Genomic DNA, 131,384 nt, shown 5'->3' with positions numbered 1-131,384 from the left:
AATCAGCGAACCCCAAGCATGGACAGCATGGAAGGGCCGGCGATCAGGACGACCCAAGGGCTGTCTCCAAAACCTGCCAGGGGACAACCAAGGAGGCACTTGGCCTTGCCCCCAACTGGCGATCTCTCCCAGGGGAAGTCCCTCCTCTCTTTGGGCCTCTGCTCACCCCTCCACTCGCCACGCCCCCCTCTTCCCGCTTGGACAGTCTATGATGATTCTAAGTTCAAACTGGAGAATAAGTGGGGTTCCCAGTGATAAAAATCACCAACAGGCTCTCCTTGTAGGGTCCTGGCCCTTTAAAGTAATCTGACCTAGAACTGCACGCACTGCACCAGGAGAGAAAACAAAGGAGGACAGGAGGGGCTTCGAGAAAAGGTGCTGGTGGCTCTGGAAGGGTCCAGCCCAGCCCCCCGTTTGCCAGCTCAGCAGACCAGAGACGGCATGTGGCCAAAGGAGCAAACCCAGACCATCGGTAGGTGCGTTTGATCTTTGGAGTAGATGTCTTGCGACAACTTAAAAATCAAGATTTGGACTGTCTTCCGGAAACATCAGAAGCTATGGAAACAGTGGATCCCCGTTCTGCCTGGCATGGGTCCCCACCCACCATAGTGCCTACGTTCGGTTACAAGATTTGCCCTGAGGCTGGGAGCCCTGCTCCAGCACACATGTTGTCCATTATGGGCTGTTCTGCTGCTTCTGGCCCCTCCACCCCTCACTCTCCAGGTCGCCACCCCCTTCTGCTACACATGGACATAGCAGTGGCCTCAAGGCCCTGAGACAACCCGGCACGCTTATGGCCGGAACAATTGCTTAGTGAGCTTTTAGTTCAATTTGCTGAGCCCTGGAGAATGGAAGGTTTTACCCACAGGTCAGGGAAGTTCTGCGTGAACTTTTTGTTGCATTTCCTTCTAAATTACAGAAAACGAGCAGCAGGAGATCTAATTCCATTCGTTGCAAAAAGCGTTGATTGACTGCCTGGTTTTAGCTAGCGGCTGGGACTATCGTGCCCTGACCATGTTCCAGGTCTGCCGTTGCTTGGTGTGGCGGAAGGACAGATTTGGTGGCTTCACAGCCGGGCTCAGCCGTTCCTCGTGTGACACTCCTCAGTTCCTTCGTTACTCTCTCAGCTTCTGCTTCGGTAGAACTGTTCCCAGCCAGAGCATTAGATTAATCAGTAAGTGGGTTATCTGAGATCGAGCCCTTTTAGTGAACACTGTCACTTACTGGATGACACAGGCTGTCCCACACACAGAATCCCAGGCTTGTGTTTTGTCCACTGCATGGCCTCTCTTCGACTGCTTGTATGGAGACTGTGTCTACTGTTTGCTAGCTGTGTGGCTTTAGGCAAGTGAGTCAACCTCTCTGAGCCTCAGTTCTTCATCTGTGGAGTGGGGATAAGAGCAGCACCAACTTCGTAGGGTTGTCGTAAGGATTTAGTGAGCTATTAGGTGAAGGGCGTAGCACAGTGCCTGGCACATAGTATGTGTTCAATAAATGTTAGCAATATATACCCCTACACTCAAGCACCCATTTCCAAACATTCATCTAGAATGCAAACCACATTACTGTTACCATACCTATTTTCTGGGCGACGCATTACACAAGGAACAGGCTAACACAAAAACTTCTCCTGGCCACTCTCCCATACCATTTTCACAACGGCCCCATGAAAGGATCGGGCCACAAATGTTTTTCGCTGTCTTGCAGGTGACAGGTGACAGGTGGTCCGACGTGAAGACAGGCAGAGTCGGACTAGAACCTGGGTATCCTGCCTCCTCGACCAGGATTCTGTCCCCCTCTATCCTGCTGACCGCTTAGCAAGATGAGATCAGCTGTGGTGGTGATCCAGAAGGCCCCTCAAATGCGCTAGGCTTCTGGGAACATCGCTATGAATGCCAAGTTCTTGCCGTGCAGACAGTAAATTCAAAAAGTTCTGGCAATGTCATCCATTTGGATGCCTAAGACTTCTCTAAGAGTTCTGAGAGAAGATGATGAAAATCCAAATTTAGAATGTTTGGGCTATAGTCCTATTACACCATTGGAGAGACTAAAATCTGAACAGCCTCTCTGGAACACTCTTTCCCAATTGCCTTAATCGGGAAATATACGTTCAGGGCCCTCCGAATGTGGTTTGGGTACATTTTTCGCTCAGATTCACTTCTGGATATGTCTCCTAAGAAAAACCAGGTAAGTGGAAACAGACTTACCCTATGTCATTGTTTATGATACCAAAATTTTAAAACAATGTAAATTTCCAGTACTAGAGGATTTGGTTAGATAAATGATCATCTAGCCATATAATGGGGTATTATGTGTCATTAAGGATGAAGAGGCGGCTTGACATGTTTCAGATTGGCAAGCTGTCTTTCTTACATCGCCGCAGGGGCGGAGGGGGAGGGAAGCCTATTTCTGATGGCATGCACGACAGCGTCCAGGCGCGTGTGAGTGCGCGTGCACGCACACACACGCATGCACATACATGCACATATCTGCATGTGTCTAGAAGGATAACCAAACGGGTAACAGTGATTACTGCTAAGTAGGAATATGGATTTTTTTTCTCATCTGGTTTCCAGATTTTTTTTTTTCAATAATGAGCATTTAATTTCTTGCATAATTTCTTAAAGAAGAAAAGACTTGAGGTGGAGGCCCTGGGATTTTCTAGGCAGTGGAAGCTGGGTCCCTGGGCACTGTCCCAGCCACAATGCCCCTCTTCTCTCCCCTATGGTCACATCCCCAGCCACACCTCTGCCTTCCTCCAAGCCCTCGGGTACCTGAAGCGAGGCAGGGAGTAGGTGTCCCTCAGAACGGCCCTTGGAGTCACCTGTGTCCCTCTGGTCCAGGGGACTTAGACAAATCCTTTCCCTCCTGGCTTGAAAGAGACAGAGCCCCCCTTGCACCTGGGTTCCCATTCCAGCTCCAAACACCTTCTTGGGTCTGGTCCCTTTACCTCTCAGGACATCAGTGTCCACACGTATAAAGTGGGAGAATAAAACAGAACAAAATCATTTAGTGACAGCACCTCGCAAACTGACAAGCTGCCGACGTCAGACCCAAGTTCAGTATTAACACACGTGGAGGAAAACAGGCTCCTGGTCCAGAGCCCCTGCCCAGTATTTAGTCCCGTGTGGCTCTAGGACCCTCCACCCCCTGCCGTGGCATTCCAGGAACCTTCCCAATTTCCCTAGCCTACAGATTCCCGGAGCTCCTGCAGACGGCATCTCGGGCCCCTCGGCCTCTGCCCCCTGCTCCACCCATCACGTTAACCCAGATGCAGAATTGGACTCCTACACCAACTGCAACGAGGAATCCAATCATGATGTGCATTTGGGATCTCTGGAGATGTGTGGGTCCCAGGGAAGAGCTGTGCTGTCAGCCCCTGCCATTCTACCAAGGGTCCCCTCCCGCCCGCCTCCCCATCAGCTCTGCAGAAGCCCCTAGACATCACCCCTCGCTCTTCAACAGCAGCTCGCAGCCTTTGGCAGTCCTAGTGCTGATGGACCCTGCCTTGTATCAATGACCCCCCAAGTGGCATAGCCAAGGCCTCTTAAGAGGCCCCTCCCTCCTTCTAACTGCTCGGACACAGGTAAAACAACCCCCCAGCTCCTTTTCCCCCAGGATTTGCCCCTGGGCTGGGACCTTGACACCCCTAGAGGGCAGCCCACTTGGAATCCTTGCAGGGCTGAAAGCCCTGACTGTGCCCTCCTTCTACCCTCTCAGCCTCCAACGCGTGCCCTCGTCCCGGGTCTCACCTACGCCCCCGCCCCAGCCCCTTCTTGGTGGGCACCTCCTCCTCTGCTCGGTCAGAGGCCCCCCTGGCCACACTCAGGGTTCCCGGACTTCCCCAGCCCGGAGCAGGGCCCGCTGCTGGAGTCGTTCCTGTCTGCGGCTGCCCCGGACACTCGGGAGCACCTGCGGAGAAGTGGCCTCTGTTAGTAGGAGGTGAGCCAGGCCATGTCGCTGCCCCCGGCGGGCACAGGAACATCCGTCTCCCTGGAACTATGTCCCTCGTCCCGTACCGAGCAGAGCCAGGGACGTCGTTACGGGACGGCCAGGGCCATGGCCACCCTGTGCAGTTCCACACCAGCTAGTCACAGACCTCATAGGGCCCAGCCTCGTCCTGCCTCTCAGCATCTGCTGCTTTCCCTTCTGGCTCCTTCCTCTTTCCCTGGACTTCCCCCATCTACCCAGCCCGTCTTCTTTCTCGGTGGCTTTTCTCCACTCAGCATATGGCTCACTTCAGAACCGCTCCTCAGTGTGTCAGGGGTGGAAAGGCCCAGAGAGGGCACGTGATTTGCCCAAGGTCACACAGTGCCCTCAGCCTCAGCAGGTTCACAGTTTTCTGGGAAGCTGGCACGTGACTTTTTTTTTTTTTTTCCTTTCTGATTTCTTGGCCAGTTTGCTAACCATAACAAAATACCACCAACTGGGTGACTTGAACAGCAGAAATTTCTTGTCTCCCAGTTCTGGAGGCCAGAAGTCTGAGAACAAGGTGTCGGTGGGGTGGGGTGCCTGCTGAGGGCTGCGAGGGAGAGTCGGATCCGGGCCTCTCCCCCAGCCTCTGGCGGTTTGGCAACAATTGTCAGCCTTCCTTGGCTTAGAGATCTTCCTTGGATTTCTATTTCTGCCTTTATGGTCACATGACCTCTCCCTGTGTGCGTGTCTCTGGGTCCAAATTTCCCCTTTTAGGGCGACACCAGTCACGTTGGATTAGAGGCCCACCCTGCTCTGGTCTGCCCTCATATTGCCTAATCACACCTACGATGATGCTATTTCCAAATAAAGACACATTCTGAGGTACTGGGGTTGGGTGCTCAGCACATGAGAGGGAGAGGGGACACAATTCAACCTGTAACACATGCCTGAAGGTCTCCCTAGGCCCATCTGGCCCTTGCTGTCATCTCGTGGCCAGCGGGGTCCTGCACTGGGCGAACACACACTGCTTAGGTGCCTGATTTTTAACCGTCACTCACCGGGCTCCTGCCCGGGCCGTCCGCTCACTCCTGACGGCTCTTTCCCGGTGGCCATCCTTCCAGCATCCTGCTGTCAGATACCCCTAATAAGCTGAGAACCCCCACACCTACCTGTCTAGCCCTCCCCTCTGCCCCCGAGCTCCTGCCTCTCAACAGGGCTCCCTCCAGGGCTCCCACACACCTCAGTCCTAGAGCATCTGCTACGTAGCTCATGACCCGGCTGTTCCAGCACGACGCCTCATTCGCCCGAGGGCTCAGAAACCTGGGCATCACCCTTGACCCCACAGCCAATCCCTCCCCAACATCTGACTCTCATTTCCTTCCTCCTCCTCTGCTACCCCCTGGTCCAGGCCACCACCGTTTCCGGGCTGATGGCAGCGTTCTTGCTCGTGACTTCCTCTTCGTTCCCTGCGAAGAAGACTTCAAAACCATATCCCATCATTCTCTTGCGCAACGCCCTGCCCTGGCCACAGGCCCCGCTGTTGCTGCCATCGCATTCTTTGTGAGGCCCTCCCTTGGTCCTCACTCAGACAATGCGTGGGTTTTCTGACAGGCCAGGGAGCCATGGACCCATTCATGCTGTTCCCAGCGGTGACGACGCTCTTCCAGCATTTGCCTGCCGCTCCTTCCCCTCCCCGGGTCTCAGCACAGTTACCGCTCCCTCTGAGAGGCCCCCCGACCATCCTACCCAAGGACAGCTGACCCCTTTCTTCTCTACCCTGTTGTCCGGCGTAGCTCCTCCTAGCCCTTCCGTGATCTGTAAGGATCTTCCTCACTTCATTCCTGACTCGTTCGTTATCTGCCTCCCCCTCAAACTATAAGCTCCCCGTGGGGACGGACCACATCTGTCTCGTTCACCTCCTGTGGTCCCGGTGTACACAGTAGGTACTCAATAAGTGTTTGCTGATTGAATGACTGCGTAATGAAAAATTGGCCCCTGCCCTCAAGGGAGGGGATAGTCAGGTGAAACTCATGAGACCATGAGGGACGTGAAGGCAGGGAATGCAGACGACTTCAGATGCACACGGAGAGTGCCACTAACTCACCCATGCTTCCTAGGGAGGTGACACCTGGTCCCAGTCTTGAAAGAAGAGTAAAGAAAAGGCAGGGGAACTGCATGAGCCCACGCCTGCGGGGGGGGGGGGGGACCACCCGAGCTCCCCCTGGCTCCCACAGGCCCCCACACTACAGTCAGGGCTGCATGGCAGTGAGGAGTGTGCAGGCCAGCTGGGCCTCGATGTGTCCGTTCAGGTGGATGTGAGCCTTTGGGCACAGAAACCGAAAACCCGGGCGAGGGAGGGAGAGATTCCGAGCCTGGTCCCTGAGGTTGGGATGGAGGGCCTGAGCCCCCCGATGAATGGGTGTTCCTCAGACCTGTCCCCACATGGGTGGTGGGGTTCCAGGACTTCTATTAGCTTCCTCTCAGCAAGTGCTTGGCCAAGGTAGGGTGTGGGGCCCTGATTATCTGCATAATGGCTCCCTGTGAGTGAGCAGGAACCCTACAATGGGAGACATCCCCCGCCAGGGCTGCCCCGGAAGTGGATTTCCAGGTCTCTGTGGATACCATTCAGGGGGGTGCTGAGCCGACAGCCCAGCTGGACGTGAAGGTCACCCACCGCCTTGGACGTGACCCCGGCAGCACGGGCGGGCCGGCCCCGTGCGACCGTGTCTGCAGCTGCAGGAGGGGGGAGACGTCCTTCAGGTAAGAGGGGGAGCCCCCAGGCCAGAGCCCTTTGTCCAGACTAGGGTCTGATGGGAAACTCCCCCAGAGTTGTCCACTCGGTGCTTCCTGCCTCCGCCCACGATTCAATAAGCATTTATTGTGTGCCAGCTGTGTGCCAGGCTCTGAGCTGTCAGCCCCTGCTCTCGGGGGTTCTCAGGTTATCGGTAGAGATGGATAGGTCACACCCAAACGGATGCCCTGGGTGCTACAGCAGCACAGAGACAGGGCAGCTGAGGCAGCTGGGGGCTCCCGAGGGGAGTGACAGAGGCTCGAATGGTAAACAGCAAGGCAAGGCTTTAGGCGGGAGTACCCTTTGTTTATAATTTATGTATTTATTTTTGAGAGAAAGAGTGAGTGTGTCTGTGCACGAGCAGGGGCGCAGCAGAGAGGGAGAGGGAGAGAGAGAGAATCCCAAGCGGGTTCCATGCTGGCAGCGCAGAGCCCGACTTGGGGCTCGATGTTGTGAACAGGGAGCTCATGACCTGAGCCCAAACCGAGAATCAGACGCTTAACCGACGAAACCACCCAGGCGCCTCTGGCCAACAATATCTTCTCTCTTCTTTCCCGAGGAACTCTGGGATGGAAAGAAATACATGTAACCACCCTGTTCTAACGTAGGGCTTGTGCTGGACACAGAAAGGCAAGCAGGCCAGGCTGGCCGCCTTGGCGCTCTCCAGGCCATCAAGTCTGCCTTGGGAGGATAGGGCGAGGGCTTCATGGAGGCAGAAGCCCTGGGAGATGCTAACCGTTCCCAGTCCCGCAAAGTCCGATCTTATTCGACCCACCCCTCTCTGCTCTACGAAGGGAGCCTGAGGCTCAGAGAAGGGGCTCCAGCAAATAGCTAATGGGCTGGGATTTGGCCCCAACAGCAGCTCCAAAGACCATGCTCTCGCCGCCAACAGCACAGCCCCTCTGAACGGATGGGGCTGCTGACGACTGCAGCAGGCGGAGACCGGCCGACGTTCCTGGACTCCTTCTGGCAACAGCCTGAGGAAAGACCAGAAGTAGGAAGGAAAGGCGGGCCAAAGCAGAGTCTTTTCTGACAAGACAATCAGGTCTGGGGGGCGGGGGGCGTGGTAGGGAGAGTTCTGGAGTTCTGGAGTTCTGGAGTTCTGGAGGAGACACTGACAAGGAAATCAGGGAGACATTGTTACGGAAAGGAGGGACCAAGACTGGGAGGGAGGCAAGGGCCCCGGGGAAGTCGGGCCTCTGCCGGTGGGTTCAGGGTGCTGGGTTCAGGGTGCCGCTTCCTGTAGCCCCGCTTCTCTCTGCCCACTGACCAGGGCGGGGTGTGGCCCTCTCACTGGCTGGGCCACCTTGTCCCTCGCTCCCCTTCATCAGGAGGTCTCTACCGGGTCCATGACACCTCCCTGGCAGTGCTCCACTGCGCGTCCGGGGCACAGGGCCTGTCTTCAGGGCCACCAGCCCCTCCTCCTGCACCAGGACCGTGTGAATGTGCACCAGCACCGCATGCAGGCCGAGGCCCTTCCATGGGCCCTGGGACGCGCTGGGCCCTCACCGCTGAGCTCCCAGAGTCATGCAAAGAGCTGTGGACTGGGAGACAGAGCCCGGGGAGGGTCTCGTGAGAAGACAAGGCCCGGGGGACCTTGCAGGGAGGCAGAGAACCCACCATCTCCCTGTATCACCGTGTATCCTGCAAGTACTCCATTTATCGAGAGAAAGTGCCGCCCGCAAGGGGCGCCCGGTCTGGGGGGCAGACGGGCCTTCTGCGGCAACCAGAGATCAGCTCACCAGCACGCCGAGGGCTCTGAAGCAGAGGTTGGAGAAAGGTGGCCTGAGGAAAACCAGCATGGCGCCAGCCAGGGCCAGGGAAGCAGGGAGTCCAGAAGCCCAGCTGCTGCCTCTGGGGGTCAAGGGACGAGAAGAGAAAAATACAAATACCAAAAGGACCATGCTTCCCTTCTGGTAGCCTGCAGCCTCCGTGGGCAGAGCCAACTATGCTGTAATTATAAGGAATAATTATTACTTCTAGAGCGCTTCTAGAGCCAGACACAGCACTCAGTACCTGACATGGGATCAGCAATCAATCTGATAGGTAAGAATTATGCCCATTTTATAGATGAGAGAATCTAAGTCTCAGAGAGGTAAAATGACTTTCCCAGATCTAAGCATTTACCCAGTTAGTAAACGGTGATGCTGGGGATCAGGTAAATCCCTAATTGGGGGAGGAAAGATGTTTTCCTCTGGGGAAATACTGCAGCGTGTTCTAAGAGGTCCTGGGAGGGACCAAGCATCTTCCACGACTTTGGTTATTTGATTTAAATTTGGCGGGGGGGGGGGGGGGCGGCGGGGGGCGATGCCTGGATGGCTCAGTCAGTTGAAAGTCCTACTGTTGATTTTGGCCCTGGTCCTGATCCCAGGGGCCTGGGATTGAGCCCCGCATCCGGCTCTGTGCGGAGCCCACAGCCTGCTTAAGATTTTCTTCTCCCTCTCCCTCTGCCCTTCTCCCCACTTTTACTCCTTCTCTAACGTTAAAAAAAAAAAAATTTAATGTTTCTAAAAAATCATTGTTTTTTAACCGGGACAGGGTTTTGCACACAAGAAAATTCATTCTAAACTGTGTGACAAACATGTGCAACCACCAACACATCAAGATCGAGAGCATCTCTATCGCTCCAAAAAGTTCCCTTGTGCCCCTTCCCAGCCCACCTTCTCTGCCACCCCCAGCCCTGGCAACCAGTGATGTTTTCTGTCCTTACGGTCTTGTCTTTTCCAAACTATCCTATGAATGGAATCACCCAATGTTCAGGCTTTGGAGTCTGACTTCTTTCACGAAGCACAACGCTTTTTGGTTCCAGCCAAAATGGTGCATGCATGTACACACGAGGGGTTTATGCTTTTTTACTGCGCGGTGGCATTCTACCGCACGGATGCGTCACAATTTACTTATCCAGTCCCTGTCGGATACACATTTGGGTTGTTGCCAGTGGGAGTCTATTTCAAATAAAGTCACTGTGGACATTCGTGTCCAGGTCGTTTCGTGGGCAAATGTTCTCATTCCCCTCTTGTGGATACAGAGGGGAGGCATCACTAGGTTGAGGAGAAGCATATGTTTCTTATCAAAATCTGCCCACATCGGGGCGCCTGGGTGGCTCAGTTGGTTAAGCGTCCGACTTCGGCTCAGGTCATGATCTCACGGTTCGTGGGTTCAAGCCCCGCGTCGGGCTCTGTGCTGACAGCTGAGAGTCTGGAGCCTGCTTCGACTGAACCACCCAGGTGCCCCTCACTGGGCTCTTAATTTGCATTGCATTAAAGACTCACGATGTGGGGCACTCTCTTCATGTGTGTACGTGTCATTGTACGTCTCCTCTAGTAAAGTGCACAGATTTGATTGGGTGGTTTGAGAGTCTGTGGGGTCTTTCGGATACGGTTCAATTCCAGATAGATGCTATGAGAAGATTTCCTCTCGTGTTTTCTCTTTCTTGCCACCGTCTTTTGAGGAATACGTCTTCGTTTTAGGATGCCTGGGTGGCTCGGTCGGCTACGAGTCTGGCTCTTGATTTCTGCTCAGGTCATGACCTCACAGTTTGTGAGATTGAGCCCCGTGTCGGGCTCTGCACTGACAGCACGGAGCCTGCTTGGGATTCTCTCTCTCCCTCTCTCTCTCTGCCCCACTCCTGCTCATGCCCTCTCTCTTTTTTTTTTTTTTTTTTTCCAACGTTTATTTATTTTTGGGACAGAGAGAGACAGAGCATGAACGGGGGAGGGGCAGAGAGAGAGGGAGACACAGAATCGGAAACAGGCTCCAGGCTCTGAGCCATCAGCTCAGAGCCCGACGCGGGGCTCGAACTCACGGACCGCGAGTCATGCCCTCTCTCTTAATAAACTTAAAAAAAAATAAAAATAAACAAGTTCCCATTTTTGACCCCGTCTAGTCTGTCCACCCCTTCTTTTGTGGCGAGTGCTTTCTGTGACGTCTTTGACCCAAAGTCACAAAGGTATTTTTTGTTCATATTTTCTTCTAGAAGTGTTATAATTTCAGTTCATACCTTTAAGTTGATGGCTGGGACTGAGTCCATCTTTGTATATGACGTGAGAGCTGGGGGTTTACTTTTGTCCATCCGGAGCCTCCCAATTTCTGGCATCATCTATTGAATCACCTCAGCACTACGGCCATATGGGTCGATTTCTGGATTCTCCGTTGGGCCCCACTGTTACATATGTTGATTCTTACACCAGTCACACTGGCTTGATTACTGCTGGTTCTCACAGTAAGCCTGAAATCAGTGTATATTCTGCCACTCGGTGCCTTTTCAGAATTGTTTTTGGCTGTTCTAAATCCTCTTTATGCCCATAAAGATTTTATAATGACTTCGTCAAATTCTAAAACAAACAAAAAACAGTCTGCTGGATTTTTGATTGGAATGCCATTGCGTTTACAGATCACTGTGGGGAGAATTGACATCTTAACACTGAGTCTTGGGATTCATAAACAGTCTACCATTAGATACTCTTAGGGTTTTCTGCGGAGAGGTAGTTTGTGTCCCCGATGCGCTGTAAATGTGTATATTGCTTTCTTAATTTGCGCTCTGCAACTTGGCTGGAGCCCCGAGGGGTGATCTCACGGGCCTACTGTCCTCCTCTAGATCTTTGTCGCATGCATCCAGCAGAGGCCTGTGGACAAGAGCTGATAAGTAAATACAGCCCCCCACCCCACCCCACCCCGCCTTGGGCCTGGGGCGCGTCATGATTCCAAACTGTCACTCTAACCTTTTAGGTTTTTTCAAACTTGGTATTTTCTCACCTGCTTACATGTGGACCACTTCGTCCCATGATCTGCCTAAGTGAAAATAGCCTATGGACCCTTTCTCCTGACACGGGCTTGTCACTCTTTGCAACTGAGTTTACCTGCTTGCCTGACCACTCACCCCTCTGATAAGCTAAAAAAAACAAAACAAAACAAAACAAAACAGTCCCACTTTGTAGACTACTAGGCTTTTTTCTTACAGTTTTCTGCAGTTTTCTACCTCCTAAGCAGGATGTGGGTAACGTTTAGTCAGGGCTGTGGCTTGGGCTTCCCAAGGCCCTGGTCAGCAGTCCCTGCAGGGTGAAACGGTCACAGGGGGACTGGAGCAGGGGTAGGACTGCTCAGGTGGAGGTCTGGGGGCTTTTTCAGGAACCCAAACTCTGACTCTGGCCCACTCCGGTGGCAGACCCAACAGCTCATCTGGTCCCGCTAGCTGAGCGGGCCCCCTAGGCCCCGGCTCCAGGAATACCCCAGGGGCAATGTCGCCCCCGGGAGGCACCCTCATCGTCGTCTCTTGCATTTTCTGATCATGTTGTTTCCAGAGGTAGGCACGGCAAACGCTTTCACTGCCGTTTTCCAGAGGGGCAGAGGGGGCCGTGCCCCTCAGAATCTCAGGGCCCAAAGGCTCCCCAGAGCGGTGACGCCCCCATGCTAGACTCTGTGGGGCCGTAATGGTGGGTGGAGGGTCCTCGGGGCTGGTTTCTGGGTCCCTCTCCCTCGAGCACTGCAGGCCCGCTTTGAGATACCGCCCTTAGGCCTGGGAGGACTGATCACAGGTTCCCAATGGTGTGACATTTTAAATTACCTCTCCAGCCCCACAGCGCTGCTCCCAGACCCCGCGACGGCGCCTACACGAAGGGCTCCCGCGGTAGCCGGGCTCAGCGCAGCGACAGACTGGCAATGTCCCCCGTGGTGCAAGATAGGGGCACATCAGCACGCATGCCCAGGTGGTATCCCTGCCCCACGAAGTGTGCGCGGTCCTCCGTCAGAGCCAGGGGTGCTGGGGCTCTTAGAGGACCCCACTCTGCCCACCGTACAAAAGGCAAAAGGCACGTACCCCCCCCCCCCCCCGCCCACCCCGGGGCCCCAGGACCCTGCTCTTTGCAAGCCATCTGTACCTTGGCCTGCAGAATTCCCTGCCTGAGGTCACAAGTGCGATTTGAGGGCCCGTGCCAGCATCACCCAGGTTGGCAGGGATGTCACTGTGTGTGCACCCCTGGGCTCCAGGGGTAGTTGTCCAGAATGTCCCCCTTCCCAGGGGGAGGCTGTTGGCGGAGGGATATAAACGGAGTTTGGGCTTGAGGCTAGAGGGTCCACACACAGGCATGTGAGGTCTGGAGCGGACCTCTGTGCCTCGTCCTGAGCCCCACGGCTGGCAGGGAAGGGCCTGGGGTACACTCCTTAAAAGCGTGCGGTGGTGGATTGGTGATGTCTGACACAAGCAAGGTGTGAAGCACGGATGGCTGGTTTTTTAAATGATTTTTTAATGTTTATTTTGAGAGAGAGCGCGCGCGCACGCACACACATGAGCAGGGGAGGGGCAGAGAGAGAGGGAAGGGAAGAATCCCACACGGAGCCCAAATCAGGGCTTGAACTCACGAGCCGCGAGATCATAACCTGAGCCGACATCAAGAGTCGGAGGCCTAACCAACTGAGCCACCCAGGCCCCCCCACGGATGGGTGGTTTTAAGTTATTCCTGCTACGTGCCAGCCCTCCCTGCTCCCCCGGCGTCACGTCCCTTCCCCCGCCTATCCGGCACTCTCATTCCGCCTGGACTTTTCCAGGGAAAGAGTGCTCACCCCCCCCCCCAAGGGAAGCCACCCCTTGCTGTCCCTATGCACACCCCAAAACTACCTCCCAGGCACTTCCACGCGGATGGTGACCTGCCCAAGGCCACAGAGCTACTCGAGGGCGGCCCCCCCCCCCCCCCCCCCCGGCCCACGGTGCTGTTCTGGCCTCTCTTCCCTGAGCTGGTGCTCCGAGGAGCCCAAGAGCAAGTGAGGCCGAGAAAGGGAAGCTGAGGGTCGAGCCTCTGCGGCTTTGCTCCCCCATCCATCCCCTACCCCCAGGCACCTTGCCCAGCAGAGTACATGAGAGGGAGGCTTCACCGTCCTTTTCCTCTAAAACAGAGACAACGAGAAAAACACAACATGCCATTTGGGGGTCCAAAACGAAACACCAAGGACAATGTTAATAAATACATAAACGTGTAAAGATCCGGATCTCAGAGGCATGGGAAGTTACACCCCTAACGCCAGCAGGCTGGGTCTCACATCACAGGAATGATTTCAGTGTGTGCCCCAGCGGCCCAGGGAGGGGGTGGCAGCAGGTGGAGAGGACGGCTGGGGAGCCCCCTCCGGGCCTCTGTTCTCCAGGGGTTGTGGGGGTGGGGACCCACTGCTCCGAGGCCTCTAGCCTGGCTCAGAACAGCCCTCCTGCCCCCAGGAAGGCAGGCAGGCAAGCACCTCTGTCACCTGCTGAGGAGTCTGGGACACCCTCTGTGTGACTGGGAATGAGGACCCTTGGGAGAAATCCTGGCACCCCAAGGGGCCTCCTGGGAGCCAGGGGGTCTAGGGAAGTTACCTGCCTTTGGAGGTAACACGGAGAGTAGCTGACGCCCCCACAATGCTGTGGGTCATGCTCACATGCCTCCCCCCCCCCCCCCCCCCCCCCCCGCCGCCAGGCATGGGGCAAAGGCTCACATCCTGCCCTGGGGCTTGGGCCTGGGTGGACTGTGGTCCTCAGCCTTGGGACCTGACTGCACCCCGTTACCCTAGCACCACAAACTTCTGGCCCAGCCCCGGCCAGGTGGGAGAAGACCCCTGACTCCAGCAGGGGTGGTCTTCGGCAGAGAACGATGATGGATGGGGCACAACCTGAGAACTCACATCCCTGTGTCCCAGAAAGTCACCTTCCGGGCCGGGCTCCTTTCATGCTGCAAAGTGACGACCGAAGTTGACATTCCTGGTGCGGCCAGGGGTCTAGCACCAGTTGTGCATGCCCCGGATGATGAGAACACGCATTCCAGACTGTCCAGGACCCCCTTCTCTGGGCTGGACCGGGTGAGGTTGGGATGCACCGGAAGTAACAGGAGGTGCCATGTGCGTGGGGCAGAGGTGGTCACCAACACTGCCTTCTGGCCAGCAAGGGTGAGGTGGGTTCTGGCCTTGGCCTTGGCCTTGGCTGGAGGAGCTGTGTGGTGCTCTTGCTATGAAGAGCTGGGCCTGAGATGAACTCGCCTCCCACCCACCCCAGCCCTGCAGCCTGAGCGTCATGACCACACTCACCCCTCGCCCCCTTCCTCGTGGACTGCCCTGAGAGTGCTCCCCCCTCACCTTCCCTGGTCCCGCTTTGCCTCTCTGGGCAGAGGGGCCAGATAGACAGGACCTCCATAGTGGACCCCACAAGTTCTGGCAAAGGCAGGCAGCTGGAAGGATCCGGGATGGGGGGGGGGGTGCTAGCTGGCCCTCAGTCCTGCCAAGAGACAGACGGGGAGCCCCTGAGAGGTACGACTGTCCCCCTGGCTGCTTGCTGAGGTATCTCCGGTTAGGGCTTCCCCTGATCTTTTTCTTCCTCACGCGCCCGCTTCACGGGCTCAAGTGTCACAGCCCCCAAACTAGAACAACAAGAAGGCAAATAATTTAGAAGGAAGTCTGTGTTTGCCGCTGCCCCCGCTGCGTGTCCTCTGAGCTGGCGGTCTCTGAGGCAGCACACAGTGTAAACTTGACTGGCGGGATAGGCGAGGCGGGGCTCATGTCCCCAGGGAGGTGGCGGGAAGGCTGGTGCCTGGGTGCTTCGGGTCTTCCCTGAGCCGCCCTTTTTCCTCGGAGACTGGCACAGGTGCCCTGGTCCAGCCCCAAGGCAGTCCCCGGGGGGTGCCAGGGGAAGTGCCCCCAGCTGCTCTGGGGCCCAGTGTCTGGGGAGTAAAGCGGTGCTGGGTCACCGGGGGGCTGGTGCCCAGAGGTCTCGGGAGTTGTGTGGGCTGGCCGTGCTGATGGGCATCTGACCCTGTTGTTCCCACAGTGGGCTCCACAGCATCTGGAGGGGACTTCGGACTCCCGGGAGTAGAGAATGGTGGCGGCGAGGCCAGGCCAGGGTCCGGGCTGGTGTCGGGGCCCAGGGCCGTCTTGGAACAGGACTCACAGCACAGCCGGTGGTAGCCGGGGATGGAGCAGTAGCGATCGAGTGCTTCCGTCTGGCAGAAGATGGACCGGTCCCCCACGCAGGGCTCCGCTGCACGCATATGGCACAAGGACCACTGCCGGGAGGACGCCTCCATCTCCCACTCGGCCCCCCCAACCGCCGGCCTCCAGCTCCCGCCCTTGCTGGACCTGATCTAAAGCTTTGCCCTGGAGGGTGCCACGGGCCTGCCTGAAGGGAGAGACTGGCCCGAGTAAGAGCCCTTATTTTACGGAAGAGGAACTGAAATCCCCTAGAGCAGTGGTTCTCAAAAAGGGTCTCCACACATGAAGCATCGGCATCGTCTGGAAGCTGGTGAGCAATGCCAATTCTCACGCCCCATCCAGACCTACCGAATCAGAAGTTCTGGGCGTGGGGCTTAGTTCTGCGTTTCAACAAAACCTTCGAGTGACTCCAATGCGTGGACCAATCTGAGAACCACGGGCCTACATCAGTAGTCGTCAGATGTGGCTGCTAAGTGGAATCCCCCAGGGGCTTTCCAAATAGGCACTGCGCACCTCCCACGCCCGGGGAGACTGGACGGCCAGTGTGGCCTGGGCGCTGGGTGGTTCTGACCTGCAGCAAAGCTTGGAAACCCTGCTCTCAGTGAAGTAGGAATCTTGGTCCCCTCCCAATCCACCCAAAGGAACTGATCCACTCGGGCCAGGGCCAGGCAAATGCCCAGGTAACCCACACTTGGGACAAGCCGAGGCAACATCCTGCCACCCGTCAACACACATTTGGAACACTAAGCCCTCCACCGATAAATCTGGAATCAAGCAGATCTGGGTTCCAACTGAGGCTCCACCACTGAAAAAGTGTGAGCCCTTGGGCAAGCCACTGAAGCTCTCCAACCCTCAGTCTCCTCTCCTATAAAATGGGGATAATGCTAGACACTTACCAATGAACAATAACATTATGATTATAAATAACATTTATAAAGTTCCTGGCATATAGGGGTGCCCACTATATAACTTTCATTTGCTTTGGTTCAGATATCTAAAAATCGTTTTGTGTTTCTGTGATAATTCCAGGTAGGTCTCTCCAGACAATGTGAAGGCAGGAACTTTGCTTTCTGCTAATTTTTTCTCTGTGTGTGTGTGTGTGTGTGTGTGTGTGTGTTTAGGGACGGGGCAGAGGGTCGGGGGCTGGTTTAGGGCAACAGGAAAATTAGGGGGAAAAAAAAAAAAAAAGGAAAGCCAGTGGCCTCTAGATGGCGCCAGAATTCTAGGACCAGAATCAGAGCCGACGCTTTGCTCCTGGACAGAAAAGGGAAGGAAATCTGGCACTTGTGCAGCCTGGGTCTCAGAACAGGGGCAGAGCAGCAGCCAGGCTGGAGCCAGAAGATCCTCTGTGGGCATCGAGTGAGATGATGAGCTGAGCTCAGAGAGGTTTAGGGATCTGCACATGGTCACATAGCCAGTTGGTCCTCCAGCTAGAATTTACAGTCTGTGATTTTTCTGCTACTTGTCTTGTCAGACCCTGGTCCTTGAGAAGATGAAGTAGGAAAAGAGAGAGAGAAAGAATCTAGGAAGGAAGTATATGGCTGGTATATAGCAGATGCTCAGTTAACGTTAATGGATGGATGGATGGATACATGAATGACGGATGATGGATGATGGATAGATGGATGGATGGATGGATGAATGGATGGGTAGATGGATGGATGGATGCATACATAGGTGACGGATGATGGATGATGGATGGATGGATGGATGGATGGATAGATGGGTGGATGGATGGATGGATGCATGGATACATGGATGACAGGTGACGGATGATGGATGGATGGATGGATGGATGGATGGATGAATGGATGGGTAGATGGATGGATGGATGGATGCATACATAGATGACGGATGATGGATGATGGATGGATGGATAGATGGGTAGATGGATGGATGGATGGATGGATGGATGGATAAATGGATGACAGATGACGGATGATGGATGGATGGATGGATGGATGGGTAGATGGATGGATGGATGCATACATGGATGACGGATGATGGATGGATGGATGGATGGATGGAGAGATGGGAGGATGGACTAACTGGCTCCTGATCATGAGGCAGAGAGAAAGTACTACCACCATTTTTGTTATCTGACAGCTAGGCAGGAGTGCGTGCATTATCTCATTTAATTCAACAACCCTACGAAGACAGCTCAGATCTACAATTGCTTATCCCAAAACCTTGAAACCAGATATGACTGATAATTCAGAACTTCTGAGGTTAGAAAAGTAATATTGATATTATAGAACATCTGTCATAGGGAGTGGGATATCCCCTTATAACTACAGCAATGTTTCTGTAGCAAAAGAATAATTGATCTCTTGTTGGGTCAGGCCAGGCTCTGCTGCGAAATGAGTCTGCACCGAATTTAGGGCACCACTTGCAGCTTTCAACATTTTGGAATTGCAGGTAAGGGACTGTGGACCCGTATGGGTAGCACCCCCAGCCCACAGCTGAGGGATCTGAGGCTCCAGGGGGCTGAGGTCGCATGGACAGCCTGGAAACTCAGGCTGTTCCACTGCATGGCCTGTGCTTGCGACATGGCGACCACTGGAAGGTTTGGGCTGGGGGTTGGGTCCAGATAGATACACACTTACTTGATAATATCTTGTTAATGGGATGTAGGGGCCCAGACTGTGGCGCCCACTGTCCTTCTGGAGTCACAAGTTCCCGAATGTCAGCTCTCGCTGTAGAGTTCTGGAGATTGCCTGTGAGTGGGGACAAGCAGTTCTAGCACTGGGGATTTCTAGGGGGCAAGGACGCAAGCTGGGCTGGGCTTCAGGTCTAGGCCGGAGGAGCTGGGCCTGCCCCCCTCCCCCATCCTACCCAGCTCACCTTCACAGGGGGGAAGGCTGCAGACCTGGACAGTGTCCGGCTTCTCCCCCTCACACTGCCCAAGACTGTTGGCGTTGGTCCGGCACACGACCTGCCGCTGCTGGATGCCCTCCCCGCAGGTGGCGGAGCACTGTCGCGGGAAGGCCGGGGCCGGGTCAAGCCACAGTGGCCGGGGAGGGGTAGGTGGAGAGACAAGAGGAAGGGAGCAGTGAGCTCCAGAGTCTAGCCAATGCCCGGGACGGAAAGGTACAGAGGAGGGCCCCGGGTTTCTACTGACCAGAGGGATATGCAAGGACGGCTCCAAGTAGCCTCAGGAGGACAGAACACCAGCTGTCCGTATTCCTGGGCCAGGCGAATGGCCGAACCTTCCTGTCACCTATACGGTTAACCCTGGTTCAGGAGGGGACCTCCAGAACCCCATTCCAGCACTTTTGCCTGTGTTTACCATGTCTGGCCTGTGCCTGGGTCCTTAAATATTTTGTGGATCATTCTGGCAAACTCCCCTATTGTGATCCACCAGCCTGAGGGACCTGAAGTAGGTCCACTTACTTGATATCTTAATCATGGGATGCAAGGGGGGGCGCCTGGGTGGCGCAGTCGGTTAAGCGTCCGACTTCAGCCAGGTCACGATCTCACGGTCAGTGAGTTCAAGCCCCGCGTGGGCTCTGTGCTGACAGCTCGGAGCCCGGAGCCTGCTTCGGATTCTGTGTCTCCCTCTCTCTCAGCCCCTCCTCCCTCACACTCTGTCTCTCTCTCGCTCTCAAAAATAAATAAACATTAAAAAAAATTTTTTTTTAAACAATGGGATGTAAGGACCCAGATTGTGACACTTGCTAAACTGAGAGACCTGGGTGACAAGGTCGCTGTGAACCCCTTTAGCTCTGACATTCGGTGACTCTGTGCCTCAACATACCAAAACTCAGCTGGCAGAGGCATGTTCACAAGTGTCTTCCGGGGCACCTGGGTGGCTCAGTCGGTTAAGTGTCTGACGCTTGATTTCGGCTCAGGTCACACATGATCTCACGGTTCATGGGTTTGAGCCCCGTGTCGGGCACTCCGCTGACAACATGGAAACTGCTGCTTAGGATTTTCTCTCTCTCTTTCTCTCTGCCCCTCCCCAGCTCATGCACTCTCTCTCTCTCTCAAAATAAATAAGTAAAGTAAACTTCAAAAAAAAGTGTCTCCTGGGGTGCCTGGGTGGCTCAGTCGGTCAAGCATCTGACTTCGGCTCAGGTCATGATCTCAAGGTTCGTGGGTTCAAGCCCCGCGTGGGCTCTGTGCTGACAGCTCAGAGCCTGGAGCCTGCTTCAGATTCTCTCTCTCTCTCTCTCTCTCTCTCTCTCTCTCTGTGTCTCTCTGTGCCCCCCCCCCCATTCACACTCTGTCTCTCAAAAAAAATAAAAATAAAACACACACAAAAAAAGCATCTTCTTCCCCAAAAGGGAAAGGTGTGGGCACAAAGGAGCCGGAGGCAAACAGTTTGCAGGGCCTGCTGCACATGTCACCCCCAGGCCTCACCTCCTCTGAGAGACGGGGGCTGGTGGCGGGGGCTCCCCAAAAGCAAGGCTGCACCGTGTGACCAGGCCACAGGATGGGGGAGAGGCCACAGAAATGTACTTCTCCTGCTGGGCCCGAGGGAGACACGAGCGTTAAGGGCCACACAAACCGTGGGACTGGATGGCTCCTCCCCCAAGGATGAATAATGCCAACAGCTCCTGAACGCTCTGTCGGTCTCACAGGGGCAACAGTCTTCCACCACCTGTCACCTCGCTGCCAGCGTTACCTAAGGGCCCTTTGTGGGCCAGCAGTCTTCTGTTTTATATTCAAACAAATAAAGCTGTGTGTTGAGGAGAAGAAAACAAAATCTGCCTACATTGTGCGGGGATTTGGGGTATTTAAAAATACTCTTCCTTATGCAATATTCTAAGCATCCAGAAAAGTATGAGGAAGCCTGGTCACGAAAGCCTGTTCACATACCGCCAGCAGCTTGAATATATCAGCATTCTGGCAGATTTTCAAATACTGTGTTGTGCCTCTTTAAACTTTATGTGCATGGTATCTCATTGGAAGTGATCTGCCTTCATATTTCAGTGCTTTTTCTTACCTATTTCTCTGAGGTTTATCCACATCGGTAAGTATACTTCAAGCTTTTATTCTATGACCAGACCACGATTTTTTTTGACATTTTTAAAATATTTACTTATTTTTTTTTTTCAACGTTTATTTATTTATTTATTTTTTTTTTTTTTTTTTTTGGGACAGAGAGAGACAGAGCATGAATGGAGGAGGGGCAGAGAGAGAGGGAGACACAGAATCGGAAACAGGCTCCAGGCTCTGAGCCATCAGCCCAGAGCCCGACGCGGGGCTCGAACTCACGGACCGCGAGATCGTGACCTGGCTGAAGTCGGACGCTTAACCGACTGCGCCACCCAGGCGCCCCAATATTTACTTATTTTTGAGAGAGAGAGACAGAGACAGAGACAGAGACAGAGACAGAGAGAGTAGGGGAGGGGCAGAAAGAGAAGGAGACACAGAATCCAAAGCAGCTCCAGGCTCTGAGCTATCAGCACAGAGCCCCATGCGGGGCTCGAACTCATAAACCGTGAGATCATGACCTGAGCCAAACTCAGACACTTAACCAACTGAGCCACCCAGGCACCCAGACAATGATTTTTTTGGTCCAATCTCCTAGAGATGGACATTTAGGGTATTTGTTGATATTCTGCTATTACAATTAAGCATTGTTGTACTTATCTTTGTGACCAGAGGTTTTAAAAATTATGGTAAAATATATATATAACACTATTTTAACCATTTTTAAGTGCATGGTTCAGTGACATTAAGTACATTCACAATGTTGTACAACCATCACCACCTCCACGTCCAGAACTTTCTCCTTCTTCCTAAGCTGAAACCCTGTCCCCATTAAACACGGACTCCCCATGCCCTCTCCTCCAGCCCCAAGCACCCACCACCCTTCTTTCTGTCTCTATAAACCTGACCACTCTTGGTAAGTGGAATCATACAGCATTTATCATTTTGTGTCTGGCTGATTTCACTTATCATAATGCCTTCAAGGGTCACAGCAAATGAATTTTTTATTAAAAAAAATTTTTTTAGGGGCGCCTGGGTGGCTCAGTCGGTTAAGCGTCTGACTTCGGCCCAGGTCATGATCTCATGGTTCGTGGGTTCGAGCCCCGCATCAGGCTCTGTGCTGACAGCGCAGAGCCTGGAGCCTGTCTCAGATTCTGTGTCTCCCTCTCTCTCTGCCCCTCCTCCACTCGCACTCTGTGTCCCTCTGCATCAAAAATAAACATTAAAAAAAAATTTTTTTAATTGTTTTAATGTTTATTTATTTTTGAGAGAGAGAAAGAGAGAGACAGAGTGTGAACAGGGGAGGGGCAGAGAGAGAGAGGGAGACACAGAATCCAAAGCAGGTTCCAGGCTCCGAGCTGTCAGCCCAGAGCCCGACACGAGGCTTGAACCCACAAACCTTGAGATCATGACCTGAGCCAAAGTTGGACGCTTAACCGACTGAGCCACCCAGGCACCCTTCAAATGAATTTTTTAGAGAAAACTCAAGACAAAAATTTCCCTGTGGCCACTTCGAGGGCCCAGGCAGCAGCACTTGGACTGGCTATTCCACAGCCTTCTTATTATCTCCTCTTTCCTACCCTGGCCTCCCAGCAGTGAACTTTCTACAGAGCTGCTAGGTGACCTTTAAACCTGGAATCAGGGCTTGGAGCATCTGCATTAAAACCCTTCAACAGCTTCTCACTGCTCGTAGAATACATTCTTTTTCAAGTTTGTCTTTATTTATTTCGAGAGAGCACAAGCAGAGGAGGGGCAGAGAGAGAGAGACAGAATCCTGAGCAGGCTCCCTGCTGTCAGCACAGAGCGACACAGGGCTCAAACTCACTGTGAGATCATGACCTGAGCCGAAATCAAGACTCAGACGCTTAACTGACTGAGCCACCTAGAAGCCCCACTTGGAAAACATTCTAACTTTTCATAAAGCTCTGCAGGACTGATCCCTGCCTGCCTCTCTGTCATCCTGTCCCTTCCATTCAGCTCCAGTCCCACTCTCCTTTGGTTTCTGGAACACGGCAAGGGTCTTCCTGTGGCTCAGCCTTCAAGTCTCAACACAAACGTCACCTCCTCAGGGAGGTCCTCCCAGATACATTACCCCCATTTACTTCCGCACAGCTCCAACCGCCATCTATAAATGCTTCTGTTACTGGTTTAGGTCTCTCTCATTGGACTGTAAGTTACATGAGGACAAGTCGGTGATGGATTCCAGGCATTCCTAGCACAGCGTGCCTGGCACGTAGTTGGCATTTGGTAAATATTTCTTGAATGCAAGAAAGTGCTTCAGTTTGCTCACCTGTATCACGGGGGTCTTAACCCATGCCTCCTAGTTCCGACCCAGTTCTAGGTCAGAGCACATAGTGAATGAATATAAAGGCCTAGCCCAGGCCCATGGCCCAGCACACATAGGAGTTCTTGGACTCAGTTTTGAGAAAATTCAGATCAGATCAGATCAGATCAGAGGTGGGGAGGGAAATTCAGGCGGAGACTCTCTGCCACCAGGGAGCACCACATCTCTTAGTAGCTCCCTACCCCGTCCCACCTTTTCCCAGACTCCCCAGAGAGGGTGGCCACTGGCTCAGCCCCTCCCACCCTCTGAGAACAACTCACCTGGGACCAGGCTCCCGTGCGCCACTGGGCTGGGCAGGGCACGCGGAGGCAGGGCCGCCGGGCCTCGGGCCGATCCCCAGGGCAGGCCTTGGCCGGCATGGCCCTGTGGGTCCCGTTGGAGAGGGGCAGCAGGCACTGAACCCCCCGGGTCTGCACCCCCAGCTTCCCACAGCTCCGGCTGCAGGCACCCCACTCTTCCATCACCCACCTAGAGACAGACAAAGCAAAAGGTGAAGGAGAGGCGGGACTATGGGGACGCTTCCTCCCAGGGTCTCTCCCACCCCCTGAATCGCTGCGGGCAGGAGCTGGCAAGTGGGTCTGAGCTTCAGAATGCTGGGAGCCAAGACAACCGTCCACGGGCTCTGCAGCTGCCATAAGGGGGGGGGGGGGGTCACTTATGATCTCCTCTGCTTCCTCATCTGAAAAATGCACGGGTATGATGCACCTTTACATCTGGCACCCTGCACGTCCGCAGGCAAGTTATGAACATCAGAATTCTTTTCGGCACTTCGTAAATATCGGAGTGTGGGCAGGTACTGTCCTAGGTGCTGAGATACAGCACGAGATTCATGGCTGGTAGAGTTGAACCCCCGCCCCTGGGGCTCTTGGGACAGTTAAAGGACGTGTATACTTAAAAGCATTTGGCAGAGTGCATGCATGCGGTAGGCATGTAATAAAGACAGGCACTGTTACTATCGCCGTCAGCACCTGCAGAGTTTTGGTGCCGATCAGCTAAGCTGGTGGTCTCCCACCGTCTTTTGGCCACGGAGCAGCTTCCAAGAGCACCGTAAGCAGATACCACTGGATGAATTAGACAAAGACGAAAATGGCTCTGGTGGGGTGGCGGGAGGGGCGGCCACAACCCACTCCCCTCTCAGGTTCCTGAGACATCTTGTAGCGAATGAGGGCTCTTTCGGCCAACCCCTTCCTTTAAAAGACAAAAAAGGCCCCAAACTTCGTCTGGCATTTTACGGATGAGAAGCTGGGGGCGGGGGGGCGGGCGGTGACGTGCCCAGGACCACAGCCGAGTCAGCGCCGCGTGCTCTGTGGCCACAGACGTTGGTGGGGACAGTGGCCGGCATGCCGTGTGAAGGGGGAGCGTGGAGCACTGAGGGGCAGGGGATCCCGCCTGGGCCAGGCACGGAGAGGCCACGGTGGACTCTGCACTGATCCCCAGCTCCTGTCCTGGCCCTGAGGTCCCCCCAGCCTCAGGGAGCAGAGCTGCCGTGAATCAGCCAGGCCGAGTTAGACGGCTCGGACCCCAGAAGATTCCTGGGGAGGCAGGAAAGTGGACTGGGTACTCTGCCTGGGGCCGGGGAGGCGCTGGAGCCATCTCTGTGATGGGCTCAAGGCCACACCTCAACTTCCCAAAAAGTCATAGCTCTTCTCCTCCACAAAGCCCCCTCCAAATAAGCCCAAGAACATGATCTTGTGCCCAAATGAGCCTGTCTCCTCAGGTCAGGGAACCCACTCAGGGGCTAGACTAGGGGTGGGGGCCGCCGGACAGCATCCTGGCTTATGCCCTGGAGTCTAGAAGCACTGAGCTCGACTTCACCTCAACGTCCCCTCGGATCATCGAGGGAAAGCTGTGTCCCCAAAGTGGGCCTCTGTTTCCCCATCTGTAAAAGAATGCTGGAAGGGGCAGAACAAAGGAAGCACCGTCCTTCTTCTGGGAGCGGAAGTTAATCCGCAAACCCCACAGGGGGACAGACGGGGGCGGATGCGGCCAGACCGGCAAGGAGGGCAGCACTAGCCACGGACAGAGTCCGGTGTGTGGGCTGCTCTGCTCAGGGAGTCCCGGGTGCAGGGGCCGTGACCCTGGACACTCAGGGCCAGAGGAAGCAGCCCCTCCTCCCCGGCCCAAGGCTACGAGAGAGTCAGTGACGCCCACGGGAAGGGGTCAGGCTCCTGGCCGTCCCCCGGACACTCACGCAGGCTGGGCACACGGGTGCTGGTTGCAGCGCCGGCGGATGGGCTTGGGCCTCTTCCTGTGGTCACACAGGTGCCGCTGGACCATGTGGTGGTCTCGCCGGCGCCGGCAGCCGTATTTGGTGAACTGGATCCCTGGGGGGAGGACAGGCTGACTTGGGCCAGGTCCCGCCAGGCCCCCGCCACTCCGCTGGGTCTCAGGGACGGCACGCTCTGGAGAGCCCGTGCCTCCCCCGTGCCTTTGCACCCCTCTTGCCCAAGTCTCTTTCTGAAGAAGCCTTCCTTGGCCAGCCCATCTCATGTGTCCCTGATGTCGTGCCAGCGGTGCAGGGGCTGGGGTGGGGGAGGCGCCTGGCTCTGCATGGCTGCCTCCATGCATAGCCCGGGAGCCCTTACAGGGTGCAGGCCTCGCCCCGGTGCTGCTCCCCCACTCCCAGCCCCATCCCCAAGGCTCTGGCCAGGCAGGTGCCACACCCAAGAGATCTTTAAGGGGAAACGGAGGCACGAGCTAGGGACACATCAGGTGGAGACAGTGTTGGCCCCCAGCCACTCCTACTCCTCCCCTGCAAAGCCCTGGGCTGCCCCACGAGGCAGCCAGATGGCTGGGCAGGCCCGTACCTCCTCCGCAGGCCTTGGTGCAGGGGGCCCAGCTCTTGAGCGCCCACTCGTAGGTGTCCGTCTCCTCCAGGAGCACGTTGTTGCTCCCAATAAGGGGCAGCAAGTCCTCATGGATGATGTACTTGTAGGCCAGGCTGCTGCGGGGGCCACCCTCAGCTGGGGGGAGCACCTGAGGGGAGACAGAGCAGGTGGCACAGGACTGGAGAGCAGAGAAGCAGGGCCAGCATGGGGGGGGACAGGGAGGAGGGGGTCAAAGGAAAGGATGTGGGGTCAGCACCGAGCACGGCCTGGGAGACCATTCAGACCAGCAGCCACGCAGCAAACTCAGGCTAAGCAGCAGGAACAGCCTGCATGCTCACCTGGGATCATTTTCCTCCCAGACATAAGTCCTCACGAGGACAGGGACCGTGTCTGCTGGTCTGTCTTGCTTACCAGGGCATCTGCGCTACCTGACTCTGGTATGGCCAGGTCTATAGGACTCTGATCAGATATAAGACGGTCTGTAAGCCTCTGATCAGATATATGGTTGCAAATACCTTCTCCCATTCTGCTCAGCTTGTCTTCTCACTGTCTTCACGATGTCTTTCCAATGTACGAAGGTCCTCAATTTCCATGAAGACCAGTTTACCTATTTTTCTTTTGTTGCTCATGCTTCTGGTATCATAAGATGCAAGGTCAGGAGATTCCCCCCTCTATTTTCTCTAAGAGTTCTATGGTTTTAGCTCTCTTACTTGGATATTTGATCTAGTTTGATTTTGTTGTATACGGAGTGAGGTAGGGGTTCAACTTCATCCTTTTACATGTGGCTATCCAGTTGTCCCAGCACCATTAGGTAAAGAGATTATTCTTTGCCCATTGAATGGGTCTTGGTACCCTCAATCATTGGCATAGGTGTATGGGTGGCCAGTAAGTATAAGGTGAATAGAAAATACATGCAGAGTGAAATAATACACTGACACCAATAGGCTTCAGACCCTGCCCTCTAGGACCTCCCTGACTAGTGACGGTCGCACCAGGAAAGAAGCCTGTCCAAGCTCTCCCTGGCATGAATCAGCCAGTGTCAGGAGCACCACAGACAAAGCCCCTCCTGGTCTGAGCTCCTGCATTAATAATCCCTGCTCCATAAGCCCCAGTCTATGGCCTAGGAAGAGGGGGTGTGGGAAGAGGTGGACCCCAGCAAGGACAGTGACCGTATCCCCCTCTCCGGAGGCTGGCAGCGTGAGCTGGCACCCCCCAGTCACTTGCGGGCAATGCCATAATGCAAGCGGACATTGGATGATGCCAGGGCAACAGTGGGAACCAACGCAGGTGCCTCCTCTCATTCCCAGGCCCTGTTTCTGACGCTGCGTGATGGAGAACAGATTCCCTCTCATAGCAAGACAACCGTTTCTTTCTCCCTCCTCACATGCATCCTGCCAGCCTTTGTGCACACAGGGCATCTAGGCCTTGGCCTTGGCCAGGCTGCTAAAGACACTGCAACATTGCTTCCGACGGGGCTGCGCTGGCTCAACAGTGAAGACTGGGGAGACTGGGCTGGGGCAGCAAGGGGGTGGGCAGGGGCCACCGTACAGGGTGGGGGCTCACCAGGACGGCGATGGCTTCGGGCAGGGGCCCACTGGTCTTGAGGCTTTCCTTGGCGTCCTCCACCACATACTCCCACTCCAGGCCCATTGCAGTAAAGGTCCGGCTCATTGCTTCCTTGCCCTTGGGGTTGAGGATGAAGCTGCCTGTGACCTGGTTCTTCACCGCTGGCCATGGGGAGAGGGTCACACAGATTTCTATTCCCCTCCACAGGAACACTAGCCAGACCTCCTCTGGGGCTTCGAGACCTTCCTAGTGGATCCCCTGGGGCTCCCTATGACCTGTCACCCCTTTCCACCAGAACCTTCCTCAGTCAGATGAGTCACTGCACCGGCTGCACACAGCACCCCTGCCTCTAGACCCTGGCACACCCATTCCTCCCACCGTCTTCCCTTCTTCCTGTCTGACCAATCTTCACTCCTATGGAAGGCTCAGCACAATGTTCCCCTCCTCCAGGAAGGCTTCTTTTCTTTAAAAAAAAAAAGTAAGTTTTCCTTTTATGTATGTATTTTTTTATTTTTAAGAGAGAAAGGGAGAAAGTGGGGTAGGGGCAGAGAGAAAGGGAGACAAAGAATCCCAAGCAGGCTCCATGCTGTCAGCACAGAGCCCGATGCGGGGCTCGAACCCACGAGAGATCACGACCTGAGCCGAAACCAAGAGTCAGACGCTTAATCAACTAAGCCACCCAGGCGCCCCCAGGAAGCCTTCTTTGATTGCCCAGTCCTCGGGGACTTGCCCTCCCTTCTACAGCAGAGCACGAGGCTAAAAACACAGGCCCTGGCACCAGATTGACCTGGGGAAGTTACTTAGCCGCGCTGTGCTGCCTCAGTTTCGCCATCTGTAAAATGGGAATGCTAATCATACGTAGCTCATAGGGCTGCAGCCGCATGAGGATAATCGCAGTACCCCCCTCCCACCTTTCCACTATGGGGTCCTTGGGACAATTAAAGGAGTCCATAGATGTAAAGAACTAGGCAGAGTGCGTGGCATGCAGCTGGCATTCAATAAATGGGAGGCACTATGACTGCCATCAGAACAGGGCCCGAGTGTTAGCACTGGTGCCTGTCTCCCCCACAGCCTGTCAGTGTATCTCCTCCGTCTTGGTGTCCTTGGGGCCTGGCACAGAGCGAGTCTTAGAAACACCTGTAAATGTCCACCCCTTAAAGTCCCGCTGAGTGAGTAACCCGTAACTTGTTATCGAAAGGTGTCGGGTGGCAGCTGGGTGGGAGGTGTGCAGGTGCAGACGGCCTGGCAGAGGCCCCTGCGTCACAGCCTTGGCCGCCCTGGAGCAGGCTGGTGAAGGGCTGCAGCCTCGGACCCGAGCCCCTCAGCCCAGGCGGAGGAGCAAAGGCTCTGGAGCCCTGGGGTGTCCCCACCTGGTGCCGACAAAAACCATCCAGGGTAATGACGAGACCATAAGAGCCAACGATTCAGAGCACTCACCATGCACTGGTCACTCTGGCGCCCGCCTCGGCGGAATCCTCACACACATCCCAAGGTTGGTGCTATTATTGCCCCAGATGGGGACCTAGAGACCCGCGAGGGGCAAAGGTGTCTCCTGGACACACAGGACGCTGGTGGCCCAGCCGTCTGGAGGACCGGCCTCCCTGCTGAGTGAGAGGAGAGATGCCCCTCATCTCTCGATGCCTGATCCCTCTCTGCCCCCAGAATCGCCAGACCTGGAGCCAGAGCCGGGCCCGGCCTCAAGTCTCCCCACGGCTCTGTCTGCTACCCTCTCAGCAGCCGCCGTCCCCAGCCCTGGCTGTCACCCTCCGGTGGGCTGCGTGAACCTCTGAGTCCCGGCCCTACCGCTGACCCCACTCTGGACCCTGAGCATACCCCAGTCTCGTTTCACTGTGCTTCCCTTCATCATGCTTCACAGAGTCTGCATTGTTTACAAATGGAAGATCTGCAGCAGCCCTGCGCCGAGCGAGTCTATTGGTGCCTTTTTTTCTGACAGCATTTGCTCACTTTGGGTCTCTGGGTCACAGTTTGGAAATTCTCGCAGTATTTCCAACTTTTTCACGATTATTAAATTTGTCACAGTGCCCTGTGACCAGTGATCTTTGATGTCACTATTGCAAATGTTCGGGGACACCATGAACCCCACTTATTTAAGACAGCACACTTGGAACGCCTGGGTGGCTCAGTCGGTTAAGCGTCCGACTTCAGCTCAGGTCGTGATCTCACAGTCTGTGAGTTCGAGGCCCGCGTCGGGCTCTGCGCTGACAGCTCGGAGCCTGGAGCCTGCTTCTGTGTCTCCCTCTCTCTCTGCCCCTTCCCCGCTCATGCTCTGTCTCTGTCTATCTCAAAAATAAATAAAAACATTTAAAACAATTAAAAAAAAAAAAAAAAGGACAGTAAACGTAACGGATACATGTGTGTGTTCAGATTGCTCCCCGATCGACCATCTCTGTCCCTCTCCTCGGGCCTCTCTGTTCCCGCAGACACAACACTATTGAAATCAAGTCAGTTAATGACCCTACAATGGCCTTTAAGCGTCCAAGGGAAGGGAAGAGTCACATGTTTCTCACTTTAAATCTAAAGCTAGAAATGATTAAGCTTAGTGCAGAAGGCATGTCAAAAGCCAAGATGGGCGAAAAGCCAGGCCTCTTGTGCCGAACGGTCAGCCAAGTTGGGAAGGCAAAGGAAAAGTTCTTGAAGGAAATTGAAAGTGCTACTCCAGGGGGGCCTGGGGCGGGGTGGGGGCGGCGGCACTCAGTCAGTTAAACAGCCAACTTCGGCTCACGTCATGATCTCGCAGTTTGTGGGTTCGAGCCCCGTGTCAGGCCCTGTGCTGACAGCTCAGAGCCTGCAGCCTGCTTCCGATTGTGTGTCTCCCTCTCTCTCTGCCCCTCCCCCATTCGCGTTCTGTCTCTCTTTCTCTAAAAAATAGATAAACATTGAAAAAAAATTAAAAAAAAAAAAAAAAAGAGATCAAACCAGCCACAACATTCCCTTAAGCCAAAGCCTAACGTGGAGCAAGGCCCTAACTCTCTTCAGTTCTATGGAGGCTGAGAGAGGAAGAGGAAGAGAGCGAGGAAGCTGCAGACAAAGTTCGAAGATAGCAGAGGTTGGAGAAAAGAAGCCATAAAAGCACAAGGTGAAGGAAGCAGCAAGTGCTGATGTCGAACAGCTAAGATCATTCACGAAGGTCACTACAAACAACAGATTTTCAATGTAGATGAGACAGCCTTCTGTTGGAAGGAGATGCCATCTAGAACTTTCACGGCTAGGGAGGAGTGTCCGTGGACTGTCCCGAGGCCTACGTAAGGTAATGGATGACAAGTGCCAGCTCGAGGCCTGGCACGTGGTAGATATTAACAGCATGGTTCTCTTCCCTTGACTTCCTTTCAAAGAATCAAAGCCCCCAGATTCCAGGAGAGTCTAACGAGCTTGGACGGGGCCTTGGCTTTCACTGCCAAGACGGCCACCTGTCCTGGATGTCTCCAGAGAGCACGCACATACCCTGTGAGGCACGTGCACAGACACACGCTCACTCTCAATACGTGCAGCCTGCACATTTCCACGGCGGGCTTGCCGCATACCTCACAACTGTGCAATCACACAGTGCGTGCCAATGTCAGGTTTCCGTCCCACTTCCCTCCCCGCCCAGCTCCTGGGAGTTCTAACCCTCCAGGGAACTCACGGGCGAGCGTGCCCACACTGAACCTGCCCTGGGTTCTAGAAGCCTCTGCCCCGACCCCCATGGAAGCCCGGCTGCAGCCTCCACGGAGCACTCCTCGCTGCCAGCAGACAGAGGAGCTAGACGTCCGCAGACAGGGGTGGGGGCTGGGAGGAGTGGGAGGGCTGGCTGGGGAGGCCCCAGGGGCTGCTAGTATTATGGAATCGTCTGAATCATCCGTAGGGGTGTAGCAGGAGGAGCGTCTGCAAGCTCCTCCCTCTTCTGGAGTCAGCGGCCCTTCTCTCCTTGCCCCCTCCCCTCCCCTCCCCTGGCCCCCGTTCTGGCACAATCCCCCGGAGCCAGACAGGCAAGTGGGCAGGGAGCTGGCCAAGCCAAGCCCTCCTGACTCATACCCATGCAGAGTGGGGCTGTGGGCAAGGGCCCGGGGCTGGGAGACAGGAGAGCCTGGCGCAGACTGGCTCACCGCGTGGGGGAATCAGGGTACACAGAGGGCCCACAATCCACTGTGGACCTCAGTTTCCCCCTGTGCTTCTTGTCTATTTGCACTACACCCTCTCAGGCGCCTTCCGGAGCAGGTTATAGGGCGTATTCTGCAGGGGGTGCAAGTTCCCCAGGAGGCTTTCACACGCTTTCTGTCATGGTGATGGTAATCTAAAAATACGAATATCGGCATTTTTGGAATACATGAGCCTGCCCAGAGATGTTACGTTTTGCATTCACGTTCATGAAGAGGTGGTAACACGCGGTGCGGCCTGGCGAGCACAGTCGACTCGAGGGGCCTCTGGGACATGCTAAGTAAGGCCCGGCGACACCATGGCACCCATGCCCTCTGTAAGGGGTCTGAACAGACAAGTGCGGGAGGATGCAGCCACTCCCCAGTGTCAGGGAAGCATCCTTCTGTCTGCCTGCCCCCGGGACCCTGCTCCAAACCATGCTTACGTGTTTTCAATTGAGATGTAATTCACGTACACGCACTCAGCCTTTGCAAGTGTGCAATTCACTGACTACCGGACCACTGCCCGATTCCAAGACACTTCATCACGCCCATTTGCAGATGCCCCCAACCCCCTCCCACCGGACCCTGACCACCACTAAGCTACTCTCTTGTGTCCACGGATTTGCCCGCCCTGGACATGTTCATTTCTTAACCACCGACTTGGTTTCAGCACAAACAGAACAAAGCAAACAAGTAAGCACAAAAATCTTTCCCCTTACGTTAATGTTCTCAATTTGAACTGTTGATTTCTTTTGGGGCCAGAATTTTTCATCTCTCTTGGCTCTAGAGTTGTATAACTCTCGTAAGTAGTACCTCAGTGACTGTGTTTATGTGTCATCATATAAGAAGGATTTAAGGGTCCGTGCGTCAGACTGGCTGCAAATTCCTCCTCTTCCTATGCGCAGGCCTCTTTGCACTGGGACTCTACCACACTTCCCACCAAGAGATCGTCTGTTTCTACAGCTTGATCTGGGCTTGGCCATGACACCTGCTTGGGCCGCCGGGACGCTACAAAGCATGACATCAGTAGAGACCTGGAAAGTGTTTGCACGCTGGGGCTTGCCTGCTCTTGCCCCCACTGAGGACCATGTGACAGACCACACGAATAATCCCAGGCTAGCCCGCCAGGGACGCGGCCCTGTCACCCCCGTCACCCCAGCTGACAGCCAGTACCAACAACACCTACAGCCCCACCAGATGCTGCATTCGCACGAGTGAGTCCAGGCACAGGAGGAGAAGTAGCTCCAGCCGGGCCCAGCCCAAACTCATGGCCCACAGAACCATGAGCTAACACAAACACTTGTTAGAAACCGCAAAGTTTGGGGACGAGATGTTAGACAAGCAAAAGTTGACCGATACATCCTATGAAAACGGTTTTCTTTTGCGTACAACAGATGGACCGTGGCTGCCCCTGGGGAAGGAAACTGATCCTGGAGGGCAGAGGTGGGAGGGGGAATCTTCACTGGATCCCCATTCACACCTTCTGACATTCGAAGCATGGAACGGGTTGTCTACTCAACCTAAGTTTAAAAAAAATATTTCTAAGGGTTCCCTGCATTAGACTACTCTCCTCTGCCCTCCCAGCTCCCCATACTCACCAATGTGGTGGGGAACCTTCTCCAGCTCCTCGATCTGGATGTGCCTGGCACCCGCCGGGATCTGGACCAGTTTGAGAGCTCCTGCCACAGAGCAGGATCCGGAAAAACCGTGAGCATCTTGAGCGGGTGGCCCCACTGCCCAGCACACCCCGTCACCCCCTCCCCCTGCACGTGCCCAAGAACCTGTTTCCTCATCTGTACAATAGGAAGGGGGGACCCTTGCCCACAAGGTGCCGAGAGGTTCAAATGAGATGTTATGGCTTAAAATGCCCTAAAAACTCTTAGGGCTGTGGCGCGGGGGGGGGGGGGGGGGGGGGGGGCGGGGAGGGGAGAGTATGCAGACACTTTGTTGCTACAATTTTCCACTTTCTTGAGCCTACTTTTCTCTCCTGATGTTTCCCCCTCCCCCTTTCTTCTCATACCTTGAGCCACCATCACGGCTGCTCTGGGCCCCATGGCCCTCCCAATCCCAGGCCTGGAAACAAACCCCTCTTGAAGCCACCAACTTTCTCCCCACAAGGAGAGATGAGGCAAAGCTATGACAGTCCCAAAGGGGAAATGGATCTAATTCTTCCTAGAGTGTAAAGGACTAATATCTGGCCCTTTTCAACAGCCAAGTGCGGTCAGATGGAAGGTAGGGAGGGAAGTCAAGGAACTCAAGGTAACAGGAGTTGAAAGGAAGCACCACAAGTTGGGCAAAAAATGGAGAGAGAGGGGGGAGAGAGGGAAAAAAAAAATCCAGTCCAGTCTGGGCCACATCCTCAGACGTGTCTGAGCTCTCACTCCCACAATAGCCCCAGGGCCAAAGAGATGGCTGAGTTCCTATCACAGCGCACTGGCCAGCAGAAAAATGCTTCTGAAGTCCTGGGCCCGAACGCAGGCAGCGCTCGCTGGAAGAGGCTGGGGCCAGCTGCAGCTTCTGACTCAGTGGCCTGGGGCAGCCTGGGAAGGTCTGGAGGCAGGCTCTGGGTGCCTTCTCCCCTCCCCCGCCCTGAACCAAGGCCCAGCAGAGGAGGGACGGCTTGCCCAAGGGACTTGGGCGCAAGGGCCCCTGCTGGGCCAGAACCCCAGCCACTCCTGGTCACCTCCCAGCCCCAGCCTCTCACCTGCCTTCTTGGAGGCCTTGCCCAGTGTCCCCTTCACGGTCCTGCAGTGAGAGTTGTCGCCGCCACAGACACCGCACTTGTCATCTGCCTTCATGGACCCCACCTCCTTGTCACAGCCAACGGGCTGACGCCAGAGGTGGGGTCAGAGAATAAGGCTCCCGTGCTCCCCACCCCCACCCTCCACCCCAGACCGTCAGCCCCTGGTTCCCTCCCCAGTCCCCAGGCCCTACGAGTTGACCCTGAACCCAGAGGCATTCCTGGACACGTCACTGCCACAAACTCGCCATGTGACACGGGCAGGTCTTAAACCTGGCCATTCCTCTTCCCTCGAATGGGCTGGGCAATAACCCCCTTCTAGAATCCCAGGGTTATGTTGAGGACCAAGGGTGTCATGGGTGGGGAAGGCGAGGAGATGCCTGTCTCCCTAGGGCCCAGGAGAAGCGGGCAGTATAGCCCTCCGGTCTCCCCAGGCAGGCAGAAGGTGGGTGGCCCGGAGCAAGGAACCCACCACACATTCGCCGCGGGCACAGACGCTGTATGGGTCCCGGTAGCTGCAGCGGGTCCCGTCGTGGACCACCTGGTTCATGAAGACCACATCCCCTGTGTCCTCCGACTGGCAGATCAGCTCACACTTCTGGGCATCTGTGGAGAAAGGGACCGTGCTGCATTCCCAGCTGTGCTCAGAGAAAGCGGGCTGGCCCAGAAGGACATCAGCGCATGTCCCAAGCAGGAAGCTCCTGGGCCAGCTCTGGGCAGTGGGGGGAGCACTGAGTATGGAGCTGGGACTTACAATCCCTGCCATGTCACCTATGAGCCTAGTGACCCTGGGCAAATCAGCTGACCTCTCGGAGTCTCCGTTCCTTATTTATTATCCCTGATCAATAAAATGCCACATCAGGATGCTAAAGAAAATCAAGTGATCGGGGCACCTGGGTGGCGCAGTCGGTTAAGCGTCCGACTTCAGCTCAGGTCACGATCTCACGGTCCGTGAGTTCGAGCCCCGCGTCAGGCTCTGGGCTGATGGCTCAGAGCTTGGAGCCTGTTTCCGATTCTGTGTCTCCCTCTCTCTCTGCCCCTCCCCCGTTCATGCTCTGTCTCTCTCTGTCCCAAAAATAAATAAACGTTGAAAAAAAAAAAAAAAAAAAGAAAATCAAGTGATAAAATAATAGTAATGGCCATAATAATAAGCCAATATATAGTGAATGCTTACCATGTACCAAATACTTCCGAAACCTTTACATACTTTTTTTTTTTTTTTTTTAAGTAGGCTCCACGTCCAATGTGGGGCTTGAACTCACGATCCCGAGATCAACAGTCACGTGCTCTACTGAGTCAGCCGGGTGCCCCTACACACTCTTGATGCACAACGTCAAATTTTTTGTGTGACTTAACTTATTTAAACTTTTCAGTAAGTTCTAGGAAGTAAGTTCTAGCATTCTAGAGGAGGAGACCAAGGACCAGAGAGGTTAAGAAAGTTGCCCAAGGCCACACAGTCACATACTGAGAACCAACTCCAGGATTCTAAACAAGGCAGTCTGGCTTGAGTCCCACACTGACCTCTACGTACACTTCAGCAGTCTCATGTATAACAGTGTATCTCAACATGGTTGCAAACATCAGGACACCCTGTGAGAGTAAAGCAGGGCAGTAGGCTGGGTTTGGGTTTATAAAACAAAGTTGCAGTGAGAGCGGAAAGGAGGCCCTTCCTAGTTCTAACAATTAATTGTTCTCTTTCCCATCTGGGCTACTGATGTCCTTAAAAGAAGGTTCCAAAAAACGTAACATATAAACACTTGCTGTGTTTCTTAGAAAAAGGGAAGTTGGGGCTTAGCTAACTCTCTGGAATTTGTCTAAAAGTCCTGGGAAAGCCCAAAGCCCAGCTGCCCCATGGGCCTTGAAGCCCCTTCTTCTAGAGGCTTGTTTGGATCTGAATGGATCTGCAAGGCTTTCAAAGCGAGCCACCCCCTTAGCCAAACTTCTCAGCAACCAAATGGCTCCCCGCCCCTTGTCCCTGGGCTCCTAGGATACATCTTGCCCCCAGTACTCAGGGCTCAAGTTCAGAGCCACAGCATCCAATACCACTTTGAACTTCACACACAGGTAAGACCCTGACCAGTACGCCCCGGGCAGGCAGGCAGCCATGGAAGCCAGCGGACGGTGGCGAGCTCCCCAGAATGGGAGGAATTCAAAGCAGAGGGAAACTGCTCTCTGCGATCATATTCTGGAGAGGTCTGTGCACCGGTGGGCAATGGAGAGGCCTCTAATGTCCCTTCTAGTCTGAAGACTGTCATTCTAAATGTCAGCTGAATTGCCCTGCAATTAATACTTTGGAACAGGGGCTAAAAGAGGCAGCCCTGGGCTCAGGAGAGGAAAGGCTGCTCTAGTCGGTGCCATCGGAGGCTGAGGGCTGTGTGGTGGGGGGTGAGCATCTGTCCATCAAAGGACCATGGACAGGCTGGCAGGGGAGGCGAACACAGAGGACAGTTAAGGGCCCTTCCAGCATAAAGGCTCTAAGAGGCCGTGAATCCCACCCCTTCACTGGTATCTTGCTGCCGTTGTAAGAGCCGTCAGTGGAAAGGCTCCAAAGCAGACAGGCACTGGCCTGCGTCTGTCCCAGAGCAGCCTGGAGGGATTCCGTATGAGGATCCCTGGCCACAGGCTCCCATCTGTGTGCCTCTGCAATCATTTTCATTAGCTGCTGAAACAGTAGCACAGCCAATAAAACCTAAAACTATGGTATCTAACGGGACAGGGGCTCTCAGCAAAGCCAGGGCACCTGTACCTGTATAGAGCCTTCCCGTACAGGTAAGGGACCCGTGTGAGAGGCACCAACCCCAACAGCCAACACTGCTGTCAGCCGCAACAGCACCTCTCAGTGAAATGTCCCTGGTTCAAAGGGCACCTGGGGGGGGGGGGGGTGGGTTCAGTCAGTTGAGCGCCCGACTTCGGCTCAGGTCATGATCTCACGGTTTGTGGGTTTGAGCCCCACGTCGGGCTCCACACTGACAGCATGCAGCCCGCTTGGGATTCTCTCTTGCCCTCTCTCTGCCCCTCCTCAGCCCCTTACTTTTTCTCTCTCTCAAAAATAAATAAACTTAAAAAAAAAAAAAGAAAAGAAAAGAAATGCCCCAGTTCCAGATCGTTTCCCCGCCAGGGAACAGTCCTCATAAGCCTACACATCAGGGACGGCTTTAAGGAGGACGGTGGCCCAAAGACAAGGGCCTGCACAAAGGCGGCCAGCCTGCCGACTGTCCTCCACCGTCCCTCCACCTCCACTGGTGGCCCCAGGCACAGGAGGCCCACCTAGCAGCTGCCCAAGGACATGGCAGACAGGAGGGGGAGGGGGGCCCACTCACCATCTTCTGGCTCGTAGGGGATCCAGCTGTGCTTGGCGTCCCGGTGGATGTAATGAGAGTTGCGCCTCGCACACTGCTGGGCCCGGAAGTCCTCGTGGGGCCCCGGGCACTCCTCGCTGTTGCACACCTGGTACTGGAACATGGGCCCTGAGCACAGGCGGCCTCCGTAGGCTGGGCTGGGGCAGGCAGAGAGACCCGGTGACCTTGCCGGGGGAAGGCTGGGGAGGGCCAGGCTTCCCGCGTGGCCCCCAGGGGCAGCTCGGCCTTCTAGGGGAACGTAAAGCGGCTGCTCGAACGTAAACTAGAGGGCTGCTCGTGGTGGGGGCTGCCGTGCTCAGAGCCCTTCCAGATTCTTCTCGCTCCACCCCTGGGGCATATGCCACCTGTTCCCCCGTGTGTTGGCGCGAGGGGCGGTGGGGGAGCTGAGAAGCACGGAGCCAGGGATGAGCAACCCTCTCCAATCGGGCTGGAAGAGAAACCGGTCTCATTTATCTCTGTGGATCCTTCGAACCACATGACTCACGGCCTGACATACCACGGGGGCACTCCCTCCCAAGGTGCCCCCGCGAGTTCCCATCTGCACCCGCTTCGCATCCTAATAAACTAAGGAGTGGTAAAAACAGACTTGGGTCCCGAGTGAGAAGGCCTGGCTAGGTCTAACCCCACGTCCCGCCTATGCAAATCTTGGGCAAGTCACTTCGTCCCGCTGAGCCTTAATTTCCTCTTTAAAGGTGGGACCCGGATACCTCTTCGGCCACCTACCTCCTGGTGTGTCGGTGAGGAATAAATAAGAAATGGCCTATGACGTACTCTGTACTGTCTGCCATCATGTTAAGAGGACTGGGTAGCGTTACGGATGCCAAGCGTCCAGGCGTAGGTGACCGCGGCTCTGCTCCCGGACGCTGGGGCGTCACGGGGGTTCGTGCACCCGAGCGCTCAGCCTTCTACCTGGCGCGGAGGAAGTGCTCGATACACGGTAATAATTGTAACAGCAGCTGTCATCCGTTAGTGCTTAATCTGGGCTGGGCACAGCGCTGAATTCTTTCACTTAAGCCTCGTAAAATAAAAATAGTTCTTATCACAGAGGAGTTTGAAAGAGGGCAGCTCTGATGGAGGGGATAACCATCCACCTGGAAGGTGTTTTACTCGGAGTGGGCGCCACAGGGCCCTGCTCCAACCCCGGCTCTCCCCCCACCGACGGGTGGAAGTCACGGGGCGGGCCGTTTGGCTCCTGTTTGCAAAAGGTCAGCACAGCCGTCTGACACAGGAATAGGCTCCTCTGGGCAGTAGTGAGCTTCCCATCCCTGGAGGTAAATGGCCGAGTGTGAAGGACCCCTCCTGAGGATGCGAGGGAGGGTGGCCAACACTGAGCCACAGCATCCAGGGGGCCTGCTGTTCAGCGGAGTCTCGGCGTCCCTGGTCCCCGGAGCCCGCAGACCCACACGGCCGCGTGTGACCCACACCACCAGCCCTCATCTCGCCCGAGGCTGTTCTGAGCAGCCTGGGAGAGGCAGGCCATGGCCAGCTGGCCCTCGGAAGTTCCAAAACCATGGGAGGGATCCCCATAGAGGGGACAAAAGGGGAGAAACAGACCGCTCCCCCAGAATGTTGGATTTACTGGGACAGTGAAAGGCAGGAGTTGATGTCAAGTTTTGCTTCCTGGGGTAGAAAACAAACATGGCTACTGAGCATTTAGATCAGTGTTTTCTCAAAGCTTAGCCAGAGGATCCGGGTCACGGGCAGGCTCGTGAAACTGGCGGAGTCTTTGGGCCCACCCAGAGTCTTCTGCGCGTGAGAGTCTGAGAATCACCGGTTCAGACCTAATCTCAGCCTGATAGGAGATGTCAGGCCCGGGTGGAAGGGATGTGGCCCCCCCCAAACAATTTTGGGTCCCCACCATCAGGATACAGGCACCTGCAGAGTCCTTCTCTCTAGTGTCCTGCCCCTCGGTGCCTTCCTCACCCAGCCCCTCCTCAGGCCTAGGGAGGGAGGGGGTCCCCTGCCCTGCCCACCTCAGCCAAGAGCACTCACGGGGGATTGTCACAGCTCCGGCTCCGGGATCGAACGCCACCCCCGCATGACCGTGAACATGACCCGAACTTGGTCCAGGAGCTCCAGCCTCCATCCTGGCCGTAAGTCTGCTCCGGCGACTTCCAGATGCAGTGACCTTTGAAGCACCACTGGGATGAAGCAGAGGGAATGAGGTTACCCTGGGCACCCCGCCCCCCCCGCTGCCTAGCCTGCTAGGAAGGGTGCCCGACTGCGCACATGGCACAGCTGGTGGGTGCCACAGGTGAGCCCAGAGAAAGGGACATCAAGAGCACGAGCCCCAGGGTGACAGAATCCCACCCACACCGCAAGCCAAGTGACCTCCGGCAAAGGGCTCCCCTTCCTGAGCCTATCCCCCAGGGCTGCCGTGAGCCTCCAAGGAGATAATGCCGGACACACACAGCCCTCCAAAAATGGCAGAGAGTATTGCTAATGACGGTAATAATTATGCAATTATTTGGTTTATCACCCCGGGAGAAAAAAAAAAGAGCTGATAGGGGAGAGAAGACACAGTCTTACCATGTTAATCTAGAGTGGACCTTGGCTCTGTGTCTCAAAATCACCACCCAGAGGCCACAGGCCGGTGTGTTTGTGGGAGGCAAGCCAGCCACACGGGGAGGTCCATCCATGCACAAATGGAGGGGGTATACAAATGGAGTCTGAGAGGCCTGGGCTGGAACCCCAGCTCAGCCATTACTAGCTATGTGGGGCTTTGGCATAACTTCACCTTGCTGAGCCTCAGTCTACTCATCTGTTAAATGGGACTGTTCTAAGAACTAAAGGCAGTAATACCCACAAAGGCCTGAGCTCAGGGCCAGGCACAAAGGCGGGCTCGACCAAAGTAACCCCCTCCCCTTCTCCTGCAGGGCAACATGTACGAAGTACAGGAAAGCTCCCTGGGTCTTTTTAAAGAGATAACGGAGTGGCTCTCAGCCTTAGAGTCACCTGGGGAGCTTTTAAAACTCCAGATGCCTTGGGGCGCTTGGGTGGCTCAGGTGGTTAAGCGTCCGACTTCAGCTCAGGTCATGATCTCACAGTTCATGAGTTCGAACCCTGCACTGGGCTCTGTGCTGACAGCTCAGAGTCTGGAACCTGCTTCAGATTCTGTGTCTCCCTCTCTCTGCCCCTCCCCTGCTCATGTGCATGCGCTCTCTCTCTCTCAAAGAATAAATAAACATTAAAAAAAAAAAAACACCTCCAGATGCTTTGACTTCACCCCAGACCAACGGAGTCAGAATCTCTAGGAGTGGGGAGTTTTTACAGCAGCAATAGCATACCTTACATACTACAAAAAGTCTCTCCGGTCAAGTGTGCAAGTCAACAATTTTTCACAATCGACAGCGTTGTGCAACCGTCACCACGTCCAATTTTAGAACATTTCCATCACCCCAAAGAGATCTCCGTGCCCACCTGCAGTCGTTCCCTGTTCTAGAGGTGGGGACTTTTAGAGCTCCCCGGATGGTTCCAATCTGCAGCCAGAACTGAGAGCCACGGATTGATTGTCACATGCAATTGTGACGGAAGGACCTGGAACTCTGGAAATACCAGGAGCCAGTGTACCGAGTCTCCGGGGTAAGAACCCGCCAGGTGTGGAGTCCACCGGGCCATGCATAGCCGTGGGAAGCCCCATCCATCTGTGAGGAGGCAAGCCCTCCACATGTGATGTGAGCGGGCAGAGCCTCGTGAGGGCAGAGGGCAGAGGGCAGGCTAGGGGGGCGGGTCCTGTGGCTGGCTAATAACCCTGGAGCCTCTCTTAACACCCTGCTTCTTCCCAGCTCTCTGCTTTGCTCCAGCGTGACTCAGTGACTTCAGAACAACCCGAGGAGTGGAAAGGCCACTTGGTCAGGGGTCAGCAGGACCCGAAGTTCAATGAATGGCCCAAGGTCACCACAGAAATCAGAGAAGGGCCAGCAATATAGCAGAAGTAGATTTTAGAACCCCTCAGGCTCTTAGACCCGGCCATGAGGTCCCCCATACAAATGATGCCCTGGCACCCACACCTGCTCAAGAGGGCAAACACATGCCAGGTGATATGTGAAAGGGCAGGTCTGGGGCAGGGGAGGCAACACGCATGTGGGAGAACCAGCATGGTGGGCCGGGGAGGGAGGCGGGCAGGACACCTGGAGTCTTCCCTTCATCCCTTCCTTTGCCTGCCTGGGCCTCACTCTTCTCATCTGTAAAATGGGGGGAAGGCTTCCTGCCAGATGGGCGATGAGATGATGCCAAACTCTGTGAAGCAAGCGACTGTGGTGTGGGAGAGAGGGTGTACCTATGAGTTCCTGGGGGGCTCCACGCACACACACACGCAGCCTCACGCCTGGGACCTGCACACTCCTGCTGCAGCCCCGGGAACGCAGGTACCTGGCCAGGGGCACACTCTGTCCCGTCCAGCGGGGGCCCCTTCTTGGTCTTGCAGAAGTACGGGTTGTCAGGATGGCTGCACCACAGCTGTTTGCAGGGCTCGAAGGTCTGAAACTGCGCGGTAAGGGGACGGGGGTCACCGGCTACACTGGCCCTCAGGCTCTGACAAGTTGTCCAGGGGGCAAAGGGCAGTGATGGAGAGGAGTGGTGCGGTGGACGCTGGGGCCAGAACGCTGTGAAGGAGGCAGGAGGGCCCACACCCTCAAACTGGACCCCACTCCAAGCGCCATGGCCTCCGGTGACCCCTCTTCCCTCCAGCAGGGCACCGAGAAGGGGCAGGCCACAGCCCACATCCCTTGTCGTCCCCCCAGGCCTGCCTCCTTGCCTTTGCAGAAGCCACTGTGACACTGGGCAGGGACTAGGGTTTCGAGGGTCTGAGGCTCCAGGGAGGCTTGGGCCTGCCGACGTCCCCTGAGCCCAGTGCCTATCGGGGCTTCAAGGGGCTGCCTGTCCAGCCGGGACCCCAAGGCACCCAGACAAGGTCAGGACTCCCAGCATCCTCTAGTCTCGCCAGGCTGTGCCAGATGTTGGTAATCTCCTGCTTCCCATTGTCCAGGCGAGCCCAGTTGTTTTCTCTGCTATCATCCCCCTGCCAGCCGGATGGCTGTGTCCTCCAGATACAGCCCTGGGCATTGAAACCCCTCTCCACCCCCAGCTCAGAGAGCACGTGTCCCAGTGTGGCCTACACAGACACGGGGCCTCCTGGGCCTGCAGAGCTGAGGAGGGGGCTGCATTCCTGGATGGGAGGTTGGAGGCGCTGGAGTCACCAAGGCCTGACCCCTCAGAAAGACCCCTGCCCTGGGATGTCCCCTTCTCTGAGCCTCTGCCTGGACGCTGGTTAGCAGCTGCTCCGTTCTCTCCGGGTGGCTCTAGCTGATCCCCAGGGCCAGGTTCTCCCTCGCCCTGTCCTGCAGGGTAAGGAAGGGCTATGCCCCCTTATATGTGTCTCCTGGGCATGGGGTGCGGTGGGGGGGCCTGCAATTCACCGCCTGGAGAAGAGTTATGTGGCGACACAGGAGAATTTCACAAGGGTGACAAATCAGCCCAAATCATCCTACCAAATCCCTGAAGAGCAGACAGAGGCAACTATTCCTCCATCAGGCGAGAGCCCAGTGGCTGACGTGACAGAGGAACTGCCTGGCAGATAAGCTCCCTGATAACCCAGCCCAGCCAGGATCCCACCAGTCACCTGCCGCTCTGTTCTACTATGTTCCGTCTTTCCCAGGAGTAAAGCATCCCCCACCCCACTGCACACACCTGCCCCCAAAGGTGGGGCTGGGTGGGGAAGTTATGTAGCGGAAGGTGGCGGGGCCGGGTGCCGGTCGCCCTGGATCCCCCCCGCCATGGCAGCTGGCACGGAGCCTGTGGGCCCATCACCAGGCTACCTGGCCAGGAGGGAGGAAGATGTTCTGTGCAGGACCAGCCTGGGTCACGGACGGACACGGCCCTGATTCTCCAGCGGTCAGAGGCTGGTGGGAACTCACCGCAGAGCAGGTATGGTATCCAGAGCCGAAGTCAAAGCGGCACTGCTCGTCCATCGAGTAGTCAATGCCCGGCAGCTCCGGGGGCTGGGGCCAGGCGGGCGCAAAGGGGTCATCGAGGAGGCAGTCGTAGGAGCTGCCGGTGGAGACAAGGAGGTGAGCCAGGCTGAGGCCGGCGCTCCCCAGCTCTCCTTTCCTGGAGGTGGGGGTTAAAGGAGCAAAGAAGGCCCGCAAGAATCCATCCCTGCCCCCCTCCACTAGGACACTAGGAGCCGTGTCTTCCAGGGAGGAAGGCTTGGTCCCTGGACCATTTGAGGGCTCACTGCACCGAGGGAAGAAAAGTCAGGCCGCTACACAGGACGTACTGGGGGCCCTGGCCAGCTGCCGCCTGAGGTGGGTGACAGTGTCTCTGCCCATACCTGCCCCCCCAAGTCCTCTCTGTACCCATTCTTGGCCTTGAGCTCCTGAGTCTAAAGCTTGTCCTGGGCCCCTGATGACCTGAGAACTGAGAGTGTGTCGGGGGCAGGGAGGCACAGGGAGGGAGATGGCTGGGGTGGGGGGGGGGGGGATGAAGGGCAGGCTGCATGCTCCCCAGTCCCCAGTCCGGAGGTGGAGGTGACCTACGGGAGGTAGCGGCTCAGCTCCACTTTGCTGCAGCGGGACCAGTGGAAGCGGTGGAAGGCAGCCTGCACCAGGGGTGCCATGACGCTGCCCAGGCTGGTCTCGTCCGCGCAGCCATTCCCCTGACCGTCATGCTCCATGCCGAGCCTAGAGGGTGGCGGTGGGGGGGGGGGGGGGGGGAGGGGAAGGGGGAAAGACGGGAATCCTGAGTCATGCCAGGGAGCCCGTCCCCGGGAAAACAGGCAGGTGGAACAGCAGTGGAGACCATGCCCTGACCAGGCTTCAAACTGGACGGAAGCTGAGGGTCCCCCCTGCTCCCCAGTGGGGCTGGACTCATTCTGCCCTCCTGCCCCCTCCTCAAACCCCACCCCGCCCTCACGGCTTCCATGGCCAGCTCAAGCCCCACTCCGACCCCAGACACCCTCCCTGGCCACCCTGACTGAGGGCTGACCTCCCACGGTGGCGGCCACTTGCCCCACCATTAACACCTCACATGCCACGACGTGCTGTCTCTTCGCCAGACCCAGGGCCTTCAAGTACAAGGACCCGGTCTTCATTTGGTTCAGCTCAACCTCATTTACCGAGTGGCTTACTTAAGCTTCTCCGAGGCCCCGTAGTACTTTAGCACGGAGCTCTGTGCCTGGTACACACCTACCATGATGATAGTCTAAATTTAAAAGCTTGGTTCTTTTTATAATTAGTACTTAATGCCAAAGCCCAGAGGTTCCAAATTCTCAAGTACTCCCAGGTGGCTGCATCTGGCCTTGACCACTAGACAGACAGACACAGGGACCTCTGGTGCTGACCTTGGCTCTCCACAGGGAGAGGTCTCTGCTTTGGGAAGAGTGGACCCCCCGGCCTCCCACGTACAGGAAGACAAACTCCCAGCTCTAAAATATGTGGAACCATGGGCAGGAAGAGACCTCAGGGGTACCCCGGGTGTCAGGCTCCATGCTGCAGAGGAGGAAACTGAGGCCCGAGAGACAAGGGGCCACCGCCCGGTGAGCGGAAGAGCTGGGATGAAGTCCACATGGTCTCTGTGCTGACAGGGCTGGTGTGGAGAGGGGCACAGCAGACAGCGGGGGGCAGAACCCCTCTGGGCTGGCCCACTCCCCTGCTCCCCAGGCCCTTCACCTGCAGCACACAGCCCTCCCTCCGCGTGTGCACTGGGGAGGGGCCGGGCCAGGAGTGCGTTCCTCAGCTCTGCCCCCTGGGCAGACGACGCCAGGAGGCATGACTGTAGCATGGGCACATTACCAGAGGACACGCTAGATGTCAGTGGCTTATCTGCTTTCTCCCGGAACGTAGCTTCTCTGGCCTAGTCTCCACGGCAGTCCATCCCTACGACGGGGCCTGGCGCACAGTGGGTGCTCAAGAAATATTGGTCGCATGAACAGATAGGCTCCCAACAAAATCCAGGCCCAAGGATCAAGCAAGCAAGCCGCCAGCCTGGCCTGAGGCCGGAGCCTCTGTGCACCTGTTGAAGATGGGCTCAGACCAGCGCCCCATGTGCACCGAGCACCAGTGTGGGCCGGGACAGCTCTCAGAAGGGCCTTGAGTTGTGCATGGGACGAGGGAGAGAGACGGTCCAGAGAACAGACCGCCTCCTATGACGGGATAGTGCATCCGCCTGCCCAAAGACAGGGCCACGTCTGGTTTTCCGTGGCCCTGGGATTTGGGGGCTTGGACCCAACGCAGGCCCAGAATTGCCATCTGGGCCCCTGGGCTCCGTTCCCATCAGGGCTGGGCCTCAGTGCGTGGGCAGCTCCTCTGGCATCTCCCGGGACACTGGGATGGGGGCCTGATCTGGGATAAAGCCTCCCACACCCGCAGAACCCCTCGGAGCTCCCGGCACAGCCCGCCCTCCCAGCGCCACTTACACGTGGCCGGTCTCGTGAGCCACCACGAAGGCCGAGGAGAAGCCATCCTCGTGGTTGAGGGTACAGCTTCTCAACGGGTGGCACATGCCAGTGACAGGCGCATACCCTGCCGGGGAGAGGGAGAGAGGGCGGAGAGAGAGGTCATGGGGAGGTAAAGCAGGACTCAATGAGGTCTGTGACTGACCAGCCACTGCAGGGACATCCTGACGTGGCCACTGCCAGAGGCTGCCTGGAGGAAGAAGGATCCTTGCAAGGCCCGCCCCCCCGCCCCGCCCCCCCCCCCTCCAGTACAGCAACCCCGAGCCAAATGCCCCCACACCCTGAAGCTCCACGGAGCCCCTCAGGGCCCACAGCCTCCTCTAATCAAGGCAGTGGGATTTCCAGATGCCCCAAGCCTGCCCAAACCCGACTTCCACGCTGTGCCCCTCTAGCCAGCCAGTCAGCTGGTCAGTCAACAAACACACTCCAAATACTTTTTGATGGGGAGGGCAGGGGTACGCTGTGTTACATTCTATGGGGAACCAGAGGAATCAGATCCAAGCCCCCCTGCCCTGCCCCTGTCCCTGCCCCTGCCACACACCCACACTTAAGGAGCAGATGGCTTAGCAGAGAGACTAGGTGGTAGGAGGTCAGCTCACACGAGGGCCTGCAAGGCTAGTCAAGGGGCATCACGCGTGCACAGGGGGCATGTGAAGGAGAGAACAGATTCAACTAAGGGGGTTGAGGGCCACCAGGTAATGGCTCATGGGGGGGTGGGCACAGGGCTGGGCCCAGAGGACAGGTAAGACTCTGCATGGGAGGGGATGGGGGGACGTGCTGAGGGGGACACCGAAAGGCAGTGCAGGGGGCTGCATGTTGCAGCCCCAGTAATGTTTGCTAAGTAGCTACTGTGTGCGAGGCCTGAATTCTTTTTTATTTACTTATTTATTTGGAGAGAGAGAGAAAAAAAGCACATGTCCATGGGTGAGGGGCAGAGAGAGAGAGAGAGAGAGAGAGAGAGAATCCCAAGCAGGCTCCTCGCTGTCACCGCAGGGCCCAACGTGGGGCTCGATCCCACGAACCGTGAGATCACGACCTGAGCCGAAATCAAGAATCAGACGCTTAACCAACTGAGCCACCCAGGCCACCCCACGAGGCCTGCGTTCTAAGGGGCCTGCTTCCCAGCCTCCCCGGGGCCCCGTTATAGGCTGGGAGGGAAGGCTGGGCTGGGAAAGACCTTGGAGAAGGTGTGAGGGCAGAAAGCACTTCCTGCCTGGGGCTGCGGTTATCCAGACGACTCTACCCGGTCTTCAGAATTGCTCAAATGCTCTTTTATCTGAGACGCTTCGGGGGAGCTTCCTGGGGCCTCTACTGTCCTGGAGTTCTGAGGTTTACTCTACGTGAGACGTGGGGATACACCTGCACGCGTGTTGGTACGTCTGGTCACATGTGTCTGTGCACCAGCACGCACGTGTAAGTACGTACATGTATCCACATGCGTAAGCGTGTGTATCTATGTGATCCGTGTACACGTATATCTGTGTGTGTGTGTGTATGCGTGTGTGTGTGTGAGAGCAGACCTCACACTTGACACTTCAGGGATTCAGACAAGGAGGCTTTGGATAGAGGCATGGCCAGCTGACTCCCTTCTGGAATCAGACCAGGAAAAACTAGAAAGCCCTCAACTCGGAGCCTGAAGATCCAGTCAGAGCTGCAGATCTGTCTCGTCTCTGCTAGAGGACAGGGGCAAGCCTCTTTGCCACTCTGTGCCTCAGTTTCCCCACCAGGAAAACTGCGAGTGACCAAAGCTTCACGTGTCTGCAGAGCACGCACGACCACAGGCATGTATTTCAGGCCTCCCTCAGCCCTTGTGGCGGGCTGGAATGGGGGAAAGCAGCAACTGTTTTTTCCCCACTCGGCAGGTGGGAGGACCAGGGGAGAAGAAGTGAGCTTGGGTCGCTGCACAGAGAGGTGTGGAGCGTGTCCACACACAGGCACCTGCTAGGTGCCCCGAGGCCTGTGATGAGCCCATATCGATACGGGGGTGGGGGGCTGGGGAACAGAAGCATCTTGAAGATGCTGATGGGTCTTCCCACAGCCAGGCTCTGGGACAGTAAGCCTGACCACTCGCGGCCACCCGCAGGCTCGACCCAGACAGCAGGGACCAGAGCGGGGACCCATTCACTTCCCCTGATCCCCGAGGAAACCACTCTAAAGCTTGCCCATCCAGATGGGCCAGGTCCTTCTCCAGAGTCCCATGAATCTCTCTTGTTGACTGGCTCCTCAGAGCTCCTCGGGTGGCTCCAGAGAGCCCAGCCCCGAGCCCCGGCCTCTGCCCTGCAGCTGCAACACCTGGCCACAGCAAATACAGTACCTTGCGTACCTGAGGGCCCAAAGTCCTGCCGGGTGAGGAAGACGACGTGGTCATGGTGCTCTGCGTGGCTGGGATCCTGGCGCTGCTGAGAGTGTGCCCAGCGACATACCTGCTCCAGGCTGCGAGAGGGGTTCCCCCGCTCGATCAGGCTCAGAGACTGCGGGGGCCAAGAGCATCAACAGAGAGGGGGTTGCCAGCGGGCACCCGTCGTTCCCCTCCCGGTGGCAGAGGACACCGAGTCCCGTGGGACGCGGTGCCTGTCCCCAGGTCGCTGTGCATGCGCACAGCCCTCCCGCTTCGGGGAACACTCGCGTGCCAGGCCCTGCATCAGGACACCTGTCTGCAGGGAACTCAACACGCGTTCTCTCGCATCCCTGGACCGAGCTGCAAGGCGGGGGTAGCTCTGAGCACTTCTGTGCCTTGTGTTCGTGGTCTCATCTAATCTTCACAACAGCCCCTGGAGGAAGGTGCTACTGCCACCCCCATCCGGGGGAGAAGAAGCCACCAGTCGGTCTAAGACTGCAGAGCCCAGGGCCCCAGGGTCCAACCAGAGCAGGACTTGTCTCGCGGTCACTGCCCGGCTCAGAGCCCATTTCCACACGGGGTCCTCCAGGAGAGGGATTTCCAGCTGCCAGGGCATAGGACTGCCTGCTTCCAGACTGCAGGGAATCCCCCAGGCCCCGCTTAACATCCCCAAATGCCTTTGCCCCTGAAGCCTCAACTCTAACGGTCTCAGGGTTCTGATTCTGGGAACAAAATGCTTCCTACATGCTGACCAGCCCCTCCCCACACCACAGCCCGTCCGATGCACCAGTCCCATACCCCCTCTCCCTCCAAACCCTGCCAGTTGCAGAAGGGAGGTGGTCACCTGCCGGTAGCCGACCATGATCAAGCGGACAAGGGCAATGTTTATGTGGGCACCCAGGGACTCATCATGGTAAATCTCATCCACCTGCAAGGAGAAAAGAGCATGCAATTTTAAGGGAAGCAAACGTTTGTCAAGAGCCTACCACACAGCAGGTACTGAGCCAGGTACCTGACCCGTGTTATCCTCACCATGGCCTTTTCAGGCAGCATTCTTCTCCCTACTGTACAGATGAAGAAACTGAGGCAGAGAGCGGCAAAAGGACCTTCCCAAGGCCACACCGCTAAGTTGCTGCAGACCTGGGATTCAAATCCTGCCCCGCCTAGTTCCACCTGTGCACTCTCTCCACGAAGCCAAGTGTGAGGGGCTGGCCTCACACTCAGCCCTCTGACAAAGACTCATCTTTCCACGGCTCAGGAGAGTCCTTCCACAAATGTCCCCCGGCCCGGGTCGCTCATCCTCAAGCCCCTGGGTACCCCTCCAATTGCCACCGGAATCGTCTGTCTGCTCCGTAGTGCCCGGGCACTTTTCCACGGCAAATCCAAGGGAAAGTACACGAGGACCTTGGAAATGCAGAGTCTCGGGCCCACCTCCCAAGTCAGAGTCTGAAATCTGAACGCAATCCCCGGGGATGCTCAGCCACGGTCAAGTTTGAGGACCATGGCCTTGGAAAACTCCCTTCTCCCACAGGCCCAGGGGTCCGTGGGGCAGTGTCCCGCACAGGCCGCCAAAGAATGCTATCCCTCCTACTCCCCGAATCAGGAGAGCTGGAACAGTGTCCATGACAGATGGACGAGGCTCTGTCTGTCCACCCCCAGAGACAGGCAGCTCACCCTCCCCTGAGTGCCCATCTCCTAAGGATGCCCCTTGAACAATTCCAGCTTTTTTGTTTTAACTTTTTTTTCTGAATATAAAACATTTCACCCTGTAAACTTTGAAAAGTACAAAAAAAGGTGAAAGAGGAAAATCAAATTGCCCAAACTACAATCAGCCAGATGTACAATAACCACAGTTAACATGCTTCTTGCCGTGTGCGTATCTGTGTGTGCGTGTGTGTGTGTGTGTGTGCGCGCGGTGGGCGGGCGGGGGGGGAGGGGGAGGCTCAATTTACAAAACAGTAATCATACTGAATATACCGTTAATACATTGGTTGTTTCATGAAACAGTATTCTGTATGTTTAAAAGCATCACCTCTAGGGGGCGCCTGGGTGGCTCAGTCGGTTAAGCATCCGAGTCTTGGTTTTGGCTCAGGTCATGATTTCACGGTTCGTGGGATCGAGCCCCACGTCGGGTTCTGCTGACAGTGTGGAGCCTCCTTGGGGTTCTCTCTCTCCCTCTCTGCCCCTCCCCCCTCAAAATAAACTTTTTAAAAAAAGTATCATCTCTAATGTCTGCATATGATGGGCCACGACTTAGATAATTAATCCCCTAGCTGGACGTAACCCCCGAGACGCGCTCAGTGACTCACTGGGCGGGTCAGTGTCAGAGCACAGCACTGGTGAAGCAATGCAGTTACTGGGGGCCAGAGTCCCGGGTTCGGGTCCTAGCTCTGTGGCTTAGGGCACATCAGGCAACTCCTTGGGACCTCTGTTTCTGTTTCTGTAGAATGGGGATCCTAATGGCTGTCATAGGAGAACCGTGCGGTGGAAGACGGGGGTGCCGACCGGCCACACACACACTTTCTCCCAAACAAGTCCAACCTAAGAATTCTCTCCTGTTCTGCCAAAATAATCTGCACCGGAGTAACTCTTAAATAACCTTGACATTTCAGCCCCTCCAACTCAGAACGTGGCCTTCTACGTGGTCACTGTCTCAGACCTCCCTGATGTGCCCCGCGGGCAAGCAGACCAGAGATGGGGTGATAAGCAGGGCACGCTCCACACAGACACATCTGTGCCCCACATGTACACATGGAAACCCCACCGGTTGCCCCAGGGCAGGAAAAGAGATCAGTCGCTGGAATGCTTGGGTGGAGGCATCCGCACGGCCTCTAGGCTTTTGGAAATTCTCAGGGGGCCACTGTCTTCCTGCTCTGTCTCTCTCCAAAGCGGGCCAGGCAGGTTGCTGCCCGAATCCTTCCTTACTGTCCCCACACTCAGCAGGCCAAAGCCACCCACCAAAGCCCCCAGTGACGCCTGCTCCAATGGCTGGCATCTCCGGCCATTGGCTGGAGCCCCCAGTGACGCCCGCTCCAATGGCTGGAATCTCCGGCCCAGGACACGGGGAAGGCTTCGAGGTGGGACTGGGGAGGAGGCTGCTGCCTCTCTGAACAAGAAGTAGGATCAGAGCCCGAGTGTCCATCACTGGTGGGGGTTGAGCGGGGCCTTCCGATGCCACCTCCCACTCCGGGTAACTGGCCTAAATGCAGTACTGAGCAAGCAGAAGGGGACGCACCATCCGGAGAGACCCCACTCAGCACAGCACTCTGAAATAATCTGGCGACCAAATGCTTCAGGGACGGGTGTACCTAGACCCCAGGAGCTGGGGGAAAGGAAGGTGGTGTACATGTGGGAGGGAGGGGTCAGGGAGGACTTGCTGGAGGACCCAGAACGCGTCCCGCTGGAGAAGGTCACGGGCCTTTCGGAGGAGACGGGCAGAGGTTCAGGGCAGGGGAGAGAAAGGCAGGAGTCATGCGGAACCATCGAGAGAGCCCCAGGCCGGTGGTAATCAGGGCAGCTGAGGCCAGCCCCCCACGCGATGGGAATCTCTTCCCAGCCCACGCTCCCACACTTCCAGCAACGTGTGTGCTAGCCCGTTAGAAAGTTCTGGGCGCCGTGAGCCCCACTGAACCTTCCCGTCCGCCTCCTCCACTGGCCTCAAATCTCTCTCTGGAAGTCCCACGGGGCGTATCTGCTCCTTTCCCCGGGAGAGATGGCGGCCACGGTCTCTCAGGGGACTTCTCTCCGTGCTCACGTCAGTCAAACAGAAAACTTTCCAGGCGGCGAGAGAGACGGCAGGCCACTTGCCAAGGAAGGACCATCCATCTGGTTAGGGGTAGGTTGTCAGCAGTGACCAGGGGAGACGCTGAAGTAATAGCACCAAAGTCCCAAGATAAAAAACCGTCAACCCACAATCCTGGGCCCAGCAAACCAGCTTTTAAGAACCACGATGAAAGAAGCCATTGTCAATCAAGGAAACAGAAACAGAGCCACCCAGACCCCACTGTCTGCAGGTCTGCAGGAAAGTAAGGTGGAAAGTGATCCCCAACAGGTGGCCCAGGGTGTAAGAGTGGGTGAACAGTTCTGAAGCTCTGAGAGCAGCAGGGTTCAGCAATGAGCAAGTCTAGTCTTTTCTTATGCTAAATAAGGAGATAAAAATAAAGTAATTCTATTTCACACCCTTAGTCCCTCATTAAAAAAAGGAGGGGGGCCCTGGGTAGCTCAGTTGGTTAAGCATCGGATTCCTGATTTCAGCTCAGGTCATGATCTCACGGTTCGTGAGTTCGAGCCCTACATCGGGCCGTGGACTGACAGTGTGGAGCCTGCTTGGGATTCTCTCTCTCTCCCTCTCTCTGCCCCTCCCCTGCTCATGCGCTCCCTCTCCCTCTCTCTCAAAATAAACTTAAAAAAAAAAAAAAAAAGGTGGGGTTGGCCCTGCCATTCCACATCCCCTAGTGGGGTCCGTCTGGGGTGCCCCGGCACCCTCATCTGCACACACCCCCATCACCCCCAGCCCTTGAGTAGGGCTCTGATTCAGCTGAAGCTGTCCTGACCCTTCCCACAGGCCAAGGAGGGGGCTGGACAGGGCTGCAGAAGTGCCTGGCACACAGGTCCCAGCCACAGCCGTGAGCTGGTGCTGGAGCCACAGCCAGGAGGGGGAGCCACAGCCAAGAGGTGCAGCCTCCTGAGAGGCCCAGGACCCCGGCCCTCACGCGGGCGGCCCCCTGGCAGGCTCTAATCTGGCTGTGCGCTCAAGAACTGGCTGTCGGCCTCCACCCTCCCAATGCCAAAGGTCAGGCCCGTGCGCCAGCTCTGGGGAGACCTGGAACTGCTTCCCGCCGCTGTGGGTCCCAGCGGGATACATCAAGAGACGCCCACAGGGCAGAAAAGAAGGCTATGTCTGGTGTCCTTCTTCCCCACCTCAGCCAAGGTCAACATCCCCTGCCAAGACCCCAGGGTAGGGCTCCACATCAGATATTGGCTTGGGACGGCCACTGGGCATATACTAGAAAATCAAGCAAATGTCAGGACTCTCTCTGGTCAAGGGGGCACAGAACAGCAGAAGGGAGAAGGTCCATGATAACGTAACAGAAGCTAGAGACCACGAGGGTTGGAGAAAGAGCCGCTATTCACTGAACACCTACTACGTGCCAGGCACCATGTGAGGGCTTGCATACAACCTCACGCCAGCCTACGGAGAGAGGAATTATTCCCGTCTCACAGGTGAGAAATCCAAGGCTCAGAGCGGTTAAGTAACTTGCCCAAGGCCACCCAGCTGGAAAGTGGGAAGGCTCAGATTTAAATTCTGATGCTTTGTGACTCTGAGCCACTCCACACAGCTGTTTTTCCAGAACCAGCTCCTGTGGCAGGCTGGCTGGAGTGGGCTTTCTGTGGCCTAGGAGAGAAGATAAGCGAAGCGGGTTTCCACATCCAGTAAACAGCAACACGGCCAGCCAGGGAGTCGTTGCGAGAGTCCCTTCTCTGTTCTGCTGTAATCCTGCATGGCCAGGCCTCCCGGGGGCCTTGTGGCCAAACCCAGGGAGCAGGAAGAAGGGAAGGGGGTTGGGAACTCTGAATCTGTGTTCTGGCCCAAAGGGAGGATCAGACCCCAGGTACCGACAGCAGAAATGCCTGGGGCTCCACTGCGGCTGGCCGGGAGAGCTAGGCCCCTGGGGAGCCCATGGTGGGGGGGGGGGGGGCAGCTGGCAGCCTTCCCTTCTGGACCAGGCCAAAATGGGCTTCTCCTTGGCAGTGCGGGGACAGGGGTCCAGCAGAGAATGGTTCCCCCAGCCAGCCCCAAGTTCCCACAATGCTAGGGAACACTGCTCCCAAGGAGTTCTGGAGCAGCCTATCCACCAGCCTGGCAGTCAGGTTCAGGCAGGTCTCAAACAGGGAGGGGCCGTGCTGAGAAAGCATGACCCCAGGGTCTCAAGCCCACCCCATGCTCAAACAGGAGAGGGCAGTGACTGCTACCTAAAGGCTGATGCAGCCACAGCCTGCATGCCGTAACCTGGTGCCCTGGATGCGGTCTTTAGAGCAAAAACAAAGGACCTTAGGGGCAAATAGGGGGAATCTGAAACAAATACGGGCTTTCATTAACAATAATGCATCAGTATTGGCTCAGTACTTGTGACGAACGTACCACAGTAATGGCAGATGTTGAACATAGTGGGGCCCTCGGGAACTCTCTGGACTAGGCTTGCAGCTGTTCTGTAAATCTGAAACTATTCTAAAATCAAAAATATATACTAATTGAAAAGAGAAGAAGGTTACGTCTAGCTGCCATACTTCCTTGGGCTGCTCCAGACTGTCTGCCCTTCCTGACAGTTCTGGAGACTTTCCTGGGTTTTGATGACCTAAGCAGTTTCGAGGAATACCGGTGGGGCGTTTTGCAGACCATCCTTCACTTCGGGTATGGCTGATGTTTGTCTCATGATTAGATGCGCGGTACGGGCCTGGCGGGGAGGAAGGCCACAGGAGTGAAGGGCCATCTTCCCCACACGATGTCAAGGGCACCCGCCGCCAGCACGACCCGTCACCGACAATGCTGACGTCTAGCGCCTGCTGGGACAGCGCTTGCCAGGTTTCTCCTGCAAAACATACTCTCTCCTTCCCGGCCCCCGTGCTGTGCGCTTCAGGACAAAGTCACCGGGCACAGCCTGAACTTCAGGAGTGGGAGTTAGAATCCACCTCCTTGAGGGCAGAGTACCTACGTCAATTATTCGGAATCCTTCTCCCAGCTGTTCATTTATTCTGTCGCTTATTTATCAGTATGAACCTACGGCTGTGTGTTTTTATACTCTGGGTTATACTTCAACGCGACATTAACCTGGTCGCTCAAATTGTCCCAGCTTTGGCCCCCGGGGAGCCCTTTCCTTCAGTTGGCTCCTGTGTCCCTTTAACACACCCTTCTTGTTGGCTCTGGGGTTCTTTGTTTTGTTTTGTTTTGTTTTTGTGTGTTGGGCACTTCCTTACTTTCTGGCAACACGGGAGGCTCGCCTTGGACGTTCTCTGCTCCAGTTGTGACGGCCAACTGTTCCTCGAAGGAGCTCCAAGGAGTCATTACCCCCCCGTCTCGCCGGGACACAAGCAGGCCCACAGTGACGGCCGAGCCTGCGTGAGCACGGCGGCCACGGGAAAGGAAGCAGCCTCTGCTCGCGTGCCCTCCCTGGTCGCTTCCGGCCTCTGAACCTGAACAGAACGGGGGTGGCCCTGCTTGAAGGTGCGGCCTGGCCAACAGTCACCTCTCCTGCCCTTTCTAGTCCCAGGCCCTGGAACTAGCCCCCCGTCTCCCCAGCTCCGACCCCTCTCATCGAGAGCACAAGGCAACTCTGCAGACCAGTCGCTCCAACCAGCACCACGTGGCACGCGTCTGAGATGTTCTCCTTTCCCCGTTGACCGTCACAGGGGGCCAGGTGGCGGTGACAGTGTGCTGTCACCGCTGCCCGTGCAAGCGAGACTCTCACGTGACTCCTGGTGGCTTCACAGGACACCGCAACGCCCTGACATTGCTGGCAGCAGGCCATTTATGGGGTGAGAAAGGAATGGGAGTCCTGGTTGTCTGAAAACCTCCGGGGGCGCCTGGGTGGCTCAGTCGGTTAAGCGTCCGACTTCAGCTCAGGTCACGATCTCGCGGTCCGCGGGTTCGAGCCCCGCGTCGGGCTCTGGGCTGATGGCTCAGAGCCTGGAGCCTGCTTCCGATTCTGTGTCTCCCTCTCTCTCTGCCCCTCCCCCGTTCATGCTCTGTCTCTCTCTGTCTCACAAATAAATAAACGTTAAAAAAAAAATTTTTTTTTAAAGAAAAAAAAAAAGAAAAGAAAACCTCCGTTGCCACCTTGCAGTAAAATCAAGAAGGCACCCACATCAAAGTCGCAGAACGGGTTCTGGCTTGGAGAAAATCCAGAGGCAAGGGCGGGGGGGCTCCCGCAGCGTCACCCAGGCTCCAGACGGCACAGGAGCTAATGCCGTGCAGGAAACACGGACTCAGATGGCTCTGTGGCTGAAAGCGACTCTGACAAGTTAATACTCGGAATGGAAGAAGTGATGGGAATACCGGACTTTGTCACACCGTCGTATCTACGTGCGCACGTGAGTAACACGCGACGGAAATCTAAGCCTCCATCAGGTTGAAAGTGTTCTTCCGACGAGCACAAATAAAAATTCTAAGTGATACGAAAACACCACGTCGGGGTTTAACGGGTAGCACTTTTTCTGTTTCTTAAGTGCGTAAAGTAACAGAGCATCTGACAATCGATGGGTTCAGTTTTGATGAAACGTGGCAAGTGATGTGTTCACACGTAGTGTGTGAGCTCCTCCGCGTGGGCACACCTGGTCTATGTGCACACAGCCGGGTTACACATATGGGTGGCTCTGTGTGCGTGTACACGCATGTGCGTGGAAACATGCACTCCATCTGTGCATGTGTGCACTCTCTGGGGGTGTACCCCAGTAACACTGTGCGGCCTGCAGCCCAGGATCCCTGCCCATCCCCCCGGCTGGCCTATGCAGTAGCCAGAGCTGGGCCTCGGCTTCCCCCAGGTTGGGACACTGAGTCCCGGCCAGGGCGCGGCTCACGAGTCCCCAGCATTTATCCCCCACAACCTGTCTCCATAATGCAGCCGCCTTTATGCCCCAGGTCGGCCTGTCTGAGTGCCAAGAGAGGCACCGTGGAGGCCCAGAAAGACCCCAACTGCCGCGACCTCACCTCGCTGAGCCCGACTCTCCCATCTGAGTGTGAACTGATAAACCTTGCAGAGAGACCTGAGGACAGAAGGTGAGGCAAATGTCAAGCATTTGGAACGGGGCTTGGAACACATATGTGCTCGATCAGTGGCCTCTCTTGGTTCAGAACTTCTACTTCCCACTTGGGGAGCCGACGAGAGGTCCATTAGGTCAGCCCAGGAATACGGGATTTCAGGAGTGTGACCTCCAATATGGCGACCGAGATGCCTGGTATGAAAGTGCTCTGTCAACCATAAAGCTCTCATTACCAGGAGGAGTATTTGTCCTCATTGTTATTGTGTCTCTCCTGCCAGGAATCCCAGTATTCACGCCTTTGTGTTAAGCATTGTTCTCTGCCCAAGGGGGCTTGCTTTCAAAAAGCAATGTGGCGACTGGAGCTAATACCTCAGGGCAGGACTCCCGGCCACAAGGGCCACCTTGGCTGCGGGGAGTCCTGTGCACCGGAGGATGTTTAGCAGCATCCCCGGCTCCTCCTTCAAGATAGCCAGTAGCATCCCATCCCCTCCCGCTGCAATAAACCAAAAATATCTCCAAACCTTCCCCAGTGCCCCCTGGGAAGCAAACTTGCCTATTAAGAACCACTACCTCAAAGTAAGTAGATTCTGCTCCTAGTTGTGGGGGGTCTCAGATTGCCCTAAAAAGCAGTGGAAAGCATTTTAGGGTGAGACAAGACAAGAGAAAGGCCTAAAAAGAGAGGGAGGAGGAGGATTTGTGTCCTTCCAACGAGCAGGGAGGATGAGCTGCTCGGAGGCTCACATATCCCCGAACGGAAAACGTCTGGCAAAGCAACACTCTCTGTCAGCACGAAAGCAGTGTTTTTGTGGCGTTCCAAACTGGCCTTTATGATGAATATTTAACACAGTTATGTGCCAAGAGAACGCCGCCACCCTCCCAGGCTGAGGCCACCAAGGCCCTGGTCTGACAGTCATCTGTACCCAAACCTCCTGGGCCTCGAAGGGGCACCAAGCTCTTCCAGCAGAGCATCGGAGAGGCTTCACGAAGGGGCCCGGAACCAGGTCAGAGTGGGTAGGACCCTCTCAGAGGCACCGGCCAACATCTCTACAGCAACCACGCCCAACACCTTTGTGGCGTCAGCCTGGCCAGATGGGGTGAGAGCAGAGTGGGCAGGGAGCCTAGGACTGCCAAGAAAGAGGGATCCGGCTGCGGAATGGCTCAGTGAGGACCGATAAAGGGGCCTGTCTCCTTGCCCTCTCTCTGCTCTGGCTCCGGGCCCTCTGAGGATGCCTGCATCCCCCTGTCCCAGAGAGTCTTCACCACAGAGATTCGGTGACAGTCCCTGATTCTCTCCATGCCCCTGGCTGGCAAGCCTGGCCACAGCCAGGAGCCGAGAGCAGGAAGCAGGCCCAGGGGTGAAGCTTCAGAATCCTGACTCAGCTACGGAGACCCATTTCGGGAAGAGGCCAGGGGGGTGGAGGCTACGATCTTCCTTCTCCCTCCTCCTCAGAGCTGTTTTGCCCCTGGTTCTACCACAGTGGGAGGGGGAGGGGCACATGAATTTTGGAATCAGACAGATCTGGGTTCGAATCCTAACTCTGCCACTTACTATCCCGAGCCAAGTCGCTTGGCTTCTCAGAGCCACAGCGGTCAAAGGAATGTCACTGGCGTAAGGCCACCGTGAGGATTCACGGAGCCTGTCTGTGAAGTTGTCAGCCCCGTGCCGGACATGTGGTAGGTGCTGGAACAATACTGTGATATTCAAGAAGGCTCGAGGAGGCTCAGGCTCTGTCTTCTCCTCCCCCCAAATCGAAGCCAGTGCCACCGTCAGGCAATGTTCTTCACCCCTTCTCTCCGTGCCAGAGCCCATGCTGTCGCCCGAGGGACCTTCCCGCCACAGCTAAACTCCTGAGAGGTCTCCGCGGGCCTGGCTGTCCCCTCATTCCTGCGTCTACAATCCCACCATACGACGATGATCCATCTCACCAAACCCTTTCCCCCCAGGCTGGTTCAGCTCCAAACCCCAAGCCTCTCCCTCCAGTCCACAGGGACGGCTGCCTCCTCTAAGCTCCTTCAGCACTGGCCTCAGTGGTTCCCAAACTATTCCGTGGTCTGAGGCTTGTTTTGGCCGCCAGACCAAAGCTTCTAGAATAAGGTCTGTCACACTAGGCACTCACCAAATGCTGAACAAAACTGCTCCTTATGTTTCAAAGCTCTCAAATGGTTCCCTAGTCCTGAGGCTTGAAGACGCTCTAAGGAGAGTGACCTGGTGCAGATGGGTAAACTGAGGCACGGGCAAATAAAGTCCCTCAAGGGCCCACGAGCATGTGAGGGAGGGAAGGGGGGGGGGGGGAGTCCTTGCATGTGCAGCTGCATGAATATTTATAGCACATCCCCAGGTTAATGCAAAGGAAAACTGAGAGGCAGGATACCCTGAGAGCTGCCAGTGAGCAGGGCCCCATCAGATGGCTCTGAGGGTTTCACTAACGGCTACTCCCCCTCCTCCAGGGCTAGCACAATAGGACCATACATCCCGGGAATCGGATCTCTCCCTGATCCTGCTAGGCCAGCCCCGGCCCTGCAAATCAGGATCAGAAATGGTCACAGGCCGACAGGCACTTTAAGGGAACAGCAAAGGGACACCCTTTATACTGGCTGAGTGAAATCCCTCAGGAAATTAGTGCCTTGAGCTTCAAGCATCCCAGCCAAATAAAGTTCCCACACAATGGACAGGATGAGCTGCTGGTCCCCCAGGAGGAGAGGTGGTTGGCCACCCATCCACTCACCAACGTGGGCCAGAGCTCTCACTGGCTGCCCTCCGCACCTGTGACATCAGAACGCAACCTCCCAGAAGATCCCCCTATGGCGAACCATCCGCCTTGTATGGTTCATCAAGCCCCCAAATTCTTCTTGGGGAACAAGCTCCTGTAGACCCTCCCCATCACTTTCTAACTTTCCCCTTCCTCTCCTGGGCAACTTCATCACCATAAAAAAGGACAGAAAGTATAAACAAGTGTAACCGCAAATGTTATTTCCCATTTGTTCTCCTAAAAACCTACTAGTCTTTCCTAAATAAGCATATTTGTCCTAACCGTACAAGCCTTTTGCCAACTCTCTTTCCCCTTAGGTATATAAGTTACAAATTCAAATCACCCCTTTGAGCGACTCATCACTAAGCATCCCCACAAATACACGTATTGCACATGATGATCTTTCATCGGTTTAAATTGCAAGCCCCTGGTACTGAACCTAAGAGGATACAGGGAAAGTTGACTTTCCTCCCTGACATCTGGGTCACCAGCCAGAGACAGCACTACCAGGCATGAGGCTTCAGATCTCTATGCAGAGGCCATGTGAAGAGGGTTGGCTCCAAAGTGACAGAGCAGGCCTCAGACCCCAGGCCTGTGGCTTGAACAGATGGAGACAGGATAGCCAGACCTCTCACGGGGTAGTCGGGAGACTGGAGTAAATGAAGTCACATTTACAAGGAGTCTGGCTCCCAGTGCTTGCTCAATGACTGTAATGACTTACAAGGGGATGTTATTTGCAGTTGTCTGGGGACACACAGCAAGGTAAAGGCTCTGAGGGCAGGGACCCCATTTTCTACTCCTCTGAGCCCTCCACTATAGAAGCCATTCTTTTGTCTGCATGCTTGGCTTCCCCACTATCTAGGAAGAGATTCTGTTCCACCTCGCCCCCATGCAAGGTGTTGGGCTCCACCTGGGGACCCAAGCCAACCCTCCAGTCATAGCAATTAGTCAAGGACAGCCACCTGATTGACCCAGGCCAGCCTTCCCTAGAAACATCGGGGGGATTCCTTTGCCTTTGTGCCCTGAGAGCAGGAAGTGTGGGCCTGGGGTGGCCCAATGGGCCTGTTTCCTGCCATGGAGAGAAAGCCTGGCTCCTATTGGCTTATATCACCAAGAGGACAAATAGGGAGGTGAGAGAGAGAGAGAGAGAGAGAGAGAGAGAACCCTACCGGACTAACATCCACTCCCATCATGCCCAATGCCCAGCACGGGGGACGCACCTGGCTGTGAACCGATGAACGCACGACCATCAACACTGGAGAGTGAGGCCAGCTGGGGAGCAGGGCTCCGGGAAGCCTGTCCCACCCTTCCAGATCCTGCTGACCTGCTCACACTTTAGTCCAACCAACGCACATTTAAGGAGAAAGAAAGCAACAGAATGCTCACTGGAGGCACCCAGACGGGAGGCCACAGACCATGAAAGAGAGCCTCTGGTCTTCCCCAGACTCCCAACCCTCCACCACTCCCACCCAGGCCTTTTCTCCTCACCCCTATTCCCAGGCCAGAATCTAGAAAGGTAGAGACAGTGGCGAGGCCAGCTCTTGGGGGAGGTGGAGGAGGTCCCACCACTTAGTCGCTTAGGATGGTCACACAGCCAGAATCCAGGGGTGTGTCCTCAGTGAGGTTGCTAGCCTTCTAGCTTCAGGAACAAAGACGCAGCCCGTAAGTCGGACGGGCCACCAGACTCCCTGCCATCCCCGGGAAGGGCTTTCTACCTGGGACCCTGGCCAGGCCTCAAGCCCGGAGAATAATTATAACGTGTACCTTGACGGAAACTATGTGTCCAAAGGACACTTTTCGCCTTATCTGAATCTGATTCCACGGAAGCTACGTTACAACTGAGAACCGGATACTTGATAGCAATGCAAAGTGTCTATAGATACACGAATCCTGTCTTCTCTTCTACCCCGTGAAAAAGCCAATTTCTTTCTCTGTTTGCGCATTCATTTCAAAATCCCTGATCGTAAATGTTTCCATTCTTAGGGTTCTCTTCCGAAAGGGTGGTAACACTTGCCTGGTTCCCTCCCCGATTAGTGAGTAAACTAAAATCTTTCTACACTTGCCCGCTTTTATTTCTGTATGAGCGTCAGGATTTGACCTTTTCCTGAAAAGTATCCTTTAGCAAACGGAAGGACTCTGGGGCTGTGAATGGGGTCTGGTTCACGGGCTCACACTCCTGGGGTCTTCAGCCCGCGCTCTGGACCCAAGACCCAGGCTCGCAGCACCTGAGGGCTTCCTAAAGGTTCCCCTGCCCCCACCTGCTGGCTCCAGGGGCCAACCCTGCTTTCCCACTGATGGGATCAGTACTAGGCTGTGTGGCCTCAGGTTGGGCTAGTCACCTATAGAGTCTGGGTGGGTGGTCAAGGGCTCCAGGGAGCTGGGTGTGTCCATATTCATAATCACCTGCCCTGCCTCACAAACAGCCCAACGTGGTAGCCTTTGCTCTTAAGAGTCCCACACGGCAGGCTCCTTAAGGGACAGAAGAATTCATATCCCAACAAAGAGGAGGCCGGGGGCTCAGTCCTCCCCTCCCTGGGGCTTCAGTAATTGGATCTGACTTCTAGCCCCACCCCCCTTTTCTTTACACCCGTATTATGGACACAAACCTGCTACCTTTCTGTCCCCTGCTTCTTCCAACGACCCACTCACCCACTCCACACATACCCATCACCCGTTAGGGGTCCGGGACTGTGCCGTGTGCAGCTGGGGCTCAAAAAAAGTATAAGACAAGACCCCAACCCACCCCTTCAGAGGCTTAGACGAAGGACCACTTCTACACACACACAGACAGTACAACTCCAAGAACAATGAAGGCGGGCCGGTGTGGGCGCCCCAAGAGATGCCTCTTTGGCATACCGATTATTTTTTGAACATGTATCTATTTTTGAGAGAGAGCAAGTGTGAGTGGGGGAGGGGCAGAGAGCGGGAGACAGGGGATCCCAAGCAGGCTCCGAGCTGTGAGCACAGAGCCCAATGTGGGGCTCGAAACTCACGAACCCGTGAGATCACGACCTGAGCCGAAAGCAAGAGTCGGCCGCTTAACCGACTGAGCCACCCAGGCGCCCCACAAGCAGCTTATTTTTTTTTAATTTTTTTTTTTAACATTTATTTATTTTTGAGACAGAGAGAGAGAGAGCATGAACAGGGGAGGATCAGAGAAAGAGGGAGACACAGAATCGGAAGCAGGCTCCAGGCTCCGAACTGTCAGCGCAGAGCCCGACGCGGGGCTCGAACCCGCGGACCGCGAGATCATGACCTGAGCCGAAGTCGGACGCTTAACCGACTGAGCCACCCAGGCGCCCCATAAGCAGGTTATTTTTAAGAAACTGCAGGCATATGAGAAGCTCCGAAAACCCCAGTGGAAGTTACCCTTTCGTGGGAGACATTTACATGTATGAGGTAAATGTCCGTCTGTGAAGGTGTTTCGTAGCTGTACCAAAAGTGGGGGATGATTCGGTCTCCGGAAACTTATCGAGGCAGGTGAAGACGTCAATCTGCACAACCACCTTTCTGTTCCCTGTGCACCAAACAAAGGCCCCCTTCGGGACCTGGGATCTGGCCCCCCCACCAGCAGATTGAAGGCTCCTTGGCCAATCTTCCCGGCCTGGGATCGGGCATTTTCTCCAGAAGGGGAGTCCCAGGGAAGGCCCCTCGACTCCTGGGCAAGCAAAGCCCCTGTCCACGCCTGCCTCAGGCTCTGAATGTGTCCCAGCCCTGAACCCATTGGCCCAGGCCCCGGGTTGCCAGGGTCCGGCACCGATGGCCTATGGGCCCCTCAGCCTGGGGCGGCTGTCAGGCCAGCTCAGGCTTGGGTCACTGCTGGGCTAGGGAGCGAGCAGTGCATCCATCAGACAACACCAGGCCCGAGAGAAATCGTGTTCTGAGCAACACTGGTGGTCACCCCCCCCCCCCCCGCCCCGCCCCGTTTTGGGACGTGAGGGCACTCACGATGTTCATGAGGGTGAGGACGTAGTTTTGCACGTGCTCCTTGCCGTGGAAGCGCACCACGGAGTCATCCACCGCGAGCAGCACCTCGATGCTGTAGCTGCCCGCCTTGGCATGCCGCCGCTTCCGCTCCCCGTCGCCCAGCTGGTTGCCCACCAGGCCCAGCAGGTTGGGGAGGTCGCCCGGGCCAAAGGCTGCCAACCAGGATGGGAAGGGAGACAGAGGTCAGAGCCACAGGAGAAGCTGTCGCCCGGAGGCCGCCCGCCAGCCCGCTGTGCCCCGTCATGCGTGCCCTCTTCCTGCCTCTGTAAGAAGCCGACTCAGCGTGAGGGTTCCTCCCACACCTGCCACCTCGGAGGCACAAGCCCTTTTCCAGGAGCCAGGCCACGGCTGAGGCTTTGAGGCGAGGAACACGGAGAAGGGGGACCTCGCCTGGACTCGCAGGCCTAGGTCCCAGGTCCCACTCAGCCCTATCTTCCCCGTGTGACCCAGCCCTGCCCCTTCACTCCTCCTGTGACACAGGATGAGCCCTCCTTGATCTCTCACCCAGAAGCTTGCTGTAAAAATCAAACGTGGGGGGCGCCTGGGTGACTCAGTCGGTTAAGCATCCAACTCTTGATTTCAGCTCAGGCCATGATCTCAGGGTTTGTGAGTCCAAGCCCCAGGCAGGACTCTGTGCTGACAGTGGGGAGCCTGCCTGAGATTCTCTGTCCCCTTCTTTCTCTGACCCTCCCCCACACGTACCTGTGTGCATTCCCTCTCTCTCTGTCTCTCTCTGTCTCTGTCTCTGTCTGTCTCTCAAAATAAATAAACTTAAAAAAAAACTAATTTCCCATGGTGGGCCTTAGTTTGCTGACCTCCAGTCTAATCCAATCCAATCCAATTCTTACAACTCTCAGGTTACTGCTCCCAATATACAGGCAAACAAACTGAGGTCCAGAGTAGCTTGTCCAGGTCTGTCTGAATCAAGACACCAGGCTTTGAAGCATGACCATCGGTGCTGCTACTTAGAAAGGTAGCACCTTAAGTCGTTATCAGTCATTTGCACCATAGTCTGAATAAACTGCAGCAACATTTGTTGGGGCGGTGGAGTTGAGGGTTCATGAGGACACAGTGGGAAAAGCCAATGAAGGGGAGCAGAATTTGCCACCCCAAAATACGTCTCTGTGGTGTGAGGATTATTTCAGGCTGATTATTTTTAAGAAACAGCAGACACGGGAAAAGCTCTGGAAATTGAGAAGTGACCCTTTAAGGGAAATCTCCATTCGTAAGGGGGTCTCCCACCCTGCACCAGGAAGAAGGATGACTCTAAATCTCTGGAAACTCTTTATCAATAGAGAGGGAAATGACTTAAATCCACATAACAACCTTGCCCCTGTTTGCTGTGTTTTCCTGGTAACCTCCCATCAACTCACCGCTCCTTCCCACCCACCAACGTTTTCTTTTGTCTTTAGCTGATGTTACGGTGGTGGCTTGGACCATTTGGGGGAGTTACTCAATTTTCCTGAGTCTCTCCCACATACACAGAAGGTATCCATGTAATTAAACTTCTGATTGCTTTATCTTTGTTAATCTGTCTTTTATTACAGGGTGCCTCAGCCAAGAACCTAGAAGGGTAAAGGGAAAATTCTTTTTCCTCCCCCACACTAAGAAAGTCAGATAAGAGGCTGGGGTCTCTTGAGAAGACTCCAAAGCCTTAACATTTCATGATTCCCCTCCATTCTACCCTGAAGTTCTGGTACTTGTACCATTAATTTCTTTTCTTTTCTTTTATTTTATTTTATTTTATTTTATTTTGAGAGAGAGAGTGAGTGGTGGAGGGGAGGGGAGGGAGAATCCCAAGCAGGCTCCTCCCTGTCAGTGAGCCTCAAACTCACGAACCATGAGATCATGACCTCAGCCAAAACCAAGAGTTGCATGCTTAACCAACTGAGCCACCCAGGTGCCCCATACCATTAATTTCTGAGAATATCCAGTTACGTGAGAATCCTCCAGAGAGTGGGACAGGAACTAAGGATAGGAAAATGCCACCAGTACGTCCCCAGCATGTATCAAGGGGAATGACTGCAGGAGGGGCCTCATACTTACTTGGTGGGTGGATGGTAGGTGAGTGGTAAAGGTGGGAGCCCCGCCCTTGAACCCACTGCCTCCCCTGGGTGACAGAGAAAGAACCAGATGGTAACAGTACAGTGACTTCAAGGCCTACAGGAGGACTGACTAGGGAAGGCTTCCACACCAAGACCCAAACCAGGACTGGGGGGTTGACAGAGGCTTCTGGAGGAGGGGACATCTAAGCTGGGCCAGACGGGGAGCAGGAGACAACCTGTTGGAACACGGGGAACAGAGGGTCCCCAGCAGTGGGAACTGTATTAGCAAAACCCACTGTGAGCAAGTGTGGGGTGAAATCACCCACAATATGCGTGACCCCTGGGGACGATTCAACAGGTACCTTGGCAGAGACCCAAGAGCTGCCTCTAAGCCTCTATCGATATGAATACTTCAGGAACTGAAATCTGAGGACAGGGCAACAGGGAACCACGGGACCCTGCTATGGTATCTTTTTCTCTTCCCTTTGGTTCGGGGCTCTCAAGGGCAAAGGAAGGAAAGCACTAGACTGAAGAGTTGGAAAAGCTTGTGCACACTGGCTGAGTGGAGAAACCAGAAACGTGCGGCCAGCCCTCCGAGTGATGCACAGCCTGGGGAGCCCGGCTCGGGCTGGTGTTGCCCTCACTAGGCCTGACACAAGCACTCCCGGCGGCCTGGTGCCTGAGCCCGATGGTGAGTACAGAGCCCAGAGGCAAATGCCTGGGAGAGGGGAAGGAGACCCCCCCCCCCAGGAGGGGAACGGAGCAGGGAGACTAAATAGCGGCCACTCCCAACATGTGAGCAGTGCCCCCAGGTTGACAGACTGCAAGTGAAGGGTGGACGTGACCCCTCACGGCTCTCCCAGCCACAGGCCTGTCAAAGGGCGGCTCAGAGAGGTCACCTGACTCATCCCAGGTCGCACAGAAAGTTAATGGCAGAAGCCCAGAATGGAAACCCAGGGCTCCCACCCTCACGTGATCACGCCCTATCAGGGCCCGCCCGGATTTCCCTCCTAGCAAAAACAGTGAGAAGCACTGGGCAGGGCCTACTGACGTCAACCATAGGCCCTGGAGAGGTGCCCCCCACACCCTCTTCTGTCTCTCAGGCCAGAAACAGGTAACGTTCCAAGAGGGGAGGGTGGGGGCGGCAGGCCCCCGGGGGGTTTTTTCCAGAAGCCCACCCAAGACGCCCCACGAGAATGTGAAATGGTGCAGCCGCTCTTGCAAAGCAGTTTGGCAGTTCCCCAAAAGACAAATATGGCGTTTCCATAGGACCCAGCAATTCCACTCCCAGTTACATACCCAAGGGAACTGAAAACATACATCCACACAACAGCTCGTCCGTGAACGTTCACAGCGGCGTTATCCTAATAACCGGAAACCGGAAACGACCCACGCCGACCCAGAGGCGAAGGGATAAACAAAATGTGGTGTATTCGTGCAGTGGAAGACCACCCTGCCACCAGAAGGGGTGACGTAATGCCACGAGCCACACGCGGCTGAACCTCACATGCGGGCCGAGAGAAGCCAGTCCCAGAAGGCCTGCGTGATGCCGTTTACGTGAGCCGTCCTGAGGCACATCCATAGAGGCAGAAGGTAGGCTGGCGGTCGCCAGGGGGTTGGAGAGGGGGAAAAGGGGAGTGACTGCTAATTAATGGGCCACAGGGCTTTCTATGGGAGCGACAGAAACGTTCTGGAATCAGATGGTGGTGATGGTTGCACAACACTGTAACCATAGTAAAAATCCACTGAAATGTATACTTGAAAATGATTTAAATGATGGCTCTTATCTCAAGTTAAAAAAACAAAAAAAGAGGGGCACCTGGGTGGCTCAGTCGGTTAGCATCTGATTCTTGACTTTGGCTCAGGTCATGATCTCGTAGTTCGTGAGTTCGAACCCCATGTTCACGCTGATATCACAGAGCTGGCTTGGGATTCTGTCTCCCTCTCCGTCTTCCCCTCCCCCACTCACTCCCTGTCTCTCTCTCAAAGTAAATAAAAATAAACTTAAAAAAAAAAACAAACAAACGCCGGGGCGCCTGGGTGGTTCAGTCGGTTGAGCGTCCGACTTCGGATCAGGTCATGATGTCATGGTTTGTGGGTTCAAGCCCCACATCAGGCTCTGTGCTGACAGCTCAGAGCCTGGAGCCTGCTTTGGATTTTGTGTCTCTCTCTCCGCAACTCCCCCACTCGCGCTGTCTCTCAAAAAATGAATAAGCGTTGGGGCGCCTGGGTGGCGCAGTTGGTTAAGCGTCCGACTTCAGCCAGGTCACGATCTCGCGGTCCGGGAGTTCGAGCCCCGCGTCAGGCTCTGGGCTGATGGCTCAGAGCCTGGAGGCTGTTTCCGATTCTGTGTCTCCCTCTCTCTCTGCACCTCCCCCGTTCATGCTCTGTCTCTCTCTGTCCCCAAAAAAATAAACGTTGAAAAAAATAAAAATAAAAAAAAAAAAAAATGAATAAGCGTTTAAAAAAAAATTAAAATAAATAAAAACAAAACAAAACAAAACAAAACAAAAGCAGCAGCACTAGCCCCAAGCCTCAGCCTGGAAGGCTTCCCCTGAAAGGATGGGTCGCCCTGCTGTCTGATGCCTGCCCCCGCTCCCTTGCCACGGAGCTGGAACTCTGGCCACAGGTGCACATGGCCCCGAGGCAGACTGTTCCCTCCTCGGGCAGGACCTGTAGGGTGGTAAGGGGTTACTGAGAGCGGGACCATGGGTTGAGGAGGGAAAGGGCAGCATTAGGAGCATGGCAGCGTCCAGGGCACAGCCCCTGAGGCCCAGGCCGTGTCCATGGGGGAGTCTCTGAGGGGTTGGGTGGGGACCAGCTAGACCTGGAGATCCAGCCAAGGGAATTTCTACCTCCAGACTCTGAAGTTTAGTGTGCCCCCAAGTTCATTGGCAAATGTCAGATACTTCTCCAGTGGAGCCCAGGTGCCTGAAGCCCTTCCACAGGCCACAGCTCAGCTCGAAAACCAATCTGATGGGTCTTCTGACACCTCCTCTCCTCCCTTGAGGAATGCCAGACATATCCTGGGGAGTGGCAGAGCTCATGTGAAAGAACAAAGACTCGGTATCTGTCCTCCAGGAACTGCCTCCCCCCAACCCCCCAGCCTATTTGGGACAAGAAGAAGTCCTGGGAGAAATCCAGGGGGCTCGAGGGTCCAGGAGAGGGGACACCTGAGCTGGGCTGACACTTGGGCAGCATGGAGGCAGACAGAGGTGGAGGAAGATGCTTGGCCTGAGGCAGACTTCTCAAAAGCCCACTTGCTTGCTGGCAGCCAAGCAGGCTCCGGCCGGCTGGCCTAGGCCTCTGAGGCATTGCTCTGTGCCAAGAAGTATACCCACCCCTGAAGTGAAACCTTCTGTCCTGATCACGAATGATAAATGGTGACAGACACACCTAGAAATGTTAACCTACTCACCGGGCTCAGACCCACCGCTGCTCTTAAAAGAACAGTGAGTGAGCGTCCCAGGTTTCCAAAACGCCCTCCATGGCCACCTGTCTTTCTAAGGAAAGACACGCATGGGCCTGAGGCATGGCATCACCCATGGGCCCATGACGTTCAGCTGAGAAGCCTGATGACACAAGCCCCCGCAGCCTTCCTGGGCCTGAACGCCAACTCTGTGAGCTCAGCGGTTTGAGTTTCCCTGCCACTGACCGTGGCGGCAGGCAGTGTGGCTGGTTCCAGGCCCATGGCCATGGAGCAGCACTTCCCCAGGGTCTCCCCAAAAGGGGAGATTTATGCTTTTTGATTCAGAGCTGGCCTCAGATAAAGTGGAGCCCAGTGAGACTTGTCCTTCTTCCCAGCTACAGTAGAAGGCACGGTGCCGTCCCACTCTGCCCTTGAGATTCACCCCAGCCCCCCTCCCCGAGACTCCACCAAGTCCCTGCTCCCCCCCTCCCGTGCCCCTACCCCAGACCTGCAGAGCCCTCCACCACTCAGCTCAGCCTCTGGTGCCGTGGCTTCTCTCAAGAGGGGCACCGGGAGCGCAGCTGGTAGGTACTTCAAAGGAGGTAGTGTATGTGGGGACAACTGGTTTCCACGCATTCCTTCACGCTATGCCCAACCCCACCGGCGCCCTGGCAGGAGGGTGTGGTCCACTCACGGCCAGATTCCACCCAAAGCCTTCTCACGTCCTCCTGGCCAAAGGGGGCTTTGGGACAAAGCTAAGTTGGACAATGAAGCTGGCCATGGGCCCAAGACTAGCACGCGTAGCATCCACTGGTTCATTCACGCAAGCATGGGCCCCGAGTACTGGTGGTATGCGGGCTCCTGTGCCGACAGCCAGGGTGCCAGGACACCCCTGCTCTCAGGGGCTCTCACCCTAACGTGAGTACCCTAAGAACAATACTGTAGTAAGAACAATCGTTCACCAAACACCTGCTGCGTGCCAAGCTCCATGATGGAATTTTTATACCCACTATCGCTAATACACCCAATCTTAAGAGATCAATAATAACCATCCCTACTTTACAGAGTAGAAAAATGGGTTCAGAGATTTTAGTCAATTGGTTAGAGTCTCACAGCAGACAGTGTTGGAGGCAGCATTTAAAAATGGTCTGTTGGGGGGTCCATGGGTGGCTCAGTTGGTTGGGTGACTGACTTCAGCTCGGGTCATCATCTCATGGTTCGTGGGTTTGAGCCCCATGTCGGGCTCTGTGCTGACGGCTTGGAACCTGGAGCCTGCTTCGGATTCTGTGTCTCCCTCTCTCTCTGCCCCTCCCCTGCTCTCGCTCTCTCTCTCAAAAATAAACATTTGGAGAAAAAATGGTCTCCTGGGGGCACCTGGGTGGCTCAGTCAGTCGAGCATCTGACTCTTGACTTCGGCTCAGGCCATGATCTCACGGTCGTGAGACTGATCCACGCATAGGACTCCACACTGACAGCATGGAGCCTGCTTGGGATTCTCTCTCTCCCTCTCCCTCTGCCCCTCCCCTGCTCATGCACGCGCCCTCTCTCTCTCCCTCTCTCTCTCTCAAAAAAGAAAAAATAAATAAAATAAAAATAAAAATGGGCTCTGGGACACAAACCTACCTCTGGTGCCCTGATACCTGGAAGTCTCCCTACAAACGCCCTAAGAACTTCCTTCCTGTGGCTCCCATGGGCTGAGTGAATTTTTAGGGGGAAGAGCTAACTGCAACCATTGCACCTTCTGCTGGGCAGGGAAGACAGCCTTCCAAAGCAATGTGGAGCCCCTCAGAGACCTCCGGAGTCCCTAGGGCCACAGTTCAGGGGGGCTCGAGTAGCTCACCCGCCAGCTGTAATGGTCCCTAAGCCCCACTGGGGTTTCTCGGCTGGTATACACGGTCCAGTCCCACCTCGCGGAGGAGAAGGCTGAAGCCCGGACTTGACTTGACCGCGCGGGATGTGGCGGAGGCGGAGCTCAGGGACCCGCCCAGTGCCTACCTTCATTGTGAAGGTCCCCTCCAGGCTCCGCCCACTCCTGCTGGCCGACTTCCCGGCGGTACACCACGTGTGTCCTCCCGCTGGCCTCCTTCTCCTGCTGCCCCCATTCCAGGGGCTCTATGAAGTAGTCGGTGCTATCGGTGCGGATGAGGCCCGCCTGAGCCGGGCAACGCAGCAAGCGGGAGCGGAGAGAGGGGAGAGAGAAGAGGCGTGAGTACACAGCCCGGGACAGGCGAGCAATTGTGACCGCGAACGTGTGTGACTACACGGGTGCGGACCCTTCCTCGAGGGCCTCGGGGAGCCCTGGGATTCCAGCAGGGAAGTGCGCGGGCGGGTGGTCGGACGCCGAGCAAGGGGGCCCAGGTCCATTTCGGGCAAAGCGGATCCGCTTGTACTGTGTGGTGGGGCGCTCCTGGGGTTCCACCTAACGTTTCATTTCACCAAAGGCCTCCAGAGCTTAAAGGGGGGTAGGGGGAGGCAGGAAAGGCATTGCGATACATACGCACACACACTGCCTCGGGCACAGAATTCCACCCCAAAGCGCCATCACACAGATTGGCCTTTAACCTCCCCCCCCCCCCCCCCCCCCCCCGACAAGGCGGGGAAATTCCTACCGGTAAAGGTTAAGGATCCTGCACATAGGTGCCGGTTCCCACTCCCACACAGCGTGCTATTATGTCAGATTTAAAGCACGTGGGCACGTCCACCGGGGACGCAGTTCATGTCTGCTGACCATAAAGGAGCCAGGATAGGGCACAGGAATGAACGCTCTGTTTTTAATCTTTTTTTTTTTTTTTTTGCCTGCATCAAAATAGTCCTGTAAAAATAATCAGCTGTTGGCCTGGGAAATAAAAACATTAAAAATGCAACCTTGGCCAAGCCCCACAAATGTGTTATTAGCCCCCGATGAAGGCAATAATCACAGGGGCCAATGAAACACGTGCGCAGCCCCCCCAGCCCACACCCTGGGGTCAGCTCTATAAAGCAGTCAGACCAGCCCACCTACTACAGTGCCTGGAAAATAGTAGGCAATCCTTAATGAATTCCTTCACTCATTCCACACGTATCTGTTGAGTGCCTTCTACATACCAGCACTGCTCCAGACCCCGGGAAGGCAGCTGTGAACACAAGGTGGTGAACGAAGGAACTATTTTTATAAATCTATCAGACGTTCTCCACTTGACCAGGAGCAGCCATGGTTCTATGCAACTAAACTCCACCAGCTTTCCCACCTCCCCCTGTTCCGAGATGACTTCTTGGGGCATCTCCTCGAAGATCTCCTGAGCACGAGTCAGCAGCCACTAATCCTCTCCTGCCAAAGCTACTGCAGCCCCTCGAAATCTGGCATCCCCTGCCCTGTGTGGCTACCAGATCTCAGTGCCTCACACGAGGGATGCAGGCTCCGGAATGATCTGCACGGCACAGGGCTGGGCTGCGAGGCACTACCATCCAATTCGCCCCTCCTGCCCACAATGATGGACCGCACAGACCTTTCAAGATCACCAGGCCTGACCCAGTCTGAGGCTTCAATCCCTCGACAACATCCCTAGTCAGGGGGCTCTTAACTTTTGCTTGGATGCCTCTAGCAACAGAGAGCTCTCTCCCTCAAGACACAACCTGTTCTGTGCAGGGACAGTGGTGACGTTTAGTGAGCTGAAACACACTTCCCTACATTCCACCCTTTGCAAAGTCTTATTCTCCCTGGGATTAACAACAGCATCTTATATAACAGCCACTTATATTGACATATTTCACCTTTACAACAACCTTGTAAGGCAGATGCAAATATTAGACCCATTTCATGGATGAGGAAACAGGCTCAGAATGGTTAAGAAACTTGCCCAGTCACCCAGCAAGTAAGCGACAGAACTAGAATAAGAGCCCAGCTCCGTGTGGCTCTTAACCAGGAGGCTCTGTTACCTTAGGCCATCCCAGGGCCCCACTTCTGCCCCCCCCCCCCCGGGGGCCACTCAGCAAGGAAACTTCCCTCCCATACTCCCATCTATACGTCCCTGGGCTTCGCATCTAGTCTGAGCTTACAGAGCAAGCAGGATGTTCACATCCTACCTCTGGGCAGAGGGCTTCCCGGAAGCCAGGCCACCTCCCACGTGGATGTGAGAACAGAGGAGAAACTTCCGCACACGGCCCTAAAGGGAACGGACCCCACCATCCCCCAGGCGACTCCCAGCCTGAAAGGATTCTCACCCCACACACCATCCCCATCACACCCTCAGCCCTGCTCTGTCAGAAGTGGAAGCCCCAGGATTCCTGGGTCTGGTCCAGCCCCATGCCCACAGTCCTCTCCCCAGGCAAGAGTTACCAAATCCCTACCTGCCCATCCTGGCTAACTGGTAAGGACAAAGACCTGTGATAGAACAACCTGGGAAATATGTTTCAAATCCCTCTGTGACTATGGGTCCCACCAAACCCCAGGGGTCAAAGACAGCACTTGCAGCAATGCTCCTGCTCCGTTTTGTGCATCGTTTCTGGCCCTGACAGAGAGTTCTTGCCCAGGATGGGGCGCCCCGTGGGTCTCTGAGAGCCTCCTCCTGGAGAGCGATGGGCGGGCAGGCTCAGCCACCAGATCAGGAAGTGGGCTGGGCAGGTCCCTCCCCCGTGGCCCTCGGTTTCCCCATCCACACCATGAGAGGTTTGGCGGGCTGTCTTCAGCTCTGCCTTGGCCGGGAAACCAGGCACCGCTTGGGGCAGACAAATTGGCAACGGGAACTTTCTGGCTCTCTGCCCCCTTGCCAAATTACTCCTGTCTCTCACTTTATGAGATGTTTGTATTTCTGAAAAGTGGTGGCTAATTTTAAAGAACTAAAATCAAATCAAATTTCTGTAGAAGAAATCAAGAAAAGAGGAAAACATATGTTGCTGGAAGACAAAAATACATTGCCGTTTTCACCCATACCTCCTTCTCTTCAAAACAGTAAATTGGCAGAAATATATATTAGAAAGGTTCTTCGTGCAACACAAACAGCCAAAGCAGCTGATTATGTCCAACTGAGCCACATTCTATGCAGGCCCTCGGGCGATTCTCTCCAAATGGAAACTCTCCAGTGCACAGGCCTGGCCGCCATCAGCCAGGCTCTGGACTCCTTTAGTACAGCTGCTACTGAGGGGCCTCTCCTGGGAGGTGAGTGGCGGAGGGGGACCTGTTGGACGTTTCCAGGATGGCTGGTGACGTCATTTTAGTGGCAAAGGTAATGCCTTCTTCTGTATCTTCATCCGGAGGCCTCCAGGCCATGCTATCCCAGATTTTTTAGGCCTGCTTCCTTTCAGGGGAAGCCCCAGGTCCAGAGGGGCAAGTCCAGGGCTCCTGAAGGAGACGGGTCACGTGGTGATGGGGGAGGTAGGTGTTGGCGTATCCTTGTATCCTGCCTTAGGTCATAATTGAGCAAGTTCAGTTGCTCACTGGTAACCGTCTATCGTCGGGATGAAGTCCCAAATATTTCAGCAGATAACGGAAGCCGCGTTATTTTAGAATGAGTATGTGTATGTACGTGTGTATATATAAACATGTTTATTCTAAAATCGCATGTACTTGCATGTAAACTGGGAGGTGACGGTACAATAAACCAATACATCTTGGGGGCCACGGGCAGAGACCCCCCAAGGACTGAAATACGTGTCCTTGGAGGTGCCGAGCTCCGGGCTTATATTGAGAAGCTCTCCCGTCAATGGCAGGTCAGGAGCAAAGGACCCAGCCTGAGGTCCAGGCACGGGTAAGTGGGGGAACTCCAGGAGGCCAGCTGCAGGCCCTCCCTCTAGGAAAGGGGAGCCTTTCCTCACCAGGAAGGGCCTTTCCTAGTAATCCAGAGCCTCCTGGCTGTGCCCTCAGATTTGCCAACCTTCGCAGAATGCCCAGGAGGGCTTATTTCAAGATGAGAGCCCCGACGAAGCCGGGTGAGAGGTATTTCAGGTCCCCTCTTTCTTCTCCTTCCAAGGTCAGCCTATGTGGGGCCTTCCCACAGAAGCAAGAAGGAGAGCAGGCCTCCAACCAACCAGCCCACCACCTCCCAAGGAGAGCACGTTCTCGGGCCCAAACTCGTTCTGGAAATTCCATTACCGAGGTTTTTTTTACTGCCAGCTGTGCCGTCTCAGGTCCTAGGCTTCCAGCAAATACAGCTTGAAACTGTTCCACTGTAGGAAATGAAAGAAAGCCCAGCAAGTGGAGGCTGGGGTGATACACACCACTGGGAACAGCAAGCGAGTCTGGAATGGCTTCCCTCAGGCTCACCCGCCACCCAGCAACCTGCTTCTGTGCCCGGCCACACTCCCTCCCCAGACCACGGCACCAGCTAGAGCTTAGAAACCCCAACTGCAGGTGTCTGCCTCCCTCCCACCACCCCCAGGAGGACTTCTTTCAAGATGACAGCCCGACGATCCCCTGGGGCCCCTCTCACCGAGCTCATCACGACCTCCAGTGCATGGCCCCACTGCCTCATCACGGCCGATACCCCCCGACCAAGCCCTCACTTCCCTTCTTACCACCCTGGACACGGTAATAATTCTGTGAACGCCCACAGCCCTCTCCCTGACTTTCCCTCCTTCTCACCGTCTCAGAAGAGCCTCTGCCCTGGTTCAACCCAACCAGCCACCCTCTCCGTGTCTTCACACGGACGCACGTGGTGCCCACTGGTCTCACTTGAGATCAACGGCCACAGCTCTCCTGTGAGCATGATGCCGGCTGGGGATTCTGCTGTGGCTCCCCGCTACACTGATGGCTTAGACTTCGAACACTTCCCACCTCCTGGTCTCCTGTTCTCAAGGAGAAAACAGGCACCGTCGGGCGGGCTCTCCCCTACCCTGCCACCACCCTATGAACGCCCACCCTGCGGGCACCCTGTGCCCTTCCTCACCTCCCGCTCGCCTCCCTCTTAACCTCTGCAGAACGCAGCTCCCGCAGTGGGTGCCCGTCTTCCCAGTATCACCGTGCCCACCCTCTCCTGCATCATTCTGGTTGGCACACAGATGCGCTCAGGGACCTTCCCCTCTGTGAAACTCCCTCCCGGGCCCCGGCCAGCCAGCGCCAGAGTCCCTGCTTCCCTCCGCACTGCGCACGACTGGGCCGACTGGGCCTGTGGGAATGTGAAGTGAGGCAGCCACTTTGGAAACAGTCTACGGTTCCACAAAACACCTCACAGTTACCATATGACCCCGCAATTCCACTCCTTGGTATACACCCAAGAGAAATGACAACATATGTCCACACAAAAACTTGTCCGTGAATGTTCACTGCGGCCCTGCTCACGGTAGCCAGAAAGGAGGACCGGTCCAAACGCCCATCAACAGGTGAACGCATCCACAAACAAAAAAGAGGAAGTACCAGTCCATGCTGGAACACGGACGAATCTTGAAAACATAATGCCGAGCGAAAGAAGCCAGGCACCAAAGATCACATATTCTACAATTCCGTCCAAACAAAATGTCCAGAATAGGGAAATCCATAGGGACAGAAAGATTAGTGGTTGCCAAGGGCTGGGGTAATGGATGGGGGGTGGTGATCACAAAAAAGGACACGGGGCTTCTTTTTGAGATGGTGAACATTTGAAAACTCAAATTGAATGATAATCACCCAACTCTATCCATATCATGAACATTCACTGAACTATACATTTTTTAAAAAAAAAAATTTTTTTTAATGTTTATTTCAGAGAAAGACAGAGCGTGAGCAGGAGAGGGGCAGAGAGAGAGGGAGACACAGAATCTGAAGCAGGCTCTAGGCTCCGAGCCGTCAGCACAGAGCCCGATGTGGGGCTCCGACTCACGAACCTCGAGATCATGACCTGAGCCGAAGTTGGATGCTTAACCAACTGAGCCACCCAGGTGCCCTTAAGTTGTACACTTTAAATTAGGTGAGGGGCACCAGGTGGCTCAGTCGGTTGAGCATCCTGACTCTTGATTTCAGCAGGTCATGATCCCAGAGTCATGGGATCAAGCCCCACGTCAGGTCGTGTGCCGAGCTCAGTGTGTGTCCACACTTGGCACACAGCCCGCTTATGATTCTCTCTCTCTCTCTCTGCCCCCTCCCCGGCTCATGCTCTCTCTCTCTCTCTCTCTCTCTCTGTCAAATTAACAAAAATTATAATAAATTAGGTGAACCGCATGGTACATAAACTGTATCTCAATAAAGCTGTTTAAAAAACACGACACATTCAGGGAGAGGAGAAATGACACAAGGGTGCAAACGGGGACACACGGGCCCCACGGGGCCCCACGAAGGGACGACGCGTGCCCCTGGGGCTGACACCCGCACACCCGCGGGCAGACAGCAGACACGTCTGCGTGGAGACGACACACAGGCACTCAGACGACAACGCGCGCACGAGCTGCACAGGCTGCCCGTGACCACGGAAGCGTGAGTCAGCACGGCTGGGATAAAAGCCCATGGACGCCGAGATTCCGAGTAATCCAAACCTGATGTGGAAGCCCCGAGCCGCAGGAGCTCTGCCGCAGGCTGCACGGCCAAGGCCGGGGCCCCAGCCAGGGCAAGTCTGAAAGCCGATTCTCCCCGAGCTGCAGCCTTGAGGATAGGCAGGAGGAAGGAGCCCCCGAAGGACGGAGCGGACAACCGTCAGGCTTGTCCTCAACTGGTGTGCCCGGCCCTGCGTGCCCCACGTGGGCAGCCTCCGAATTCCCTGAACGGGCCAAAGTCTCGGGAGAAACACCAGGAAGCGGACATCCTCCACCAGCTGGAGGCTGTTATCCGGGGCGACCGCTGGGCCCCCCTTTCCCAGGGTCATGGCCTCTGCAGGCCCCACACCCTGGGAGGTGCTGGGTGAAAGGCTTGCTGGGCCTAGTTCCCCTGCAGCAAGAATCCTTTCGGGGAAGAAGCAATGTGGTCGGTGAGGTGGGTAAATGCAGAGACCTGACAGCCAGGATCCCTAGCGCTGCCCTCCCAAACCGTGTCATCTGGGACAAGTTACCTGACGTCCCTGTGCCTCAGGATTATACCGGCACCGATCCTGTGGGTTGCTGTGAGAAATATACACAGAGCGCCTAGCACGGTCCAGGCTCGCGGCAAGGACTGTGCGAATGCTCCCGCTTGCTGCCAGAATTATCACGATCAACTCCCCGTGTGCCTGGCAGTCCCACTGGCTCTTGGGTTCAGTGCTGGGAGCAGCATTCTGGAACCACAGGATGGTTAGCCTCTAACTCCTGGTGCCACCACGACCTGGCTTTCACCCGCTCAGATCGGTGCCGTAAACAGAAGGAACTGCCCGAGGGAAAAAATACCATGGGTTGAGCACCCTTAAGGGGAAAAGTCCTTAGCTAGGAGAGGCCTTCCTGGTTTAGGGGAGTTTTAAAGGCGACAAAGGGCCTGTCAAAGGTTAGTGGAAACGCACCCAGCTGCTAGGGAGCGGTCTCTGGGTGGCAAAATTGTTGCAATTTCCTTCTCTTTAAACTCTGTGGGTGTCTTCTAACTTTTCTAGGATTCCCCATCTGAAAAGGAAAGTCCATTCTGCACAGAATGTCTGCCTAGTACAACGAGCAAGTAATGGTTACATAAGAATTATTTTCAAACAGGGGCACCTGGGTGGCTCAGCCGATTAAGCGTCCGACTTCGGCTCAGGTCATGATCTCTCGGTTTGTGGGTTCGAGCCCTGTGTGGGGCTCTGTGCTGACGGCTCGGACCCTGGAGCCTGCTTCGGATTCTGTCTCCATCTCTGTCTCTGCCTCTTCCCCACTCACGCTCTGTCTCTCTCTCTCTTTCTCAAATATAAATTAAAAATTTAAGAAAAAAAAAGAATTATTTTCAAACAAAGTTTTAAAAAAGGAGACAAACCCAATGAAGCCCCCCCTTTTCTGTCACCCAAATTCCCTGCAAGTGGTGTAGAGGCTGCTCCTGGGAGCCAGGCCCTCCCCAAGCCTCAGTTTCCACATCTGAAACCAAAGGGTCACCGGCAGGATGGACTGAGGTCACGAAGCACAAATGCCTCCCTCCCACCACCGAGGTCCTGCCCACGGCAGGGCGGCCAGCCCCTTCCTTCCCCTCCTTCCTTCTCTGGCCCGGCTCTCCTGGCATCCCCGACCTGACCCCAGCTTTTCCATCAGACACACAATAGATTTTTCCAGGAGGCCACAGCAGCGAGTGTCACCGCTAGATGCCCGTTAGAATCATCAGAGGGATTTGCAGAATTACTGGCACCGAGACCACACCCCAGGCCAACGGATCAAATCTCAGGGGATGTGGCCCAGGCATCAGGATTCTCTCCGAGCTGCCCAAGTGATTCTACTGTGCAGCCAGGCCTGGGAACCACTCATCCAAACTCCGGAAGCTTCCCAACAATGGAATGTTTAAGGGTTCGTCCATGTCTCACAAAGAGAGTGGCATCAGCTGGGGCTGTTCGACGAGAATCAGCCGGTCATAATGCAGGAAACGGGCAAGACAGAGAGGGAACGAGAGGACGAGAAAGTGCCCTGGACCAGGCGGGGCTGGGAAGGGCGTGTCGTGAGCACTTCCCGGGGCTGAGCCTGACCGAGGCCAGTCCCCACCTCGTGTACAGGTGCTGTCTTAGGACCCAACCACCTCCTTCCCTCGAGGGGCGGCTCCACTTCGAATGAAGAATAACTCCCCAAAATTGCCCTGAGCTGGGGGGGGGCGCTGGGGAGGGGGCCGTGATCTGCTGGGTGGCCAGTGGCAAGCCAATGATGTCGCGGCCACCCAAGCTGGGGAGTCCACAGCACAGACAGTGAAAACAATTAGTAGCAGGGCCTCAATGACCACGATGAAAGTGCTGATTGTCCTCTGGCACTGTGGGGAGCAGTTCCTCGGGTCTTCAAAAGCTTGGTAAATATTCTTTAAATGAAGGGTGTTCACTTTTATGACACCCACCCCCCCCTCCCCAGCAGCAGAGATCCTGGCCCGGGGGCAGGGCAGGGACGCACACCTGCAGGTGCTCAGAGACTCCCCATCTGCAGCAAACCCCCACCCTGGAGCCCAGCCAGAGTTAAGGGCAGACCTTGCCAGGCTAGCAGCCACCCGTCCTTTCCATTCCCTGTGCCCGGGAGCCACGTGGCTCTGAGGCACCCCCTCCTATCACCACTGTGGCCCACCAAGCTCGGGCTGGGAGCTCGACCTTGCCCGCTTGGCCCTGAGTCCCCGCAGTGGCAGCGGCTTCAGGACAAGGAGGCAGGAAGCGGCTTTCGCTTGCCAGGGGGCAGTGTGGACGCCAGGCCCCCGGGCTGAGGGGCGGCTCCCTGCACCGAGGCCCCGCAGTCTCCAACCTCCAGCTCAGAGGCAGAGCCGCGGACAGGGGGCACTCCAGGAAGGAGCGTGGCCAGTCCCTCCCACAGCTGGGGGCCAGCCCCCACCGGGTCACTTGTCCCGGCGCAACCTCCCCTCTGAGCCATCCGACGTCGCCCCGGCCCAGAGGAGCGCTGACTGGGTTTTAAGCCATGTTCTCCCCACACGAGATCACGCATGTGAAATGTTCACCACGGAGTCTGACACACAGCAGGACTGCAGCCAGCGATACACGGAGGCTGCGGTGGCAGCAGGGACGGTTTCCCAGGCAAGGTGGAGGAGGATGGGAGGACGGAAGGGGGAGCGGGCTTCATTCATCGCTCAGATTCCTGTGCAGGGCCCAGCCCCAACCCTCCCAGAGAGGCTCCCGACCACTCAGGCCCTCCAGGCATCCCGGCCCTCCTCTGCACGGTGGTGACGAATCCGTATTTGCCGGGGCTCGTGGCTGTCCTTACTCCTGACCTAGGCTTGGCACCATGGCCCCGTCTTCCAGATTTCTTAGAACTCGGACACGTCACCAAACCCTGTCTCTGCTAAGCCCTGTCGGTTACTAGCAACGCAAACGCCCACATCCCAGCCGCTAGGGCCGCTCACCAGGTTCCCGACACACTTGACACATTCACGTACGTCTCTGCAGTTTCTCCTAAACCTCTGTCTGCGGTGCCATTCATCTATTCACTCATTCATTCATTCATTCATTCAGAGATAATAACTGAGCCAGCCCTGTTCTGGGCACTGGAGACACAGCCCCAAATTCCTCCTCACCTGGGGCTAACGTTCTATCAAGGGGGGAGACAGGCAATCAATAAGTAAAACTAGGCATACCAGGTGGAAACAGCGGTAGGGGAGAACATTTACACGGAGCACAGAAATGGGATCTGGAACTTTTAAGTAGTGGAGTCAGGGAAGAGGTTACTCAGAAGGTGACATCTGAGAAAAAGTCTGAGGGAGATGGCAATGCTCCAAAAGAGGGCAGTCAGGGGAGCACAGCCCGAGAGAGGTGGAGGAGGTCACAGGCGGACAGGGAGGAGGGACCACAGCCCAGGCCTGCTTGGCTTTCCCCGGGTGAGTGTCACGGGAGCGCTTGGACTTAACAAGACTGCTCTGGCTGCTGTCATGGGCAGGGGTGTGGGTGGAGGCAGGGAGATCCGTGAGGGAGGCCACAACCATCACCACCGAGAGAGGTAGTGTCTGGACCACCCCAACACTTGTATTTCCTGTCAAGCCCTGTGACACGGGCCCTGCTCCGTACCTGGAACCGCACGTGTTCACGTGGGCCTCCACACCTCTGTCCCTGCTGTGAGCTCTGCCAGGAACGCCCCTCCCGCCCAGCTCAAACGTCACCCCATCGCCGCTCCCTCCCCTGTGCCCTCAGTGGCTCCTGGCAGCGCTCTGTCCCCATCCAGGGGAATTTTCTTGTCTATTCTTTGACATGTGAGCTTCAGGAGGACAAGTACTGAGCCACAAACCCCCTTAAAAGAAGCATCCTTGGGGCCAAGCCTCCTTAACAAACTCCCTTGGGCATATCGCCCTTAATGAGAGGTCTGTTCTCCCATAAAATGTGGCCATGGCTTAGGGGACAGTATGTTTTACCTAGAGTCTCCCCATCTACGGACTGTGAATTATGAGGTAACAAAGCATCAAGCAGTCAGCGCTCCCAGGCCAGCAGCCTGTCGGGCCACAGAACACAAGGCCTCTTTGGGCTCGAGGAGCTAATTCAGAGTGTGGGCTCCTGCCAGCCCCAAGGGGCGGAAATGAACCTCTGCTGTGGGGTGGAGGTGATTGGGGGTATGGGCATTTTCTAGATAGATCAAAGGTAGGAATATCTGGTTGGCTTAAAAGCAAAGGCTGACAAAGGGCTTCAGGCAACCCTTGGGGAACAGGGTTTGCATCCAGACCAACCGTGTCCTGACAAATGCTCCCACCTTCGAACCGTTCTCTAAAAGGGAACTGTGCTACAGGCCCCTCAGCCCATGTTACAGAGAACAGAGGAAAAGGAGACTGCAGGGTGTTTCGTATTCTCTGACAAGTAACGTGTGCCTAATAGCAGCCCATTGCCCTCCAATATTTTGAAAATGGAGAAAACAGTGGCAATGGTGATTTAGGGCCTAGAAACACCAGAAGGCTCTGTTCGACCTTCAAATCCTGTTAACCAGGAAGCTGACACTTGTTTTTTCTTAGTTGGCTTCCCAGTTTTCGGGGACACAAGGACACGCAGAAGCTGAGCATCCCACTCTCCCAATGGGACCCGGGCCCGAGGACTGCCAGTCCGGGCCCCAGAGGGCAAGCACCAGACCAACAGTGTAGGACACCCTTTTGGGCTCTAAAGCTGTTGCCACAGCTACTGCATCACTGGCCAGCACAGGGCTTACAACCCTGAGTCACTGTCGACATTTACTCAGTCCTTTCCCACTGACTCAGAAGAGGCCGAGTGGGATGGTGGGGGAGCACTGGACTGGGAGTCAGGGGCCCTGACAGTCGCCCTTTGACCCTGGGTGAGTCTCTTCCCTTCCGTGGGCTTCAGCTTCCTTGTCTGGAGAATTAAGAGGGGACCAAGAGGCCCCCGAAGCCTCCTCCAGCCACAGCTGTCCACACTCAGGCCAAAGTCAGGGTGGCCTATGGAAATGACGTTGAGCTGAACTCACCCCTGGAGGTTTTCATAACAAGGATTATTTGTGCTAACAGGAAACACGGAGCTGCCAGAGCCCAGGCAGCCTGCAAAGATTACTGTTATTGGGCTCGTCGTGGTCATTGTTGTTTCTCAGGCTCCGGAGGCAGGCAAGGCCTACATGCTGAACACAGAATGCCAGGCCCCGCAGATGGCTTGGGAACGTCCCACCGCAGGGTCCAGGTGTGGAAACTGAGGCTCAGAGAGGTCAAGCGACTCTCCCAGAGTCATGCACAAATCCCCTGGGCCCCCTCCGAAAGCCCACCCCTGGGCCCCTGCCCCACTGAGCACGGCTGACAGATGAAAGGCCAGCGCAGCCCCGAAGACACTCACGGGCCTGGAGGCCGCCCTCCCTCCAGCCCGCCTGAGGACGCCAGGGAAGAAAAATAAAACCAGCCCCCAGACCAGCCCCCACTGGCCCTGCTCGAGAGGAGCAGCAGTGAGGTGATGTCTGGCTTTTATTCCATATCATAAATAAGTTATTAATCCAGGGCAGACAGCAAGGCACAGCCATGGGGAGACCGGGGAGGTGAAACTCTGCAAGACCAGACCACCTTGAGGACTGGAAAACTACCCAGGCCCCAGACTCCGCAAGTCCGCTCAGACAGAGCCCCCGGTGGGACAGGGGCTTCTGGGAAGCAAGGAGAGCACTGGAACGGGTGACCAGCGGTCTGGAAACAAACCTACCGTGGATCCTGCCTCAGTTTCTCTATTTATTCCAAGAGATCAGCAAGAGTGAGTAAACGCTACCATGATATTGTTCTAGGCACTATGGCAGAACTTTATATGTTTGATTTCCAGTGAATAAAACAAGGTAGGACACCCACTTCACAGATGTGGAAACGGAGGCTCAGAGAGGTCAAGCGACTTTCCCAGAGTCACCATGGACGAGCGATGGCAAAGGGGGCTGCAGTCCTCCTGTCCCCGTCCGCATGCCTCTCTGCAGTGAGACTTTGCCGCCACCGGCCTCCAGAGGTGGCACCCATTTCCCCACTCCTGGAAAACCTAGCCTGGCCTTGTGGCTCTCTTTGACCCACGGAATGCACAGAAGCAGTCACGCAACTGCCCAGACCAGGCCTGAAGAGGTCCCGCAGCTTCCGGCCGTGCTCTCCGGAGACCGCGGTGCCAAAACCAGTGCTGCCCGCCGGACGGAGGGAGCTGGGGCCCGCCGGCCAGCACCGACGCCGGATGTGGGAACCGGGCCAGCTGGGACCGTCCAGCCCAGCCGGCCGTCCGGCTGCGCACAGCTGCGGGGGAGCCCGGGAGCAGCCAGCAGAGGAACCTCGCAGCCAACCTACAGAATCACCATAGCACTCCCTCACAGGGTCAGCTCACCCCGCAGCCACCAAGAGTCTGCCCCGGGGCAGGCCCTGTGCGGGGTCCCGAGGACACACGGGTGACTAAGATCGGACCCCGCCCTTTGGGAACCCAATGGGACGGGTCCGGGTGAGGACGCAAACTGGGGCCAGGAGCTAGTTGCAGCCTGAGGAAAACTAACAGGCCTGGTGAGGTCAGGACGGGGACAGGCTCTGCCTGCCCAGCTGAGAGCCCGGGGACCTCTCTGGGGGTGTCAAGCAAAGCAATAGGTTGCTCTTGACCTTCTTCTTCTTTCCCACCACCCACCTCCCCAGACCCAGCAGATTCAACCGACAAGCTCACACCATCCCATAGCAACAGCTGCAGCATATCGCATACTGAGCACACAGGACAGCTCTAGGAAGTGACCTCCTTTACGATGCCCACCTCACAGGTGAGGAAACGGAGGCACAGAGAGGCCCAGTAACTGTCCAAGGCCATACAGCATGTGTGAAAACCAGAGCTGGGACTGCAACCCGGGAGATGCGGTTGCAGGGGTCACTCTCTCGTCCCCTCACGAACCGCCCCACTGGCGATCAGAGTCCTCTAGCTAATTGTCCTGCTGTGACCGGCCCACATGCTGTCTTAATAGGACCCTTTGCTTCAAAACCGCTATTTCTGGGGCACCTGGGTGGCTCAGTCAGTTAAGCATCCGACTCTTGATTTCGGCTCAAGTCCATGATCTCCCAGTTCATGAGCTCAAGCCCCACATCCAGCTCTGTGCTGTCAGGGCTTGGGATTCTCTCTCCCTCTCCCTCTCTGTCTCTGCCCCTCCTGTGAGCTCCCTCTCTCTCTCTCAAAATAAATAAGCAAACTAAAGAAACACTTTTTTAGGTCACTATTTCAAATTTCTCCTTCAAATACTTAAAGATCTCACAAAGCCAGATGGGTACTTCCTTTAAACAGGGCATACCCCCACACCCCCTGTTTGCCACAGTCCCCCGTCCCCTACTATACGGGGCCCTTTCTCTGTGTCACTCCCTGCTCCTGGAGGCACTGAAGTCACCACCTCCTGTGCAACGTGAGCCCCACCCCCTGCTTGGCACTGAGATAAACAGAAGGTATAAGGGATTCTGGGAACCAGGTGGCTAACGTGAGGGACGTACAAGCGAGTGGAGGGAAGGGGAAGGCACCAGAGGAGGAGCAACCAGCCTGAGCAAAGGCGGGGTGGGGGGGCTGCAAAGTCAGGTGAGAACACATCAGCATGGCTGGGGAGAGGGTGGGGGTCCGCAGAGCAGGAACCACTATCTAGGCCAGGGAGGCGGGAGGAGCAACGAAGTGAGACCAGACCAACCTCTGTCCCTCCCAGGGTCGACAGCACAGCCGAGTGAGGGCAGGCAGCCCGCAGGCCAAGATGTACAGAGACAGGCCAGCTGGGTGGCTGGATGAGGGCACCTCTTGAAACTCCAGGCGTCACACTCCACATCCCCAGGACAGGGGTGGACAGCAGGACAGAGCCAGGGGCTTCCCAAGGAGGTACTGGGTCAGCCCACCGGCTCCCCAGCCAGCAAGGAATGGCCCCCAGGGCAAGAACAGGTGCTGACAGGGACACCAATGAGCCACAGGCAAATGTGCAATGGCAGCACCGTACCAGCGTGCATCTGGAAAGATCAGCATCTTCCACCAATACTAATGTAACTCCTGCTTCCAGACCCCCCATGGCTCCCTATGGCCACAGGGGCAAGTCTAAGCTCCACGGTGAGGCACAGATTTTCCAAACTACATTTTCACTGCTCCCCCTCTCCTATGGAGAGCTGGGATGATTCGCCATTTCCCGAATCCTGCGAAGACACAGGATTTCCTTCCCTGCAGAATGCCTACAGTTCCTACCTCCTGGTTTTAAAAACTCCTACTGAGGCTTTAATATGCGGCCCAAATGGCCTCTCCCCTCAGAAACCTTCTCGGAGCACCTCTCCTTCTCAATAGTCCCCTCCAGGCCACCCACCAAGTGCATTATGCTTCCCTGTTTTCCCATAAAACACTGAAGTTTAGTGTGGTCTGTCTGGTTTCGCACTGTCCACTGGGCACGTCAGCCTTTTCTTTAAACTGTGGGCTTCAAGCCCCCGGGGGGGGGGGGGGCTCAGTCGGTTAAGGGTCCACTTCGGCTCAGGTCATGATCTCACGGTCTGTGAGTTCGAGCCCCGCGTCAGGCTCTGTGCCGACAGCTCAGAGCCTGGAGCCTGCTTTGGATTCTGTGTCTCCCTCTCTCTATGCTCCTCCCCCACTCGCTCCCTGTCTCCCTCTCTTTCTCTCTCTCTCTCTCTCTCAAAAATAAATAAACATTAAAAAATTCAAACTGTGGGCTTCTAGAATTCAGGGAGACAGGGCTGAGTCTCATCCCTGCACCCCCAGGACCTGGTGAAGGGCCGGGCTCTGGACAAGGGCCCACGGATTGTTAGCATAATGCTTCATTTAGCTTCTCAGTATCCCTGTCCTGGAAGGCAGCTGCATTGTCTCAGCTCAGTCGTGATACTTACACTTCCACGCGTGGAGCCAGTGCTGATCGGCTCATCGTGCTAAGATTGCCGAAGCAGAGGGAAGGCAGGGCTTGGCCAGCCCGGGGACCAGAGGTGGCCTCAGACCCACGCCAGAGAACGCTGCTAATCTACATCTGCTGCAACGCAAGGGCATCTGATAACATTGACAGTGTTTTCCACTATTAATAATAACTGTAATTACTGTAGTAAATGCTATGAGAGGTAATAAATATTAGTATCAAGAGCCACTGAAATAATTTCCTTTATTAAGACCCCGCCATACACCAGATGCTTCGCTTTTTTATATCATCTTATTTAATTCTCTGTACAAGCCTACAAATGGTTGCCCTTCTCTCCTTTTGAAGGTGAGGCATCTATACACAGAGCGATTTAGAAACACAGTCAGGGTCACGCAGCCAGTCTGGACCAGAGCGAAGAGACCCCCGCGATTTCTGTCGCCCTAGACTGTCTCCTCACAATTACTAACAGCACCTGTCTAGGCCTTTCTACTGGCCGGGCACATTTTGTAACAGCTTTACTGAAATATAATTCATATGCCATACAACTCACCCATTTAAAGCGTAGAATTTAATGGTATTTAGTACATGCACAGGGCCGTGCAACTGCCCCACAATCCATTTTAGAATTTCATCACCCCGTAAAGAAACCCCCTCCCCATCTGCTCCCTACCCCACTGTAAGCCCATTCTAAAGGCAAAGGACAGAGCCTCAGAGAGCTGCTGTGATTTGTACATTAGGCAGGGGTAAGAAGCAAGGCTGGGACCCAGCCCCGCTGCCCCTCCTCACACGGCCTGCCAGGGGTCTACTCTGTAACCCCTTAAATATGCATGATCTGCAGAGGGTGAAAAACGGAACCAGATGGTGACAGAGCTTACATGTGCCTTGCTTCCACACCAGGCCCATGACTCACAGAGTCACTGAAGGCAAAGGGGGGACGCACAGCACAGACAAGTCCCCGCCACCCCCAGTGCAGGGGCAGCGAGGCCCAGGACACAGGGAGGCAGAGAAGGCAGTGGGGGAAGGGGCCTTTCGGGCAGTCTGGGATCTAGATGGTTCGTGGGGCCCCACTCCGCTGACCCCATTCCTGCACCCCCAATCCCTCCTGACCCACAAAGAACTGGCCCCTGCCCCAGGCCTCTGTGTTCCTCCCAGGAATTCAGAGCCATAATCGCTAACAGGGGACCTGCTCGGCACTTGACCCCCAGCCCGGGGTCCTGAGGTGACCCGGGTCCTCCCTGCCCACAGGCCCTCAGAGGCTGGGGGTCACAGGAGTGTCGGGAGAACCACTGCACTGACTGGCTGGGCTCCCCGAGACAGGCTCTGAAGAGTGGTCCTGCCTGGGCACATTCCCAGTTGGGTATCCTGGGGCTCCCCCCCGCCCCCCGCCCCAGGGGAAACAATTTGCAGGTAGAAGGGGCCGCCCACATCCCTTATTTCCTTCCCCCGCACAAGCCTGCCCTATGCCAGTCATTCTCTCTGCTGGCCAGAGGCCCAGCACTTCCTTTCATGTTTATAATGTTTGAACAGTCTTGAGCCAATGCCACCTCCTTCAGGGAGGCTTCCTAGATGCCCTGACCAAAATAAGTGGGTCCTTCTGCTGCTGCCTCACACAAAATCGTGATTTGTCTGCTCGTATGTCTGGGTCCCCATTATCCTACAAACTCATCCAGGGCAGAGGTCCCAGCTTCCTCATTCCTGGGTCCTTCCTGACCCTCTCCACCCCCCCACTGTGACACACAAGACCCTCCAGAAGAGCAGGTGGGAAACGAGGTCAGTTTTGGCATGAATTAACCGCAGGGCACAGCACCCTCCCAGCGTCTGTCCCAGGTGTCCGTGGGGGAGTGGCTCTATGGGATGGCAGTGACACTTGCTGCCCGCCCCCTACCCCCGGGTGGGTTCCAGTTGGCAATGAGGACCAAGCCACCAGTTTAGACATGGCGCTTCCCCCCCAGCACAGCTAAGATCCAAATGGCTGCAGTCTATCCACACAAAGCGTCTTTGTTCAAGCCCTTCTCACAGTTGGAAGGTTGGCTTGGCCATGAGGGCCAAACTCAGGGCTGGCTGTCTTTCCTCCTGGTACCTGCAATGAAGCCTGGTCTGGCACAGAGCATGTCCTAGAACCCGCCAGGCGAGGAGGCCTCAACCATAGGTTTAGAGAGGCCTGGCTTCAAATTCCTTCAGCTGGCCTGCCCCGCGTCCCAAAGCACCAATGCCAGAGCTGGAAGGGGCTCTGAGCCCCTCTATCCCATCCTCTGAGGTGTACCTAAGAGGCAAGTGGAGCCCAGAGAAGGAGAGCAGCATGCCCAGGGTCACACAGCCACGTCTCCAACTCCCAGCTCAGACTCTTTGCAGTTAACAGGCTGTCCCATCCCTACTCGAGGACCCCTCTCCTACCCTGCCCTCCCCTCAAGGTCAGGCCAAGGCCCACCTTCCCAGTGCGCCTTCTGGGATCCCCTCCCCGGTTCCATCCAGCATGGGGATGTACCCTCACTGGCTTGAAGAAGGAAGAGCTTCTGCCCAGAATGCCCTCCTCGCCCTCTGGCCTCAGCAAACTTCTACCCACCCTTCAAGTGACAGTTCAACTTGTTCAAACGTGACATTCCCGGGGCACCAAAGACAACAATCGCTCCCGTCTCCTGAGCACCATCTCCATCGTGCTCTGGAATGCCAACAAGTTAACGCAGAAACTACCAGAGGTGTTTCTCCTGCTTGGCACCCAAGTTCCTTGAGGGCAGGGACGGGGCTCTCTGCGAAGCAGGGTGATAACATCTGCATACACACCACGTACGACCGGCGGGCTTTACAAACCATACGGCGCTGGGCAAACAAGCTCTCTGCCTATCCTCAGATCTCCCCCCCACGGCTCAGTCTCCCCATCTATACAGCGGGTGAAGATAATAAGTGCACGTCCCCGCGTGCAGGCCGGGGCTGTTGCTGCTATATTCCTCGGGTCACTTTCATTTTCTTACGTCTCCCTGAGGACCTCACCCACGGCCAGTGGTCAGTACGTATTTTTTTGGAAAGAAGGCCTTTTGGGACTCGAGGTGCTAAAGAAGATGGGGTTAAAATCCAAAGACCACACACAGATACAGACTCAAATCTGATCAGAAATGTTACACTGTAGGGGCGCCTGGGTGGCTCCGTCCGTCGAGCGACGGACTTCGGCTCAGGTCGTGATCTCGCGGTTTGCGAGTTCGAGCCTCGCCTCGGGCTCTGTGATGACAGCTCGGAGCTCGGAGCCCGGAGCCTGCTTTGGATCCTGTGTCTCCCTCTCTCTCTGCCCCTCCCCTGCTCATGCTCTGTCTCAGAAATAAATAAACATTAAAAAAGTTAAAGAAAGAAAAGAAAGAAAGAAAGAAAGAAAGAAAGAAAGAAAGAAAGAAAGAAATGTTGCACTGTGGCCTTTGGGTCCAAAGGGGGCTCAGCTGGGTCACCCTGAACAGCCCCTTGCTCTCATGGGACACGGGGCAGTTTTCCGGAATGGGCTGGAAATTCTGAAATCCTTGCACCGGGGAGGCTTCTGCACTGGGCTGTGGCTAGGGACTGGCTCCAGAGACAGCCGAAGGCAGCAGCAGTGGCCTGGGGGCAAGCCAAAGCAGTGGTAGTCATACCACAGGTAGTAATGCTGTTGATCGTCCACTGACAGCTTTGAGGCCCCAACGTACTTTCGTGGGGGCAGCGGAAGAGGCGGTGGCCGCAGCCCTGTCACTGAAGAGCCAACGGCCTCTGTGGCTGCGGACCGGAGAGGGAGTTCACGGTGCGATTCGGTCAAGCCACCGGTTTGCACCAGCACTTTCTGTCTCACCCTCTGCACAGACACCGCATCCCTGGGCGACTGCAAACATCAGTCACCCCTTAGGGGGGTGATGATGAAAAAAAGAACAAGAAGCCCTGGCCCACATCAAGGCAGTGTGACAATCAGCAGGAAGACACCGTGCAAGGACGGGGACACGGGGAGAAATGCTCCCAGCCCTGCTAGTGAAGAAAGATTCCCCCTTAGCATCCTCCCGATCTGACGCATCCCTCACTTAAAGCGAAAGGGCAGAGGAGCATGGGGGTCCTTTCCTGAGACGCGTCAGCTCATACCTGACAAAGCGTGACAAAGTAAAGCCTGGGACTGCCACACGGGCTCGCAAGCACCTGAGACACCGGCGATGGAGCCGAACTCCAGCACGAGTCAAGGCTCCGAGAGGGCCACCCACGGCTTTGGGGTTTGCAGTACAGAGCCAACTAGCAGGTGTTCTGAGCTTCGGTGGATGGAACGGGTCCTAAGAAAAGGAACTCACTGAGCTCCTGAGTGGCTCAGTGAGTTAAGTATCTGACTCTTGATTTCGGCTCAGTTCATGATCTCATGGTTCGTCGATTCGAGCCCCGCGTTGGGCTCCACACGGACAGTGCAGGGCCTGCTTGGGATTCTCTCTCTTGCCCTCTCTCCCTGCCCCTCATCCACACACGCACATGTGTGCTCTCCCTCCCTCTCTCTCTCAAAATAAATGAACTTTAAAAAAGAAATCTGTTTTTTTTTTTTAATTTTTTTTTAATGTTTATTTATTTTTGAGAGAGACAGAGACAGAATGCGAGTGGGTTAGGGGCAGAGAGAGAGGGAGACACAGACTCCGAAGCAGGCTCCAGGCTCCGAGCTGTCAGCACAGAGCCCGACGCGGGGCCCGAACCCACGGGCCGTGAGATCATGACCTGAACCGAAGTCGGATGCTCAACCGCGGGAGAGGAGGCGTCCCCGAAAATCTGTGTTGCGTGGCACTGTCACCACATAGCCACCCACGCACCCCAAGAAACCTGTTTTTTTAAAAAAGGGGAGCACTCACAGAGGGGAGCACTGGGAAAGAGCAGGCTGACTTTAAGACCAAAGACAGTGGGGGATGAGGAAGGACGTAACAATAACAAAAATAACGGCAGCTAACACTGACACAGCCTTGACCCCATGCCAGGCAGGTGCTGACCACCCACCACATTGCCTGGTAAGGTAGGTCCTATTATCGTCACTACCACTCAGCCCCGGGAGGGCGTGGACCATGTCTGTGGCATCCCCCAGAGCCTGAACAGGGCTGGCCACATAGGACGCACACGGTAAATGTGTGCATTATGCATAAATCCTTGCTTCACACAGAAGGGAAGGCAGCGCAGAGTAATTAACATCTCCAAAGCCTCAGGGCTACTGGGGGGCCCAGCCAGGATTCAGCCCCAGCAGAGCCCGCCTTCCTTACCGCTGCATGTGTCTGGGCTCAGAGAATCCTGCTAGCTTAAGCTGTGGTCCCAGCGCATCCGGTGGGGGAATGGACAAGGCATCATCCTAACCAGATCTTCCGCACCTGCCAGAGCGTGAACCTGGTGGCCAGTGGGGCATGCGGAGCTCTCCGGAGGCAGTGAGGCCTGTGACTGGCCCAAACCACACATTGTGCCCCCAGGAGTCCCAAACACAGGGAGCCAAGGAGAAAACCACGCCAGCCTGGCTCGGGTAGCCAGGCTTGTCCCTTACCAATCCGTCGCAGTTGCTGATGGCGACAGCTGCCCCTGGCATGCCTGTGACGTCCCCGGTGTAGACACACTCCCGCCGCAAGGGCTGTCGGAACAGCTCCCGAAAATCCTCCTGCCACTCCACGGAGGCTCCGGGCACCACCAGCCGTCGGTTGGGCCGTAGGCGCAAATGCAGTTCCTCCCCGAAAACAGTAACATTGAAGTAGAGGGAGGAGCGCCCCACCCGGCCAGACTGCAGGGTGGCTCCTTTGCGGCGCAGGGGGCTGCGGGCCACCCGGAGGTGACCTGAGCGTGACCGTGGTGCGGGTGGCTCATCCACTATTGCACTCCCTGAGGAGGCTGCTGCTGGCCCAGACAGCACGTGGGAGAGGAAGCGTCCCCGAAAATCTGTGCTGCATGGCACTGTCACAACATAGTCACTGAGCTTTCTGGAGAGGCGCAGCTCTGCTGGAAGTAAACAAGGAGTTACATCAATGTAGTCTGTGCAAAGGTAAGGGGAGACCGGCAATCCCACGGGCGGAGAGAGCTCTGCAACCCTCAGCATCACCTCGGAGGGACCTCTTAGCCCAAGTTCATCCGATAGCCATCCAGTGCTTCCTGAGCCTCTGGATCTCTGTACTTAGATGAACGGTGTTCAAGTACTCTGTGCACATAACTTGCTTTCTGTAGTCCCCAAGGCCCTGTTAAACTTAACAGAAGAAAAGAAATGATGCCAGAGTCCTGTCTGTCACTCTAGCCACGAGCCTTCCAACTTTGGGCATTGCCAAGGAAAGGGTTGAAATTCCCCGAAAGCCCCCAGGGCAAGGAGAGGGATGGCGGGATCTGCCCAGACTCCCTCAGTGTGCTGAAGTCACCGGCCCAGCCTGGGGTAGGGCCCTCCTCGCCAAGCTCTCTGAACACAGCCAGCAAAACACACACACCTAGAAACCCAGGGGATCCTGGGCACGTGTCAAGGAGACAGGAGCTGGAGAAGGGAGGGAGGGAGTACAGGTTCTATGTTTTTCCAAGTTTAGAAAGAAAACTTTTTAAAGTAAACAGAGGCTGCTGAGATTTCGACACGGCCCAGCACCAAGCCTGGTAAATATAGATCTTCAAAAATAAAGAAGAGACGCATGGGGTGACCTGCCCACTCGGACTGAATTAAGTGTGAGGTCATGGCCCCATGCTCCAGGCTGCATGCCAGCAGCCCGGTCCTCACACAGCTCTCCCTGAGCCCAGCCAGGCCCAGCAGGAATGACAGCTCGCTGGCTTCCAGGCTTGGTGATTCAGGGACGGGAGTGTGGAGGGATTTTCATTTCCACATGGCTCCATTTTTTGCCTCCCTTAGCCCCCTTCACACTACCGATGAAACCTAGAAAATGACGTCTCCCGAAAACCCCCCATGCTCATGGCAGTTACGGTGGGGGAGTACTGACTCTCCTCTGGTTTTACCCATTGAGACCCCCAGGATTTCTGCTAGGGAGATCCCACTTCAGTACATGAGTATAGAGCTCACAGACAAGCAGATGTCCCGCCTAGAAATAACCAGAGCCCCCTCCCCATGCTCAGGTGAGGGTGTGGGGCGCCTGGTCTGTGTGTGAGACGGTGTCTGCACAGAGCCTGAAAATGATGGAGGAGAGAGCTATCGGTGTGTTTCCCAGCAGGAGTGTGAGGGCCAGGTGCTCACTGGGTGTGGGCGACCACCTGCCAGCCTGACTCCGTGAGGATGAGGCAGTGAGACACGCACACACAAGTTGGAGAGACAGTAGGCACTGAAAGTTAAAGGCACACGGGACAGAAACAGACCAATAGAGAGTGTGTGTGTGTGTGTGTGTGTGTGCGCGCGCGCGCGCGCGCGCGCGCGTGAGAGAGAGAGAGACAGAGACAGAGACAGAGACAAATATATAGCCCCTAAGAAGAGACTCCAGATTCCCAAAACCTCTCCGGGGTCTCTCCACCTCTCGTGCCAGAAAGGAAGAGCAAGCTTGGGTCAGCGACCGGGCCACAGGGGAAGAAAGAGCTCAAGCCCAGGGCGCGCACCGCCTCCTGCTCCCCGGAATGCCGCCGGCCCCTCGGGCCCCCTGGGGCCAGCCTGACTCCCGGGCACCCCGGACCCCATGCGCCCCCGCGCGCCCGACCTGCACGCACCTGGGGTCCGGCTGCCCGCGGCGGCGCAGAGCGCCCAGTGCAGGGGCAGCAGGCAGGACAGCAGCGTGCGGAACGGAGCCATGTGGCCGCGCGCGGACGCGGGCCCGAGGGCGCCCGAGCCCCGGGCTCCGGGCTGCCGACGAGGCTGGAGCGCGCCCCGGACTGCCGAGCGCGGGCCGACCGTCCTCCGCCTGCTCCGCCGCCGCCGCCGCCGGCCCGCCGGCTCCAGGTCCCCCGCGCCACCGCCTGGACCGCTGGCTCCACGCGCCAGAGGCTGCCGGCGGGAGAGCGGAGCGGCCGACGCGCCAGCGCCCCCCGTGCCAACTGCCGCGGGCCGGTCGGTCCGCCCGCGCCGTGACGCTCGGGGACGCGGCGCGAGCCAGCCAGGGGGGCGGCGGGGCGGGCGGGCCGGGGGTGGGCACGCTGGCGGGGCGGGGCCGGGCGCGGGTCGGACGGGGGGCGCTGCGCGGCCGGGGCGGAGCGCGGGGCTGGGGAGTGCAGCGCCGAGCGGCCCTGCCTGATCGGAAGTGCCACGCGGAGCCAGCCGCCTGGGCTCCCCCGGAGTGACGGTCCGTAGCCGCTTTCCTTGTCCCCTCTGCTCCCCTTACTTGACCGCAGGGCCCACTCTCCAGAGCCACCGGGCGGAAGGGATGTCCAACTCCGTTTGGGTGATGAGACCGTGACCACCTCTCCTTCCCTAGAGGGGGTTTCTATCTCCTTTCTCTCCTAGTGGAGTGGATGCCTTCCACTAACTTTATCTACCCGTTTTGCAGACCACGCCTCTGGGCCCCCAACTGCAGGGAGTGACCTGAGTCCGAGTCAAGAGTGTGGTTGAACAAGGTGAGGAGAGAGAGCCCTCCCTGGCTTTGTGCTTAGACAGACCTGATTGGAATTCTAGCCGTGAGCCTCCCTGGGAGAGTTAACTATAGCACGCACTAGGTGTTCCATAAATAAGGCACCCTCCACCTCTGACACTAATAGCTTCTCCGCGGCCGGAGGTGGGAACAATCCAGAGGCAGGGACGAGTGTGGATTGCTGGTTTTGAAGTGTTGCTGAGACCAGTTCAGTAGTCGGGGCAAATAGCCCAACCCCTGCTTCACTGTATAAATGTGTTCCTAACAATTTGCAAATGAACTGTATTTCAAGTAAGCCAGAGGTGGGAATTGGAGAAAGGATTTTTTTTTTTTTTTAAGAACTGTGGAATAAAGAATCTTTGTATACAGTGTATAAAGACCCCTAATCTTTCTGCTTTTGAGTCCAGACATTTTGTCGTGGGGCTTTCTTAAAGGGAGGCCAGCTTGCGGGTGGAAATTCTCTAAACACACTTCTCTGGGGAATCCCTGGGATCCCCTGAGAGAGGACTTGGGTTCCTGCACTCTTCCCAGTCTGCACCCTGGTTAGGCTCTGAATACCTTCCTGCCTTGTGGACAGAGACCCGGATTCCTCAGGATTCCTCATCCTCGGTATTGGAGGGCCAGTGGGTTTCTGAAAGCAGGTTCGGAGAGCTAACGTGGTGTCCCAGGTCACATAGCTCATTTGCAGTGGGGCTGGGATCCCAGTCTAGTGCTGAGCCAGAGAAAGAGACAAGACGAAAGGTCAGTAGACTATTCAAGGCTGAGCTTTGCCAAACCCAGTCTGTGACCAAGGGCAAGTCATTTTCCTCTTTGGGCGGCGGTACCTCATCTGTCAGAGGGGTAACCACGAGGCTCACGGGAGTCAAGGCAAACTCTGACGTCCTGTGGAAATGCAGAGCATTTTCTATTCCAAGGAATACCAAGAGAATTCCAAGGAATTCCAAGAATTCCAAAGAATACCATCCAGTTATTTGCAAATGGCACCAGCAAATCCACACACATATATATATTTATTTGAAAGAGACTTTGTGTGCGTGCGCACACACAAGCAAGGGGGTGAGAGGGAGAAAGAAACTTTTAAAAAAAATTTAATGTTTATTTATGTATTTTTTTTAATGTTTTGTTGATTTTCGAGAGTTAGAGAGAGACAGAACGTGAGCGAAGGAGGGGCAGAAAGAAAGGGAGACACAGGATCCTGACGTGGGGCTAGATCCCACAACTTGTGAGGTCACGACCTGAGCCGAAGTCGGACGCTTAACCCATGGAGCCACCCAGGTGCCCCTGGAGAAAGAATCTTAAGCAGGCTCCACACTCAGCACAGAGCCCAATTTGGGGCTCTATCCCACCACCCTGGGATCACAAACTGACCTGTATTAAGTTCAGGAAAAACAGAGTTCCTTTTTCTCATTCTTTTGGGTCCTTTAAGCTCTGTTAGGTCAAGAGCCAGGCTGTGGTTTTGTGTGTGAGGACAGATGGAGCAAGAATGTGTGTGTGTGTGTGTGTGTCCGTGGGAATGTGGAGGAGGGGCTGTGAGGTGACCAGGCTGGAACTGTCTCCATTCTGGCCCCCCACAAATCCACTAAATGAGCTCAGGATAAAATGACCTTCCCTTCTCAGGGTCTCAGTTTTCCCAGCTGCAGAGTGGGGGCCCTATGGGGACAGAAGGGAAAAGTCACAGTATATGATGGTTGACTTTCTCCCTTGCCATCCCAGAAGCTTGCCTAGCCCCCTCCCTGAGCCCCACCCCATTCTTCCTGCCTTAGACTTGGTAAGTCAAGAGGGACAGATTGCAGCTGGGACCCCAGCAGCCTGACTCATAAGCAGTGGGCTGGGGCCTCCCCCGGAGCCAGTCCTGGCAAGCAGAGAGCAAAACCTCACCCCGGTTCTCTCCCCCCGCCCCCTTCCCTGGGGCTATAACGGTTGCTTTTGTTGGCCAGTATTGTATGTCCAGGCTCTTTTCCACTGAGGAACCCTTTGTTAGGAAGAGCGGACAAGGGAACATAACTCAGAGTCTGGGCAGAAGGTGGAGGAAAGGGCTGGGTGGCAGGCCCCATTTCTGGAGGTGAACAGGGCCAAAGCAAGGAAATCTACAGGCATCAGCTGGGGATCCTGCTAGAGAGGGAAGTTCTGGGTTCCCTGACTCTCACCTTGGGATTCTCGCACAGTGGAATACGGCTTGGGTGTTTCTCTCACTGATGGTTCTCCAACATTTATCCAACGCTCCTTCTGTCCAAAGCGCTGGCAGCAGAGAGGGATATGCAAAGAGCTTGCACTGCACGGTCAGGAGCCAATTGGAAGATATGACAGGTGCACGAGAAAGCCTGAAAACCGGGTAAGACAGGAAAAAGGAGAGTGCTCTGGATGAAGGCGCGGAGTCATCGGTGAGCGTTATGGGGATTCCAGAAGGAAAGGGGCTCAGGGCAAGTTCAGTGGAAGGCTTGGGTCCAAGCCAAAGCCCATAGTCCTTGGAGTACACGTGGTTCTGTTTGCCTTCCTTCATCTTTTTTTAAAAATGTTTATTGAGAGGGGCGCCTGGGTGGCGCAGTCGGTTGAGCGTCCGACTTCAGCCAGGTCACGATCTCGCGGTCCGTGAGTTCGAGCCCCGCGTCGGGCTCTGGGCTGATGGCTCAGAGCCTGGAGCCTGTTTCCGATTCTGTGTCTCCCTCTCTCTCTGCCCCTCCCCCGTTCATGCTCTGTTTCTCTCTCTGTCCCAAAAATAAATAAAACGTTGAAAAAAAAAATTTAATAAAAAAAAAAAATGTTTATTGAGAGAGAGAGAGAGAGAGAGATTGAGAGCGCACGTGTGCACACAGGGGAGGAGCCGGGAGGGGGGAGAAGGGGTGTGGAGAGAGAATCCCAAGCAGGCTCTGCACTGTTAGCACGGAGCCTGACAAGGGGTTCGGATTCACGAACCGTGAGATCATGACCTGAGCCAAAATCAAGAGTTGGATGCTTAACCAACCAAGCCACCTAGGCACCCCTGGAAAGGTTTTCAAAAAGATAAAAGGAAGGGGCTCCTGGGTGGCTCGGTCGGTTAAGCAACCAATTTCAGCTCAGGTCATGATCTCAGTTTGTGGGTTCAAGCCCTGCATCGGGCTCTGTGCTGACGGCTCAGAGCCTGGAGTCTGCTTCGGATTCTGTGTCTCCCTCTCTCTCTGCTCCTCCCCCGCTTGTGCTCTCAATCTCTCTCTCTCTCTCTGTCTTTCAAAAATAAACATAAAAAAAGATAAGAGAAAGGGGCTCCTGGGTAGCTCAGTTGGTTAAGCATCCGCCTCTTGATTTCGGCTCAGGTCATCATCTCAAGGTTCGTGGGATTGAGCCCTGAGTTGCGCTCCTGGCTGACGGTGCAGAGCCTGCTTGGGGTTCTCTATCCCTACGTCTCCCTCACTGGCAGAAGTGCACGTTCTCTCGCTCTCTCTCAAAAAATAAATAAATGAATTTTAAAATACATAAATTGCTGTGAAAACTAGAACACTTACAGAAAAGTGCCACCTGCTTGTTTTTTTACAGAGGGGTAAACCGAGGCCCAGAAAGCAGAAGTAACTTCCATGAGACCTCAGAGTGGGTTCGTTCAGGGGCAAGATAACACCCCAAGACTCCTTGCTCCTGGTAAGATGATCCTAGAATACCACCCTGTTGGTTTCTCCACTCCCCGCCCCCACCCACTGCAGGACCTTGGCCCTTTGGCTACTCATCGTTGTCTCCCACCTCATTCCTAAGGGAAGAAGAAAGGTGTGGATCTCTTCTTCCTGACACCTGAGAACCACAGTCCCACTAAGAAGTTCTAGGCCAGGGGCGCCTGGCTGGCTCAGTGGGTAGAGCATGCAACTCTTGATCTCAGGGTTGTGAGTTCAAGCCCCAACTTGGGTGTAGAGATTACTTAAAAATAAAAAATCTTAAAAAAAAAAAAAAAAGTTCTAGGTCAATAGTTCTGAAATCAGGGTCCCCCAGACCGGCAGAATCAGCATCACTTAGGTGTTATAAATGAGAATTCTCAGGCCCTACCCCAGACCTATTCAACCAGAATAGGGGGTGAGGTCCAGCAAGCTTGATCAAACCCTCCGTGGATTCTGGTGCATGCTCAACATGAGGATCACTATTCTAAGCAAAGCTTTGCAAATCAAGGCCCAGTTAGGATGAGAACAAACTCACTGAGGATCTGTGACCTGCTCCTCACTGAAGGCTGCTACCCTCACCTCCTATCCCCAGTTTCTAAAGCTTGGGCTTGGGCCGTATCTGAAGTCTGGGTCTGGACACAGCTCCAGGAGCATCCAGAGCAACCAGAGACCATGCCTTGTGGTCCTTCTCCGCATCACCCTTCTCCTCCTCCTCCTCCCCACCCCCGCATTCCCTCTGCACATTTCTTGGCGAGTGTCTAATGACCGTATCTAAGAGACCCGGACGGGTTAAGTTAACCACAGTGATTTGTCATACATTACAGAACAGCTGACACCCCCGAGACCGGCTGAGCCATGAGATCAGTTAGAAACAATGCTGTTTGTGCCCTGTGTGTAGATGTCGTATGGTTGTGGTTACTGCATGGTGAGGGGTTCAGGGAGAGGAGGTCTCCTTGTCCTAGTAAGGAGGGATGCCAGAAAAGCCAGCTGTCCTTCCGGAATTCTGTTTCTGCCATTCACTCTCCCGAAACTGTAGGTTTATAATTGCAAATCAAAGTCCAGCGCAGCCCCTGATATTGGCCCCTTGGGGCTCAAGAGAGGCAGGCAGAAAACAGAGACCCTCTCCTATTTCCTGGAGCCCCTTGGTTGTAATAGAAGGTCTTAAAGAGATTTGGCAAGGACTCATTTCTCACCAGCCTGTCTTCTAATCCTCTTAGATGCCATGGTGGCATCCTGCCAGCAAAGACGGGCCAGGCCTCCATTCCCATCCTTTCTCTAGATCAGTTGGGTTATATGTAACCAAATAAATAAATATGGCTTAATTCATTACCCCACATCATATAGCATACTGAAAGAGACCTGGGCATGCCCAGTTAATTCGGCAGCCCAACAGACTCACCCAGTACCCTAGTTCCTTCCTCCTTCTGCTCTGCCATGTTTGCAGTTACTCTTGTCCTCAGTCTTGTCTCCTCTTAGTCACAAAATGGCTGCATCAGCGCCAGCCAAATGCGTATATTCACCAACTGCAATGGTGACCAGAGGCAATGGAAAAGGGAGTTCTTTCTTGTCCCCTCTTTCAAAAATTTTTATTATGCAAATTTGCAAACATAACACGAAAGAAGACAGTAGCATGAAGCTACCCCCAAGTCCCCCTCTGGCCCACATTTACCCACAACTCAGCTTCGATCATTATTAGCACAAGACTGGTCTTGTTTCATTGTTACCCCCTTCCCACCGCACATCCTGGTGGGATTTTTTAAACTTTACATCCAAATTAGTTAGCATACAGTGAAACAATGATTTCAGGAGTAGATTCCTTAATGGCCCTTCCCCATTTAGCCCATCCCCCCTTCCACAACCCCTCCAGCAACCCTCAGTTTGTTCTCCATATGTATGAGTCTCTTCTGTTTTGTCCCGCTCTCTGTTTTTATATTATTTTTGTTTCCCTTCCCATATGTTCATCTGTTTTGTCTCTTAACGTCCTCATATGAGTGAAGTCATATGATTTTTGTCTTTCTCTGACTGACTAATTTCACTTGGCATAATACCCTCCAGTTCCATCCACGTAGCTGCAAATGGCAAGATTTCATTCTTTTGATTGCTGAATAATACTCCATTCTATATGTATACCGCATCTTCCTTATCCATTCATCCATCGATGGACATTTGGGTTCTTTCCATACTTTGGCTATTGTTGATAGTGCTGCTGTAAACGTGGGGGTGCATGTGTCCCTTCGAAACAGCATACCTGTATCCCCTGGATAAATGCCTAGTAGTGCAATTGCTGGGTTGTAGGGTAGTTCTATTCTTAGTTTTTTGAGGAACTTCCATACTGTTTTCCAGAGTGGCTGCACCAGCTTGCATTCCCAACATCCTGGGTTATTTTAAAGCAAATCTCAGGAGTACCTGAGTGGCTCAGTTGGTTAAGCGTCCAACTTCGGCTCAGGTCATGATCTCGAGGTTCGTGAGCTCAAGCCCCACATAGGGCTCTGTGCTGACAGCTCAGAGCCTGGAGCCTGCTTTGGATTCTGTGTCTCCCTCTCTCTCTGGCCCTCCCCTGCTCATGCTCTGTCTCTGTCTCTCTCTCTCTCTCAAAAATAAAATAAAACATTAAAAAAATTTTAAAGCAAATCTCAGACATCACCTCCTGTTTAGTATCAGTAGCTAAGAAAGACTTACTCGTCTTTAAAAACAAAAACAAAACATCAACAACAAAAAACATAGTGCCTCTGTCACATCTAACAAAATTAACCTCAACTTCTTAAAGTCATCTTATATCCGATCGTTGCTTAAATTCCCCCACAAAAATTTTCGTCTTCTTTCGTTTTGTTTTGAAGGCACGGATTGTTCAAATCCGGGTCCAAAATAAGTTCACACAATGTGTCTGGCTGGCGGGTCTCAGAAGACTCCTTTAGTCAAATCCATGGGTGGGCAACCTGCACGTGGGGCCAAACCCAGCCCACGGCCTGTTTTTATAAACACAGCCTGCCACCTTCACTTGTTTACATATTCTTGGCCTCATTTCATGCTACAAAGGCACAGTGGAGTCGTTTCTACAGAGCCAGGATGAGCCACAAAGACTAAAATATTTATTACTTGGCCTTTACAGAAAAGGTTCGTTGACCCCTCATCTAAATAATTCCCCTATCTTTTTTTTTTTTCCTCTCCAGTTTTTGGTTTGAAGAAATGAGGACATTTGTCCCACAGAATCCTGCGTTTTCTGATGGCCCTTTTGAGGAGCAAGGTAGAGACTTCCAGAGCAACCCCCCCAGCCCACCCACAGCATTTACCTTCAAGTCTTTTTTTTTTTTTAATACGATTTATTGTCAAGTTAGCTAACATTCATTGTATACAGTGTGCTCTTGGTTTCGGGGGTAGATTCCCAGGATTCATTGCTTACCTACAACACCCAGTGCTCATCCCAACGAGTGCCCTCCTCAATGCCTATCACCCACTTTGCCTTTGAGTCTTGATACCCAGAATCCCTCACAGCCAATCCCTGACCAGGCCCGAGGCCCTCCTCGGAAGCCCATGGCTGCTCTCGAGACGCCCTCCCAGTCCCCGACCCAGATCCTCCCCACTCCATCTTCTAGCTGGTGGTCAGCATCTAACAAGCACGCCCCCTCTCCCAGCTCTGTGCTGGACACCAGGGACCCAGAGGTGACCATGGCAGACCGGTCTGTGGGTTCTGAGCTCCTCATCTACTGAGGGTGCTCCCAAGCTGGGAGGGAGGCACAGGTGCCACGAGGGCACAGAGAAGGCGTGCCAAACCTACATTTGTGCAGTTGGAAAATGCTTCCTGGAGGGGGTGCCCAGGGGCTTGTGGGGAGGGCAGTGCGGGATCCAACCTCACAAGGGCCGAAAAGCTGTGTTAAGGGATCTGGCCCATCCAGAAGGCTCTCACAGCCCCTGGAAGCTTCTATGAGGGGGCGGGAGCAGCATTAGGATTGAAAAAGCGAGTGAGATGTAAAATCTGCTCTCAAGTTCCTTGCTCCCGCTGAGGCATGAGTCACCCATGGTGGTGCACTGGCTATTTCGAGCCCAGGGGGTGAAAGGGTCAAGATATAGTGTGAGGGGTGCTTGTAATAGTGTTTTGTCTTTTCTTTTCTTTTTTTTTTTTTTTAATTTTTTTTTTTCAACGTTTATTTATTTCTGGGACAGAGAGAGACAGAGCATGAACGGGGGAGGGGCAGAGAGAGAGGGAGACACAGCATCTGAAACAGGCTCCAGGCTCTGAGCCATCAGCCCAGAGCCCGACGCGGGGCTCGAACTCCCGGACCGCGAGATCGTGACCTGGCTGAAGTCGGACGCTTAACCGACTGCGCCACCCAGGCGCCCCTGTTTTGTCTTTTCAAGATATATCAAATATATATTTTTAATGTGTATCTTTACATTGTATTTCATATCATATAATCTGTTTTAATGTATAATTTATGTATTCTATATTATATACTGTAAATTATGTAATGATATGGTTTTTAAATGCACAATTTATTCGATATTTCATATGTAATTTTATTTATATATTGTTATATAGTTATTAAATTATGTACCAATATAAAATATAGACGTATATCTTTTTCATGTTTATTTTTGAGAGAGAGCGTGCACACCCATGTGCACGTCAGGATGGTCAGTTTGATATGAAATCTTCTGGGTGTAAGCCAGATGCTTTGTTTAAGCTGCGGGGGAGGGTCTGTGAGAGGGAGACAGAGGATCCAAAGCGAGTTCTGCGCTGACAGAAGAGAGCCCCGTGTGGGGCTCGAACCCACGAACCCTGAGATCATGACCTGAGCCGAAGTCAGATGCTTAACCGACTGAGCCACCCAGGCGCCCCCAGACATATATCTTAATATGTATTTGACATATTTCAGAAAGGCGGGATATTCTTCTGGGTCCATATATTTTCTGTGTAATGGGATACATAACAGGGTAGCCTCCTAACGATGGAATGGAGTCTCTGAAATGATGCCTCGGAGGTAGTGCCTTTTCTCTCTTCACCGAAAGCCACCTTTGCTCCAATAGGTTGCGCTGGGCTATGGCCCCTCTTGGAGCTGGTTTCTAAATGTGGAAAACGAGACGAGCAATATCTATCTCCCGTCAATGATGGATAAACACAATGCCAGCCATATATCTGGAAGCCCTTTGAGGAGCCGGGGCAGAGGAGGCGTAATGTTACTGGCATTTTGCTTCCTTCTTAGCCCTTAAAACGGAATGCCCTGAGTGACTAAGAGTCCTCACCCTCTGCCACTCAAAGGTCAGGTGGGTGGGAGCTGAACCTACATTTGCTCATTTCCAGGATGACCCACCCTCTTTCAAACAGGGGCGGGGTGTGGGGGGGGGGGACACACAGGCACCCGCACTTTGCCAATGGAATTCTTGCCTTCCATCGGCACTGAGCTTTCACAAGCCCCATCTTCAAAATCGTCAGGAGTCAGCTGTGTTCTCCAAAAGAGGCACAGGCCTTTATTGAACACTACGTACGAGGTACTGGGGGAAGCATTGCCCGGGCCCCGGGAAACGTCAGCTCCTCGGGTGACCTGAATGTATGCCTGCTGGTGATTCCAATGGTGAAGGTGGTGGTTTGTATGACGTCTAACATTTGCCCAGCGAGAGAAAAACCTCAGCTGGGACACCGGGAGGCCAGGGTCCTGGTCAAGGCTCTGCTGCTGACAGGCTGGGGAGCTCTGGGCACTCCCCTTCCTGCCCCGTACCGTGAGCATAGGGATGAGATCACCTCTGCGGTGCCTCTGAGCCCCCACCACCCATGACTCAGCCCCCAGGGCTTTGCACACCCTGTTTCCTGAGGCTGGTGCCTTTTCCCATGCCTCCACCTGGCAAGCTATGCCTCCTCCTTCAGACTCTCTGTCAGCAGGCACTTCCTCCCTGGACCCATTATGACACATGTTACTTTTTTTTTTTTTTAATGTTTACTCGTTTTTTGAGAGACAGAGACAGAGTATGAGCTGGGGAGGGGACACAGAGAGAGAAATCACAGATTCTGAAGCAGGCTCCAGGCTCCGAGCTGTCAGCCTGGAGCCCAACGCGGGGCTCGAACTCATGAACCATGACATCATGACCTGAGCCGAAGCCGGCCGCCTAAGCGACCGAGCCACCCAGGTGCCCCAACACATATTTCTTATGGAAGCATTTCTTATACACTTTCTTTCTTTTTTTTTTTTTTTTAAAGTTTATTTATTTATTTTGAGAGGGAGAGAAAAAGCATGAGTGGGGAAGGGGCAGAGAGAAAGGAAGAGTAAAGAGGGAATCCCAAGCAGGCTCTGCAACTGACAGTGCAGAGCCAGATGCGGAGCTCGAACTCATCAACTACGAGATCACGGCCTGAGCCGAAGTTAGATGCTTAACTAACTGAGCTACCCAGGCGCCCCTTCTTATAAATTGTCTTAAGGGCAAGGCTCAGGTGTTGTCTCATTAAGACCTGGCACACAGTAGGTGCTCAATAAAAGTGTGTTGTACTGGATAGCACTGAGGTCCCTTCCCTCCGCCCTCTACCCTGGGTGAGCGTCGCTCTCCTAAGGGCTAAATTTTTCTTGCAAGAGTCTGAACCCCTCACCGTGAAGGCCGGGAAGTGAAAAAGGATATAGGTCTCCAGGGATACTCAGGCCTTGGGAACTAACTGAGGCTTGATACACATCATCTCACCCAACAGCTGACGGTGACACCCTTGCGGTCACCATTAGTCACTCATCCGCCACAGGCACTTCTGTTCTTTTTATAACTCCAGGCAGTTGGGGCCCTACACCTGCCCCACATTTATGCTCCACAGGCTTCCGAGATCTGCTTTTTGGCAAGACCTCCAGATCAATTAGCCGAGTCAGTGCTGAGAAGTTGGGAGGTTTGTGGGGTGGGAACCGGGTCAGAAATCCCTCCCAGACACCAAAGAGCTACTTAGGGCCAGTGGAGTTGAGCTTGGTCACAGAGACCAGGAAGACCAGGTCACGGAAAGAGCAAAGTGCACAGGGAATTAAAGCACACGGTGAAGATCCAAATCTGGAATGAGCTATAAAAGGGCTGCAGATTGCACGTTACAAGCTGTGTGCTTTCCCGAGTCCCCTCCAGCTGGCCGGCCGGGAGGAAGCTTCCTCCCACTTGGCCACGACTGACCTCCACCGAATGTTCCAAATAGGTCCACGTACCTCTCCCGGCCCCGTGGCCCAGAGAGCAGGGCAGCTGAGAGATGAGTCCTCCCTGGAGGCAGCCACACCCAGTGACCTCACTGCTCACTACTGAGCTGTGAGCACCAGGAGGAGGCAGAAGGCCCTGGGGAGTGGCTTCTAGAAGGAGCACCTCTATCCAAGGCCAAATGGCCCAGAAAGCCAAACACAGGCCACAGTTTAGCTCTGGGGCCACATGGGTTTATCAGTCACCTGAAGAAATGTCAGAAGCCGCTGCCCATCCTGTGTTTGGGTGCCGAGCTGCCCTGTAGGGGTCTGGGCTCGACTGGAAATGCCCAGAGTGGTCAGCTCTGGGGACTCCTTGGCCGTGCCTCCTCCCACCTGCCCTGAGCAACAGCCGAAGTGACATTCAGGCACCTTGTTTCCCTTCTACCTCCAGCCCCGTTGCCTCAGTAATAAGAAGGATGGTGAGGGACCGTTACTCCTCAACCCTCCACCACCACTTGGGCGGCAGCATCCCTGGGGTCTTCTATCCCCCATGGGGCCCTTGTTCTTCTCTCTTCCAGAAAGCCATGTCTCTGTAGCACCCACCCTCACGACTGCAACTATAAAGAGCTGTAAAGGTCTGAGATGTTACCCTCCTTGGATGCTAATCCACTTTTCCAGAGGAAGATGCTAACTGCCTGGGTCAGAGACCAAGGACTCTGTTGTTCATGGCGCAGCGGGCAGCGTGAGCTTCCTGTTCCCTCGCCCCCAAGTCCCACGGGGCCAAGCCGGAGGCGGGCCCTGGTGGGTGCTGTGACCACAATGGGTTTGTGCTACAGCTGAGGAGCCTTGAGTCTAGGCAATGCCAGTCTTCTAAAGGGGCTGCTAGCAAACAGGCAAGAAGAAAGGCAAGATCGTTATCTTCCGGGGCCCTTTGTTATGCAAAAGTCCTCAAAAATATAGCCCAGAACCAAAGCTATTCAGGAGACAGACAGGGACCCATTGGAATCATCTCCCAGCAGATACTGTGGAGGTGACGTAAGCCTCTGAGCTGAGCAGAAAATGGGCATCTGTCTCCATAAGTGCAAGGGCAGTGGGGAGCTACGTCCTTTCTTACCCTTGGCCGAGCCCTGCCTTGGACTAGATCATCGGGAAGCAGAGTCTGAGACAATCCAGGCGCAGGCTGGTGGGGGAGCCAGGTACCTGGGGCCCAAGAGAGGGCAGGAGGCCGCAAAAGGGGCAGGCACTTCCAGAACCACATCAAACTGATAAGGGGGGTCCTGAGAGTCCAGCCTCTGACTTAGATGACCTGTTTGTGTCCACCCCCAAAGGACCCCCACCCTTGGGACTCCTTTCCCTGCTCGATGCACATTACTTCCCTGATCCCAGCCAAAGAGAAGTCGCCGGGAGAATCCAGATCTCATCCAGCTAGTAGGAACCTGAGGGGCTCCACAAAGTTAGCCCAGAGGGTAGGGCCTTGGGCCCTGGAATAAGACTGGCCCAGGTTCACGCCCAGTGCTGATGCAGACCAACCGCCTTGGTGTCCTGGTGTGAGTCACGGCACCTGTCAAGTGCCTCGCTTTCCTTCTATGCAAAAGAATAAAGGTACCTACTCATGAGGGCTCTTGTAGAGATTAATCCAACCATCCACGGGAAGTGCTAAGCTATCACCCAGAGGCAGCACCGTGAATGGTGACCACTAATGTCCCGGCGACTGCTCTGGTGGTGACGGACCGTGCAAGGCGACACTGCCAGAGAACATAAGCTCTGGTATTCCAACCCAGGTTGCCCGACCTCCTTCCCAGGACGCCCATTCCAACTGGATCTGCCCTCTCCACCCATCCCACCTCCTTCTTTCCGCCACTTCTCTCCAACCTCGGCAGCCTGGCGCCCTCCACCTTAGGCTGTAGCTACCTTGCCAAGGGGATTCCACACGCCGTCCGTGGTTTGTCCCTGTCGAATGCAGAATCCAGAAGGGCTTCAGGAAAGTCGGTGACGCTGGCTCGCCACTACCAGCTCTGTGACGTGCGGAACGTTTCTTAATCCCCTTGAGCCTCAGTTTCCCCATCCGTAAAATAGGAACACCGCAGAGCTGGCTTATGGGACTGCGGTGAGGATTCCTAGATGCTTGGCAGAGTGCCTGGCACGTGGTGAGGACTCAACAGATGTCAGCTGTTACTCTGACTGCATTTAGCATTATTATTCTGAATGAAGATTGTAAAAGACACACCCAGATCTGGGGGGGGGGGGGGGGGGGGTTGGTAGGTTCTGTGCTCCAGAAGTAAGGAACTGAGAAGCCAGCAGATGAGCTTGTGGGGAGGCAGAAAAACTCTCTGCACACTGTATAAACGTGTGCGGGTGAGAGGGTGCTGGCCATCAGAAAGGCCTGGAAGCAGAGCAAACACACAGTGCCGCAGAGGGGTAAGGACATGGCGGCCACCAGCTGCGCTCAGCCCTCTGGGGTCCCCCAGCAGCACGAGAAAGGGGGTGAAGATGACCACAGCCATCTGTCGGAGGTCCCAAGGTCCCATGGGTGCTGGGGCCGCAGTGGGGCCAGAGCCAGGTGACTCTGCAGCGTCTAGAGGGCCTCGGACCTACTTCTCACAGATCAGACTAAGCACTGGCTGGGTGCATGGCTGGGGTAACCAGCTCGTCCTGGTTTGCCCAGGCTTCTCCGATTTGAGCACTGACAGGCCCTGCCCTGGGCACACTGGAATGGTTGGTCCTGTACTTGTGACCCACTGGCTTCAGAATGGTGCCTGTTCCCTTCCTGAGGGCCCCCGAGTGCCCTCAGCGGAGCCGTCCTCAGCCCCAGCCAAGCTCCACTGTTCCATCTTTCCCAAAGAAGTGGCCCCGGGATTTGACTGATAGCATCCACAAGGATTGGCAGGTCAGGCTGGACGTGGCCCGGGGTCCAGGGGTCAACGTGACTGTAGCTGGGGCTGGCCCCCACTCCAAGGCAGCCAACTTCAAGGCCAGAAGATGTGCCAGGAGCGGTATAACTTCAACATAAACTCGGTGGAGGTTGTCAGGCACAGCGGTGAGGCCTGCTGGATGGCTGACGAGGGCACATTAAATGCTTATGGAAGTGTCCACCCCCAACAGATCTCAACACAGTATTTTTTAGTTGGGGCTTTAATCCCCCAAAGTCTACTATAGGTACCTCCCCTCACTGCCGGCTCCCTTGCCCCAGGGAGCCCGTACCCTCTAGAGGCACGGACGATGGTTGGACAGGGGTGGGAGAGATGGGGAGGTCTGATCCGGGACGCTGGCCGCAGGTTTAGAAAGGGGATGGGGGGCTATCTAAGAAGAAGTTGGGTGAATATGCTAGGCAGTTCCTAGCAGTTGATGGGGAAGAGGCTAGGAGGAGGAGGAGGGGCAAATAAGGATGATCCCACTGGTTCTTCCCGAAGCATCCCCTGAAATGGAGAAGGGAAGTTTGGAAGGGAGAGGGAAGAGCTCGTTTGGAACGAGGGGAGTTTGAAGTTTCTGGGACTCAACCAAGGGAGCCCACCCCTGGCGTGCAGTGAGCACCCGGGCCTGGCGTTCCTGGGAGACAAAAGATCTGAGAATCGTCAGCCTCTGGGTACACAGGCTGGTGAGCTGACTGCGGGGGGCGAGCGCAGTCCAAAGAGAGGCTTGCGGGTGGAATTACAGCAAGACTGACTCCTGGTAGCTGAAGGTCTTGTCCTCTGAGAGTTTTCTGACTCCTGGGCAATTCACTAACTGTCTTACTGGGACGGGATTGATTTTCAACCCCATTTATTTATTTATCTATCTATCTATCTGTTTGCTTTTACGTTTATTTTTGAGAGAGAGGAAATGCAAGCGAGAGGCAGAGAGAGAGGGAAACAAAGAATCCAAAGCAGACTCTAAAGCACCGTCAGCGGGGAGCTCAAACTCGCAAACCGAATTGAACCTTCAGGTCCTGACCTGAGCTTAACCAACTGAGCCACCCAGGCACCCCCTTCAACCCCTTTTATATATAACTCTCCAGCCAACTGGACTTAATTCCAGGGACTTAATTCCCATCCTTGAAACATATGCTTCCAGTGGGATTCTGGATCCTTCCGCAAAGGACAATTCTAGTGACTTCCCTTCCTTTCCAAGGTGGATGAATATGCAAATTTCATCTCCACCATGTCCCTCCATAAACCCTGTGGTTTGGGGCTTTTTGCTCTTATCTTTTCACTTTGGGGATGAAAATTTTCAAATATATACGAAAGCAAAGAGGATAATAAACTTTCATGCACCCATAAACCTACTTTAATAATTGACTTGTAGCTAACCTCCTTCATTTACACATTCCCCACTCCCCTAAACACACACACACTCCATCCGTACTGGATTTTTTAAGTTTATTTATTTTTTGAGAGAATGAGAGAGAGAGAGAGAGAGAGAGAGATGAGAAGGGGCAGAGAGAGAGGGAGAGAGAATTCCAAGCAGGCTCCGTGCTGTCAGCACAGAACCCAATGCGGGGCTTGAACTCACAGACCTGAGATCATAACCTGAGCCAAGATCAACAGTCAGATGCCTTACAGACTGAGCCACCCAGGCACCCCATAAGATCTCTTTAAAGAAAGTAAGCTTCTTTATTGAAGTGTAACATATATACTGAAAAGTGCTCAAGAAATACAAGAAATATATACACCTAACTCATGTAGCTACTTCCCAGAACAAGAAATAAAGCATCATGAGCTCCCTAGAGGCCCCTCCATGCAGTCTCCCCATCCCTAATCCTTCACAAAATGACCACCATTTCGACCCCTGTCACCATAGATTAGTGTTCCCTATTTTGAACTTCATATACGTGGGATCATACAGTTTATATTCTGTTGTGTCTGGTTTCCTTCACTCAATATTTTACGTAATTGTTTCCTGTATTGGTTATGTGCTAATTTTTGTTGCTGTGTAGAATTTCACTGCATGCATACACGACCGTTTATTCCCCCATCTTATTATAAATGGACATTTGAGTGGTTTCCATTTGGGCTGTTATAAATAGCACTGCTATGATCATTCTTATGCACAGAATCTGTTGGCCATAGCAATCATTTCTGGGGGTTCTACACCCAGGATCGGGATTGCCTGGTCATAGGATACACTTGTGTTCATTTTTAAAAAGATACTACTAAATAGGGGCACCTGGGTGGCTCAGTCAGTTAAGCCTCCGACTTCAGCTCATGATTCGTGGGTTCGAGCCCCGCATTGGACTCTGTGCTGGCAGCTCAGAGTCTGGACCCTGCTTTGGATTCTGACTCCGTCTCTCTCTGTCCCTCCCCCACTCACTCTGTGTCTGTCGCTATCTCTCAAAAATAAATAAAATGTTAAAAAAAAAGTTTAAAGATACTACTAAATAGTTGTCTGAATGATTTGACCTTGGGTTGTCTGCATTTTTCTTACAGATTTGTGGGAGTTTATTTATATCCTGGATTTTAATCCTTTGTTGGACATTTCTATTAAAAATGATTTCTCCTGCTCTGTGGCTTAGTCTCCTCGCTCTTCATATCTTTTCATGAACAAAAGTTCTTTATTTTCATAAAATCTAATTTATCCATTTTTCCTTTAGTAATCCCTTTTGAAATCCTACTTAATAAATCTTTACCTCACCAAGGTCTTAAAGATAATCTCGTCTGTTATCTTTTAGAAGCTTTATTAATTTTTTCATTTGGTTCTATATCCATCCAGAATTTATCTCTACCCAAGGTATAGTAAGGTTCAACATGCATGTTTTTCCTATATGGATATCCAAATTTCATATGCTATTTATTGAAAAAAAAAACATTCTTTCATTGCATTTCAGTGGCACATTTCTTGGGAATCTGGTAACCACATATGTGTGTCTGTTTCTGGACCCTATTCTGTCCATTGGTCTATTTTTCCATATGCATGCCAACACCATACTGACTCAATTACTACAGCTTTACAACAAGACTTTATATTTGATGGTAAAAGTTCTCCATTCCGGCTTTGTTTTGCATCTATGTATTCTTGACTATCCTTGGCCTTTCGCATTTCCATATAAATTTTAATATTTTTGGGGGCGCCTGGGTGGCTCAGTCGGTTAAGCATCCGACTTCGGCTCAGGTCATGATCTCGCGGTTCGTGAGTTCAAGCCCCGCGTCGGGCTCTGTGCTGACAGCTCAGAGCCTGGAGCCTGTTTCAGATGCTGTGTCTCCCTCTCTCTCTGACCCTCCCCCGTTCATGCTCTGTCTCTCTCTGTCTCAAAAATAAATAAACGTTAAAAAAAATTATATAAAAAAAAGAATAAATTTTAATATTTTTTGAGGGGGGAGGGGCAGGGGGAGAGAGAATCTTAAGCAGATTCCTCATCCAGCGAGGAGCCTGACCAGGACTCCATCTCACAACCGTGAGATCATGACCTGAGCAGAAATCAAGAGCTGGACGCCTAACCGACTGAGCCACCTACGTGCCTCTCCGTATAATTTTTAGCATTGGCCTATACATTTCCATATTAAAACAGGCTTTTGTAGAATTGCATTATATCTATGGATCAAATTGGGGAGCGATGACTTTTCTACAATCTTGACTCTTCTAATTCATAAACGTGGTATATTATTTATCTCCATTGCACTATTACATTATCGGTCTCAGTACTGTCTTGCAGGTTTTTGTATAGCAATCATTCTTCGTTAGACTTTTTTCTAGGAATTTGACGTATTATGATGTTATGATAAACTGAATCATTCTGTAAAGTCTATTTTATAATCTGAGGTGCCTGGGCGGCTCAGTCAGTTAAGCATCTGACTTTGGCTCAGGTCATGGGCTCACAGCTCATGGGTTTGAGCCCCGCGTCCCTGCGTCGGGCTCTGTGCTGACAGCTCAGATCCTGAAGCCTGCTTCATATTCTGTGTCTCCCGCTCTCTCTGCCCCTTCCCTGCTCGCACTCTGTCTCCCTCTCCTTCAAAAATAAATAAACATTTAAAAATTTTGTTTATTTTATAATCACTGCTGATACATTGACTTGGGATCCAGGGACATTGCTAATTTATTGTTAATTCAATGGTTTATTATTAGATTCTTTTCATATATCATCTTCAAAAAGTTGTATTTCTTTCTTTCCAATCATATGTCTTTATTTCTCTTTCTTGCTTAATGTACCGACTACAACGTCCAATATAATGTTGAATAAACTTGGTGACAGGAAGTACACTTGTCTTGTTCTCATTTTCCAAGGAAAAGCTTTGACAATATCACCACTATGATGTTAGCTGTAGTTCTCATCTATTCTTAGAGTATTAAGAGTTTTTATCACGAATGGGTGTTAGAATTGTATCAAATCCTTTCCATGTATCTGAAAAAGGTCTAGTATCCAGAATATATAAACAACTTTTACAACTCAGCAATAAGAAAAATAACTTACTCTTAAAATGGGCAAAGTATTTGAATAGACATTTCTCCAAAGAAGATACACACAGTGACCAACAGATGCATGAAAAGATGTTCAACATAGTTAGTCCTTAAGAAAATGCAAATCAGAGGCACGATGAGATGCTCCTTCCCGTGCACTGGGATGGTATAATCCAAACGACAAATAACCACAAGTGTTAGCTAGGTCGCAGAGAAATTGGAATCCTCATACACTACTAGTGGGAACGTAACATAGTACACAGTGCGGCTACTTCGGAAAACGGTTTGACGATTCTTCAAAAAGTTGAACTTAGAGTTAACCTATGACCCAGCAATTCCACACCTATGCATTTATCCAAGAGAAATGGAAACATAGGTCCTGGCAAAAACTGGCACAGGAATGCTGATAGTGCCATTGTTCATAACAATCAAAAAGTGGAAACAATCCATCAACCGATAATTAAATAAACAAAATGTAGTATAACCAGACAATGGAATAGAATATTTTTAGACACAAAGAATAAAGTGTTGTTAAATGCTACCACATGGACAAACTTTGAAAGCCTTATGCTGAAAGAATGCACCCGAACACACAAGACCTCATATACTTGTCATCTGATTCCCTTTACATGTCCAGAATAGGTAAATCCATAGAGAGAGAAAGTCGATTAGGGACAGGCACATGGAGGGGAAGAGAAAATGGGGAGTGACTGCTAATGGATATGAGGTTTCTTTTGGGGGTAATGAAAATGTTCTGACACTAGACAGTGGTGATGTGCATGTACTAAATTTTACACTTTAAAAGAAGGACTTCTATGGTATGGATCTCTTTTTTTTTTTTTTTTTTTTTACATTTATTTATTTTTGAGAGACAGAGAGAGACAGCATGAGCAGGGGAGGGGCAGACAGAGAGGGAGACACAGAATCAGAAGCAGGCTCCAGGCTCTGAGCTGTCAGCACAGAGCCTGACATGGGGTTCAAACCCACAAACTGTGAGATTATGACCTGAGCCAAAGTTGTATGCTTAACCGACTGAGCCACCTAGGCATCCTTATAATCCAGATTTTCTTAAAAATCTCTCAGGAAAGCATCACAATGGAGACAATGACCCTGAATAAATCAGTTGATTTCTATATAAAGACAATGTTTTATATAACAACAACAAAGGAAATTGTATTTCTTTAGCACATGGATGCAGTGTACTATACAGGTCAGTGGGGGCAAGCCTATCAGTTGTGTTGTTCAAATCTTCTATATCACTACTGATTTTATTGTTGTCTACTTAGTTACAGAGAGAGGGAGGCTAAAGTTGTTCACCTGATTGTGTGTCTACTCTGTCCCACTGCTTGAGTTTTCTTCTTTAGGTTCTCTTTTACATGGAGGTTGGATCTTCTCTGTCTTCCATACCTATCACTTTCTCTCATATCTTTTCTTTTTCACTCTCCAGTTTATTTATATTTCTTTTTAATTTCCTTCCTTTTCATCTATTTTTCTTATGGTATTATTTGTGTTATTTGTTCACTCTTGTATTCATTCTATTTTTTTTTTCATTTCTGAAATGGTTTTTCTTTGTAGAAGAGAAAAACCATTTTTCTTAACTCTATGTAAGCTCTTTTCAAGTCTTCCTTTTGTCCAATCTTCTCATTTATACATTTTTATGATCCTGAATTATGCTTTAGTTTCATAGCTTCAGTCATTTTAAAAAATTCTTTTAGCTCATTTTCAAATATTAAATTAAAATTTGCATTTGTATTGTGGGAAGTCTTTCTAGAGAACTTCATGGTCTGATAGCCTGTTATGCTCATTAGTCTCTTTTCTTATAAGACACCTGAATGGAACTGGATTCCTTCTCTGCAATCTTATTCTATTGCCCTTTTTTTTTTTATTTTTTTTAACGTTTATTCACTTTTCGAGAGACAGAGTGAGAGCAGGACAGGGGCAGAAGAGAAAGGGAGACACAGAATCCAAAGCAGTCTCCAGACTCCAAGCTGTCAGCACAGAGCCTGAGGCGGGGCTGGAACTTGTGAACCCCGAGATCATGACCTGAGCCGAAGTCAGTTGCTTAACCGACTGAGCCACCCAGGCACCCTTCGATTGCCCATGTTTGAGACAGGCTTCCCTGTACTCCTGAGTGGGATGAGTAGGTGAAGATTTCTTGGCCAAGATTCATGACTCTAGGGCTCCATCTTCTGTTGTACTGAAAAATGTTTTTGAAATTAGTTTCAGAGAAGTTTAAGAACTGCTTCCTCTGTTACTCTCCCCCACTGTGTGTGTGTGTGTGTGTGTGTGTGTGTGTGTGTGATGCGTGCAGGCATTCACAGAAGCCAGGATCCCCTACTTTATCTTTATGTGGATCTTCTCTCTACTTGGCTCCTCACTGTCCTGTTATTTACTTCTGGCCATTTCCCCTCAGTGTAGGGCTTTGTCCTAGTTTGGCTGCTGAGCTTCACCATTTCATGGGGAGATGTCATGTGCTCTTGGGAGGATTCATTTACATCATAATTACAAAGCATTTCCCAAGGTGTCTGGCAGATAGTATTACACATGGGATACTTATGATGCTTATTATTAATGCCTACCCCCTTTTACCATACATACTAGTCCTATCCGTAAACATAAGCTATTTCCTTGATGTGAGTCTCTCTTTCTTGCCTCCGTACCTCTGCGCCTGCTACTCCTTTCCCTGAAAAACCTCTGCATAGTTTCTGCCACTCGCTGATCCTTTAAGAGCATCCTATTCTGATATAGATAGATTCTGATATAGATATTATATAGATATAATCCTAACCCATTATATCAGTGGGTTAACTGGACCCAACCAACACTCTGGACCACCGCAGCTCCCCATTTTTAAGCCATACATCCCAAACCTCCTCTGAGATTTTACGCCAGTGGCATAACTTTTATTTAGACTTTTTTATTCTATGCCAAGCCCTTTACATATATTGCCTCTTAATCTCCACAACAAAACTCTGATTAAAGGCCCAGTTGGGTAGATACAATTATTGGCCTTCTTTTACATAGATGGACACCGAGGTGGAAAGAGACTAGATACTTATCCCAAGGTTGATTGTTGGTTGTGGATAAAGCAGGAATTTTGACCAGGCAGTGTGGTCGAGTTTGAACATGGTGCTACATCTCTGGACTGTAGTCTCCATCAAGGATGGAGCCCTGGCTCGCAGGCCTTTGTAACTCTCTCTGTAATCATCAGTTCTTAGCAGTACCCGGCACATAGTAGGGGTTCAGCAAAGACTTCCTCGATGAGCTACAATAGATGGGTGTGCATAGTACGTTGTGTGGGTTAAACGCACGGGGCTGTGGGATTTTAGGAAGAAACTTTTCTAGCCGAAAGGCAAATGGAAAAGTCTCAGACACTGCTCAATTCCTTCCAAAGAGTCATTAGTCAGACTCTTACTCAGAACTTCTTTTTTTTTTCTTTTTTCCATTCAGGTTTGAGCTCAGTGAGATGTTTATGTTTTCACAAGCCCTCGGCCACTAATAACTCATCGCAAAACTCCCAGATACGGCCAGGCCCAGCCCTCAGAACATTCACAAAACCCACACCAATTTTCTAAAGCTCTATAATCTGAGGCCACCGCTCTCACAGAGAAATCCCAGACCTACTGTTCTTTAATAGAAATATCAGAAAATTGAAAGGTCACTGATGAGTTAGAAATCCAATTTTTCCAGACATTGGAATTTCACTTGGATGTGGATTTACTAGGCAGCTGTATGTGAGCTGGGCTCTTAAGAAAGCACTGGCCTTGAGCCAGAAAACCGGGGCTTGGTCCCTGCTCTGCCACTTGTTGGCTGAGTAATGTTGGGCAAGTACCTCTCCTTGCTGGTTCTCTGTTTTTTCACTACAAAATTAATCACGGATAACAACGTTCTGCTTATGTCACACCATTGTCAGGCATAGATGAAATAATGTATGTGAAGTTCTTTGCTATAGGCTGTGCTATACAAAATCAAGAGGGTAAGCCAGGGGAGCCAGTTGGGAAGGGTGGGCAGCCATCTTTCAACAGGCATCATGGGACCATTGAAGCAGATGAGCGGGCCAAGAAGGCAGTCTGATGAAGAGTGAAGAACAGAGCAGAGGAAGAAAAGGGGATGAGGACTATGTAGTCTAAAAGAGAAAGAACAGGGGCACGCGGGTGGCTCAGTCGGTTGAGCGTTCGACTTCGGCTCAGGTCATGATCTCATGGTCTGTGAGTTCGAGCCCCGTGTCGGGCTCTGTGCCGACAGCTCGGAGCCTGGAACCTGTTACAGATTCTGTGTCTCCCTGTCTCTCTGACCCTCCCCCATTCATGCTCCATCTCGCTCTGTCTCAAATAAATAAATAAATAAGAAAGAACAGACAGAAAGAGTGAGGAGGCTGCTGTCTTTCCAGTTTCTATAAGTACCAGCCTTCTGGGAGATTTCTATAGTAGGCTATCCTTATAGCAGCCCCCATTATTTTCATCCATTTAAAAAAAGCAAGAGATTAGAGTTCTACTACTCATTTCCATGATAAGTACATTAGCAATCTAGATTCCTGTCTTATTAATCAATAGAGATTAATATGATGGGATAAACGGCAAACCAAGGGTAATTACCAACGCCCTCTTAGTATGGGTCAATCCCATATAAAAATGTTATCGGTATGTAGCCACCCCGAACCTGGTCACAGCCATCATCCACCATGGATTTAGACTTCTTTCTTAAAGCAGGAAAAAATTTCCCCTTCACCTAATGATGGGTGAATTAACTGCGGTTGCTACACTTAACAGTCTTTTGAGTCTTTTGGAATGAAATAGAATAGAATGGATTAGTCTAGCACATAGTAGGCAATCAACCAATATTTGTTCCATTTAATGTGTGTTGAATGGAATATTTATTGAATCAATGATACAGAATAGTTATTCTTAAAATCTACACTGCTGCAAAAACACCTACAAAGGCTGAGTTGAATATCATGACATGTATCACAAAGCATGGATGAAACTGAAGATAAGTAAGAGAAATCGCAAGGAGTCAAAAACCAAAGAAGTGACTAGAGAAAAGACCAGGCAGATCAACCGTGGATGCCCGGAGACATGTGCCGATCCAGGAAAACCAGATCCCAAGTTACAAGGACCACAGGCATCAAAGGCAATGATATCTTGGGGAGGGGGGGATGGAAGCTGAGATCATCCCACATAGAATTAAAATACATTCTCCGTGAGCTAATAATGTCAATGAAAGTGTAGACTAGAAAAAGGATCTATTTGCTAGGAAAAGGAATCAAGAAAGACGCTTGTTTTGAGTAAAAGGACAGAGTCTCTCCTAAAGCATGATAACCACAGACCTACCTCCCCTACATGTGTGGTTCAAATTTATACCACCGGTAGGGGGAAATATGCCAAGTCAACAAATAAACATAAATAGAAGGGTAGTACACTGACAGATGCCTCACAAAAGCAAGTGCAAGCCTGCTTTGAGACACTGTTCTTCACCCAGGCAGGATTCCCACAGAAAAGTTGCAGCCAAGCATGATCACGGTCTAAAGTGCAGGCAAAATACCCAGGAATTCAAGTCACCAAGAGGGGAGATTCCACTGACGTAACAAGATAAAGAATCGGATGCACCAAAGTCTTTGTGAATTGGCATGCCTAGATGTAAAAGGTCAAATAAGTATGCTTGAATGTTTTAAAAGTTTTTCAAGAATAAAGGAGTGGCTGGGTGGCTCAGTCGGTTAAGTGTCCGACTTCGGCTGAGGTCACGATCTCGTGGTTTGTGGGTTCGAGTCCCATGTCGGGCTCTGTGCTGACAACGCAGAGCCTGGAGCCTGTCTCCCTCTCTCTGTGTGTCTCCCTCTCTCGCTGCCCCTTTCCCACTTGTGCTCTGTCTCTCAAAAAATAAATAAACATTAAAAAGATTTGCAAAATGTTTTTTAAATGAATTATAAAAGAAAGAAAACTTTTTAAAGAACATAATCACAGAATGTGGAACAGAATGAAAACGTAATCACAAATTTGGAACAGAATGAAACAGAGATCTTATAAAGAAAAAGTAAATCACTGATGGGGCACCTGGGTGGCTCAGTCAGTTAAGCGGCCCACTTCGGTTCAGGTCACGATCTCACGGTTTGTGAGTTCGAGCCCCGCGTCAGGCTCTGTGCTGACAGCTCAGAGCCTGGAGCCTGTCTCCCTCTCTCTCTGCCCCTCTCCTGCTCGTGTTCTGTTTCTCTCTCTCTCAAAAAATAAATAAAACATTAAAAGGAATACGTCACTGAAAGTAAAAATTAATGGAAGAAAAATCTGGAAGACCACACGTTCTGAAGGTAAGACTGAGAGAAAATCAAGCCACTCATGCGTTGCTGATAGAGTGAATCCTGGTGCCAACCCTATGGACAATGTTCGTGTGTGTGAACATATATATATATATATATATATATATATATATATATATAGACACTCTTCCAGATAACAAAATTAAATACACGTTATGTTCTGATCCAGCAAATGAATGGGTTATTCAATTGCAACATTGTTTGTAAGAGCAAAAGACTATAAATAACTCAAATGTCTCTCAACGGGAGGCTGGTCAAACAAATTATGTTTCATCTATATAATGAAATATTGTGCAACCATTTTAAAAAATAAAAGAATGAGGAGGGGCACCTGGCACTCGGTCAGAAGAGCATGAAACTCTTGATCTTGGGGTCGTGAGTTTGAGACCCACATTGGGTGAAGACATTACTAAAAAAGAAATAAGCTTAAAAAAATAAAATTAAGGGTGCCTGGGTGGCTCAGTCGGTTGAGTGTCTGGCTCTTAGTTTTGGCTCAAATCATGATCCCAGGGTTCATGGGTTCAAGTCCCATGTCGGGCTCTGTGCTGAGAGTGTGGAGCCTGCTTGGGATTCTCGGTCTCTCTGCCTCTCTCTCTGCCCCTCCCCCTGCTCTCTCTCTCTCTCTCCCTCTCTCCCAAAAATAAATAAATGCTCAAAAAAATTTTTTAATTAAATTTAATTAAATTAAAAATAAATAAAAGAATGAGGAAGCTCTCTAATGCAAATAAGGAAAGATCTCCAAAGTATACTATTTTAAAACAAAATAATGGCACAAAGCAAGATGTATAATGTGCTTCCTTTGATGTGAGGAAGGAAGAAAATAAGACATTCATACTAGAATTTATTTATATTTGTGTTGGGAAAAAAACTCTGAGAAGACACCAAAGAAACCAAGAAAGAAATAGGAAGAGGAGAAAAGGTTGTAGCTGTGGAGGTAGGCTGGAATGGGGCAGCAGTGAGATTTTTCAACGACAGATGTGAACCCTCAGATTCAAGAAGAACAAATCCCAAACAGCTTCAATTAGAAAGAAATTCCTATCGAGATACAGACTTTGTGGTAAAACTTCAGAAAATCAAAAACGAAAATATCTTTGAACCAGTTCCTCCTCCGCCAGCCCCCACCCCCCCAAAATAAATTCTCTATACAGGAATAACAGTTACACAACAGCAACAATGAAAGCCAGGAACAGCGAAGTGATGTCAAAGCGTTGAGAGGTGTCAACCAGAGGGGCCTTCGAAGTGCCAACTTGCTAAAATTATGATTCAAAACAAAGAGCAGAATAGAGATGTTTCAGGCACACGGAAACTGAGAGCATGGGCTGCCAGAGACAGCCACCGAAGGCGCTTCTTGTGGGTTTACTTTAAGAAAAAGAAACTTATCTTCAAGGGAAATTCGGAGCTGAGCAAATAACAGTCAAAGAAATTGGTCAGCGTGTGAGTAAACGTAAACAAATGTTGACTGTATCACGCAAGTAAGAGTACCCACGACTAAGCCGGTGCAGGAAAAGTAACACTGAGCAAAAATACCAGACAAAAATAACCCTGAGAATGAGAAGAGGTGGTTTTAGTAAATAGCATTCTTTTTTTTTGGGGGGGGGGGGTGTTTATTTCTGAAAGAGAGAGAGAAACAGAGTGCAAGCACGGGAGGGGCAAGGAGACAGGGGAGACACAGAATCTGAAGCAGGCTCCAGGCTCTGAGCTGTCAGCACAGAGCCTGACTTGGCGCTCGAACTTATGAGCCATGAGATCACGACCAGAGCCAAAGTCGGATGCTTCGCTGCCTGAGCCACCCAGGTGCCCCTAGTTAACAGCGTTCTAAGATCCTGAAATCCCTGGAAAGAAAAACAGGAAACTTAAGACCTTGCTAGGAATGCGTGTTAGCATTTTTTTAGGGGCAACCACGAGAGAATCAGAAAGGCTCTAAGAGTAAACCACTAGAGAGAAAAGAGTGTAACTTTTTAAAAGTTCAGTTAGCCTCAAAGAAGGCAGGAAAAGAGGGGAGAGAGCATGGAAAGGCAGGACAGCAAACAAACATAACGGTGATAGAAACAAACTCATGGAACAGTAATTATAAATGGACTTAATGCAGAATTACACTGCCAGTTAGACTGGATGACATCACAAAAGCCAACTAATTATGTTTAACAGAGACCCAGCTAAAACACGAAAACAAAAGGAATTTAAGAGTAAGATAGGAGATATGCATGTGAGTACTAATCAAAAGAAGGTTGGCATACTTAAAAATTGCTGAGATGGTAAATTTCACTTTATGTGTATTTTACCAAAACTAAAAATAATTATACTAAAAAAAAAAAAAAAAGTTGGGATAGCTCTGTTAACATCAGACAAAACTGATATCCCAGGGAAAAGCATAATTTGGGATTTAAAAAGTTTAAAGGGCTTAATTCACCAGGAAGACAAAGCGATACTAAGCTTGTTTAATAAGATAGCCTCAAAACATAGAAAGCCAAAGTTGATGGAACTCTCGCTGCAGGGTGAAATCTACAGGTCTTTCTTGAACAATCTGTCTTCACAATGGGATATTTTAACCTGATTCTCCCAGTAATTAATACATGAAGAGACCATAGATTTGAACATAGTACCCTGTGTCAAAAAATCAGCAAACAGGTATTTTTCTCAAGCATGCAGGAACATTTACGAAAAACAGTTATTAAACCACGGAGAAAATCTCAGCCAGCATCAAAGAATGGCTGTCATACAGACAGACATGTCTGGCTGCAGTGCAACTGTATCAGAAATCACTAATCAAGTGATAGTACTTAAAACCCCATTTTCTTGGGGCACCTGGGTGGCTCAGTCGAGCATCCGACTTTGGCTTAGGTCATGATCTCACGGTCTGTGAGTTCGAGCCCCGCATCGGGCTCTGTGCTGACAGCTCAGAGCCTGGAGCCTGCTTCGGATTCTGTGTCTCCCTCTCTCTGCCCCTCCCCTGCTTGTGCTTTCTCTCTCAAAAATAAATAAGCATTAAAAAAAAAAAAAAAAAACCATTTTCTTGAAAATGTAGAGAGCATACTTTTAAATAACTTACAAGGTAAAGAAAAATCATAAGGAAATTTGGAAAATATTAAGAAACCAGGCAATAATGAAAATACTTCCCACCAAAACTATCAAGAGGCAGTATAAAAGATTTTGGGGGAAATGTAGAGCCTTAAGTGTTTACATTAAAAAAGAAAAGAAAAGAAAACTAAGCTAAGGATTCAGTTCAAGAAGTTAGTAAAAGAAAACTAATTATAGTTTTCTCCTCCTATAGAAGGAGCCCAAAGAATACTGGGAAAAGGAGGGAAATGAAAAGGTAAGAATGAAACTGATCAAATGGGAAATAATGATACAATAGAGAGGATCAATGAAGCCAAGGGCAAGTTCTTTGAAAAAATTAATAAAAAATAGAAAAACTTAGCAAGACTCATCTAAAACCAGAGAGAGAGAAACAATGATAAAAAAAATTGTGATCAAATAGGGGGCATGACTACTGATTCAGAAAGACATTTTTTCTAGGAGTGTGAGAGACAACTATAAATAATGTCATGGCCACAATGGTGAAATTTCAGACAGATGGGACATTTTCCTAGAAAAATGTAACTTGCCATTTTCTGATACCAGAAAAAAAAAAAAAAAAAAGCCAGAAAACTCAAACAGAGCCGTAACTGCCGAAGATTCGGACTCAGTATTAAAAATCTGCCCAAGTACAAAAATTGGGTGCCAATCTCTGGAGACTCTTCCACAGAATGGAAGCAGAGGAAAGACCCCTCCGGTCGTTTCGTGAGGCCGAGGGGAAAACCGACATAACCATAGCAACACATCAGGCTGGTGAGGAAGAAGAACCCAGGAAGAAGAGGAAACCGAGAATAATCACAGGAGGAAAAGAATGCCACTGGTATCTTTAAAATAGGCACAGGGGCGCCTGGGTGGCGCAGTCGGTTCAGCGTCCGACTTCAGCCAGGTCACGATCTCGCGGTCCGTGAGTTCGAGCCCTGCGTCGGGCTCTGGGCTAATGGCTCAGAGCCTGGAGCCTGTTTCCGATTCTGTGTCTCCCTCTCTCTCTGCCCCTCCCCCGTTCATGCTCTGTCTCTCTCTGTCCCAAAAATAAATAAACGTTGAAAAAATAAAAATAAAAAAAAAAAAATAAGGGGCGCCTGGGTGGCGCAGTCGGTTAAGCGTCCGACTTCAGCCAGGTCACGATCTCGCGGTCCGTGAGTTCGAGCCCCGCGTCAGGCTCTGGGCTGATGGCTCAGAGCCTGGAGCCTGTTTCCAATTCTGTGTCTCCCTCTCTCTCTGCCCCTCCCCCGTTCATGCTCTGTCTCTCTCTGTCCCAAAAATAAATAAACGTTGAAAAAAAAATTTTCTTTTTAAAAATAAATAAAATAAAATAAAATAGGCACAATAATTACAGTATAAACACTGGTGTTGTCGAAGGACCTCTGATTATGGTTCATATGCGTAGAACATGGAGTAGATAGAGTTTATGTAAGTGGACGCAGTCAGGGTCAGGAGCTTCCTCGTGCATTCTGTGTAGACTATCCATGGAGCTTTTCTGTCAAAGGTAAATATTTTGTAGCCCTAGGAAAAGGTACCCCCAAATCATACCAACACGCAAAAGAATGAAGTCGGACCGTTTTCCAAACACAAAAATAAATTCTAAGTGGATCATAGACCTAAATGTAAGAGTTAAAACTGTAAGACTCTCAGGAGACAGCATAGGAGTGTATCTCCATGACCTTGGGTTAGGCAAAGACTTCTTAGGTATGACATTGAAAATATAAGCAACAAAAGGACAAACAGAAATGTTGGACTTCGTTAAAGTTGGAAAGATTTGTGCTTCCAAGGACACTCTGAAGGGAGTGAATAGAAAATGTTTGCAAATCATATATCTGAAAAGGGTCTCAAATCCAAAATATATAAAGAACTATTAGAAATCAACAACAAAAAGACAAATAGCCCAATTCAAATAATATATAGATATACATATACATATATGTGTATTATTCACATACAACTCAAGCATTTAAAGTGTACAGGTCAGGGGCACCTGGGTGGCTCAGTCGGTTGAGCATCCGACTCTTGGTTTCGGCTTAGGTCGCGATCTCACGGTTTTGTGAGTTCAAGCCCCGCGTCGGGCTCTGAGCTGACAGCGTGAAGCCTGCTTGGGAGTCTCTCTCTCTCTCTCTCTCTCCCTCTCTCTCTGCCCTTCCCCTACTTGCGCTGCCTCTGTCTCTCTCAAAATAGATAAATAAGCTGCCAAAAAGAATAAATGAAGTGTACAATTCAGTGGTTTTGAGCATATTCAGAGTTGTGCACCCACCGCCATGATCAATTTTCATCACTCCAAAAAGGAAACCCTGTGCCCATCAGTGGTCTCTGTTCATTTCCTCACTCACGAGTCTACTTTCTGTCTCTGTGGATGTTGCTGTTTGGAACACTTCATTTATTTTTTTTTTTAAGTTTATTTATTTATTTTTTTTATTTGAGAAGAAGAAAGTGTGCAAGTGGGGAGAGGGGCAGAGAGAGAGAGGGGGAGAGAGAGAATCCTAAGCAGGCTCCACACTCAGCATGGAGCCCAACAGGGGGGCTCAATCCCATGGGTCTGGGATCACGACCTGAGCCGAAATCAAGAGCTGGACGCTCAACTGACTGAGCCACCCAGGTGCCCCATGAATTACATTTTTTAATATACACCGTATAGATGGAGTCTGGCAATTGAACAAACTGTGCTCTTATTAAGACTTAGGCATCAGACGCAAAAGTGTGTTTAGTCCCTTTTTATTCTAAGCGTCATCCGGGGAGAACAACTGCCGTCCGTCACAGAGGCCCAAACGGTCACGGTAGACCTCCACGACATCCTTGCTCTTTGATGGACCGACCCCACCAGGATCTCGTGGAGAGTAGCGACTTCACATGCCACTCGAAAGGTGCTAAATGCACATTGTGTCATCAAGAATCTAAAGATTCTTAGAAATCCCAGAGTCCTCCCATTGATTTTGTAGATGAGCAAACTAACCTGGAAAGGGGTTAAAACTACCAGCAAGAGTCACGCGGCAAGTTTCTCGCGAAGCTGAGACTAGAATCTGTTCCGTCTACCTCACCTGTCTCTTCCTACAGGACTAAACTCACAGCCTCAGCAGCCTGACCCCCTTTTTTTTTAAGTTATTTGCACGTTATTTTTATGTGAAGATGACAGCAAGAATAACATGGGGGCATTCAACAGGTATGTTTTGAACCAGACTAGATTCGAAATACTTTTTCATTTCTTATGTTCCCGATGGATCGTGTCCCGATCCGTTCCTTAAAGGCTGACACATAATTTTATTCCTGCGATAGTATCGGTATTATTCAACATGGAGGGCCTTGTCCCCCCCCCCGTGTTTAAATTTAATTTCGCTCTGAATATCTGATTTGGAGAAGGGTCAATGTATTTAATCATGATTCCTTTTACATTTATAAAAATGGCGTACATTTCTCTGAATACCACTCCAGAAATATTAATTCACAATAGCACTTGCCGGATAAGTCTCTCAAAAGTTCCAAAGATTGTAATATATGTCTTCATGCTGTCATGCAAACAACTACCTGGCTCGTGTTTATGCCCTTGTTCTGAAACAAGGCGCGGAGAGAAGGGGGTCAGGAGGCCGCCATTTCTGGAGGGGGGTACGGAGGGGAGGAGACGGGGCCGAGTTCCGAGAAGGCAGCGTGAGCCCCTGTTCCCGTAAAAGCAAGGCATTCGGGGGGGGGGGTACAACAAACTCAAGGGATGAACCCCACAGTGTCACACGTGGTCTGGGGCCTGCGGCTATCTGTTCCTGTCACGTACACGGTTGGAAGATGAACTCTTGAGAACAGTCCCCCACTTAACCAGCTGTCTTCACCTCAGACCAGTGTGATTTTGGCCCCCAGAAGTTGCCCCGTGAGTCACTCGACCCATGGAAACCTCACCTCACCCTGACCTCAGGTAGGACAAAGGATGAAGAAGACCCCAAGCCTCTGGCCCCACCCACATCTCCCTCCCCCTCGGCCCACCCTCCGCCCTGTGGCTGCGACCTCAGGCCAAGGCTGGGGAGGGGCTGGGGACTGGTGTGGCCACCGGTTCGCCTCACAAAAGGGGGGAACAGGAAACCGTCTCCTGGAGTAGTGTTTGGGGTTCAGAACCCGGGGCCGGGCTGGAATGCAGGTGTGGCTAGGAAGTGGGCCAGGGGGGTTATTTCGCGCCCCCCTGTTTGGGGAGGAGGGAATGGTCACCCTTGCTCGGGGCCAGGCACGGTTCTAAGAACTTCACCCATAGTAACCCCCTGTTGTTCACAACCCGTAGGGTCTGCATTACAAGGATCTCCCTTTCTAGCTGAGGCACAGCGAGGCCAAAGTGGCTTGCCAGGCCCCACAGCGAGAGCATAACTGAGCTGGCCCAGGCCCAGGCCGTGGGCTCCTAAGCCTCGGCGGCGAGCTCCTACCCTGTACCGCCCCTTACGTGTCTTATGTGATGCCGTAGATCAGAAGCAGGGGAATGGGCCCTGCCGGCCTGCTCAGCAACCCAGAGCTGAAGCTCAAAGTCTTTGTGTTAGCGCCACATCAAGCCTCACCTGTTTGCCCAGGCCCCCCACGCCCCGGGCAGCTCGACTTGTTGGATGAGACACTGGCCGTCACGGCTTCATTTCCTGAGGGTTTTGTCAGAAAGGCCGGATGAGGAGATGAGCACAAGGTGGGTGCTGGTGGGAGGGGAGAGCAGAGGAGACCCGTGACCACAGCTGGAGGGGCGGGGCAGGAAGCAGAAGTGATGTGAAGGGTGGCTTGGGTGATGAGCTGTGTGGTGAGCCTCCCCAGGGGCTGACACCAACCATTTCAGGAGCCTCTCGTTGGGGAGACAGTGTCTGTGGGGGAGCGTCTCAACACAGGACTCCAGGTAGGGAGGAAGGCGGGTGGCAGGGAGGCTGGGAGCCCCCGGATGGGGATGGAGAGGCACGGGAGTGAGGCCGCTCTGTCCGGGGAGGGGCCTGATGGAGCAGGAAGTGCCGGGACCCACGAGACTATGCTCTGTCACTGACTCGCCGAGCGTCCTCACGCCCACTCTGGGCCTCGGTTTCCTCATATAGGAAACGGAGAGGTTACAAGGCATCGTCCGTAAGGCCCCGTCCAATACTGACGGGGAGAGCCGCTCAGAAAGCTGGAAGGAGGCTCCCTGGGAGAGAATACGAGGAGGAGCGGGACGGAGACGGAGCTCCGTGGATTAAGGTTACGAACCGTACGGGCCTCCTAAGTGGGATGGCCCGCGGGCCTTTGAAAGATTGCCCTTCTCCCATTTATCTCTCTGGGGCCGGAACCCCACCACCCCAGTGACTCCTGTGGGTGAGTCCCCATGTTTCAGAGGAGCTGGGGTCCCCGGCAGGTGCTGGAAGGGACAGGCCTCTGAGGCGTCCAGTTTGGATAGGGGTAGGGCCTGGAGACCCCGGATTACAAACAGGTCCACGTAAGCCTCCCGAGCCACCTCAAAACAGGGAAGAAGCTTCTAGCTGACGGTTGTCCGGTAGGAGGCAACACATAGGTAGCTCGCATACACTGCCTGAGTGCCACAGGGCAAGGCGATGCCAGAGGAGGCGTGGACGCCAGGAGATCTGGAGAGGGGACTTGCCGGGCCTCCCCACACGGGATGCGAGGGCATAGGCACATCCGAATTCAGGGTGCCGCTCTCCCATGAGGCTCGAGAGTGGACTGCAAAGGGAACGTGGCGAGAATAAGGGCAGTGCGTTTTTTCTTATCCAATCCCATTAAGGGCCTCGTGGGAGAGAGACAGACAGACAGACAGAGAGTGGGAGCGGTGGGGCGGGAAAAGCATGCTTGTTCCAGGGCCCACATGACACTTCTCCAGAATCCGGGCTTCTTTAGGGTCCCAGCTCCCTCCCCAAGTTTGCTATATCTACTCTCTGTCCCCTCCTCTGTGTGCAGAGCCCCGTCCCCACAAGCAGCATCTGTGGTCCTGGGGACAAAGCCATCAATCTGGATCCCCCGTTAGGCCTTAAATAATGAAACCCTAGCAAGGGGCTCCTCCCGGCTGTGTGACCTCGGGCGCATCACTTCCCATCCTGGGCCCGTCCGTACACGTGGGGGATGGGCCAGGTCTGCAAAGGTCATCGCGGCTCGGACACTCAGTCACTTTGGAGATAGCGCGTTCCCTCTCCATCCCATACAGCCTGACAGTTCACCGTCCGTACCTCTGCCCACAGCTTCCCGAAGCCCAGACGCCCCCATCTCCACAGCTCCATGGGTGCCTGTGTGCTCCTCCCGGGCCTCCTCCTCCTGCTGCTGCCCCCCCCCACCCCAGCCCCCTGCCACACGGCCGCCCGCTCCGAGTGCCGCCGCAACCGTCCGTTTGTGCCCGGCTCGATGCTGGCTGGGGAGGGCGTGGACGTGACCAGTCTCAGGCGCTCGGGCTCCTTCCCGGTGGACACAGAGAGCTTCCTGCGGCCCGACGGCACCTGCACTCTCTGCCACAACGTCCTGAAGCGGGGCGCCCTTCAGCGCCTCCCTCTGGCACTGACTGACTGGCGCGCCCAGGGCTCAGGCTGCCAGCGCCAAGTGGTCAGGGCCAAGGCCAGTTCCACCGAGGCCGTGGCCAGGGAAGCAGCCAGCAACATCCGCAACGACTGGCGGGTGGGGCTGGACGTGTCTCCCAAACCCAGCGCCAACGTGCATGTGACCGTGGCTGGCTCGCACTCCCACATGGCCAACTTCGCGGCCCAGAAGACCTTCCACGATCAGTACAGCTTCAGCACTGACTTGGTGGAATGTCGCTTCTACAGGTGAGAGCCGCGGGGGGTGGGGGGTGGGGGGTGGTGAGAAGGCGCTTGGGAAAAGGTGTGGGAAACTCACAGTGCTCTTGGGAGCCCTGGAATGGTGGCGGGGGCGGGGGGTGGGACTCGGAGGCTGCTTCCAGCAGGAGGAACCTGCACACTGGGTGGTACGGTGCCCTCGGGCCTCCTCCCCGGTGACCCTGAACAGGAAGAGCCCCGGGAGAGAACAGGCGGAGAAGAAGCAAGCAAGGCCATGCTAAGACGCCCAACACGGTGCCATTCAGATCTACTGAGTCCCCTCTGTCCTGTGGGCAGGAGACCTGGCAGGAGACTTCCCACCGCTGGGCCTCATTCGCACGTTCAGCCACAATTCGTGGCTGCCAGGTGTCGGGCTCTGTGCTGGGAACTCGGGCCACGGCACCAAACAACAGCGGTCACAACCCCAGCCCTCCAGGACGTAGGTCCCCACACCCCAGAAATGCATGGTCTCCGTGGAGGACCCGAGCCAACCACCCTGGTTCCTCTCACAGTGAGACAGGGTGCCATCTTCCCGTGTGGCCAGAGCAGTCAGGCACCCAATCCAGGGGACAGATGGACAAAGGCCACAGGACTAGTTTCCAAAGCTAGAGGGTCATGGTCGGTGCAGCATCGTCACTTTTATAACCAGAAAATAAAAAGGAAAGAAGAAAACCTTATTTTGGAAAGGACACGCAGAAATATCTATACGGCATACCCAGGTTACCAAGGGACAACAGACAGGATGGGCTTCCCCGCCAGCGCACTGGTTTGGAGCTCGGGCTTGGAGCCAGGCTGCCTGGGTTCCAGCTCTCTTTCTACCAGTTCCTTGTGACCTTGGGCAACCTTGAGGGATGGCCGAGGGGGGAAACTAACCACCGCTGGCCATCTGATGTTTCCCTCTCCCTTTAGCTCTCACCTGGTACACTCTCCCCCACTCCACCCCAATTTCCAGAGGGTCGTCAGAGACCTGCCCCCCGACTTCAACACCTCCACCGAGGCCGACTACCTCCGGCTCATCTCCAACTACGGCACCCACTTCATCCGGTCCATGGAGCTGGGCGGCCGGATCTCGGCCCTCACCGCCCTGCGCACCTGTGAGCTGGCCCTGGACGGGCTCGGGGCCAAAGAGGTGGAGGACTGCCTGGCCGTCGAGGCCCAGGTCAGCATAAGCGGCCGTGCCGACTCTTCGTCGGAATTCAAGGCCTGTGAGGAGAAGAAGAAGCACCACAAGATAACCACCTCCTTCCACCAGGCCTATCGGGAGCGCTTTTCCGAAATAGTTGGTGGCCACCACACCTCCGTAAGTGACCTGCTATTTGGGGACCAGGCCGGGCCCGAGCAGTTCTCAGCCTGGGTGACCTCGCTGCTGGACAGACCCAGCCTGGTGGACTACACCCTGGAGCCTCTGCATGTGCTCCTGGAGAGCCAGGACCCGCGGCGGGAGGCCCTGCGACAGGCCGTGAGCAAGTACGTGATGGACAGGGCCCGCTGGAAGGACTGTAGCAGGCCTTGCCCCCTGGGGCAGAAGAAGAGCCCCCACAACCCATGCCAGTGTGTCTGCCACGGCTCAGCGGTCACCAACCAGGACTGCTGTCCCCGGCAGAGGGGC

The 131,384-nt window shown here is 53.7% G+C and overlaps 2 protein-coding genes across 7 annotated transcripts in view; one reads left to right on the top strand and one right to left on the bottom strand.

Moving 5' to 3' along the window:
* Positions 1-12,934: 12,934 nt before the first annotated feature.
* On the bottom strand, positions 12,935-95,050 carry ADAMTS14 (ADAM metallopeptidase with thrombospondin type 1 motif 14). 5 transcript variants are annotated; one of them, XM_045439508.1, is made up of 22 exons: positions 94,691-95,048; positions 92,565-93,251; positions 71,294-71,450; positions 63,806-63,996; positions 49,195-49,278; positions 48,327-48,483; positions 45,974-46,079; positions 44,097-44,240; positions 43,476-43,608; positions 41,932-42,045; positions 39,553-39,701; positions 37,522-37,697; positions 34,674-34,807; positions 34,166-34,289; positions 33,060-33,140; positions 27,323-27,486; positions 25,739-25,907; positions 25,123-25,255; positions 23,192-23,399; positions 18,494-18,623; positions 18,256-18,366; positions 12,935-15,698 (listed from the first exon to the last, which is right to left on the bottom strand). In XM_045439508.1, the coding sequence occupies exons 2-22, from the start codon at positions 93,105-93,107 to the stop codon at positions 15,217-15,219; spliced, it is 3,690 nt and encodes a 1,229-aa protein (XP_045295464.1). In that variant the 5' UTR covers positions 93,108-93,251; positions 94,691-95,048; the 3' UTR covers positions 12,935-15,216. The 5 variants fall into 5 exon arrangements, with proteins under 5 accessions (XP_045295464.1, XP_045295465.1, XP_045295466.1 ...); XM_045439509.1 differs by having other exon boundaries at positions 48,336-48,483; XM_045439510.1 differs by having other exon boundaries at positions 92,565-93,007.
* A 32,695-nt stretch (positions 95,051-127,745) lies between these two features.
* Positions 127,746-131,384, top strand: part of PRF1 (perforin 1) — a 5,074-nt gene continuing 1,435 nt past the window's right edge. The window contains exons 1-3 of one of the 2 annotated variants that reach the window (XM_045439506.1): positions 127,746-127,872; positions 129,191-129,766; positions 130,685-131,384. The exon at positions 130,685-131,384 is cut by the window's right edge and continues 1,435 nt beyond it. In XM_045439506.1, coding sequence (XP_045295462.1) covers positions 129,228-129,766; positions 130,685-131,384 — 1,239 coding nt within the window. In that variant the 5' untranslated portion in view covers positions 127,746-127,872; positions 129,191-129,227. Of the gene's footprint in view, positions 127,873-127,909; positions 128,202-129,190; positions 129,767-130,684 lie in introns of those variants that run through there. The other variant, XM_045439507.1, reaches the window with a different exon arrangement.

Source organism: Leopardus geoffroyi, chromosome D2 (assembly GCF_018350155.1).
Source record: "Leopardus geoffroyi isolate Oge1 chromosome D2, O.geoffroyi_Oge1_pat1.0, whole genome shotgun sequence".
NCBI lineage: Eukaryota > Metazoa > Chordata > Mammalia > Carnivora > Felidae > Leopardus > Leopardus geoffroyi.
This window is presented reverse-complemented; position numbering and strand designations above follow the sequence as displayed.

Excerpts from the sequence above, each read along its gene's own strand:
- ADAMTS14 (XM_045439508.1), bottom strand. The coding sequence starts at position 93,107 with ATGCTGAGGGTTGCAGAGCTCTCTCCGCCCGTGGGATTGCCGGTCTCC. Across the intron at positions 63,997-71,293 it reads AGGGGACCTTCACAATGAAG|CCTTTGGCCCGGGCGACCTC; the intron begins GTAGGCACTGGG and ends CCTGGTTGGCAG. Across the intron at positions 48,484-49,194 it reads TCATGGTCGGCTACCGGCAG|TCTCTGAGCCTGATCGAGCG; the intron begins GTGACCACCTCC and ends TGGCCCCCGCAG.